At 41.7% G+C, this 122,782-nt stretch overlaps 1 protein-coding gene across 4 annotated transcripts; it reads right to left on the minus strand.

The window, feature by feature from the left end:
* Positions 1–3,786: 3,786 nt before the first annotated feature.
* On the minus strand, positions 3,787–111,093 carry FGD3 (FYVE, RhoGEF and PH domain containing 3). 4 transcript variants are annotated; one of them, XM_075159457.1, is made up of 19 exons: positions 110,848–111,093; positions 51,507–51,677; positions 46,667–46,835; positions 44,939–45,536; positions 39,850–39,939; positions 38,502–38,638; positions 36,623–36,779; positions 32,561–32,699; positions 31,655–31,713; positions 28,622–28,768; positions 27,955–28,047; positions 27,405–27,484; positions 26,943–26,973; positions 26,322–26,423; positions 22,265–22,327; positions 16,136–16,258; positions 14,024–14,176; positions 11,426–11,566; positions 3,787–5,216 (listed from the first exon to the last, which is right to left on the minus strand). In XM_075159457.1, exons 1-19 carry the CDS (start codon positions 110,993–110,995, stop codon positions 4,992–4,994), a joined length of 2,826 nt encoding a protein of 941 aa, XP_075015558.1. In that variant the 5' UTR covers positions 110,996–111,093; the 3' UTR covers positions 3,787–4,991. The 4 variants fall into 4 exon arrangements, 3 of the variants coding, with proteins under 3 accessions (XP_075015558.1, XP_075015559.1, XP_075015560.1); XM_075159458.1 differs by lacking the exon at positions 110,848–111,093 and adding an exon at positions 86,422–86,514; XM_075159459.1 differs by lacking the exon at positions 110,848–111,093 and adding an exon at positions 58,329–58,436.
* Between the last annotated feature and the right edge of the window lie 11,689 nt (positions 111,094–122,782).

Genomic DNA, 122,782 nt, shown 5'->3' on the forward strand with positions numbered 1-122,782 from the left:
CAAGCCCAGTGAAAAACCTTGTCATGCCCATGTGGACTGGAGAACAGAAAAAGAGAAATGGTAGGTATGTAAAAAGGGAAGGTGCTTGTTTACAGGATATGCAGTCATTTATATTTAGCAGCTAAATGTTCCATGCTGCTGGTGAAAGACAATGAGGGAAGTAAAGCGGCTGTCCTCAGGTTAACCACCAACTTTCATCTACAGTTTCAGTATTGCTGGGCAGCTGTTTCTGGGAAACTATGCTAGGATGTAAAACAGGCGAGAAAACCCCTAATCGTTTGTTACCTCATCCCAAAGAACAAGAAACAAGTATTGCTGCCTTTTGTACGAATAAGATCTACTAAAAGGTAATATTTATCTCTTCATGTCTTGGAGCTCACTTTGTGCCTTGATAAATGCCTGTTAAGCTGATGACTTGATTGTCTTTTTTTGAACAAACCAAATAAATTAAGAAAGATACTCTATTAATTTCACAGCTGGATTGAAAACAATATAACATAGTCCTTTCAGAATAAAATACACTTTTAGCTGTATCATTTGACGTAAGTTCTTTTCCATTAACAGCCAAAATGCTGGAAATCCAGTGTCCTGTACAAAGAGCAATGGATCTCCTTCTCCTTTCCTAAACCATTAAAAAAAAATCCTGACATTTGTATCGCCCTCCGCCGAGCTACTCAGTTACGTGTGATTGAATTGATTTGCTGGAAGGACGACTGGAGCAACAAAACTTTGTAGACGTAAGAAACCTTTCTTTATATTTCATGTGGCTCTTGGAGACAAGTATGCCAGATACACCTCTGGGTTCATGAAAAATGCGTTTGTATAGAAGGTTGGTCTGAACGGACATGTTATTTTCAAAAACTATGCAAATCCAACAAAAAACACATGCAACGATCAGAGAAAGTGTTGGGAGGTTTCTGTAATAGAGCCGTCTGTTCTATAGGAACGCAACAGCTAAAACACAATAAAATTTCCCCTCTTTTGCCTATGCAATTATTTCTGGGAGCAAATACACATCTAATAGATCTGTAAGATATTACAGACAGAAATGATGGTACAAAAAGTAAAGGTTAAAACTAAGAAGTAAGCTCTTTATAGCCAAATGCCTGTAAATTTTGTTTGAATTGTTTTTTATCCTAGTCCCAACACCGCATAGGTTTTTACACATGCTCTGCCTTGCTCTACAGACAGCAATGGAGATATGCCACTAAGTTAAGCATATCCATCTTTGCATCTTTTGCTTTCCAACACTAAAGATTGATCACCCCCTCCCTCATCCCACCAAACAATATAATGAGTTTCTCAGTTGAAAGTCTTCATTCAACCGGTCATTTAAATAAAGTATTCTGGTTTCATCCACAGAAAATAAGAATGAGGCTGACTACAGCTTCATATAACCAGCACCCTGACTCTGACAGTAATCAAACCCATGTGCCTAGGGAAGAGCATTGCATGAGCGGAAACATTTACTGATGCTTTCCCCAGAGCACTTTGCCAGCCAGGGACCAAATGAGGCTTAGAATTTGAGTCCACAGCTATAAAACTAAATGGGGAGAATGCAGATTTTGGAAGCTCAGGAACCCCTGCTTGGCTTAGCTGACTGCAATTTTGGCATGCCTGTTTATCACCATGTGAACTAGATTGCCATCATCTCAGGCCTTCTTTTGTGTTCATAAGTTTAAAAGAAAAAAAAAAGAAAAGAAAAAAATAGAAAAAAAAGGGAAAAAAAAAGAGGGAAGAAAGGGGGGAAGAAAGGGGGGAAGAAAGGGGGGAAGAAAGGGGGGAAGAAAGGGGGGAAGAAAGGGGGGAAGAAAGGGGGGAAGAAAGGGGGGAAGAAAGGGGGGAAGAAAGGGGGGAAGAAAGGGGGGAAGAAAGGGGGGAAGAAAGGGGGGAAGAAAGGGGGGAAGAAAGGGGGGAAGAAAGGGGGGAAGAAAGGGGGGAAGAAAGGGGGGAAGAAAGGGGGGAAGAAAGGGGGGAAGAAAGGGGGGAAGAAAGGGGGGAAGAAAGGGGGGAAGAAAGGGGGGAAGAAAGGGGGGAAGAAAGGGGGGAAGAAAGGGGGGAAGAAAGGGGGGAAGAAAGGGGGGAAGAAAGGGGGGAAGAAAGGGGGGAAGAAAGGGGGGAAGAAAGGGGGGAAGAAAGGGGGGAAGAAAGGGGGGAAGAAAGGGGGGAAGAAAGGGAAAGGGGGGAAGAAAGGGAAAGGGGGGAAGAAAGGGAAAGGGGGGAAGAAAGGGAAAGGGGGGAAGAAAGGGAAAAAAGGGGAAAAAAAAAAAGGCAGCTCATTTCCTTGATGTGGCAGATGAATTAACCAGTATTCAAGGAAGTCTGAAGTGATTATTCCCTGTATTCTTAAAAGATGTGCATTCAGATGCTTTGAAAGATTCATCTCCCAGGCTCACGGTCTCAACCTTCATATCACCGAATTCATTTATGTAAACGACACACACGTGTCCCAAGAACAGGAAAGAATAATCCAAAGCCTGCGTAATGCCTGGAAAGGGATGAGAGTTCGCTCACTCCAACACAATGCAACTCCAACCGTCTCTACGGAGACTGCTCCTGCACTTCACCAGGAGCTGTGTCAGGCTTTGAGAGAAGAGAACACTCGCTACTGGAGAAGCACCACCGATCTGGACAACAGGCGTGTTGCTGACCACGCCTGAGGGAATGAGATCCCCGTCTGTAACCCATCAGCCGTTTCATTTTAGGCTCTAGGCTGAGCATCTCATGCTGTACCGAACAAGAGCGGAGCTCTGGGATCTGCAACGGACTTGTATCAGTTTTCCAGACAAGGTTCAAGTTGCTGGCTTTAAACTATAAAAGCTCTTGATTTGGGGCTTAGTCATAAAGCAGAGACACCCCAGGCAGGTTCCTTGCCACGTCCCCTGAAAGCGGAAAGACATGCTGGAAACGAAGTTGCTGCTGTGACGCAAATGCCCCCAGGTGCCATCGTGTGTTATCATTGCAGGTGCACTACAACTATTTTTTAGATTTTTTTTTTTTTTAAAAGAAGGTGAACTGAGGAATATAAAATGATTAGATGTGTATTTTGACATACTTGTTTATATAAAAAGAACAAAGTGGAGAAACATTGCAAAAACCTGTGCTGAAGTTTTTTTCTTGGTTAATAAAAATAGAAAATGAAAGATGTATTAAGATGCATTAATTTTCTATTGGTTTACCATTCTCCCTTCCCATTTCTCTCTTGGTAACAAAGAAAAAGAACCAAGAAAGCGCAGTAATAAAGGAAAAACTTTAAAACAAAAAAAAACAAAAATGAAAAAAAAACCTAAACAACCCCAAACCAGAAATACTACAAAATGAATAGATTTTGAAGGCAAGCACTCTACATCATCACATTTTCAGGGAAGCTTGAGGGAGGAGATAACACACACTGAAAAGAATTCCTTTTCATGAACTATATGCTAAAAATTACTCTGCAAGAAACCTTTTTCATGCTAAGTCATTGGGGGGGGGAGGGGGGTAGGGAGAGGAGGGAATATGCAAGTCTCATGAAATTTTACCAGTAGCTAATTAAATACACTTCTAATTTTTAGCATCATGGAATTCAGGTATATGATTTGTTACACCAATATAAAAAAAACAAAACCAAAACCAAACGCCAAACAAGGAAAAAAACAAATCCTTTTCTGTAGGTAAGAAAAATACTCACTGATGCAGATTTTTCAACAATCCTAACAAACTCTGGCTGTATGGAGTAGCTCTTTCTTTCTACTAATATCAGAAAATGTAGAATGCTGAAGAGGAAACAAAAGTTAAACCAAACCATTTAAAAATACAGTACTGTGACGTTTTATTTCATTTTTACCAGTACTACATGCTTACTACCACTAGGAACAGACATGCCTTTTTTTTTATTTGTTTTGGTTTTTAGTTTTTCGTGGTGTTTTTTTTTTTTTTAAAACCTATATTAAATGTTGACCTAAAGCTTGCTGTGCCTTGGAGATCTGGCTCAGGAATTAACTGCATGAATTTTTATTTAAATAGATAACCACTTAAGTTTGAAAATAAGACAAATACAGGTGAACAGGAAAATTAAATTACAAATTCAGTTCATACAAATATCTCTTATTCTATGCACTAAATCCTGTTAATTAGCTGAGATCTTTTAAAAATTCTTAAAATACTTATGAAACATTATTTACAAATTATATAAATAAATCCTAGGTCACTTTTAAATTAACCAATACAACAAAAAAGTCACCTTTTTGTACTGTGTGTACTAAAAATGTTCTTGTTTATTGATCATAACCCAGTTTGCAGTATAAAACGTTTGCTCACTTACATCAAAATGGGTTCAAATAGAAGGAAGGAAGGTATTGGTTTCAAAAGAAAACAAAACAATATTATAAATGCTTAAAATCAATGAGGCTTCTTAATGTTCTTTTCTGCACAGTTTGCAGTCATTTTTAGAAGTCCCTTCTGCAGTATTTGTCTTGTGAACAGGTCATCTCAAAATAGCAGAGACATAGTTTTAGCAAAGGGAAAATATTCAGTACATCGCTCACACGTCACAGAGACCTTTTACCAGGAGGGAAAGGACAGAGAACGGAATGTCAGTGGCCAGCACAAGCCTTTACAACATTTAACTTAAAAGGCAGCATTTATAGAACTAATCACAGACTATACACATCCTGCACTGAACAGCAATCAAAAGGACTGGAAAATATACATTTAGGAAAACAAGAGAACGATGGTTTTCCATTACCTTTGTTAAAATTAATGCTTTTCTCCTTGTCTTTTGTTTTAAAACCAGCATCGACACCACCACAACTACAACTACCTTTTCCTTTAACATAACATATGCCAGGTAACTACTGTACGTGAGAAATGTACAATAAAAGGAGAGAAACCACTGAATTTCCTATGCAGACACATGAGAATATAAAGCCATACAGATTCCAAAGTGCCATGAATACCAAATTCAAGTGATGGTTTGTAGCATGTAGGAAAGAAACTAAATGGAACTTGCTCTATGGGTTGCCGAGCCCTTCAGCTGTATCTTCAGTTTCCCCTTTGGCTGCTTTGGTGAGAATTTCCATCCATTTCATCTGCAGTTCTTCGTCTTCCGCACTGAAATACAGAGTTTGCTGGGACTGGCAAAGCTTAAAAACATGCTTCACTTCAAACTTCTCACCAGAACCTGGTAAACTGACTTCGTATCCAGGCAGAGGAATAGGACGTGGGCTCCGTCCATCCTAAAGACAAAAAAGAACAAATATAAGAATTCAGTGACAAACGGTATTTGAAATGGGAGGAGCGGGGGTATACTGCGCGGGGAAGAAAGATTTCCTCTCAACGGGATTAAAGAAATACCTGTTTCAAACAGTTTAACACTCGCTTTGAAGCAGTAAGATGTGATTGGAGATGCATTACCCTACAGCCGAGACATGTCACCGGGCACACGCTCGGGCTAGGCAGCTACACCCCAACTCTCACCAAACCAGAGTGTCTCGGTGTGCGCCGCCGGCTGACGACCCCTCCCTGCTAGAGCCGTGGCCTGCCGTCCCTGCCCACAGAGCGAACACGCGCGCACGCAGCACGTGAACGCCGTTCCACAGAACACGCGCATCCGGCGCCTCCTTCAGTACTGCACTTAGGAAACAGAGAAGAGGTGATACCGACTGCTTAACTTAAAACAACACAAGGCAATGACTGTTGGTGCTCTGTTCTTCTTATTTAACAGATTCCCTTTCGCAGTAAGATCCAGCGGTGGCGTGGCTGGGGATCTTCATGTTATTTCACGTAACTTACGCATGTTGTCTTTTACAAAAAAGCCTTTGCATGAGGTACTGGCAATCAGATCCAGCTGAGAATAGTTCTGTGTAGTCCCTTTTGAACCTCATGGGACATTTGTAAGGAGACAAATAAGCAGAGCTGGACACTGAGACACAAAGACAACTACCAGGGAAGAGACTTTGAAATAAAAGAGAATTTCAGATTCAGAAGGTCTTGGGTTATTTATGATGCCTTTCGGAGCTGTCAAGGAGTCGAAGCTCAGATTCGTGAACATCCTTTAAAGGCCAGATTAACTCACAGATCTAAGGAGCGACACAGCTCTCTAACAGTCACATCTTGAGCATCCACCAACTCCTCTACTAAGCTCTTTGGCAAGGCAGGGTGTGCCATGACCAAGCAACTCGTTTCAACTGATGCCATCACCGCACTTTCAAAGGTGGGTCCCCAAACTGAAGCCTAAACCGCACAGGCATCAAGCATCTGTAAGAAGTTGTCGCCTCTTGTAGCAGCTACTTGTGTAGCAGCCTACTCAAGTTCAATGCCTCATACCAAAGTTAACAAGGCATCCCACAAAGAGGTGGCAAAGTCATTCTTTTGTCACCCCATACTGAATGCAGATGACTTAGTAAATCTGGAAGGGGACCACAGCTCTGAGAACAATGGCAAAAAGATCTACTTTTCTAACACTTAGACTAAAGAAATGCAAGGTTCAGAACAGCTCACAGCAATGCAAACACATACATTAACTAAAGGGGCAAAAAATACACAGTCAAAAATATGCCTACACATTTTATTAAATACAAGCTTCCCGATTTATTAATCTGCTACTTGTTATTGTTATGCAAAAATGACAGAGTCCATCTGCTTGAAGACTAAGCACTATTCAAGGAGATTTACAGCAACTTTGGGTCAAACACTAAAGAATTCAGTTCCTATTTGAGTGCAAGGCACTGTGTAAAAAGCAGCATACAGTTTCTAGATCCTGACACCACAGCCGCATCGTATAAACAGGGAGGTCTTGCACATGCAGAAGTTTGAACTGGCATGTAACAGGGTAGCTCTGAACCTGCGTACGTGGCAGTGCTAAAGCAAGCAAATATGGGACTGATGAACACAAAATGCACAAGAGCACATGCAAGCTCAACTATGCCTGCTTCACTGATCTTGTCTTAGAAAAAGACACTAAGACTTGTCACATGTAAAATTGGAGGTTGCCCATGACAATGAAAAATGATATCGTTTGTAGCCAAGAAGTGCAGTGTAAGAGCAAACTGATGTTTGAATTGTACATGTTACACCTACCCAACACGTGCAGACACAGGCAAATTAAGCAGACTGCCTTTGGTCTTGCTTCCTCCCTTTTCTTAATATGATGCCTTTGCCACTTTCTCTGTACCTGCCTGATCCAAAAGGAAGGGATTTAAATTACCTCTGAAAAGCTGCACTGCTGACAGACAGAGGTGAAGCACTCAGCCTCCAGTCATACCACACACCCAGACCAGATCTCTCTGCGGGACCATGAGCATCTCTAGATTTCTTCTGGCACTGAGCCCTTCCCCTCCTACCTGCAGTCCAACAAATCTGGGGCTGTTCTGCACCCACGAGGAATTCAGGCCCTACATCGAGCACGTAAGTAGGATTTACAGGCCTTACAGAGAGATTAATGTCACATTCCATTTTTAAGAGCCTACTGGATTTGGCTGGTTGAATTGTGTTTTTTAAAATATTTCTGTATGCAACACACGAGGGTTGCATGATATCAGCATTTCATCAAACCAAACTACCCAGTGCTGAGAAGACCTTTGCTTTAGGATTGATTTCAATCATTTTCCTGAGATAGAGAGTGATACACAAAAATCTACTGGATGTCTAATACTGTCAGTAACCACAAGCATTGTGCACTCATCCTGACTCTAAGCAGCATAATACTAACGTGGTGATTACAGCAGCATTTATTTATTGCTCTATTACAGCCATTACAAGGGTTTCAGATTTGGGAATGGATAGCTCAATTCCACCATACAGGCAGTTCTGTTTCACAGACCCCTCCATACAGACATCCCTCTCGCACTGCACGTCTCTCTGCAGCGTATAAGCTCTCTTACACAAATATACAGAACAAGTGTTACCCACTGATGGACCAGTTATCATTTTCCCTACTACTATTGAGTAGGCTTAGAAAATCCCTGTTTTTCCACCCAAACTCCACTCTCTACCCACTTACGATCTAATCCCAGCCTTGCACAAATCGTTGAGAGACTCCTGTGATGCGATGGTGTGCCAAGATGCAAAACTCTGCAGGACGATGAAAAAGGACAGGCAGAGTTTTGTGTGGGGCCAATTAAGGCTTCACCTAAAGAGGATCAACAGACAAGCCACAAAAATACTTCTCTAAAACTGTGAGCTCAACTTCAAACTCAGCTACTCCCTTGTTTTGTAGGAGTAAATCACATTTACACGATGAATAAAAGATTTTTCTTCAGAATTTATAAAGCAAAATTTTCTGTTGGATCAAACCTGATAATTATCATATGCACTAGCTCCCCCTATACTAGATTTACCCTCCGTATTTCTCCAAAATTCATTACTTCTCTAGCTAGCTGGGAGTCCTTAATTCTGCATTTCTCAATCAGGTGTAAGTTACTGTCAGAGCTCTGGAGGTAGTTGTGCATTTTACAAGGCCAACGGGGGCAGAAGCTCCAGGTGGAGCCCTCGGAAAGACAGACTAATTTCTATAAAACTGCTGATCCTTAAGCTTGAGGTGGTCTTTGCTTATAAGCAAACTCTTATAATTCCACTCAGATAAACATGACAAACAGCTGCACAAATTCTGTCTCAGTTCGAGGACAGAAAAAATTTGTACGATTTCCATACCTAAATAAGCTGTGAATTTTATCCTCATGCATAAAGCCTTATGCAAGACTTAAACCGTGAACACTCAGGGGATTAATTCATTCTCCTGGAACAAGGATCTAAAGCAAAAGAGCAGTTTTCTTGCTATTTTAAAGCCTGCGAGTCATATTTCCAGTTGCATTGGCATCCCTTCTGTGGTGTGAGGGCTGGGGGTGCAGAGGATGAAAGCTGTCAGGGCTTTTACTGTATTAGAAGCTCCAGATTCAGCTTGGTTTACTCCTCCTTCCCAAGAGGCAGCTATTCTTTCTGTTCTTTTTAAAAATAATCCCCCAACTTTCAAACTCCTACGGTCACGGTTCACTTGGTCTGTGTTTCAAGACCTTTAATACCATTGTTGGCAATATTATTCCCAAAAGGCACCTCTTTTTTTTAGGCACTGAAACGCTTTTTTGCAGGCATAAAGAGGTTTCTGAGATGCATCAAGGTGGTTGTACAAAACAAAACGATGCCTGGGAAAATAACATTCAAGCACGTGAGTGGTTCCTGCTGATTCCAGACACTCAGCCACGAGGAAAGAAGCTCTGGAAGAGATTTTTCTCAGAAGTCTCATCTATACTATGTAAACCAGAACTAACAAGAACGTTGGGTTAATATCAAGGAATGGGATTTGCTTTGTAATTTCTTCCTTCAGTTGGATGCAAACTGGATTGCAAAAAGTCAGTTGGATAAGCGTGGGAATGGTAGGCCCTTGAAGAAGGGACTCATTTTTGTTGTTTATAGTCTCAGCCTGCAACTGGTGATTCCTGATAGTAAATCCTAGCTCGGTTATTGAATGTAAGATAGATCAACCTTGTCCTGTATGCTTTCTTGCTGCTTTATTGGGAGATTTGTATCACACCTGAAATAGTTGAGGACACTAACCACTAAATTTAACTGTCATAAAATCGACAATCAATGTCAAAGGCACTATTTTCCCCTAAAAAAATAGGATCTTACTAATAATATCAACAGAGGCTCAAGATCAAATTTGGCAGGACGTGGAGCAAAGAACGTAGCATCTGAAGCACAGAAGCTCCTCCAGCTTCCAACCCTGGCTTTGCATGACTCTCAGGAGCGGGCCTGGAGAATCGAGCATCATTCTGCTGTGCACTAAATACAGCTGGTTTATGTCCCATGGGTTACTACTTGTGCTGTCCCGAGACAATCGGTTGGGCACTAGGAGAAACCTTTCTAGGTCATACCATGTAAGAGGCGTTGCTTCCTCTCAACTCCTCGTTCCAATCATCTCTTAGATGACATACGTTGTTCCTGGGTGAGGAAGGCCAAAGAATTTAGACCTCCCTCCCTCTATTCCCACTCTCCTTCCCTGAGCTTGCCTGTGAGAGACACTCTGGCTTGGTTTGTACGGGATACAGGGCTAGGACTGGTCCTTGGCTGAGGCACAGCTTTCACATCAGTTGAAATGTTTCGCAGCGAAGCCATTCTCTCTGCTTTGCTCTTTAAAGCTCTTTTCCTTTCCCCAGACTCTGACTCCAGAGAGATCTAAAGATTGGTTTTGTTGCATTCGTTTGAGGCAGTGTGCTTTTTCAACTTGTAATTTCAGTCATGCATCTCCTGTTGACTAAGGGGGAAGGCAGGCAGCTCGCTGCCTGTGGCATGAACTGGAAGCTTACCCAGTATGGGGCTTGAATCCCAGACGAAGCCAAGTGGGCTGTGTCTGGAGCTCCACATTCAAGCTTTCAGCCTCTCGAGCACTATGCTTAAAACATTACCCGTGCTTGTTTAAAACCAGGTGTTCTTGCTGACAAGCAGCAAAACGAACACACTTCTAAGGACAACGTGTACTTCTTGTTGAACATTTGCTACGGGGTAAGCTTTACTTTGAATAGCTTTATAAAATCGTGGGTAATATTTAGTTCCTAGCTACAGCCATACAAACTGATGCTAATAAAAAGCAAATCCTTCTTATCACTAGAATTACAGCAGGGCAGCTGTAGGCTGAATTCAGACCCATTTCTTCTTCCATCCCACCCAGGAGATAAAACAAAGCTGTATACAAACGTGTCAAACGCCAAATACAAAATTGGATATGGGGGATCTCATTTCAGCATTGTCATTCTTTACCTTTAGCACTAAGGAAGTATGACTGATATTTCTATTTTGGATATTCTATCTTGGATATAGATATTTCTATCACTTGACTTTCATCACACACAAATCCTAGTTAGCTTCAACAACACACTTTAAAAAAAAATGCTTACCACAGTAATTATTTCAAGTAAAGATAAAATCACATGATGCTACGACAAGGAGCTTTACCAAACACAGTCCATTTTTCAGGCTAAAGAACATCTACATTTCCACAAATTCCTCCACCCTCTCAACCCAGAACTAGGGTTAAAAAAAAAAAAGAAAAGCTTGAACCAGCAATTGCAATATTCAGACTGCTCTGCAGCTCTATACATTTTACAGGAAAGTGCTTTCCCTAATGACAGGGTAATAAAACCTTTGAATATACCTGCCTGAAACCTCTAAAAAACCCAAAACATAATCAAATTATCCTTGTTTTGTCCTTTTTTGTTAAAAAATGGAAAAGAAAAGCTATGAGCTTAAACATTTGCTCACAACTATATCAGCAGTAACTACAGATAACAAATCTGAAATCTCTGAGGCTTTGTGCTATATTCAGAACACCAAGTTCATTTTTGTTGTTGAAACCAAGCCAAATCCTTTGACCTATTTCTCAGCTCGGCATATTTAAACTTCTGCTTTTTTTTTTTTTGCTGTGTGTTAACCCTCGTGAATGTCGTTTTACCTGGCTACTTCCTTGCAGATACAGAACAAGAGGTTCAGTCTTGGGGATGGTCACCCACATTTTGTACCAAGTCTTCCCTTTGTCAAGGAACTGGAGGTAGCTGCTGAAGAGGCTGTTTTCAGCTGCTAAGATGCTTTGCTTCTGGATGAATTAAAAAAAAAAAAGAAAAAAAGAAAAAAAGAGCTGTTTCCTTTCATGCTTATGCAGGCAAAATACTTAGAATTAAGTATACTTAATTTAAGTTGTCCGGAGTCAAATAATACTGTAGGGCAAATGCTGGATAGCCCACAACTGAACAAAAGTTTAATCGTTATTATATATTATCAAGAAATAGCACAATTCCATGTAATAGAGGCAGATGCTGAACTACTGTTCCCAGCGGACATGAAGTTAAATTCCACCTCCACCAAGTAAATTGAGAATGGTAATTAAGATGATGCAGCTAGTTTCTTGCTTAGCAAACTGGGCTGGGAGACCATTTCAAATGAGTGCAAAAGGTGTATTAACAGACACTCTTGTGCGCGGATGCAGAGAGATGTGAGTCAAATCAGAGAGCACTAAGGCAAAAAAAGATTGAAAGAAATTTTTGTCTTCTGATAGAAAGCAAAGAAAAACAAAATTCCTGTTCACATTAGACTTTGCACAGAAGTTTCCTGGGGATTTCTGGCATCTGCTAATAACACTTGTAAAGCGGCAATCTCCTCAGCTGCTATTAAGTTTGTGAAGAAAGTTTAATGTAAATAGGAGGGAAAGAAAAAGACGGGCTCTGATCTTTCTTTTTTATACACCTACTTTCTTGCATTTTACCTGATCCTTTGAAGATTTAACAGAAGGCTAGAAGCCCGAGCGTATGAGAGGAAAATGACTCTTTTCCTTGGGTTTTTACAGCTTTCTGCTGTAATCTGCTTTCTAAAGTGAAGCCATAGGTTTGCTTTTTGGCTTTTCAGATTAACAGAGCTCTCGGCTGGTAGGTGCAGGTTTTCACTTTACTGGCAAACAGCTCTGCTGAAACAATGCTAGAAAGTTTATCATGAGATACCACGGACTATACTGATGCGTATTAAGTGCTCATCATCTGTAGGCACAGCTGTAGTGTATATCTGAAGTTTTTGATGGTATCAAGCTCCGGACCCAGAATCTTCTCTGCGCTCTGCAGGCGTGGTAGTTCAGGGAAGGGCAATGTGCATTTGTAGCTTTACCCCAGTTGGCATTTCTGAGATTCTGGACGTGTTTGGGTGCAAAGCTGACAAAGCACCTGAGCAGCAGAGTTCACTCTGGGACACTGTGCTGGTGTAATTTTATCTGTGTAGCTACATTTAGTAGCCTGGAAAGAAATACAACATGCTGGGAAGCAGAGCGGGCAGGGTCTAAGACGACTGTTTGAGGAAGCATTTATTACAGGAGCTCTGGATATGCACTGGCAGGTTTACGTTTCCTGCTTATTGTCTGGCTCTTTTCCACGTAGTTTAGTTCTGATGAGGAGTATAACAGGGCTGGAAGGCAGTCTGATGGCTCTGAGGGGTGGCTTCCAGAAAGATGTTTTTCAAGGTAAGATGTTTTTCAGTATAGGCTGCAACTGTTCCCCAATTTTCCACGCACTGCTCAAAGCAAGATGGTGTAGGTCAGTGTATCGGGGGAAGGATGATTTGCAATGAAGTTAAGTTCTCAGTGTGTCAGTGGCTCTTTCAAGAATCTGATGTCTCTGCAGGTCCACTTTCAATTGAGACGAATGTCCTCTTTTACACACGCAGTGACTTCTGGCTGTATTTCACAGGTAAAATAAATAAAAACCTTTTCTTCAAGGTGGCCCATGAAAAGCGTGGCACGTAATGGTACTCACAGCTCTGCCCGTAGTCTAAAAAAAGCATTGGTAAGAGAAGGTTCAGTTGTTGTGGGTGACGATAAAACAAATCAGTTTGCCAATACGTTTCTTGTTCTTGTAAAAAAATAAGGGTAGGATGTGCCGCTATCACGGTATAAAGCCTGGTGACATCTGTGGCAATTGTGAAGCAGTAGTTTACAGAGTGTAATTTGTGGAAGTCACGTCTTGGAGAAAAGAGTCTGCATTATAGCAGGTTTGAGAAAGTTTCAGTGAATCCTGATAGTCTTTCAGAAGGATGCCATGCTTTTGCACAATCAACTAAGAAAAAATTCATTTCAACGATATTTTGACAGGACGTGAAATAAGAAGTGCAAAAGTATCTTCTATATGGAGTTAAAAGTGAAAAAACAAATCTTATTTTGCCAAGTTTTGCCAATAGTTATTGTGCAAAATTCAGGATTGGAAATGCACCATAATAAAAAGAAGCCAGAAGTTTTTCCTTTTTTTTCGTTACTTTGAAAGCTGAAACTTAGCTGCAAAACCTGTGTGCATCCCTGTATGATCAGCATCCTATGATGAACGCTCGCCATTTACTAACAGCATTCAGGCTGCATGCACATTCAATACAAGTTATAGACCAGAGGGTCAAATATCATGGTGGGGGAAAAAAGATAACCAATTTTATTTGTTTTAAATAAATACATTTAAAAAAAAAAAAAAAAAGAGACTCACAAGGGCAGCTAGCACACCAACAGTTTCTTAGCCAAATACTGTACCTCTGCAGCTTGTCTTTTCTTTTGTTCTCCGACTGCTTCCACTCCAGGGCTGCATGGGCTTGCTGGTAACTGCAGAAAACACTCTTTACACACTCGATTATGACGGCTATTATCTGCAAGTGGTTTAAACTCGGAGCATTTTGCACAGATCGCCTGTATCAGAAAGATGGTGCTTTATCATCATCATCAAAACATAATCCTTCTCCAAAGAAAGTGACTCGCAGAATGGTTGGTATTAAAGTAAAATCCAGAAAACTAATGTAACCTTAAGATAGATACGTTTTTTTATATTTACTTTATTTACCTCCATTAGTAATTAATGTTTTTGTGATCCCATGCTGTGTACCAATATACCTAATTAAAGAGAACATATGCCTTTTGGGAAATACTTTATGACTAACATCATGCAATTTTGCTTTTCTTTTCTTATAAGCCTTTATGAGTCAAAAAGGGCTTAGCTGACAAAGCAATTAGTGCTTTTTAATGCCAATCATAAAATGGTCTAGGAAGGACTGATTTTCAGACTAAAGGTGGCTGACATCAATTAGGCAGTTCAGCCTGATAGAACTGAGGAATCAAAAAATCACTGACCATTTTAAGAACACAGTCCAATATATTATCCATTAAAAACTGTTTGTCTGATGCCAAATTAACAACTTCTGATTCCTTTCCTCAGCTGCCAAGAGCACACAATGACACATCGGTCCCATGAAACCAGCGCTTGTGAAGAGTGATGGATCTGCAGCTCTGGAACCTGTTTTCACGCTTAAAATCTGACTCTGCCACTTGCTGTTGCACAGCTGCTCCGGGGAGAGAAACTGTCCCCCGGGGTGCAAGGCAGGGGCAGTCAGCTGGATTCCACATCCATTCTGAATTTACTGTACAATAATAACCAAAAACGCCCTTCAGGTACAAGTATATTTATTATATGCTTCACTGCAAGTTGTTAATTACTATATGAAGGTAACTGCCTTAATTCAGCAAGTGTTAAGTGAAGCACCATTCTGCCAAGTTATATAAACAAAAGCAAGTTAGCATTTTTAGAAACGTCATAGTCTTTCCTTCAGACGAATTAACTTGAATTCGAATGCTATTGCCATGTCACAAAACATCGCAAAACCAACAACTGTTTAACAATAAATTATTAATAATGTAATTCTTGTTATCTCTCTGTCCGTGGGGGAAAGCTATTATTTCATTCCTTTAATAATACTGAGTTTTGCAATGGAACATTTTAAACCCCCAGAAATGCATTTCATTATTTTAGTAATTATTAATAAAAACAAACCCAGAAGGTTGAAAATCCCAATTCCGGTGCAAAGTGTCTCCTCCACAGTAATTTTCTTTCAATTGCTGAGACTGAGGTTTCTTCAAACATCTTAACTATACATTTAGGTCTCTTTTCACTTGAAAATTTATCTCTACTTCAAATGAATAATGGTATTTAAATAACATTATTCTGTACTAGTTACATTAGGAACATTGAACCGTGAAACTCAAGTCACAGAAGGCAGGTTTCAAGTCATATTACAGAAATCAATCTCATCTCGGCCGTGGTTGTGATTTTCAGAAGAAACCCTGAGAATTAAGCTGTCAGTGAACGGCACTAAGGAAGGGTGGCTAAGTGCCTTCAGTAACCTGGCCTTGAATCTCCAGGACTGATTTTTTTTGACTTTTCAAGCAGAAGGAAACCACTTTGGTGCAAGCAATTCTTGACAACTCTGCTTTAGGGAAAGAAGAACCCATCCATCTTTAATATTGTATGCTCAGCTGTTCATCCTCGAAAGAGCTGCTGTGTGAAGTAAGGCTGTCAGAAGACCATTCTGTTTCTGCAAACAAAATATAGGGGACAACCCCCTCCCCAGATACATGCACATCCCCAGAGAAGGCACCACCTTTTTTTTTATCCACTGTATTTGCCTTTAAAACAGCACCAGAGTTTTGCTCTTTTTCCCCCTGATTCCCAGGGGGTAAAGGACACGGAAAGATCTGCTCTGTCAATGACCTGCCATGAACCAGAACATCTTTTAGTTCCTGCACTGAAAAAATAAAAAATTCTCTTCAACAGTCTCTGCAGAAGAAACTAAAAGCTCAGTGCATTCTGATACTTACTGCCCCACACTGCTTACAGTGGTGCCGCCTTTTAGTGATGGAGTTAAAGCTTTCGCTGCAGCTCTTGCAAGCCTGTTTCTCCTTGTCTCGCTTGGATTTGGAAGATTTCCTGCAAGAATCACTCTGAAATGAAAAGCACAATTATGTGATTTTTTTTTTAAAAAAAAAAAAAAAAAAGATCCCAAAACAATTCATAGAGTTCTCCTACTGACAAAGATCCTCTTTGGGTTTCACACCATTTTAGGAAAGAATTCATGTAAGCCCTGCTAATGGCCTGCGGCTGGATGGCTGGCTCGGCCGTTGGGTGTTTCTGGTGTGGCATTATGTGATCTCAGATTGCTCGAGCCAATTCTTCAAGTCCCTCTCTGCCCGCTTGTGCCCTTAGAGCCGCCGAGCGACCTCATCTCACCGTCTGTGGGTAAGGAGGAAGAGGAACTGGCAATGTGGGCCTGTCAAAATACCCTTCCTTCTGTCACTCACCTCTTCCTCCCTGCTGCAACGTGACTTGGTTAAGGTACATGTTGTTGACTTCTGAGTGCATTATAAACTCTTCTGTTCATGGGGAGGAGATGAGAAGGTTTTGGGAAAAATGACTTGACTGAAGAAGTGAACAGTGCTGGCAGTGGATTTTTGCACCACCCAACTTCAAATGCTTAATTTAGGAGTTTCCTTAGGCTCCCTCCCAGCCCATGATGAAACATAACGCTGCTCAGGAAGACAGGGACACCTACACCAGGGACCTGCTATCAACTGCTCTTGGCAGAAGACACTTTCTATCAGCTGTCTAGATAGCCAAACAAGTTTAGCCTCTTAAGCTAAGTACCTAAGCTGGTACATAAAGTCACTTGATATAATTAAACCCAATTGTACAAATTTCTGACAAACTGAAGAGCATTAACATGAAAATGTGCAGTTCATAAAAATACAGCTTCACACAGAACTCCAAGTAGACCCCCTGTTCTGTTTTCTTTTTTAAGGAAATAAATACTATTCCTCCTTCCCAGTCAGGGTGGCTACATGCAAGGGATCAGCAGCTCCCTGGGGGTAAGCCTGGGGCTCCCGCAGCCAGGCAGCATCTGCATGGAGATCCCAGCCCGAAGGCGGTGGCTGCACCACGTTCCTCCGGCACAGCTCTCTCATGAGAAGAGGTTTGATAACTCTCTTCATTTTCGTTTGCTTGACACAATCATTTAACAAAGTCCTGGGAGAAGAAACGTTTCCTCTAAATCAAAAGAGCAGAGGTATTCTACATTTTTTCTGAAGATTAACCAGGTGAAGATCAGGCCCCTTGTAGGTTACACAGATTCTGGACTCCCTGACACCCCCCGCTTCCCTTTAAGCCGCATGCATACTAAGTCACAACTTAAGTCCACTTGAGAGACAACAATTGGCTCAACGAATCTCCCCATCTTCAAAGCCGTTATTGAACACAAGGATGTGGGCGCGTGGGGGTGGGAGGAAAGGCAGCAGCAATTACGATTAGCAGAGGCTGCCCATGGATCACCAGGCAGGTGTCACGGGCGCTAGGGAAATTCTGCCATTTGCCTAAGGTCTCACCTTAGTGGTTACGACTAACCTGCAGAAGTCACTAATACAGGTTTTCAGGCCAATTAAAAAAAAAAATCAAATTTTATAACCTGACACCACTCTCCCATCCTCGAGTCTCTGCCCTGCCATTCCCTGGTTACAGAGGAAAACACATTGTCTTTCGGCAGAGCCACTGAAACCGCCCTGCCTCGTAATGGCATTACACAACAAAACCACAACTAATTACTTCTAATTGGATTGGATCTTTTCATTTTTATTATCTTTTCTATAGCTGCAATAGCAATGTTTCAAACTTGTATACAAGTACATAGGATGTTTTGCAATTCAGCTTGGTGAAGCACAGTCATACGGATTTCTTCATTCAGGAAAATCACTATACCCCCATAGACGTACATATTAATTGCTCAGCAAAACAGAATGCCTGAAAATCCAAGTCCTCCCCCACACATAAGCAGAGTGCAGTATTTCACTTTTCTTGTGAAGAACCAGATGTAACCAGTATGACATTGAATTACAACAACTGAACAATGCCTCGGATGAATCATTGGCAAAGAAGTTCCTTTCAGACTCCGTTAGACCCCTCCAAGTACGGCATATAATTAAGGCGATTCAAAAAGCTTTTACTCTGTAGATTGCTGATGATCAGTAACTTTTTTATTTGTATCACATATATTGGCTAAAGTCAGCCGTTTCTCACTCTGATTTTGATGCTAATACTATTTAATTTTTTAGAAGACTGATTTTCCTTCCACTGGCTAGGGATGGACTCCCCTTAAGTTGTTAGATCAGAGCATGTCCTCACTGGTCAACTTTATTTTTCCTCTTCTTAGTAGTTAAAATTTGCATATAGCTTAACAAACCTTTTGATTCTTATTTTTAACTTTAATTGTTAACAACAATTTCACTAGTGTTACTGGAACGGCAAGAGCATAAATGAAGGCACCATTTAGCCTTGTGAGCTGTGACTGCAAGATAATCTTGATGAATGCTAAACAAAATCAGTTTTTGGCTTTCAATCGATACCTACACGTGCCTGCATAGGAAAAATGCTGAAGTTCCTCTAATATGAATTGAATGGACTGCTTCATGTGGAAACTGGTTAATCTGATTTGTACTTCAATGGGAATATCCCATCACCACCCACATGCATGTTTCTATAACACAGATAAGACTCAAGTTGAATACTTCCTCTAATGGATCTCGTACGTGACTTCCTCCTCATGTGAAACAGTCTGGGCAGCGTTCGCTTTCAGAAATGCATGACCCATATATTTGACAAAGGAAAGAAAGCAGAAAGGGTATTATATTGGGCAAGATTTGTTATGACAGTTACGCATGAGCTTTTATTTTAGACCATTATATTTTAACTTGCGCTGTAGCATACAACAAATATTTAATACTAACTTCACTAATCAAAAAAGGCCCTGGATAAAGAGGTCTTTAAGTGTTTGACGAGTACCAGCAATGTTTCATAATATTTCTCAACATTATAAGAATACAGTGAGAACACAAGAGTTTGAAACATTGCTATTGCAGCTGTAGAAAAGATAATAAAAATGAAAATGTATTTTCTTTACAACTTGGCAAATTCCAATGAGCAATTATAGAAGAAAGACTTATTCAATATTATGTTATTTAACTGCTGACACTGTGAAAGAATTAAGAGGCCCTTTGCTTTCTGTCCCTGTGAAAACCATGAGACTTTGCTGCACGGGCAGTCCCCCCATCCCACCCAGAGATGGCTCAGGAAGTTGACCTTGCCACGTACTCTTAACTATACACCGTCTGAACAGAGAGGTTTTTGTAGAAAACAAGGACGTGCATTGTAATTCACAAACCTTGTTCATCAAAGATAAATTTAACAGTCACTTTGCAACTGTGTCCTCTGTTACACAAGCTGTGTTATTTGCTGTTGGTGTATGTTAAGAGGGAAGGTAATACAAAGCTGCCCTAGCTTCACCTGGAATATCTTGATACTAACGCACTTGAATAATTGTCATGTTTCTCATCTTTCTTGGTGTACCCAGCTCTGTTTTGAAGCTGGTGAGTCTGACAGGAAAAAACACTTGCATAAAATCTATTCAGAGCCAGGATCTGCAATAACTTCTTTCAGACTGGGCTGTTTTGACCACTGATTTGCTTTTACTCTACCGCTGCATTTAACTCTCTAAACCTTGATACTTTCCTCCAACTTTAAAATTTTGGTGGAAAAAGAGCGTATACTCCAGTGAGAGGTACAACTCTGCCTAGAGCTAAGTGACTGCAAGGTGAAGGCCTGTGGCTGGACTGCTTAGGAAAGCATCATTAGTGAATCACTGGGGCCTCCATTTGCTTCTGAAAAGCAGGGAAGAAACACCGAAGAGCTGGTAGGAACAGCAAGGAAACCAATGGGCTCAGGAGACTGTTGTTCTGTTATTTATTACTTGCTATATATTTCATTTGGTCTGGGCCAACAGGTGGAAATTAAGCCTCAATGCTGTACACGCAATATATACACAGTCTGATGAGACTCTTACATGGGCAGACACAACAAAGGGGTTTCAAATCTTTTTCTTCTCATTATGCTTATACAGCAAATTACATATTTGGAGACACCCACAATGGGGCAGAACATCAGCAGGTGCTTCTGGAAATGCTGAATATATGTGAGAAATTAATTTAAATTATATAGTATATTTTGTACTTTGTAATGCAGCAAAATTGTTTAGTTTGTTTCTCTATATGCCAATGTCATACATGCAAGATTACATGCCAGACAATCTTCCACTGGCTTGTACTTTCCTCGTGCACGCAGAAGGTTGAGCATAAACTGTGCTAGCAGTGCAGTGCAGCAAACAGTTGCCACAATGCTGTACAGCAAGCAGGTTATGCTTCCTGCATTAGGTTTTCACTGTCTGGTTATGCTAACGTGCAACACTGAACAAAAACCCAGCAGACTCTTCAGGAGACTCAGCAGAACCGCAGGAAGGAGATACTAGTTTGCTGACCACCACTACCACCAAGTGGTTTGTGTGTGGAAGCTGTTAAGCACAGAATGTACTTGCTCATGTACTCACTGAGATGTTTCTAAAGGGATGTCATCATTAAAAAATTAATATTTTCTAAAGCTGCAACTAACATCTGAATTCATTGCTCATGCTGATGTTATCCATTTGCTACAATACAGCAGAATGAGATCCCAGAATCAATAATACATAATTTTGGATATTTTTAGCTTTGTGGTTTTGATCAACTCCATTTTTATTTCTATCTCAGGAATTAAATTTTTCTTTAAATACACAACTTAAGGAAAATTACTTAATGTGTCAAGATATACTAGGCAAATCACTGACACAACTATTCATAATCAACTAAAAAGATCTAAATTTTTTTTTATTTAATTACAACTAAAATTTACATTTCCCTAAGAAACTTAAGACCAACAGAAATTTTTGTGTGTTTGTTTTAAAATACTATATAAAACATCTTTTTCATTAAGTAGCTAGCTCACTATAGCATCTGTAACTCAAGGAACAGGGGCACCAATCGCAACACTGACTACAAATAAATAAAAAATTGCTTAGGGAAAATATGAAGTGTGAACAAACAATAAACAGCAAGGAGTACACTAATTACAAAACTTATTTTTAATAAGCTCTTGTTTGCATAGGTCAGGTTGCTGGCTTGTTTAATAGCTTTTCATTGATACTCTGTAAATTCTACAAGTCGGTTACGAGCTTGGCCAGAGGTCTGGAAGAGCCTGCTAAGTGGCTCCTTTGTTATTAAAAAGGTGATGCTAATACATAATAGCAGATAGAGGTTTTTTTGGTTGTTGTTGTTTCTTCTTGTTGGGGCTTTTTTCAGTAAACTCAGCTGACCCTACGGCATTTCCTGAAAATTTGTTATTCTCAGAAGACATTTTAGAAGGGAGAGATAAGAATGCTAAAAAATAGAACTTATTAAGGACTCAAAACCTCTGGTTTGACTCAGCAGCAGTCACAGACATTATACAGAATGAAAAATATTTTTAAAAGTATATTTTGCTTTTGCGGCAGCCAATCACTTACAGGCCAGAGATGTATGAAAGTACTATCATCTCCCCCTCTGTTATTAGCAGAAACATGAAAAGCACACTATGAAAGAAGTGTTGATCAAAATTTGGTTCTGGAGATGAAATCCTGAATTACACAATAAGACAGTATTAACCAGCCAGGTTTCCTTGTCTCTCTTTGCCCTCCTCCCCCCAAGCATTCAGCGTAGCTCCCTATCAGAATTCAAAACCAAACAAAAAAACCCACAACCTCCCCCCAACGCTACAAATGCAACAATCAACTTCCCTCCAGCTAGGTTCCCCTTAACTAGGTTCACACACATGGGCAGCATGTATCTGGAACAGGAGGATTTAAATTCACTGATGGTGCAAACTCTGCAAGTAGCTGTGGGTGTAACTTAGCCAAGAGGTTAAGGACAGCACAGCTGCAGGAACAGACAGCAGAGTATAAACCCATATACTGAAGCATCTCTGATTTTTTTTCCTGCTACAAGAGAAACATAACCCTCTCCCCCTTGCTCTACCAAAAGTATTAGCTTCAAATTACTTACCCCTCCAAGTGCACCACCGCCATCTGCTCCTGGCATCGATTCCACTGAGCTGGTGCTTGCTATCTGAGAGAAACAGAATGACACAGAACAATTTCAACATGGACATTCTTCCTAAAATATACTAAACATCGAAAAAGAAAACATGGCATCATTCGGTTTTAGCCCCTCAACTATTTGCTTGTGAATGCAGTTTAATTGCATATGTACTCAGCCACCCTCCAACACTGGGCTGACTATGAAGCGGGTGAATTCACGGACGGCACTGCGTTGCCAAGTCTGCTTTTCGCTGCAGTGTGTGCCTATCCCCCATAAGCACCGCAGAAAGCAAATGGGCAGGTTTTGAATTACACCACTCCATGCGAGCCCTGCAAGCCAAACGAGTGAGTGCTTTGTGTAGTCAGTGGATTCTGAGGAGGAAAAATATTTACTCCATTCAAACCGTACTCAGTTAAGTTTTTCTTAATTGTAATACATCTCTTAATAAATGCAAACCGGCATCTATATGTATTCAATACATATAGAGGGCAAATAACAAGCTTATGTACACCAAAATCATAGGCTACAACTTAAAAGGAAAACCATCTCATCTGTCATTAATTTACAGGGAGTTTGGTAGTTTACAGGGGATTCTCAAAATACTAGACTCTTTATGATAAATTCTCCTGTTATTCCCATAGATCATTCTTCCTTTGCCAATTAGACATCTCATCTTTCGAGGTTATCCAAATCTCCAGTGCATTTTTGCATTCTAGCTTCATTCCATTTGAAAGCAAAAAGGTTTAATCTCTGTTATTAGAAACAACCTGAACTGTAGCTTTGAGTAAGCAGCCAAATTGAAGAGCTATTCATCCTGATACCTAGTTGTATCTATTTATGTACTAATACAATCAATCGATTCCTGAGAACAAGCAAAGGAGCAAATGCATTCCCTGGGACTAGGGCTGTGCCACCCCCAGAGCACTTCCTCAGGGAATGCAACTTAATTAAAGGGAAGTATCGTGTACTTAACTCTAGCCAACTATTTCTGCCTCTGCAAAAACCCAGCAACCCTAGGGTCTTCACATCATCTATTCCCCAGTCCTGTGGAAAGGGGATTAGGATTTCCACTGGAATCCTAATCAACCCAGGTGTTTAGCTCCCTCTGCCTAGTAAAAGGACATCTGTGTGCTGCGACATGGGACTTGGGAAAGGAAATGAAAAATATGGACAGAAAACGGGGTCTGAAGGAGAGATCGAGAAAACCCCCAGCAACTTTAGGGAAAAGAGTAAATTTCCCTAGTTGCCTGTTCAGATCCCCATGTCCTTTAAATATTTAGTTGGAATAATGTGCTAAAAATCAAATACCCTCTACTCTTAACCTAGAAAAGATTTCAGAAGGGCTTCTCCCCCTCATGTTACCATTACCACTCAAGGTGTGTGAGATTTGGTATGGAGGAAGACAGTTATTTACGTTTGTCACAACTACCCCAGAGCTAGGGGGAGGAACAGGAATGGATGGGAAATAATGGTGATCTAACAGGATCTAGCTAAGAGAAGCACTCCCAACTCTCAAATCTTAGGGATGCCACTTCCGCAGAGCTCAGCTCTCTGCGGCACTTTTCCTTGCCAGCCTTCTAATAATGCACAAACTGGGTCCTTCCCCCACACCTTGAGCCTCCAACTCTTCTGAGATCAAGCAGTGGTAAAAGAGGCCCTTTTCTTGGGAACATTTTTAGACGGCTTTAAAAAAACCCATTCACATAGCCTTGAAATGCTGCAGATGAAAATGGAAAACAGGGACACGAGTGTCCTCTTTCTGAAGGAACTAAGCCACAAAGGGACCCTGAAGCTTTCCGAAAAGACTTCTTTAAAAGACCACTGCTACAGTCACCCTGCAGGGGAGCGACTGGCAATGACTCTGAATATTCTCCTCTTGACAGGTGGGAGTTTATTAATTGCTGTAGATTATTGCACAGGCATAATCTTAAGAATCAGGTCAAATGTCAGATCTCTGCACCTCCAAGAAACCGCAAGTCTTCTGTAGGCAAATTACAGACTGAAAATCAACCCTTAATGCTTGTATCAACCCTTGTATGAGTTTATGTAAGTCAGTGGGGAACACAAAAGCATGGTAAGAATTCCGTGCAGAGGCATGCACTGGTCATGCAACTGAAATCAATCATAAGCACTGTAACGTATCAAATGTATGGCCAAGAATGGGAAAAAAGCTATTTGGCTATTTTTCTTCAGGCTTATTAGAACCAGAGTCCAATTTCTAGTAGCTGTTACAGATCTAGCCTGGAATCCATGAGTGCATATCTATTTCTTGACTCATGAGAGCAAAAAAGGAAGATTATTGTCATTTTTTCCTCTAAAGCACGCTGCCCAATATTCCATAAAGATGATGAGATATGTATGGTGGATGCTGCAGCGTATTGCTACTAAGAACGCCCTCAGTATTTGTCCAGTTTTCCTTACAGAACTAACTTCAGCTCTTTTTAACTGACAGCAATTTCTGCCACATTTAGCCATGACATCAGTTTTCAAAGCTGATTATCTAGCTAAGCTAATCTCCTAAAAATGCAGGTTAGCATTCTGGCATAAAAGAAATTAAGGTGCATACTGCATTAATATTACAGCCAGGAGATAAACCAGACTTCTGCTCTGCTTGACTTTTATGAACCAGTAGAGTATAAACATGTGGCTACACCATTAACACAGAAGCAAAATAAAATGGAATTTACAAAGCAAGATAATAATAATGAAGTTGAACAGATACTGTGTCTTAATTGGATAGAAAGAAGTGTGCTTATTAGCAAAAGATTTTTTTCCATCAGAGCATCCTGGTTCTGAAGGCAGCCATGAGTTAACTTAAAAATATAGGCATGAATTGATTATTTTCCATTTTTTTCTGAGTATTTTTAGCTGATTAATAGTTCATGATCAGTAAGCTATGCCATATTCTGAAAATGGCTCATGGCTGGCTGCTGTCAGCAACAGGATCCTACGGAGGTTTGTGACGATCTCCGCTGTCAGTCTGATTAATGCTGGGATGAAAGGAGTAACATCTAACATCTCTCCTGAGCCCCCATGGGAAATCAGTCAGATAAAAATCCAGCATTATTGAGTCACTGAATCAGATCTGGGAAAGGAGAGGTTTCAAAAATGGTTAGGTACCACCACCACCACAAAAAAAAAAAAGGTTTAGGAAGGCAGGGGAGGGGGAAGATAAAAAGATCCCCAAGTTTCATCTCTGCAGATGGACCTTCTCTCCCTGTGCTCCAAGATCTACCATGTCTGACCACCAACATCATCAACACACAGGCAGCTCTGCACAAAATTCCTAATTCCTAAAAATTTCCCTCTTCCAGGCTCTCTCCTCTTTAGCTTGTAGCAAATGACTGTGGCTAAGGTTCTCACCATCATTTTCAAGTCGAATGAAGAGATATTGCTATCATCCTTACGTGAATACTTCCAAAACAAAATTCCTAGCAAACACAGCATAGAGTAATACATTACAGTTGTAGAGAAACAGAATAAACTTTCAAGACTATTTTGCATGTTTAGTTCAAGAGTATTCTTTCTGAACTATATTTATTATCTACATGACAGTATTTTTAAGATCCTTTTAAGATGCATCAATATCTTTTCAGCTCTTTAAAACTTTTAAAATAATAATAAAATAAGAAAAAAGAAATAATCCCAAAACACATCTCTGAGAAGATGGGGAGAGGTAATGAACAAAATCTCCCAGGCACACAAACATCATTCCAGACAGCCAACCACTCGTAACATTGAAGAATTACACCTGTTATGCTAAATGAGCCACTAGTTTGGAAAACATGACTGATAGGTCTCTTGCACTGAATTACCCTGGGTAATTTATTCCATACCTGCATGGTTGAGTAACTATGACTGATATGCATTTGAAAGCCAGAGAAATGGAGCTGACTATACCATAATGTAATATAAAAATCAAGAACAAGACTACACTATTTTAAAGTTAGCTGTGTAAGTCCAGTTTAACTGTTGGAAAAACTGTTATAGCAAAGAAGGAGAACTAAGCACTCATACTTACTGAGGAATCAGGAAGATGCTCCTCCTCTTGAGAAAAAGAGCTATTGAAAGCTCTAAATGTCTCACTGTTCTGTTTGTGCTTTTCAATTGTTGCTTGAATGACCTAAGACAAAAATTCCAGCAAAGATGAGAAGCGTCACAAAAGGAGCCTTGGAAAAATTCTCTCATAGGAAGATGGTTAGGATTATCATGTTAGTGAAAAACCCTTACACTTGCATAAATGAAATGGAAACTTAAAACCCTTAATAACTAGGAGTGGTGTTGTCAACTCACTACTGTTTAAGTTAAAAACTAAGACTGCTATCAGACAGTGTCTCTACAAGTCAGACTGCAAGAATATACAAGGCTAATCTGACGCCTCAGTCTCTTCTCTCGCTGGGCTCCAGGACTGCAGGAAACGGGAACCCACTGGAAGCTCCCGTGCACTGCCCTGGAGACAGTGGGTCAGCGGTGGGACCCTGACTGCAGCTCCACATTTCTCCTTAAGCAGCTTCGCCAGACTGGACTACCCAGCTTCCTCGCACAGCCGCATTAATTCAGAACCCCAAAAAGATAATTTAAAAAACAGAAGGTGCTGACTGCATGGTGATTTCCACCCGTATCGTAATGGTTTTGTATTAACCTGAATCCATTCCCTCTTCTCCTCTTCCGTCCTGTTAAAGCAAAAGAAAAATACAGAAAACATCATGATTCTACTTCCAACATTTTCAGTAAATTCAATTCACATCTTCACAGCTTTATATCCATCAAGATTTTAGTTTTGCTATCCACTATTTTATAAACATTATTAATAATTACTGACCTCAATTATTACCAAACAAATGCCAAAAATGTTTGAAATATTAATACAGTGGAACCTACAAGCACTACTATAAACACCGTAAGCATTCAATAAAGCAAATCAACATAGCACTTTAACCACTCTGACTTAGGACCAACATATTCTCTTGCACGTGTGAGTTACGCATCCCTGATGCTCATCTCCTGCTTTAAAGCTATGTTATACTAGCACAGCCATATCCCCTAGATCATAAATTTCTACGTAAATATTCACAAACCTCAAAAGACAGAACAAGCACCATACCTGGCTTGTAGTTCCAGCGATCTCTTTTTTCCTGTTATTGAAAATGTATGAGCCACGTTTTGCTTGGCAATTTCTTGGACCTGTAAAAAGAACATGTCAGCTTCTTACTAGTCTCCATTGTCTTTCAGTCATTTTTAATGACTTACAAATATATTCATTCTTGGAAATACTTAGTTGAAAGGACCACTCAGAATACAGTACAGAGGTAGAAAAAACAAAGGATTGTTTCCATAATTACTCGTCTTGCTACGAAACTTCTGAATCTGTATCACCAACCAGTCCCCTACAGCAGGGGGGGGGGAAAGATGGCTCCTGCATCAGCTGGGTGACAAGGAAAGGCTTTCAATCAAAGCATGTACAAAGTCACCATTTTCTTACTCATCTTTGGATGATTACCTCATGATAATTCCAAAAAAAAAGAGATTCAAAGCTGGATTTTAGAGTTTCATTGTATTTCTACATACATATATTGTTATATTTTTGGATTCGGAGGGGATCTGACACTATTGAGTGGGGAAGCATTAAAAAGGGGAAAAGAAGAGATGCAAACCTGCAGTCCCGCAATGTCCATCTTCTCTCGAACACTGAACTTCTGGCCTATCAGCCTCAGTTTTGGCACACAGTATAGCACCATGCTGTTAAACTGTAACAAGGAAAGATTTAAGCTAAGGCATTACATGCTGGACAGAGCCTGCATTTTGCCAGTTTAGGACTCTGGCGTGTTTTACTCTAAGATGCAGTTCTCTCTCTCCCAGATTTAAGGAGCAAGCTAGGCTTACATATCATTACTTGAAAGAAGTGGACCGAGAGATGCATGTCAGCCCGTCACTTCCTCTTTCTCCCCCTCTCTCTGCTACCAGTTCGACCGCCTTGAAAGAAAACGAGAGCTATTCTCTCAGCATCAGCAAGAGCTGGCCATCTTATGCAGCAAGGTGGTACAGCGGGAAACGCACCTCCTCGGGCGCTGCGCAAAAACGCAGCCTCTGAGGAGGGAGATGGGAAAGACCCCTTTGGCCTGACAAGCCTTCGGCAAAGACACAAGCGTGGAAGAAGGAAGGAAACTCTCAAGGAAAAAGCATCCAGAGAAAACTGCTGCTCAGAGGGAGGAGTAGCTGGGCTCAGTTGGTGAATGCTTTTTGTATTTGAGATTAGGAAGATGGAAATGTACCATTTCACAGCACAACTCTGAAAATAAGAGAGCAACAAAAAAAACTCACCAGGAATAAATACCTATCCTGCGCTGTGCCATTCTTTGCTGAAAGTTTCTGAATGTGTCCTTCTTTAATGAGCTCATTGGCTGGGTTAACAATATCCTCTTCACCACCGAGTCGCTCATAGACTTCCAAAAGCTTGTGCATCTTTTCCTGCAAGTACAAAACCCCCAGCAATTTAAATTAAAAAAATTATTCCACTTGGTCTATTACCCACCGTATCATTTCTGTGGTAAGTGTAAAGAAGTAGGAAAGAAAATAGTCTTTCACTTCTGCTATAGCTTTGCATTTTCAAAAATTAATGAATATCTGATCCATGCTCTTCAGTACTCCTCCCCACTCTGAATTAGTCACTAATGAGTCATACTTGGATTGCACCATTTTAATGACTTTTTGAGATGAATCTATTTGATATTTTTAGATATTCCTATTCAACAATAAATACACATCTTTGGAAGCAATGGCATCAGGTCCAGTAAAATCAATGGCCAAGTCGGAGACTAGTATGTTACCAAATTGTTTCCAAGTTTGAATTTATTAACTCAGTTTCCACCCCACATCTCAGACTAAGATTTCTGCTACAGTATGATTGTTTCTCAGCTTCTGAGAAGTTTCACCTCTTGTATTGTTGCTGATACAATGGCAGGTAGGTCTCCATCAGGAAGCATGGTTGTATTCTGCATTTCTAAGCTAAGTCTAAAACCTCAGCTGTATGTGGAATGCTGCAGTCCTACACAGAGGCCTCCATGGCAAGAAGTACCTCTGAAATAGGCCAGGACAAAATGCTTAAAATATAGTTTTAATGTCATTCAGGCATCCTTATCTCTTGGTCAAAATTCTCTATGAAGGGATTACTTTTTCCTTTTCAGTAAAGCACTGTTTCTACTTTATATTAAGTCATCCAAATATTAAAGTCCCTCTACACAGAACTCAAATGGATAAAGGTAACTAGTTCACCCACTTGAAGCTGCTATATTAAGCACTGCAGCAGCTTTAACAAGTCAGAATAAGAAAGGTGTGTAAATCTTTCTATTGAGTTACAGCATTTGGAAAGGTTTGGCTTTCAACCACAAGCTGGACTGATGTGCTCCAAATAGCACGGTCAGAAAGTGAGGACAGAGATCTATGCAATTACACCCAAATACATGCCCAAACACATCTCTAAATCATACCTCTACCTATCTATAGAATAAGCTGGAATTTCAGGTCTTTACACACTTTGTTTATCCCCACTTAACGTGAGATTTTTCAGACAAAGATACATCACACCAGTTCCTGTCCTAATCAATTTTTCTGACCAATTAAACAAATGAACAGCCAAAAAACCCCACCAAAAAACCCAAACAAAACCAAACCCTTAAAATAAACACACTGCAAAACAAAATGGAAGGTGGGGGGCTGTGGACTAAAAACAAGTAAGCAAATTACCTAAGCCCCAAAAGGCAGTATTTTTTTTCCACCAAATGGGAAGATGAGCAAGAGATCCCACTAATTTTAACAAACAAACAAACAAACAAAAACCAGTGAACTTATCAAGCTATTTTTTCTAAAGGAGAAACTAGAACACTGAGAGCAGAGCCAAAACCTGAGGGACATCTGCACTTCTAGGAAAAGTCAGCTTTCGAAGCGTGATTTATTTCTTCTACACCACAACAGGAGGAAGCAGCCAACAATTAATTCAAACCTCCACTAACTTTCGGAGATTTTGCTACAGCCCTCGCTTTTCTTTTGGTTTGGCTCTGACCTCGCGCAGCCATTCGCGCCATCCCGCGGGGCTCCGCAGAGGCGTGCGTGCAGGACGGCGCTGCTCCCGCACTGCACTGCTCCCCACCAGCCCTCACCTCTGCTGGGACGTGCGGGTTGGGAAACCACAAGGTCAAACCTGAAATTCTTACTCGGATATTTTTCCTTCGAGTCTCCGCTCAGGCAAAACCTATTAATTACAGAAGAATTCAATGCAATAAGAAGCCCTGATTACAGGCTTCAGGTTCATATCAGCAATAAACAGGGGGTGCAAAATTACTATAACAGCCTTTTCTAATAGGTTTTTGTGTACTAACAGAAAAAGCATCCAACACAGAAAGTGACTAGCTGGTGGCTTCATATTCCTGCTGTCTTTGGAGATACTGTACACAGTCCCCAGCAAAATAGTTGTTCAAGGCCCCAAACCAGAAAAATTTCCACTGAAATATATCCTTAGGAAGAGAGCACGCTAGACTCAAATAGAAATAGATGGTTTCAGAAGTCAGACACACTGAAAATACACAGACATCAGCTGGTTACTTCCCCATAGCAGCCACAGGAAACGTGGTCTCATGGTGTCCCCGCCGGCTGGGAGAAGGAAGTAAGAGTCTGATATGGAAGGGGACGTAAATCTTGTACCCACAAATGGTCAGTGTTAAGCCAGATACGCAGCATTTCAGATCTATTAGATACAAAAGTTCCTGAGGCACTTGGGCGCATATAAGGGATAACATCTCTAACTATAAAGTCCATTTACTTTAATGGTAATGCACTAGCTGTTCTGTACGTAAAGCACGTGCTAACGTTCAAAATCTCCATGGTCTCACACTGCCCAGCTTTAGAAGTATAGCTTACCAAAGCTACTGACACACACTAAATGCACACTCTGTGCATTTAAGATGAGCCAAAATCAAACCAAAACAACCCGCAGTCTGGTGAAGAGTTGTAGGACTAAAAAAAAGTGCGAACAGGACACCTTATGAATGGACGTAACTGGAATACTTTCAACATTTTTCAACGAAAAGCAAATAATGAGTTTTATGAAGACCTCCTTTTTCAACACATTGGGTCCCTAAGAACAAGGAAAGTGAAATTTAGGCCCAACAACGCATGGTAACCGCAATAGGATCATTTATGATAAAGAGAACTCAGATATCCAACTGATGTTTAAAGCCTGACTCACTGTACTTGGAAATTCTCCCCAGCCTACTTTACTGAGCCTATTGCAATGGGGGACTGTTGGTTCAACCAAGTGTTTCAGCCAGATTGCGACTCCGTTATGCAATTTCTACTCACCATCTTTCGGATGGCTGCGTTCGAATGGTTCGCTGCTGTAGATATCAGCTCCAGTGACTCTGCAATAAAGGTAGCAACAGTTATGCATTCTCCAGATTGTATCTGTTAATAGCACCTTGGGGTTTTTTTTCACCTCCCTGATTAGTGTTTTTCCTGCAAAATTGCTGTTGCAAAAGCACGGACTGTATTTTTTCCTTCCATAAAGTAAAAGGAACACTTATAAGCAGTTATATACACAATCAATTCTGCATGTTCAGCTGGTCCACGTGCATCTAAATGTTTAATCTTTCTCTCCTATAGTCTAGGTGAGCCAAAGCACACAGTGACAAAAAAAATCACCTAGGAATCAACCTACTAAAAGTTAACTTAAGTCTCACTTAAGTCTTTACAAGCGTGTTTTTAAGAGTGTTTTCCTAACACAGGGCTTTTGTGCTTACATGGTAACGTGAATCCTGTTTTGTTCAAGATCACAAACTCCTAGAAACCAACAGAAGTCCATTTCTCCTGTTTCTTTGTGTTAACAGAATCTAACCTGCTTTCCCAGGCAAGCATATACATTTAAGACCATTCTTATTTTCTTCCTCCAGCTATTGCAAGGATGTCCTCCTGTATTTGTCCTCGGCCATACAATGGATTAAATAAAAATGCCCCATGTTCTACCATTAAACACTTCAATATTTTGTCATTGTTTATTTGCCAAAGCTCCCTTCATTCCTAGAGCTGACGTATCAACCCTTTTCCTCTCTACTCTAAGAGCATTCAAAATCCCCTTGTGCTATGTTTGGCAATAATTTGATTAATTCAAAACTCCATTTCTACCATAGCTCTAGCTGAAAGTATCTGTGTGAAGAAAAAACTCTCCAAGATTTTACTGTGCTCATTAGACAGAGAGGAGTTTACATGTACTTTCAGCATCTTTCCTGTCTGGAGACTCTTCTGGAAGTTTCTTTAAATAGTCCTTTAAGAGAAGCTCATAACGAGGAATCCTTTGCACTGGTTCAAGCATATGATGCTGTAATGTCAGGTTTCCACACACCTCCTGTTTCTGTAGAGAGAAAACAAGCACAGAAGGGTTTGGTTTTGTTCCTGCCTTTGGTGTTAAACAGCAATGAAAAATGACCATTCACATACAGTTAGAGGAGTGTAAAACAACTTACCAAGCTATCATAGACTCATTTAGGTTGGAAAAGACCTTTCAGATCATCAAGTCCAACTGTTAACCTAACACTGCCAAGTCCACCACTCAACCATGTCCCTAAGCACCACATCTACAGGTCTTGTAAATGCCTCCAGGGATGGTGACTCAAGCACTTCCCTGGACAGCCTGTTCCAAGGCTTGACAACCCCTGAAAGTCTCCCCTCAGCCTCCTCTTCTCCAGGCTGAACACCCCCAGTTCCCTCAGCCGCTCCCCATCAGACTTGTGCTCCAGGCCCTTCACCAGCTTCGTTGCCCTTCTCTGGACACGCTCCAGCACCTCCATGTCCTTCTTGTAGTGAGGGGCCCAGAACTGAACACAGGATTCGAGGTGCAGCCTCACCAGTGCCGAGTACAGGGGCACGATCACCTCCCTGCTCCTGCTGGCCACACCAGTTCTGATACAGGCCAGGATGCCGTTGGCCTTCTTGGCCACCTGGGCACACTGCCGGCTCATGTTCAGCCGGCTGTCAGCCAGCACCCCCGGGTCCTTTTCCTCCGGGCACTTTCCAGCCACTCTTCCCCAAGCCTGCAGCGTTGCCTGGGGTTGTTGTGGCCGAAGTGCAGGACCCGGCACTTGGCCTTGTTGAACCTCATACAGTTGGCCTCGGCCCATCGATCCAGCCTGTCCAGGTCCCTCTGCAGAGCCTTCCCACCCTCCAGCAGATACCAGAGCTGACAGGTTTCACGTGAACCTTTGTCCCATGTCTAGCATTTTCTGCAGATATGCAACAATCTTCTTTTAGATTTTGCGTGTTTCTTCACAGGCTCAGAAAAGCTCTTCCCATCCATGGCCCTCTGCAGCATTTTTCCCCCCAAAGAATATATAAAATCAGGAACTCCACGGGGATATATTGCTTGCTAGAGCTTACTGTACAAGCAGCAGATACACTGCTGACACACCACCTCTGAAGAAGGAGCTGCCTCAAATCCTCCTCTTTTTTTTACTTGACCAAGAAGGGGGATGGGTTTGAGACCAATTACACGAAACATTACCCGAGCATTACCCATGCTCTGCTGGCAATGGTACTGAGTGTCGCAGTGTACTTATTTTCATAGGATCCCTATGAAGTGAAGGGATATTTCTATTTAAAAGAGGGGAGGAGAAATAAGAAACACAGTAAGAATAAGTAACTTGTTTTAAAGCACACAGGAAGTTTCTGTTAGCGATGTAATCCGACTCCTGAATCCCACATCAGCACGTTCACCACATATATACACAGACACGCTCTTCTCCATAGCATTATTTTTACGTCAGCTCACTAATGCCACGTCTTGGTCTGTTCTAGTGTAAGCAACCGCTCAACAACCACATTAATTACAGTACACTTTTCTCAGAGAAAGGTGCTTTGTTTCAGGTATTTGCAATTTTCCTCATAAATATTACAACCCACAACACACTGCTGACTCACCGGATTTTCAAAGCAAAGCCTGGAGATAATGAGATGAATGTCTGATAGAAAAATATTAGCTATCTTTCCAGATATTCAAAGATGTAAATTTGCTTTTAAAAATATCTTGTCGCTGTGTAGCAAGGTGAATAATATTTCTGTTTATAGGAGATGAAGTGAATTTATTATGTCTCAGAGTTTTACAGTACCACGTTTCCCAGAAAATACAACTGGGATGGAAAGAATCAGGGATTCCGGGAAGAACTAAAAGGGGCACAGAACTGCATTACTGCATATTAGCGCTTGGTTTATATTCCCAAATCCACTTACTATAACCTTCTCCATTGTCTTTTTATTCCTGCAATAGGATGAACCTTAACACTGAACAGCAATAGGGAAGCAGAGGAGGAAGTCACTTCAAGGCTCACGTCAGTTGTATTCACATGCCAAGTGTATCCTCTCTAAAAAGTCAGCAGTGACAAAATAAACTGTTCCAAATAGGAAAAGTTTAATGCTATGCAATTTTTAAAAGTTTACAGAGTTTACCCTGCAATTCAAATGACTTTACTAGAGGAAGGATGTTTATTCTGTGTTTAATTCATGTGACAATCCAAAACACAGAAATATATATTAAAAAGTACTGATGTGATGGCATAAGGAGAAAGTTGACGAAAGAAAAGTCCTAATAACCTCACCAGCTATCACATTTTGGCCCCAGTAGGTGGATGTGAACCGAATAGAAAGTATGTTTATCTTCAAGGTCAGCTAAAGTAAACTTGGTAAGTCACAGTCATTCACTTTTAAGTACTATTTGATTTTTGTTCTCTGTTTTCCCTAGTTTAGCATAATTAACAATTGTTAATGCCTTAAGCTGTATAACTATTCTATTGACAGCTTAGGTGGACAGTGTGTTACTGCAGGATCACAACAGACTTCAAGTGGTGTTTTGAAAAGTAACTGTGGCTTGTGATAGCACAGAGATAGGTCAGATGAGTGGACTAAGTATTCTGGGTCAAATCTTTGCCTCCTGCAGCTACGGTCATTGACAGAAGCAAAAGGTGCTGTGATGTTGCCGCTAAAATAACCTACAGTTGAAATACTGTCATCAGTAGGCTTCAGAATTGCATCTCCTATACGCATTGCTTGCATTCATATTGTCTGTCAAAGTTTTGCTCAAGCAACAGCAGAAATACTCATGGTCTTGGACTGCTGCAGATCAATTTTGCAGACTGACAGCTAACACAAATCATTTGTGTTGGTGGCTCGGTGGTGAGAAGAGACAGATGAATTTTAGGGTGGGCAGATGCCTGTGCTGTAGGGAAAACAGTCACAAACTGATTTACACTTCAGAAAGCCATGCCAGCGGCTTGGCACAAACTGAAGACAGCAAAACGCCTGTCCGCTTTTTTTTTTTACAGTGCTTGCTGTAAGAACCTCGGTGAGAGCAGGCTGGGTTCCGACAGAAAAAGGTTAAGAGAAGGCCATGTGGAGTGACAGCCTGGTAGGAGAAGACCTTCCCCAGTTCCTGCTTCTCCAAGCCTCTGTCTGAGTCACCGGCCGGCAGCTCTGACCCTCCGCACAGGGCCTCTCCTCTCCCAGCTTGCTGGGGGATTACTTGATTCCCGACAGCTGGCCCAGCCACAATCCTCCCATTTAGGGCAGGCAGCTGTGCTCCCTCCTCAGCTTAACCCGCTCCCTGCCAGCCCTCCCCTCCCAAAGGACGGTATCCGCTTTCCCCGCACCGGCGGAGGGATGCTTGCAAGCGTGCTGGACCCTGCTGCATCCCTTAGCTGGCCCAGGGCCTGAGGGGGAGAGGGAGGTTTTACGGATACGCCAGCATAAGCAGAGCTCTTCCTGCCCTCCCCCCCCAGCTTTTTGTATAATTAGAGAAAACACATGAAAATCCATGCTAAGTGTCCTCCTGCACAGCTGTGATCCCCAAGAGCCGCATGCCACTTTGTGACCCTCACAAAAATCAGACCAACAGCAGATGCTGCCAGTGACATGCCCAAATTCAAACACACCCACCTCAGAATGAAAACGTATTTATTAAAAAGCAATTAAAATTAGTAATGAGGAAGATAAATCAAAAAGAGTTTATAAATGGACATGTTTGCAGTCAAATTACTGGGCCAATGGTGAAGTTTCATTTTGTGGCTTCCGATAATGCCTCTTAAATACGTGAGTGGAGAAAAAGCTACCTATGTGAAAAATCTGTGTCACACAGCAAAAAAGAAAGGATTGCCACTAAAATTGCCTATTTTTAGTATTAGAGCAGTATTACCTTGTAGCTAAACACAGTGTGTCATGCACTGGAAAAAAAATAAACTCACACAAATAAATGAGGATCTCCAAGCCATGTTATACCAATTAACAACATACCTGTATGTTCTGAACAACATCTTTGAATGGAGAGGACCTCTGCATACATGTGTTCACCATGTCCATTGCCCTGTCGAAGTTCTTTACATATTCTCCGTACATCTTCAGAAAAGGAGCAAGTTTCTGTAGGATATCTCCTAGCCGTGGGTTGACGTTCCTATGGGAGAGAGACAGGTAAGTACCCAAATCTCTGGAAATCAATACTATCTTCAGAGAGAAAACACAACTGTAAGACTTTCACAGTTGTCTCCCACATGCAAAAGCACTTGCACACATATGCCTTCAAGATATTTCAGGCTAAGTTTAGTTTAAAGTAATCTACACGGTACCCTAAGTGAAATCTTCAACATTAATCTAGATGTACAAAGGATGATATTTCTGCCCCCGCCATCACTCTCTTAAGTGAAGATCAGATTCAAACTGACTACGCATTGTAAAGAAACATCTATATATCTCTGCTGTCCAGCACAAAATCTTGTGGAAACTTTTACTTTTTAAAAATCATCTTCTCCACCATAGCCAAACATCTGAAGAGGTTTTAATGCAAAGAGATTGCTCAGTTCAGCTGGGTAGTCCCAGCTGGGGGCCAGACACACGTTCGCCTAGAGACCCCCCCAGCCTGGGAGCAGCGGTAGCCACACATCTTTGTCTCCTCCGAATTTACGGCCAGGCAGAGCGCCAGCCATTTTTCCCCCAGCTTTTATCTCCCGCTGAACTCGCGACTTGCAGTCTGACCGCACTAGACCCCCTTTAGCCGTTTAACAAGCTTCTGTCCTCTTCTGACTTCCAGACTCTCCAGTTTTCCTCCCCTTTTATTACAGCTGTCCCTGTAAGTGCACGTCAGGTGCAAAGGTGCTGAGACTCATTTATTCCTTCTGGTCATTGACGAACTATGTGAAGACTGGACTCGGCCAAGACAGATGTGAACTCCAGTCTCGTCTTCATCATTTAGGGTACTTGGAAAGGCGCAGTGTCAGCGTTATCTGCACCTTCCGCTGCAAGACACTCTGCAATCAAGTTTCCTAGATCTACCTTACAATTAACCTTTCTTCCTGGCCCTGCATTTCTGCATCATCTACAACTTACTGCAGTTGCCAAATTTTAATTGGTGTTTGACCATTAATACTCATTGGAAAAAAAAAAACAACCCACATCTATTTCCTTAAAGAAAGTACATATACACTGTAACCAACAATATTTATTATCTCCTAGAACAGAAGGCCAACAAATTCTGGGGCAAAAACTTGTGCAATGCTGTGGTGCTCAACAACAGAAGTGGTTGCATAACAGACATAAGTAGATTTATAGATATGAAGTCATTTATCTTATCTGTCCAGATTTCCCATTGGTTTGCTGCTATAATGCTAATTTTAACATTAAATTAAATTTTGTATAACCATTACAAAATTCATTAAAGAAAATATAAAATAGGTGTTTCTCATGAAGTCTCCAACATGGCATGCAAAGTCTAGACTGTGACATGATGATGCATTTTCCTTCTTCAAGAAGTAACTGTTTTTTTAATACGTCACAGTGGGGCCAAAATACTTCATCAATGGGGCCAAAATAAGCAATTTCCTTCCTTCCTAGTATTGCAATTTCATAGTACTGCAGTAATAGGAAAGTGGAAATACACTAAGGAAAACAGCTCTGGCAATACTTTGAACTGAAAAAATTCTCACAATGTAGTCTAGAAATTTTGAGTGCTCAGGTCTATTCCTGTATTGAGAAATGCTTAAGAGACGCCATACTAATGTATTAAATAACAAGAGAAATACCGCATTAAACAATTAAAAAATTTGGAATTAGACTAGGCCTTATGGTTGCTATAGTTTCTTGAAAACATATTTGTAAAATAATTGTAATGACAGTCACCCACCATTCTTGTGTAATTCTTGTTTTGAGCTCAGGAAGAAGAAATTGTCCATGGAAACAATAGATGGAAGAAATATTTGAAAAGATGCCCGTTATCACCTCAGATGAAATACCTGCTTCTGACAACTTAGTGCAAAAAACCTGCATGAGACAACAAGACAGTACCAATACACATTTACAAAAAACAATCCTAGACACACTGGCTTTAGATTGCAGTATTACAAAGCTGACCGCCTTAGAACAGAGCTACAATTTTTGACTTCTGGTAGTCAGTCCTTGGGGTCTTTCGGGAGGTTCACAAAACGTAAGCTCACTGTCAATTAGGGATAGATTTATGACTGTGGGCCATAGACCTAAATTAGAAAAATCTGAGGGGTAAGTCAAAAAAGATTGAAACTACTGAGAAGAACAGACATCTCGTATTTGGGAGTGCAAGTTGCAAAGAACAACCAGTCCCTGAAGAACACTTACTCCTGTTTACAGGAAGCAAAATAAATGTGATTATTTTGTTTCTCTGTGGGAAAAATTACACTGTACTGAACAAAAGGGAAAGACACTCCCTAGGTTTCTAAGGTCTTGAAACAGTCTCTACTCATCCAAAGCAAACACTGGAAAGTCTTCCACAGAGGTCCTCCTAGAGTCAGAGGGTAGAGGGCTCTGCAAGTTACGGCTTCTAACAAGATTTCTAGCAAGGTGACAATTTTCTTTTCTCTTTTTTTTTTTTCCTTCTCTTTTTTTTCCCCTCATTTTTAAAAAGCACTTTGTTAGCAACATGACTCACCCTCATTTTCACTTCTTTTCTGCAGATCCATGTTTTTTTCTGCTTGAGATAATTATAGAAATGCCTGAACGTGTAGACTCACCTCAATGTTTATGTGGAGGAAAGTTCAGACTCATCACATCAGTTTTACTTTATCCCCGTGCGTATGATGGGGACAACAATTACGAAACACAGTGGGTAAAAAAAAATAATTCGCTGTGAGCATGGGGCTGGCCCACGTGGCCTGATTTTAGTAAAACTCAAACCTCTTCCACATTACAGAGCAATCACGGATTTCATCATTTCTCAGCGTCCCTGTGATTTCCTCTCCACGTACACTCAGGGAGGAACCGAATGCTGATGGTGTCTGTATCTTGGGCTGCTGCTGACATCCTAACCCTTGGGTTCCAGCCCAGGGAACCCACTTGCCAAAAGCTCACCTCTGGGACCCACGGCACGCAGCCTGGCAAGCAAACTCCATTTCCCACCTATAAACAGCGTTTTCACACTATTGGGCTATAGGTTACGGGATGAACAGGAGACCATTGCTACTCATAGAAAAGAAAGCAGAGTTTATTCAAAATTGAATTACCTGGTCCAACAGATGGAGTCTTTTAACATATGCTTCTTCCGTATGGAGCAGTTCATTTGCGATGTTGAATAGCTTTTGGGGCTCTGTACACTGCAAAAAAGGTTATAAATAACACAATCCATCTGCACCTACAAACCTAAGTTTCATCAACTGTTCTCTTTTCCATTTTCTCAGCAGGCCAAATTCCCTGCCAGCAGAGAAGCTTGAAGTGAAGGAGGTTAACACATTTCCGCATCCCTCATCAAAGGACCGGTTTGCTCCAGAGACATTTTTAAAGCTATTTGCTGAAAGAGCAATTAGTAATGCAGTCAATGGCTGGTCAGGAGATCGCTTCAGTTCATTACGGTTTTCTGTAAAGAAAGAGAAACATCCTCCAAATCTGTAAATGTGTCTAGTCTATGTGCTAACTAAGGCACTAGACTCTAAATCAACTGTTCTCCTTTTTGGATTCAGGTTCTGTGACTAAAAAGAAAACTAGAAGCCAGACGTGTTTGGCCACAGATTTCTCTCCCTGGCCAGCACATGGTATATTTCTAAGGTTTTTGTGCAGCTTTAAACACCGGCCAATTCCCTGGAAAGAATTTTCGGCAATGTAACCCAAGTCACTCAGTGAAGTCTTTCATTATGCTCATTTAAAAAAATAAAATGAGAAAGGACTAATTAAAAAACTTGAATACAGTTATGAAGCACCAACTTTATTCACAGTTTAGCCAAAAGCTACATAGACTCTTCGCTCTCTAAGTGCTTAAAAATACTTGAATTACTACGATACAGGCTTTAGCCTTCTGACAAACTCTAGATACCTTTTTAAGAGTCTAGACTTTAAATGCCATGCTTACATACTACCAAACCAAAACTAGGGTCCAGAACCGAGGGCTGGCTGGTTAGAGTTCAGGAATACGAACATCCAAAAGGGGCAGCAAGAATGATCAAATTTTACTGGGAAATTTTACTGGGCTGGATCTGGAAAAAAGACACAATTGCGAGGAAGGTAAGAGAGATGTATAAATGATTAACGGAACAGAGAGCATCAACTGGGTGCAATTATTCACTATTTCTTCCATGGGAAAACTAAAGAACATCAAAATTACCGAGGTGCTGCTTCAAGACCAAGAGCCGCTTCCTCGAACAACATGTCACTGCAGATGCTAAACCTTCATACAGGTTCACAAAAGGTCAGGACAAATCCATGGAGTAAAAGTCCAGCTGAATTCTATTAAACACGCAGGGCTGTTTCCAGTTCAGGAAGCATCTGGGCCCCTCACCAGCAACAGCACTTTCTATCCCAAATGCCTATCTCTCTGCACTCGTTAGCATTTGTGGCAGGCATTTCTAGACATAACCCTGCTGGCTACCATCAGATTGTTAGAAAATGTCAATTAAATGCTCTCTTTAAGCTTTTTCAACATCATCTTGTTTTGTTTCTAAACAAAGTTGATGAGAAACATTTAAAGACCTCCCCCCACATTCAGGCAAACTGCAATACAACTGAAAGACCTCAAAGACTTTTCAAAGCTAGCCATGAATTCAAACAAACCAGACCCACAGTTACCCTACATGAAACGAGGCACCACTTAACATGAAGTACCCACGGTTCCGTGATTAAGTATTAAATGAAGGAAGGTGAATAGCTTTTCTGGATTTGAAACAGCATCAGTCTTCCTTTAACGCAATCCCTCTCTTTCTAGGCACAAACCTGAAGACAGGCAACCACACCATGAATATAGCTTTGACACATACTCTGCCTGCCCCGCTACTCAAATTATTTCAAGCAAACTCAAATACTCTTTTAAGCTATTCTAACATGCTACACAACATCCTGCTCCATTCATTCATGTGATATACATTAATATTTAGGGGGAAAGAAAAAAAAAAAAATCACAGCACAACAAAGCTTTGAACTTGTTACAAGCAAATACAACATATTACAGCTTATAATGAAATGCATTGCTGGCCATTCAAATTCCAGCAACTACGAGGAGCTCTCACTGAGAAAGAATTTATTTGCCAGTTTTGCTGGGCGCAGAAAGGCGCCTGAATGAAAGGCACTGACGTAATCAGGCCGGCACGCCAGCCACCAAGAGCATCCTTTGATTTGTTTGAATTCAGAATTTGAAAAATAATTATTTCCAACCAAATACATTTGTTCTCAGAAGTAAATCTTTACATAGCGCAGGCACTTTTTAACCTCCTGACCTTCACCATCTGCAACTCAGTTTATATTTCCAAAAAACTTGCTGACATCTGCTTAAATACCAAACAATGGCTGAACAGACTCTCAGCTTGAGCTCAGTTTTAAAGAGCGACTCTTTAAAGGAGGATGATGTGGAGACCTAACACACAAATTGGCTTCACAAGCCGCGTCCCCAGAAGAGGGCATAATCCTTACGCTACAGAAGAGGCAGCAAATCTCTAAGCCTTCCCCCTCCACATCGCTGCAAAACCAAGCTAACTTAGTGTACCTCGGTCAGTGTCAAAAATGCCTTTTTGAAGGTGAAATCAACTCAAAATCCAAGGGAGAACCTGAAGTGCATCACATAAATGCACTTCAGGAAGAAGAGCAGCACAAGAACACAAAAAAAATCTTCCTCTAGAGATCGATCTCTTTTATAAATTCACCAAGCAGGCTACAGAGAAGTATGACCTCGTAACTCTGTGTTTTATCACCACTATTTCATATTATACGGATACTTAACCTAAGAAACAAGACTTAAAAAACAGCCATCAAAACTCTTGACATCTTACAAAACATTGGTATTTGTCAGCAAAGTACTTCCTAATCATACGGTAAAGTCTTCTGCTTGGGTTTGCCACAGTTGGTTTGATATTACATTGCTAGTCCAAACAGTAATTACCAGATTAAAGATTTTTTAATTTCATGCATTATTGCTGGCATGTTGCAACTAATAAACAATCTTTTAAATAATATTTCAGTTGCACACACGCACATACATATATATGATGAATATAAAATAATTAAAGTATTTCACAGTGTGTGTATGTATGCATAAACACACACATGAAGGAAAACCAACAGCAGCAGGTGAGAAGCCTTGCACCGTGGTGGTGATGCTGCCCATTTCCGATGTAAACAAGCTTTCACCCGTGGACTACTGAAGAGATACCAGATGTCAATGGATGCATTAGGTGTTGTGTTAATAGATGCTAATAGATAGATGTTAAGTGGAGTCTCCATCACCAAGATGTTTCCTGCCGACCGCCCCATTGAATTCTTGCATACAAGACAAAAGACAGAGGTCTCCTTTGGCAGTACAGACCCTGCAGTCCTGCTGGATCCCCCCACTCATAATGCCATGGATTTACTCCTGCGCAAGCCCAAGGCAATCTGCACCGCAGCCTTCCATGCCCAGGCAGTTATGTCCAATGTACGCAGTGCCAAGGCAAGGGTGTCCTCCCTGGCTCTCAAGGAGGTGGGACAGGCCGACAGGTTCCTCCTCCTGAATCCACACCAACTGCCAGGTGGGACTGCAGAGAGGCGAACGAGATCCCATCCTCCCCATCTACAGAAAGCAGTTGGGTTTGGCCAAACAGACCTGGTTCATGCAGCCCTCACTGCTTCTGAGTCTTCTGGGTCCTTTCCACTTCCCCCTGACTAACCTTGCTCTAGCACCTGGCGGGTTTGACATTCGCCGCATTTGCAGAAGCAGCAGCACGGCAATGAGGTACTGGAGAGTCCCAGGCTACAAAGGCAGCATCTGAGCGGCATGAATGGAGGGCGAGTCCAGTCACACCAGGCTGAGCTTGAGATAAAGCAGCAGGAAGAACGGCAGCATAAAGCAATGCACTCGCGAAAGAAGGTCTGGGGCTTTTTCATACCTTCCGGTTGGTATGTTTGCCTCATCAGGCTGTCTTCTATTCTTGGAAAAAAAGGGGACACCACAGAGCATTAGTTGTACTCTGAAACGGTACTTGTCAGCTCTGAAAGACAGAACTTCTTGCACACCACATACCTGCACGCAATTTTCATCACTTTTCAATAGCCATTGGCTGATTTGACCCAGAAGCTACTGAATGAGTTTTAACTGCCACATTTCCCAAGGGACAAGCTCTTGACATACACAAATCAGGACATACTTGGTGATTTCCACAGAACCATCTGATTTGCACACATTGAGGTGTGAACGCTACAGTTCACTAGCTACAGTTCATTAGTTGCTAGTGGTCATCATATTCTTTAAAAAACAAAAATCCAGTATATTAACTGGCTGAGGGGGAAAAAAGAAAAAAGGAAAAAAAACCCCAAAACACCCCCAAATACAAACAAAAACCCCCACCAAACAAAAAGTGGAATATTTTGCACCATTTGGCTCAAAGCATCTTCTGTTTTCTTTTTCTGGAAGAATCTAACCCATTCTATCATCACTATTTCTAAAAATAACTGCCTTGATAAACAGATAATCAAAGGAATCTGTCATTAATCTTATACAGCTGCAGCAAATACACAACAGCCTGGACTGGCTGTTCAAGGATTCAAGGAAAATCTCTTCTAGCTACAGTTTCCTGAAGAGTAATTTCATATAACTACCCTCAAAACAACTTCTTTGCACTCAAAAGCTGTCACATCAATAGAAGCACAGGCTTTGTCTAAAAAACCAAAAAGATTACTGTTAGAAGAGATTTCCACCAAGCATGTCCTTCTAGGATGCAAGGCCCTGACCCTGCAAGATGCACTATCCAATTACCCCCCTGCATAGCATGGAGCCCCACTGAAAACAACATGATCTAACAACTAGAAGTTCAACCTAGACAAATCCAAACAAGAAACACAAGGTGCGAGTCTTTACCTACAAAAACACTTAAATTTTAACAACTCACCTCTGGCTATGGTGGATTCTCTTATATGAAATGTTTTAAATCAAGACTGGGAACTTTCTAAAAGATACTATCTAGGTCAGGAACAAGTTAAGACCTGCATCAAGCAGAAAATTATAATGACTGTCATGATCCTTTGACGTAAAACTACCCAAACAAAAAACCCAAACAATGTATGAAAGTGATGCAAGGGATTGCTGGCCAGAGGCAGGAACTGGTTTCAGACCACTTAATAGTAACAAACAAACTACCTTACCTTGTTTACATCCAAATACTCTAACTTTGGCACATCTGCTGTCTCTTGTTCCTCGCTGCTTCCTTCATCAATGTCACTGTCTTCATCCTGCGTGGAGTCTCTCTTCTGCTCCACAGAGGAAGGTTTGGTGCCCTTTTTGTCAGGTTCCATCTCCCCTGGGTTCCCAGCCGCGCTGGGCTTCTTTTGCTCCGCACCTTCTTCGCTAGGGAAAGTCTCCCCTGCCACGCTACAAGAAGGACTGTCGATGCCACTGTCTCTGTTGGGAATTTTACCATTACCGTTCAGTTCTGCAGTTGAGTCTTTATTGCCAAGCTCTCCAGAGGGCTCTTTGCTCACATTCACAGCAGTACAGTCTTCGTGGCTTTTGTTATCGCCTATGCTTAGCTCTTTAATTTTCATTATGTCTGTGTTAGATAGATCCGTGCTGCATGGTACGTCTGGCTCGTTTTCATCCGGTTCACTTTTTTCATTTGTGGAAGAGCCGCTGGAAGCTACCATGTCACAGTCACATGAGCTCGGTTGTTTGGATGAGTCCAGGCCAGGTTCCATCTTAAGAGCTAAATTTAGCTGGTTTCTTTGAAGAATATGTACAGGTTGCCTGTGGGTGAAGAGAAAGCTCCACAGTCATTCATATTAACACTCAGAGGTTTCAAAAGTGCCCCAAAAGAGAGAGGGCCTGATTATCATTTCATTTGTATTTCTTGCACCCCTCTGACAATCCTAGGAGGCAAGTGTGTGCACGTTGCTGTGATAATATAGACCCAACAATTTCCGATAAAAACCCACCACCCCTAGCCATAAGTTTTATTGAAATGGCACCACTAGAATCCCGGACCTTTAATAGTCCTCACACTGCCTTGAAGAACAGCCTGGTTTGAAGGTTTGGGGAGGGAGGAATCATCTTTTAAAAGAAGCATTTGGTTGTGGGTTTGTTTAAACAGGAACTCACATTCTTCAACAGAACAAAGCCTTTGGCACAAGGTATCTTCCGCCAGAGAGAGGATGTTTTTGAAAAACAAGAAGGCACTACTTTTTCTTTTCGAAAGACACCTTACCGGATTCACCCAGGTGATAACAGACTCCAAGGCACAGTACAGTGTCTCTGTCTCCATCTCCCTCGCTATGAAAAAAATCACTTAGCTCCATCAGGCAGATTTGGTCTTCAGAGAGAATTTTCATGTGTTTGTAAAAGGTGGTTTTATAGCAAAATACATATATTTTATCCTGTTTAATGTCTCTTATACATAAAAGTTTCAGAGGAGACGCTATTCTACATGACGTTGTTTCACAGACCATAGCGATTTAACTCTCTCTGCCTCCAAGAAGCAAGCTAACAGTATGTCTGACATTTATTTAATCTTAGACAGAACATTCAATTCTTTTACATCACAATAATCAAGTTCCTATAATATAAAAACCAATCCCAACATCAAGTCAACTTACTGAAAGCAGACTCTGGGCTACTTGTTTCTGGTAGAACACTTACCAAATTCAGCAGGTCTTAAGCTCCTTAAGAACAACTGTATGTTACAAACTAAAAGTCATTGAAATACATGCTTTTATAAAAAAAAATTAATAAATCATTGTGTCAAATTTTGCACTTCCAGTAGAAATCATCCCAAGAAGAGTTTCTATGTGGCAATTACAATTAATGTTTTCTACTGTTATATTCTAAGTTAAAAATGCAGAACAGAGAGATTAGAGCAGATCTCACAAAGCCATATTTACCTAATACTTTCAAATTTCTCAATGAGCGTGTTGACTCCTGCCGATATTGGTATTTCTTCCTCTCCAGGTGCTAAGCTCCTCGACGACTTGGGATCAGCTGGCAAAGGCCGAGAAGGTGCAGGAGGAATTCTTTCCTGCCCAGGCTTGAGATGGACAGGCTTAGGAGGTACTAATAAAAGAGAGGGGAAAAAATGGGAGGATAAATCTCCATCTTCTTTATCCTAAACTGGGAACAAAATCCAAGTGCTCAATGCAGAATGAGGAGTATGCATTCTTTCACCAGCCTTTATAAATTGCACAGGTGCAGTCCCGAAGTATTTCTTACACCAAAGCAGACTGCTGTATGCTACAGAAAAATGATGGGCTTCTATTTTGTATTTCTACAGCCGTATCAGACGTGTTAACGAACTGAGCAGCTCGCAGAACTTTACCGCTTCCTTGTTACCAAACAGGATGCACAGCTCACACTTCGTTTTTGCAAATGTGCTCACCATCTCAATCACACCAACGAGTTTCCCCTCCCATGACTTTTCAAAACTCAGGCACTCTGTTGAATCTCTTACACTGGGAAAAAAAGAAAAAACAAAAAAACCAACCCAACCCAAAACAAACCACTAAAAAAGTATCCCACCATGGATTTCAGTGCCTTGTGTTTGCTTGGTCAAAACCGCCACAGGCAGCACATAATAGCTTTTCTTCCTTTCATTCTCCCTCCCCCATCTCTTCTGTGGTGTAGTCTTCATAAATTTCCTTCCTCTTTTGCCTCTACATTGAGTTATATACGATATAAATAAAACACACGTTGTAAGAACGTATACATTCTGCTTAAGGATTCACTAGGAGGCAAAGGCACAAAGTTTAATACAGCATTTAAAAAAAATGTAATGTAATTTAAATGTAATGTAATTTTAAAAAATTTATTCAGACCTTATATCGATTGCAGAGTAAAGGGTTTTGGAAATACGCAAGCAGTAACCCATGGCAACAGGTTCACGTGCTGTTATAGTTTCATACAGTGAAAGCAACCTCACATAGGCAGCCCCGACACTAAGGCAGGAAAACCAACTGCGCAATTACTCCCAAAGCGCACGCTACTTGGAGCGGCGCTGCCAAGCATCCCCTCTGGTCTAGACTATCCAAAGACCTAACATATTAAATGAGGAAACTCTAAATACGTGTTTTATTAAAAACATTTTCAAGAACAATTTATTTCAAGCATTTCCAATTTTTAAATGGTCCATATGGCACATCAGCATAATGTGATCAACACTGTAACAGAGCTTTAATTAGCAACTGTTCTGAATATAATTTCAGGGTTACTTTCTTTAGGAGGCTAAACGGAGGCATATGCACCCAAAACGCCAATTCCTGTTGTCCCTACCCTGCAGAAGGCTCTGCATCTGTTGTAAGGTCTGCATCAGCCCTTAAATGTCCTCCCTGCTCCAGCTATGGATGGTCATTGTCTGAGGTCAGTAACAAAGAGTTTTTGAGCTCTGAGTATATATCACATTTTAAACTACCTATGTTACTAAGTGTATTTCAGCACCAAAGAATAAATTCAAATCTTCTAAGGATTTGAGCTTTAATGGGACACTTCATACAAAAGGACCGATTTGCCCAGTCTCCAAAAACATCTGGAATTCCTGTCTTAAAATAAAGGTATTATAGTTCAATTTTGGAAACACCACCACAAAAATCTATCTTACACAGGAATAACAGGTAAGCAGGAAAAGAAAATCATCTGGCATATAAATGGGATGGTGGAGCTCTAAGTTTTGTTCACCAGGTTTTCACTCGCACGCCGCATGACCAGTGAGTGCCCAGACACATTTCTCCAACAAAACAAAACAACCTAATAAAAAGTATCCATGCAACCACCTGGCTGATCTAGCCAGAAAAGGCAAGCTCTAGGCTCTTTACAGAAGGTGCATAATGCAGCAGGCAGACAGGCAAGAACCTACCCCATATCCCCTATCAGGCCCTTCATGGTTTCAGACTGGTCCACAACACTCAAAAGCTGAAGTTCACTGCCAAAGCGTTTACACTAATAGGAATGGGTGTCACTGCTGTCCATGTAAACATTTTATGTCTTTGCTGTTAGTGGACTCCGCCTGAATGACCTGAGACAACACACTCTGCACTGGAGAGGAAGGAGGAAAACACTTCTGTTAGTTCTGAATTTTCATTTACAGAAATAATTTTGAGAAACAGAGACATCTGCACAGAGGCAAAGCCGTTGACCTTATCAAGCACTACTTATGAAGCAAAATTTAAAACACACAAGATCATAGAATCATAGAATAGTTTGGGTTGGAAGGGATCCTCAAAGGCCATCTAGTCCAAACCCCCTGCCGTGGGCAGGGACATCTTCAACCAGATCAGGTTGCTCAGAGCCCCGTCCAACTCCAGAACAGACACAAAACCCCTACATTCAGAATTTACAAGGAAGCAGTGTTACATATCACAACACAGAGTTTTAAACTCAAAACCATTTTAGACTTCTACAAAGAGTGGATGAAAGATCTGCACACTAAGAACAAACAACGCTAGATGAGCTCGTCGGTATGGGCGCCATCATCATAAGTAGTAAATGAACAGTCAGACCTGGAAAAAAAAAGTAGGTGCTGCTTTTAGGTAGGGATCCAGGACCCACAGTGGGAGCCCAAGCAGAACTCCTGCTCACGCTCTGAAGCCACCTTCCACGAGCCCCGGGCCACGCAGGAAACAGTGCTGCTATTTTCTCAGTCTGGGTCCCAGCCACAAAGCAGCACGACCTTGGATGCAGCTTCCAGTCCTGCACACAGTCAGGTAAACTGATGGAGAAAAGAAAGCAAGCCAGCTGCACGGAAGAGGTATCAGTATTACGGAGCACGATTCAGGCAGCGCCTGAAGCCGTGCGCTGGAATGGTGCTTCCCCAGTCCTCCTCCTCCTGAAGGTTTTACATAGCAGCCCACAGTGATTTGGAGGAGGCAGAAACCACGACACAAAATCTTTGTTGCAGAAGGAACAAGTGAAATAACGAGAAGCAGCGGGACAGAATTAGAAAAGGGAAAGGCAAGGGCAAATACGTGGGAGAAGATACAGCCCAGGCTTGGCCCTGGGTCTGTAAAACAGCAGGGAATAGGGACCCTTCCCTCACTGCAAAATGAGCATCTCAGCCTTTGCATTACTTCAGCCCCCCAGCCCATGAATTTCTCTCTCACAAGTGCCTCCTCTACAGTAATAGGCAGCACACATTCATTAGCGACTTGATGGAGGCATTCCCATCAATCGTCCCAGCGGTGGTGGGTCTGTCGTGACTCACTGGGAAGCTGGGAGGATCTAATAAAGAGAAATTCAAGCGGTGTGAGTAGCACTAGCAGATTTACTTACTTCAGTTAAGGTCCCTTGACAAGAAGAGACCTAAAAAAATACAGATGATGAAGCAGATTACGAAGGGTTATCCCCTGGGAAGTGAATACACTCAAAAAAAAGAATAAATGACCCAACAGCACAGCCTTGGGTGGGGGTAGAGAGTTGCTCCTAGAGTCTAAGGTAGTGATGCCAGCACGATTTCTTACTGAACAGACACTTCTGCTATTCCTTTTTACTGTTAGTATTAACAACATTCATGGAACACCCACTAATTAAAACTGGACAACCAAGACCTCAAGGTAAGAGCTCCATAAATACACAGACCTCGTGAGATGTTTCAAGCATGAACTAGTATACTAATTTAAGATTTTAGATCTACTAAATTTAGATCAGAAAATACAATGCTTTCTTTGTAGTTGTTTAAGGCTAAATGCGTATCAGAAAATTGCTTTCATATAGGCATTTGAATTGGTGGTGGTGCAGAGGCTCAGTTTGTGCAAAACACCCTAATGGTGACCAAAATATCTTTTCTCTTTTTCTCACATGACAATGACCGTCTATCATATGGACATGCTTCTTAAAAAAATTTTGGTTTATGAACCCAGTATCTTCTTCAGGCTCACCCTCCTTTGTTCCAAACGCCTCTCAAACTATCTGCTTTCTGCATCTGCAATTACCTTAAGGCAAGCACACATTAGATACAATATTTTAACCAATTCTACAAAGCAGGGGGTGGTGGCAGTGGAGGCGCTTGACAAATTGACATTACAAAGAGAGACCACATGTCATTTCACTGATGGCGAAACATGAAAACAATTTATCCTCTTTCAAGCAATTTACTGCAGTCTTTTTTTAGCACTCAGAAGTTTTAGGGAAGAAAAGCCTGGGGAGACCAGGCGACCTGCCTGGACACCAGCTGGAACATGCTTCTTCCTGGCTTCTCTTCTACCACACTTTGGGATTGCCACCTATTTGACTATGAATCTGGCAGGTCTGTGGAATTACCACAGCCCACATGCTACCCTTGCATGTGACTGGTTTAGCTCCTATTTCTCATTTTTAAAATACATTCGTTCCATTTAGGCATTTCCTGTTGCTATGCATAGTTCTTAAAATAAATGGAAAACAGACCAGGTTTAAACAATAAGCTATTCTTACCTAAATAATTAAAAAAAAAAATTAATAAAGACTGAAAACAGTATTACTAAATTAAACTTACACTTCACAGCTGCATGAGGTATAACAACAGTACAGGAAATATAATTGACAAGTTAAGTATCTGTTATTCCTGAATCAATTTCTTCTTGAAGGTTATCTAACGTTGGATAAAATTAAGGTAATAAAACCCTACCAGCTGTACCTGAACCTTAGAACATAAAAATAACTATTTTGCTGTGACCTAAAATTAAAGCAATTAATTTAAAAATATTACACTTCAGATGCGATAGAAGCTTGTACAATTGCTACAAGGACAAAGCCACTTGCCTTGGGGTTTCTGCAGAGGATGCATTTTGGCCAGCGGAGTTTTGGTTTTGGGCTTCCTTCCAGTTTGATGGATACATTGCGCCGGGCTGACGTGCTGCAGTTCCCCACATGCTTCCAACGCTGGATTTGAGTCAATGTGACATTTGATTTGAAAAGGAGAACAAGGGCAACCTGAGGGGGGGGGGAAGAAAAAGTCAGTATTTATTTCATTCTATTAATCCTGAAGAAAATTTGTGCTACTTTTAGAAGCGTATCACTCATCCGAGTTCCTGAGGCAAGGGAAGGGAGTAGAAGATGGGTGAGCCATTCACTCACAAGTTACTACAACCAATATATCCAGCCTTAATAATCATGTCAAACTAGCTGACTGATAAGACAGCCAGAATTTCAGTGATCCTGTCTTTAATTAATTACTTATTTCTTTACTACAGACACCCAAAATAAGAGAGTAAATATAAAAGATAAAAACCATTTCAAAAGGATTTCTCCGAACAGAAATACAAGTGTCCCAGCATACAACATGGTGTAATTTGGTAAAATACACTTAAGTTACGGTGAATTAGAAATGTCTCCTGCATGGAGGGAATGGTACAAGCGCCACTCCTTCAGGAGATTTAAGCATTCAAGCTGCATTTTACCACTATTTATTATTCCTCCTTACATAAAATATTAACATTCCTTCAAAAGGCTCCAGAAGATGCCATTAAGATATGATCCAGTGGGAAAACAGAAAGAAGTAATTAGTATGTTTGTTTGTCTTTTAATTTAACATTCTTGATTCATTTCTGTGGGCACTGTGGAAATAAACCCATATATCCACTTTCACATAGGGGATACTGCATTTTTTGACTTGTTTTTTTTTTTTGACTTGTGGCAAGCCTACAGCTACATGAAATCCTCACGCCAACTTTACTAGTATGTCATAAGAAGGCAAAAAAAGAGTTTAAAAGGGACTGTGGTTTAAAATTGCTGCATATGAGCACATGAATATATATGCTTCCGGCAGTTCTGAGAAGCGGAAAACGTATCAAATGTAGAAATTTGAACGCTAATTCATAAAAAAAGAGGCAAAGAAAACATGACAAACATTCTTTCCATATTCCTGTTTTAAAGTGGACTAGTTGAAATTACCAGCATCTTGCTGGAGCGAGAGGTGACCTGCATCCTGTAGAAAGGATTCATCTAAATGTGAAAAATCAATCTTTGTCTTCCTGTGATGTGTTCAAGAACATGGCACTAGCTTCACAAATGCAACCTACTCTTGGCTAGATTTATATTAAGATCAAAAAACTGAAATGACAAGCACCTCCATCCACATCAACTAAATTATCCTGGATTTATACTAACGGTATTAAATCAGGATGCGACCTTTTGAATAAAGACTTTGAAATCTGAGCTGTGCAGACTGCTTGGGAAGATTAGCTGAAAGCTGGCCTCAAAATGCAGAAACTTTCACAGCGACAGATTTTTTTTTTTAAAAAATAAGCATAAAATATTAAAGTCAATTTTGCTGACAAAAATAGATTCAGATTGCACAAATCTATTTACTGACCTCTGACACCCAAATATACAACCCCTGAATTCCTCAGTATGGCTGCCAGTTGTTGCTGTTGAAGCTTCATTAGCATTTCTACCATAAAATCTGCTTTTCAGCAGATTTGAGACCAGCTATTAAAACATCCTTCCAGCTGAAACCAGGAATTTATAAGTACTAGGTTTTATTCAAATATAATTTCACTTATCAGGAAAATGCAGTGAAAGTAAAGTAGATTATTAGACCAGATTAATAGATTATTGCAAACACATCATCACAGAAAGAGCTTATGCAGATGCCCCAGCTCTGGGTACTGAGAGCTCCCTGTGACAGCATCAGCGGTGCTGTGATGGGCCAGCGTTTTAGGGAAAGGACTGAGACTTCTTCCTTATTAACAGTAGCTCAGCACAGCAAGAAATTAAAATAGTGCACAAGGGAAAAGCTCTAATTCAAGAAAATAAAAAGGGCAGCATACAGAAAACAGTGTTTCAGCAGGTATTCACCAACGCCCGCGACTGGAAGGCAATCCAGCAATGTTGTATTTTGCTAAAAATTACTTTAATAATCCAGTTCTCAGTGGACAAATATCTATACCTACAACAGCTTTCCAGAAAACCCCTCTAACCATGCTATGTCGTTTCATCATAGAGGCATGGCACCGGTCTCGTCTCTGGTGAGCGCTGAAGCCCCCGGGAGATGCTGGACGTGACCACAGTCCCCGCTGCGGCTGAGGGAGGAGAGCCACAGCTCCTCCTGTCCTCAGGTACCGCACCCCTGGGGCATCCTCAGCTGGGCATCCTGAGCCGAGCCCAGCGACCCCTGTGCTGACTTGGGTAAGGTACCGGTTGCCCTAAGCATCCCCTGCTCCTCTTCAACGACTGCCACAAGAAGGGACTGTCTTGTTGGTATCATTTTGTAAAGTTTCAAAAGAAACTAAAACCCAATTCCTTTTTCTTTCCTACTGCAACTCATCGCTGTGAAAGCAGGTCCAACAACCTTTCTTTCTTACTGATAAAAATAAGAGCTAGTGGTTACTTGCTTGCTTTCAAGTGCATGGCACCACCAGACACCTCTTTCATGTCTAGGTTAAAAGCTCTTTTGACCTGCTTACATTACTGAAAAGTAAAGCGCTTTGATCCGTATTTTATAAATCCATATACAAGTTTTTCTCTTCTACTGCATAATCCTGTCAAACAATCAAGGCACAAGATCCTCCACTGGTAATTACTCCACAAATGCGTCCATCTTGCCTGAAACAAGCTCTGAACTTGGCTTCGAACGCTCCAAGACTTGTGCTTGGAGGTATTTGCAGCGTAAATACTTAGCGAAGCCTTATGCTACTTCCCATTAAAAAAGAGCTGATATTAAAAGAAAAAAAAAATCCACTGTCCTCTAAACATACAGTATTTTCTATCATCTTGTATATTGCATATATAGGTAACTGCTGAAAATATATCGCTGTTCACCTACTGCCCGCACTTAACCCATGCGTTTATTGATGGTACATCCAAAGAGCAAGTGGGCACAAAGCAGAAAATAAAATTGATAAGTAGTTGGAAAGAAGAGGAACTTGGAAAGCCACAAGGGCCTTAAAGACCGAATGTAGTGCTGGTCCTAAATCAAGAAAAATATGCATGGGTGAAACCACAGAAGTGGCTTTCGTTCTTTTTTATTTAATTTAAGCCAAGATGGTTCTCTCTATTCATCTCTGATGTGGCCCCTAAGGGCTGCTTTTTGCACACAAGACAAAAATCCACTTTCCTTATATATTTTTTCAAGTGCTATAAAATGATCTGTGAAAACAAGATTTACTGGATTATTTCACATGGAACTCTCCCAAAGTAAAACCCACTGTCTGCCGAGCGCGCTCCAGGGTGCTCCTGGGAATAGAAAATGAGAGGGACAACATAAATAAGATCCAGGCGTAGCCCAGGTAGCCCCCCGCCCCAAAATGTCCATGGTTCTGCCAGACGTTTCCAGATGGGGGAGCGGGTGACGGGGCCCCCCATTGCCTGCCCTCCTGCATCCACCAAACCTGCAGGACCCAACGCAGAAACCGCCTCCCCTTTGCTCTCTGGTCCAGCGTTGGGTTGTGCAAACCCTCCCTAGACCGGATTAGCCATAACTTGGGAAGCGTAACGGTATGTGCCACTGACAAAAAATGGTTGTGTCCAAACCTTATAAAAGGCTACTAATAATAAACTGTTATTCCCAGAGAGCCGGGCTGACGCTAACTTCACATCGGTTCCCTGGTTACCTGCGACAGCTCCGGGAAGAAAGTTACAGCCCGTCTGGACGTGGAGTGTGCCAGCGCCTCCCAAGCACGCACAACAGGCAGAGCTCTAAAAACCTGAGTGTGCACTTCCAAATGTATAAAACTCTGCTGTAAAACTCAGCTTTGCTATGCCCAGTCCTCGTGCCTCTAATGTATTTAAGCTCAAGTATTTCATGGCTTATTCGTAATTCTACCCACATGAACAATGCTGCTTACAATTTCTCTGTTCAAAACCAATCCAAGCAGAAAGGGACAAATAGGATGGTTTCCAGAGATAATTTTTTGCATTATATTAATAAAATAATATGTATTTAAATGTCCTCCTAAGGTAAAACTTAAATAAAACTTCTGAAAATGCCTAAGATCATGTACAGTTTATGTTTTCACTAAAATGGAAAAACATCTTCAGTCTTTCTGACAGAATTCAATGAAATTTCTCAACTATCTCCCCGCATCCTCACTAAGCTGTTTGCACTCAGAAGAAAGCCCGTATTTTTGAAAAATTTCTCTTAGACGCTGGCGCAAACTGGAAGACTATGATGTATTTTTCTATTAGACTAAGATAAAATACAAGGATTTTGGGTGCTCCACTGAGTGTAGTAGTAAAGAGACCAGTTGAACCCAAGCAGCCAAACTTTAAGGTCGCAGGCTTTTCTCCCAGCGCACAAGCCAGATTCAGATCTTGTGCTTGGCCTAGTCCCCAGGTAGCAGCGTTCAAAAATAATCCCAGTTCAAAACAAAAAATATCTTGGAGGCCTGTGATAGACAGCAGCAAGAACCAGAAATGTTATGACAAGCTACTGGTTTGGCGTATTCTACATCTGCTGATCCGACAGAAGGACCTCTCACCCAGCCCTCTTTCAGAGGAAGAGATTTTTGCAGTATTCAGTTGAAATGAAGAAAGCCTAAACCTCATCAGGTTAGGTGAATCTATTTTTGTCAGCAAAATTGACTTAATATTTTATGCTTATTTAAAACCCCACGAGGCATGGGGAGTGCGCAAGGAGGGATGATAACGCTGGAGTAACAGAAAAAGGCTCTACAGACTAGAGACGCTGGAAAGGCATTATGAGCAACACCTACTTTAGAAGTTTGCTTTCACCGAGAATTAATACCCCTGGGGGATTTCCCCATCCATCCAGAATGACGAACATGACTTCAGTAGCATAACTCGAACGCCTGCTCAAGGGGGGCTGCCCAGGGGCAATTCTCAAGCCCCCGCCATGCCCAAGCGCGGGACCCCAGGAGGGGGAGGCTCTCCCCAGGGCTTCTGGCGGCCCCGCTCCCACCGCTCCTCCTCGGAGGGACCTTCCCTCTTCGAGGGAAGAGAAAACAGTCTCAGTGACCAGTGGAAGGTCTTTCCTACTCCTGCCATCACTGCTATTGCCCACAAGTTAAACAAGCTCTGGGAGCCAGTTTCCTAATTCTTTCCCGATTTAGGCTCTCTGCAACATCAGTGAAGTCAAGAGCTCCAAACGGCAACTCAGTGTAATGTGACCCATCAGGTCCAATGCTAAGCATGGGAAGACACTATAATTCTCTAGTCTTTCTTCAAGCATCTAAAAGTGAAACTATTCCGGAAACTATTGGAAACTGCCTGTTGCATCCAAAAATGCATCTAGTAGTGGTGTCTCCATTTCTAATGTTTTGTAATACGCATCATGCAGTTCAAATGGATAAGCAACTATCACCGGTATGATTAAAAACCCGTCTGCAGGAAAATACACAAAGACAAATGAACTAGAACCTATATAATGGTAAAAGACATTTTTGCAGCTAACAGGAGTCTGGACAACTAAGCATGTGCCCAGAACTGACCAGATTTAAAAACACCACGCCACCCTCAGCTGTTAACATGTAGAGCTATTTTGAAAGCTATTTCTTGCCTAGCCATCTTAATAGCCATCTTAACAGAAGCTTAGCTCTTCCCAAAGTTTGGCTACAAACTGACCACGTGCCATGTACCTCTAACCTCCGCTAACAGGTTTTCATTATGCCCAGTTCAAGCATTCCTGTATTTCCAACTGAAACATCCACTTGGGCATTCCCTAACGCTGTCACTGACAGTGAAGTTCTCTCCCTCTTCATCCCTTCCTCCTTAGTAAAAGCCTTTCAAGAAGAGGCTGCCCTTAAGGCAGAAACTTACTGCTAGAAAGCAAAGGCTTCAAGGGCAGAGCTAATGTATGTATCTGAATAAAATAAAACCCTGCTAAGAGGAACTCTGACACAAATTAAAAGGTGCTGATTATGTCTTCCTTGTGTCAGCAGGAATCTGGGGAGTGGTATAACACTCTGCCCTTCATGCTCAGGCTGTGTTACAGACACAGCTGGGTTAGGACTTCTTTAAAGAAGCTACAGCACTCACTACCCTGTTGGAGAACTGTGGTACCTGCAGTCTTACCTGCAATGCACCGCAATGAAACTTATCTCACGGTGTCAGCTCTAGTAATGGCACAACGTTATCCTGCTTGTTACAGTCAATTACGAAGCACACACCACCATCCGCAGAGGGGTCCACGACCGACAGCTCCGGGGCCTGTGTTTTTCCTCATCCCTCCAATTTCACACGTTGCCCCGCGCCAGACTAGCTCCAGCCCTCTTCTGCGGAGCAGGAGGGAGCAAAGCCTTTCCCACCCTGCCACCAGGCATCCCCTTCTTTTCCCTCTTACGCTGCTTCACTAACGCCAGCATTTTCCTCAAACCCACTTAAAAACTCACCTCTTCCTCCTGCCCATGGCCCATAAGACCCCCCAGCAGCGGTGTAAAGCAGCGTGCACTGGGGCTGTACGCGTGCCCTTCTATCAAACCCAGCTCAGTGACACTGACACAGTTATCTCACACGACATCTATTTTCTGGCATTCCAAAATGTCAACTTCAGTAAAAAGAGCGACAGCAAAGTTATCACCATAAGCTTTCAGAAACAGATACAATCAAGAAAACATTATGTTTGAAAGCAAGCGAGAATCTGGCATGGATTGCAATTCTATATCACAAGAAATGTATAGCACTTACTTGTGTTTGAGCAGAAACCCCCACATTTTTTCTTATTTGCTCAAACTATAAGACGACCAAAAATAAGGGAGACCAGCTCCTGCTGCCGCTCTCATTTCATGGCTTAAAATGCCATGCTCACAGGAACTGACCTCCCCCATCCCACTTCCTACCATCAGTGTGGTTAGGTGACTCAAAGAATATGAACGTGGCAAAGGCGAGCGGAGGAGCTTTACTAAGCAGAAGTTACAGAAGATTGCTGCGAGTCTGCAGAAAAATGCTCTTTGGTTTTAAGTTTCAGATGCGTCTGAAACACAATACATAGTATGCGGGTGGTTTAGAAGCCTGAATCTTACTAAAGCAGAAGAGAAGGCTAGATCTCTTTAAAAAGCTTTCTGCTTAAATACAGTTCAGTATTAAGGCAAGAGTGGTCAGTAACAGCAGTGACGTGCCACGGAAACCAAAAAAATCCCAGTTCTCAGCACTCGAACTCTCAGACTGCTTCACAGCTCCTCTGGGAAACAAAGGGCCCAAGAGCAACCACACATAGCCTTCCCAAAAGGGTTGGACTGGGGTGTCTAAAGAGCTTTCTGAAGGAAAAGGCGCTAAATCTGCTATGAAACAGCCCACAGAAGTGACAATAAATGTAATTCAGCAGGCGTGGGATGAAGCTGGTTAAAAGATTTCCATCAAAAGTCCTAAAGATTTCCATCAAAAGTCCTGAAAATTTCCAACGCTCCTTCTTCCCCTCGTCCTGCTCTCCCAGCAGAATCCTACCTCGGGAAACGATAAAGGAAGAAACAAAATGTAAAATTTATCTTTTTCGAATGAAACGCCCCATTTTAGGGCAAGCGCCGTCCCCAGGCAGCGGCAGAAGGGTTGCTAGTTTGTGTCCTTACGAGAAAAACACAAGGCCTGCAAAGCACACCAAACCCTTTAGTCTGAGGAGGGCTGCGAGAAATTTGATAAATTCAGTTTAATACGCTTACAACAACACAGAAATAAATCCAGAAAAAAAAGAGGATTTTTCACAGAAAGAACCAAATAGCTAAAATAAATAAATTTGTGCATATGAAGCACAAGAAAGACCAGTCGCTTCCCCAGATCTGTACTGCTAGGATTTGGGGATTTAGATGCACTTTTATCCTGTTCTGACTACTTTTAAATGCCTTAGGTGAGGACGCTTCCTTTAACAGACATTTCTCTAGCGTCCCGAGGGTCACTATTGAACATCACTGTCATAGTATTTTCCATAAACTTGCATCACGATTTCCCACCTTGAACCCCATCAGATTCTTTTAAAGCAAATTCCTGCACACTAACCCAAATAATTCAAGGCTATGCTTTACCGGCACCGGTACACACGTTACGCCTCTCATCATCTGAAGCACAACTGACATATCCTTGAGAAATCAGTTTTCAGCTCTGACTTTTTCTGTTCTTCTCGAAACTGGCCCCAAAGGCTGAGTGTCGCTCCTAAGTGAGCTCCCCAAGTACAGCCATACCGCACGCTCATGCCGGAGAGCCGCAAACGGAGGTAGCTATACAGCTTTCATTGAAATTAAGGATATTTGTCTGACCGCTGACTATTTCCCTACTGTCTTTAGAGGGGGCTGGGATTTCACTGTTGATTTATAACTCTTTCTAGAGCTTCTCTGTTTTTACAAGCTCATTTCAGTGCAATTTCCGTAGCGCTCATTACAATCTTGTTTTTATTGCCCCATCCAGAACAGCGTCTAACCCAGGTGCCTGTGCAATGCCACTCAAACCCTCCTCTGCCTCTGGGACATTTCACAGGCAGCCAGGGATTACTCCACACCTGCTTTAAAGAAATCATCACAGAATTTTAACTATTCTTTTAATCTGATTTAATTTCATTTAAAGGATTAGCTTTTCAACAGACCTACATCAGCCCTTTCCTCACAACACTAAAGCACACTTCTTGTCCCACTCAGCGCTGCCGGGACAGGGTACTACAGCACTGTCCTCATTTTCTGTCCTGCACGTCCTGCACCCTACGGCGGGACCGCGGGTGTCAGCACGGGCTCTCTCACCTCCCAGGATCGCTGGGTGCAGCTTGGTCACTAGGGCTTCTCCCTTAGACATGGTGAGCTGGCAAACCACTATGAAAAATTGGCTATAAAAGTGATTCTTAAGTGTTTGCGCTACATTTATATGTATGTATATAATTTATATATATTTATATAATGCACAACAATCAGGAAACGATCTCTGAGCAACAGAAGTGAGGAGCCTCACATCTAATTCTGTATTACAGCACTGCTCAACATAGGTGCGTAAACCAAATTCCTGCTGCGATCTTTACACTTATTATGTAACAAGGTAAAGAAAAGGCAGAAACACAGGCACGTCTTAGAAAACCTGCTGCTAGAAAGTCATTATACACAATCCCACACTGGGGCAAGGAAAACAAACAGACAAAAAACTAAGCAGGCACTCACTTCTAGTTTTAGGCTTTTCATTTTGCTCTGAATACAACTGGCCACCGCACCATCCACAGCAAGACAAAGCAAGGACGCTTTAAAAGACCGTTCAGCTATTCCACATTCCAACCAAAGTGGGAATGACAGTATCTGCCAAGATGTAATATAGGATCAGCTCAACTCACTGATGACAGAGAAAATTTAAACCACTTTCCAGGACAAAAAAGCAGAATCTAGCATTAACTGTACGGAAGGTAATTTTTCCCTAGCAAAAAAGTTATATTTATTACTTAATTATTATTTTATAGCAGGCTGCCAAGCCAATTCTCGCCAAAAATGAGGCAAAGGGAAAAAAATGGCAGCTGAAAGGGAGCAAGGACCAGGTCCCGACCCTGGCGATTCCAAGGGGCCTGTCAGAGTGGAAGTAGCGACCAGAAAAACCATACTGAGAACAGTCTTAAACAGAGTAAAAATATGCTCACTTAAAAGGAAAACGTGAAAGAAACCAAAGTAAAGCACCACAGAATACGTTCCCCATCAGGACTTCCAGGCACATTAAAGCCCCAAAACAAAAATATTTTCTTTTCCTGTACGAAACAGGATGCGGTATCGCAGTCAGCAATCGCTTACCCGCGTCTCCTCAAGTTATTAGTGACATGAAAAAAAAAAAAGCTGTTGTCTTTTTAAACCAAACTGAGCCCTCTGTTAACACCGCACAGACACTGAGGACACGGCTGGCCGCGCTGCACAGCCCCAACCTCCCTTCAGCCACACGAGTCAGCCCCAAACGTCAGGGTCGTACCGAGACGCTCCGCAGGAAGGCACCCAACTCTTCCACGCTCAGGCCCCGGGGACACCTCCCAGGCTCACCCCGACTCAGTCGGGGGACGAGGGGTCGCGGGGAAGCAGCTCCTAACCGTGCACCACCGTTATCCACGCACTGGATGGATGCAAGTCCTGAGAGTGGAAAACTCCACATGTAATTATCTCTTGGCTAATAAACTTATCAGTGAATTTAATTTAAACTCTGCAGGAGTTTAGGTGGGGGCGGATGGATTGTTTTGTCTTTTGGGGCTTTTTTTAAGTAGTCATGTGTGTTCTCTCTTGCGGCTTAATTCAAATATTTTAATTTCCAGCTCTGATTTCTGTTGCTGCATCCATAATGCTGCTATCGGAGCTACGATAACGAACCAGGGAGTCAATGACCTGACCAATGCCAACATTTCTATCACATCTCAGAATTTGGATGCATCTTACCAGATCTGGTCCCAAACTTTGGCAATATAATTTCAAGTCTCAAGTGACATTCATGCAAGGGATGCAGGAAACAGATTTTCAATTTAAAAAAACATGTTTAATCTCCCACTCTAGTGTTGGAGACTATTCACAGGTAAGTCAATTCTTACATTTAGCTATAGTTTCCCCAAAATTTACACTCAGCCTGCTTTTCATATAGGCATAGAGACAGTAAACATTGGGGGATACTGAACATCAAATCTCCACAACTGAAAGGCGGAGTTATGAACTTTTATGATTTAATAAAGTAAAACGGACAGGCTATGAAAACCTCATTCTTCTGAAGGAAGCCTTTAGCTGACTTTTCCTCCCAAATGTCATCACTGAATTACTCTAGGCTAAAATAATAAGCACGGTAACTTTCTGTGACATCAAGATCAAAGGCAGAATTAAAAAAACCCTGTGACTCTTCCACCTAGTAAGGAAAGTGGGTTAAATGGCGTATAAAGATTGAGGTATAAAGAGCGACAAAGTAAAGGGGCAGATGCCAGCCAGCCTGACATTGCAGGTGACAAAAGCCCTGCCAGTAGAGCTGCTCACAGCGCACATCAGGAGATGCGGCTGTCAAGTGGGGATGTCAAATGCTCTTCCTCTACAACAGAAAGGCAGGCAAGAAGAGAAGAGCAGCCAGACTCATCTCTTCGGCGCCTACAAGTCTTGTCTTATTTTTGTGTGCTGAAGGGCAAAGCAACTTGTTTAACTTCAGCGCTAGATTTCAGACTTATTTCCTGCAGCAGGCAACATCCAGATATCAAAAGTCCAGCTTAAGTTGTTGCAGGTGCCTAATCTAGAAGAGGGAGGGAGAACTGGATTTTCATTCACATATTTCATTACAATTATAATGAAACCCAGAATTCATTAATTCAGAAAACCTTGTTTTGCTTTGTTTTTCACTTTTGCAAAAAGATTCATTGAAGATGGAAGATAATGCTCCCCTCTCCTTAATTTATTCCTGATTTCTTATTACAAAAAAATGTAGTGGTACTATATAGTATTGGGCAGATAATATGCCCGGAGAAAAAAATTAAGGTAAGCGCTTGACACAGACTAGAACGCTCTATAAAGAGGTCTTATTGATAGACAATTTTACCATCGTATTTCTCATTCTAGCAAGGTGGTAAGAAGAAGGGGCATTTCTCCGACTCACAGGTGAGTCCCACAGACCACCGCTGCGGTGTCCTGCAGCAGAGCAGCAGCGTTTCAACTTACCTTTCCCTCCCTCTTCCTCTTCACAGTTCAAACTGGCTTCTCATTCCATCTTTTTCTGGTTATTAACTCAGTTTAGCTGTGGTCTCCAGATTTAGCCTGGATGTTTCTTGCACAACACGAGGATGCTTACCCAGGGACCACCCCTGGTCCCCCAGAAGGGAACACCCCATACAACACTGTCTGTGATTCCTATACACAGTGTCCTCAGATATCAGCTGAAAGGCCACCGAGGGCGAAGTGCAGTATGTAGCTGCAACTATAAATGCATTTTCACCGCGGATTTCCTAAGCTAAAGCTATCATTTTGTCTATCTGACAACCTCAGAGCCCTCACTGACACCAGACGCCTGCAACACGGCCTCTCCTCTGGGAAGATGCACACGCTGGATCCCCGATGAAGGGATGCAGGCAGAACCGTTGTTCAGCATTCCTGAGACTTTCCTCTTAGATGAGCACAGAGCTTTCTTTTTCTTTTTTTTTCCTTTTTCCCTTGACAGGTAACAGGTTATTCATTATGATGAAAGAGTCCTGATTTATAATTACACTGATTATGCAAATCAAAGAACATATTTCAAGCTAATAACACTCCTGGGACTTCACATCTGTACTGCTTTAACACAGGAATCGCAACACCACAGCAATCCATTACTGTAAAAACCTAAAGAGATTTTATACCGGTTAGACACAAACAAATCATCCCAGCCAAAGCAATTTCAATTTGTTCCTTTCAGATTACCTGCATCTGGGTGATTTACTGTCTTGGGAATTCTCTCCCAAGAACAAAGAGGAAGACGGCAGATCTGCAATTCCCAGAATTGTTTATATGGTGGGGGGGGGGGAGAAAAAGAAGAGGGAAAAGCATTACACTGCTCACCTTCCAGTGATTTAAAAGACTACTCTACACAAAGGCTAGCAACAGCCAGATGCTAGTCCCTATAAGCAAGATTCCAGCCTTCATTTAAAACTGTGTCATAAAAAAAGGCTTCATATGCTTCATTTCTCCTTTTACTAGAAGCTTATTAAATTTTTTTGCTAATGACAAAAGCACCATGCAAGACTCTCTCATACTGCTCAGTTGATGTGCTTGTGAATCTTCTTAACGGCACACATTACAATGAGTAAACTCTCAATTAACCAATAAGGAGAGAAAAAATTATCCTTCGCTTAAGATTTAATGACAATATAATGCATCTCCAACAGTGTCCCAACCGGCTTTCTTTTTTAATCTTGAGTTGTTTTATTAGTTTCAGTAAACCAATAATTAGCCCCTGCTCATTTAAAAGTCTATTTAGGTACTAAATAAAAGTAGGTAAAACTGAGCTCAGATTTTTTGCTACAGAGCTGAGCTTTGCAGGGGAGGACTAGCGTTTCTGTGTTACCACAATGTGCTGCCACTCCATACTGTAGAATTTAAGAAAATTCAACTTCATTATTGAAAAGCATAATGAGTATTTTTACCCTGATACACTATTTTGGTAGCAGAGATGCACAATTTCACAATAGTGTATTTCCAGTAGTTCACAATAATCATTAAAGGAGAACATAAGTCAGCTCTTAGTGCTGCCTGGTAACTCCCTACTTAAGTTTACTGCCTTTACAGAAAATGACCAAGCCATAGAGCCTTAGAGGTTGGAAGGGGCTTCTGGAGATTGTCTAGTCCAACCCCTCTGCTCAAAGCAGGGTCACGTAGAGCAGGTTGCTCAGGACCTGGTCTGACTATCTCCAAGGACGGACACACATATAATGGTATGACATCTATAATAATAAAAGAATTTTTTTTTTTCCTATTTAATACAAATGTAATTCAAGAACAATGTAAATCGTTCTTTCTCAATAAACCAGCACTTTATTGAGAAAAGGAGTCAGAAGAAAACAATTTATTTCTCTCTGATGAGGTTGAACATGGGCAGGAACTGGAGAGGAGTGAACATGTCCCTGTGGTACCCTCTGCTGCATATGGGAAGATCAGGCATCATACAGGACCACAACAGTAATTGCAGCTGAGAGAAGCCTTTAAAAGCCTGTACAGCACTGAGACGCTAAAAGCAAAAGCACCCTTAGTTCTGTGCCGCTTCCTCATGCCTGTACTTCAAACAAAGCAATCCCACATGGCTACTGCAAAGCCATCAATGCAGAAGCCTCGGAGAGGTCCAGCCACCGAGAGCCTAGGTACCACTTTTTGGAGACTTTTGGAGACGACGAAAGGTCCATGCTACACTGCACTGGTTTCTCAGCTAACTAGCAAACACAATCCTTACCACCACCTATGCAGCCTCAGGCTCTGCACGCCGCTTCCACCTGAGAGACTCGTGCAGCAGACGCAAGTCTGCCAGGTTATTCCACAGGTGCTTTACAGCGGGTGCTCCCGATGTCAAACTCCACGTCGCTTCCAACTCCACGGGGATACGCAAGCATATTCTGCACTTTCCAGATGGAGGAACCGAGAGCAAAGCATTATTTCCCTTGCACTAACATCGTCTTAGCCTACATCAATGCTGCTTTACTCTGTGATCCACAGTCTCTAAGGACTAAAGCGAGAGCAGGAAAAAGAACCTGGAAAGGTTAAAGGTGTTCCACAAAAACAACGCATGGATAAGTAAGTTGGAAGAGACTGAAAACCACTGAACTGGCTCCAGTATTCTGGACCCCAGAGCGGACACAGGATGGTACAAAGCATCCTTTATATTTATTTCAGCCTGGCAAGCTCCAAAGAAAGTAACACCAGCTCAAAGGCCTGTAACACAAACTACATAAAAAAGCTGCAGTAAAAGGAACTATTATTAGTTTTCCCAACAAAACAGTTAATTTATTATATCTGTAGCAACCATTTCATCTCTCCTGTTATTTATAATTGTACTTTCATCAAATCAATAACTACAAGACGTGAAAACAAGGACATTTTGTAAGCATCTAGGTGATTATTTGGGACAACAGTTTTAATCACAAACAATAAAATCCTTGTGACTGGCTCCTAAATGTTCATTCTAAAGAAAAAACATATCATACTTAATCTCAAAATTGGATTATAACTCTACCAGTAATGATTTTAAAGAAATTTTAAAGAAATCTGAAGCTCAAGATGAACATAAACACGTAACAATTTCAGAATCAGATCATTAACCCAAAATACGTATTCAAATTAATACCCTGAAAATAGTATACATTTTCTCTTGCTTAGGTGATAGTTTTCAACCCTGAAATAAACTAAGAAAGAGCTTGGTCTATCATTACATGAAACGTGACTGACAACTTGTGTATAGCTAATAAGGATAATTATAAACCATGTTACTTGCAGGACATATCTGAATATTTGTGTTTAAAATTCTATTGCACCAAATAGCATTTACTGTATGGCAGACACTGTTTTAATAATTACTGGTTTTCATGAAATTTCTGCATCATTATTCCATATTGTCCTTTTATTGATGGAGAATACTCAATGCATACAATGTATGCTTGCTGGCAAAGCTGCATTACTAAGGAGAAAGGATGACTGGAAATAATGGAGGGATTTAAGGATAAAAGTGATTACAGAAATTTAGACGCTATTAAGAAAAACGCAAAGAATTTTCATAGTAGAAGAAAAACCGTAAAAAAAGATCATTACAAGATTATTTCAGATAATGAACGACTCTTGTAATGAATTTATAATTCTGAGCTCTTACAATCATTGACAGTGAAAGTATAATTTATTTATATCATCACAATTTTATCAGTTCCTTAGAATGCGTTATGGATAAATGATTTTTGGTTTGGTTTGGGTTTTTTCAGATATGTTATCTTATATTGGCTTCAGCAAGCCTTAACTGCCGCAAATCTCACATCACAAGGAGATGAATGGGACACCTTTTAGAGCAGTATCTTTACACCTAAAGTGAGCACCTGAGTTAGCATCAATCAATAAACAATAAAATAATAATACTAGTACATCTCCAAATTCCCTAGTACACTTTCTGCTTCCTTGGCAGCACACTGCTCAGTGTCAGCAAACACTGCGAGCCCTCCAAAGCCCTTCCAAAAAACAACAAAAAAAAGACAAAGCACATGCATACATGAATTGCAATGAAGTCTGATTACGCCCTCGTGCTTGCTCCAGCCCACCTTCCTCCACTTCGCAAGTGACTGACATCACCCACCGCTGACCTGTGGCACTGGAGGTCTGCTTTGCATATGATGAGCAACCCCCCCAAAGTACATGATTATTGTCACCAAACAAAGTTAGTGCTCAGAAGGTGTGCGCTTCACCCGTGTTTTCCGGCTCATAAATAAACTGGGGCTAATTAGGAGATGCTCAGAGCTTAGGCTTCACTCCCCCATATCCAAGTCTGGCATTCATAAACATAGGCAAAGTCTGCGTTAGCCGTGTCTTGCCACCGCCCTCGTTAGGGAGTGACAGTTCTCTTTGGAGAAACCCAAACAGGAAGACTGCAGCCGCAGGCGATTTCTAGGGTTAAGCCAAGGAACTGCTAGCGCACACAGCCCAGCTTTGCAACTCGGACAGGGCCATCGTGACGCTGTGCCACTCGGCGGTCCCCCCTCCACGCTCCCCTCAGCCTCGCGGCCGTCCTGCAGACACGCCGCAGGAACACACTCAAGAGTGACCATCCGTCATCTGTAGGTTCCCTTAGCTGAAGCTGCGCTCCCAAAATGGAAAAACTCCGGTCAGATTTTATTATGGACTGTGGCAGAGGAAAAACCATCACCGTCAAGCAAAATAAGTGCTTAGAGGTGGTTTTTAATTTAAAAGCTCATTTGCACCAATGATCAGGAAGAATCCTATATTCTGTTCACTGCAGGATGCATGGTAGCTGACAAAACAACCAGAATAAAACTAGAGAGAAATGGAAAAAATTCTAGTTAATCTCTCTGATTTTTCTGGTCACAGATCAGAGTGGATTTCTTCTTTCTCACCGTGGCGCAACTTCTCCGCCTGGCTAGATCCAGGAATGCAACTTCTACAGCCTTATTTTCCTAACCAGGATCTAGAAAAACCATTCTTTGACTGCACAGATCCTTCTTCCTCCCCACAAAGCAGCCAGTTTTGGATTCTCAGGTGCACAAAAAGGCAATGTGCCTTGCAACAGGTTTATGGTAGGAGAAAGGCACAGAGCGCAGGATGTACAGCAGAGAAATACTACGTTAGTCTTCCATCTCCTGAACCAAGAAGATGGATTTGATAAAAGAAAAGCATGAATGGCTTAAGTGTAACAAACATTAAGTGTGTTAATGATCAGTTGTTTTTACGTTGACAAGTCTAATTACTAAAACAATATATGTTTTAGTAATCTTAGAATTCTGTACATGTCATCTAAAAACATTAAATAGTATTTGAATGTCAGAGTGCACAGCATACACAAAGCACGTGCAGTTTTCAAAATAAGTGACCTAACCAGAGATGTTCCCAAAATATTTCAGTTCACTGATCTCATTTGATGATGGAATTGCAATGGTTAGATTACAGTTAAATTAAATAATTCATTCTAGTCATGAAAACTAAATAAACTTTTTCATATCAACTAAAATTCAATTTATTCACATATTCTAAACTGTATTATACTCTGGAGTTCCTCATCCTTCTATACAGTAAGATATATTTTATTTCAAAACATTTTCAGAATTAAAGATATAAAAGCAGGGGTCATAACAATACATTAGTTTCTTTCAACACAGAACTTAAACCGTAATTACATTTAACAGTATAAAATTCCAATCCACTCAGCAATCTCTGTTGGAAATACAGATGATAATGTTAAATTAAAATTACTGGGCTTTGGCACTTGAAAAAAAAATCATTTTTTAAACATAAAAAAAAAAATCACCTGAAAGGCAGATTGCAGGATTCATAATGAGTGCATACGAAGTGGCAAAGGCTGCCAAATCAAGCAGTTTTGGTGTTCAAAGAGGATGCAAACAAGTCTATTAAGAGTCACCACCATCTGGACACCAGGGACCGGGAGCGGTGAGGCAGGAGTCTCTGCTCTCCCCAGGGAAATAAACCACATTGCAAGACCATCATTACCATTATTATTTACACCACACCATAGATGTTCAATGACATTTTACAGACAGATGAAAGACTAGAAAGCCCTGCCCTTGGGAATCAAAATCTACTAGGACAGAGCAAAGCCATATGAGCAGAACTTGCGTAAGCCTTTTTGAGCAAGCCCAAGTACCCTACGTATGCAACCATCCCTTCGGCACAGTTGCAGCAGCAAGCATAGACGACAGAGTGAGGACTCTTATTCTTACCTTGTTTGACTCATTGTGCAACACTTGAAGAGCTTGGGCTGTGCTGGGGAGGGAAGAAAGGATTCACAGAGAAAGCACTCAGGCACGTGGTCCTCCCTGTGATCTGGGGTCAGTAGTAATAGCAGCGAGAATTTGGAGTGAAGAGGTCTGGAAACTTATTCTAGCTTGAATTGAAGGTCAATTTTCCCCCCATGTCTAATTTTTCCTTGTTTGAGGAAAACAAGGTTCTTGTTAGACCACAAAGTTGGGAACTCTCTGGAATAAGCAGATGACGCATTGCAAACACACAGACACTACAATGACAGGCACGGTGTCAAACAGTAATAATTGCAAGTTATAACAGGGTATCAAATTGAGAAGGAAGGTCACCCTGTGACTAACAGAAGGGCACAAGTAGGTAAGAACCAGCAACACACGAAATACCTTGCTCCTGTTTAACCTTCCTTGATGGCCTTTATTTTCCCTTGCAAGATGACTGTAGAAATTAGTATTTTAATTTGCCTATGGGTGGCACTTTGCAGCATTTTATAGAGATGCAGTCACCCCAGTGTGGTACCAGCTATCGAGCAGCATAGGTAATTTTTTCATACATTACATCGTAAGATGGATATCAGCAATAAGCAGTCCAAAAGTCGGCAAGCAATGGGAGGAAATGCCTGTAAACATTTAACACCAAGAAAACAACTGTCTGCCTTCCCCCTCTGACACCGACTCCAGGCAGGAGGGACGCAGCACCCGTGTAACTCGGATTAACTCAGCACCCCCAGTTACTGCAGCTTAGGAAATTACTGCCTCCTCAGAAGACCTGCCATCATGGCCTGTGAGATCACAGAGAACGAGAAACCTCAAGCTGACACCTTTTATCTCAAAATTGGGGCAGGCTAAGAGCTTGCGCATTAACCACTGACAATCTGAGCTGATAGATGACTGACTGTTCTGCCATAATTTGATTGCAAACAGTTGCATTCCTGGATTCTTAAAAGGCTAAAATTCTTATTTTGGTTTAGCGCATTCCTTAATTTAGGACAAATGAAAAAGAACACACAAGAAAAAAAAAAACAAAACAAAACCCAAAACCAAAAAACCCCAAACTTCAATAGGAGCGTCTCAAAGGCCAGTACTGGTCCCTTAACTACTTCAATTCAATTAACATTCTCGGGCTACCTGAGAACAGATCCAAGGTCTAGCAGCACAAAAGGATTCTGTATCTCGCACTGCAGAGGCCACATCTAATCCTCTTTTCTCACTTGACTCGGAGGTTAGAAATGGGAGCGGGGGTTGGAAATCATTCCTGGAGATTTTTCAAGTGTTCTGTTTTCCAATAAAAATGAGAATTTCTGTTAAACATTTAATGGAGGGAAGTCTCATTAAGCAAAAATAAAACTCACATTAGCAGCACACAACCAAAAGAGAATCAACGCTTCGCTATTTCTAAATCCACTTTACTTTGTAGGTACTTGGCTAAGGGAGCAGATCAGATTAAGCAAGACAACGTGGGTAGCAAGGTGGTTTGGTAGAAAGGTATTCCTAAATAATTCAGGCCCTAATCTTTGGCTGTTAAACATAAAGGATAACAGTAAAACTGGTTTAAAGATCTTGCATGTGTCACACAACCATTCACATGCATTTCTTAGATGAACAAACTTTTGAAGTTGTTATGATGTTAGAAAAATGTGTCCCAAGGAAGAATGCATTCATTAGCTATGAAGCAGCACAACATGGCATTTATAAGGCCCAAAATCTATTTCATATGTGCCTTCACCTCCTTTCTCACAATCAGAATAAATCTGTGCGCTGGATTCACTGCTGTTGTTACCATGGCTTACTGTATGTGCATACATATATATATATAGAACCGTTCCCCCAATCTGACATAAATCAACTCCCAAACTTGTTCCAACACGCAGTTTACTTCAGCACGGTTCTGAGCACCCACTCCCCACCTTGCCAACACTTCCCATATAGCACAAAACCATGACCACAAATACTGAAATCAATGACACTTTTGAGAAGGACTGCAAGATTCAGGCCAAGTTTTAATTAGCTTGTTTTTGTTTGTTTATTTTTACAGCAGCACATGATGAATTTTTCTTCTGTCTTTTAATAGCAAGGAAGAAATAGGCTAGTATTCATATTCACTACGGGTAATTATCTCAAAAAGCTAAGCTCATCTTTCTGCACAGTGCTTTCAAAGGTAGACAGACAAATTATAGCAGATAAGTATCAGTACCATTCACAATGCCATATTTTGCAGAAGCTATTTATTCTTTGCTTTGTCCTTAACAATGCTTTAAACCAGTTGCTGATTTGTCTGGATAATTAACATCCAAAATCCAATTCTTCACAGATGAATTGGAGCGAATTTGAGTACCAGAGAATGCAGCTATTCATCAGCAGACAGTCCTCACCGGGTGGACAATGGCTTGAATTTTACCACACACTGAAGACAATGTAATTACCAAGCTTGAAAGGAATGTAATCTATAGCACCGAAGAAAATATTAATAATGGTATGATCAGTGAATGATAAACAAGAAAGCAATATTTTATCATTGCATGAAACAACAGTACTGATTTGCAAAACCCAATTGTCTACCTTGCGCATAGCTGTGTTGAGAAATAGTAAGTACTTAGGTGGAAAACTCATTATGAAGGGAGCTGGATCATCCAGGGCTTAAGGAAAACATATGAAATCTGCTATCCTTAGGTGGCTATCATCAGTCCATTCACTCATATCAGTCTAATTCTCATTATTATTATTATTATTATTATTATTATTACTACTACTACAAGTAAACCTGTGGCAAAGGTATTTTTAACTCATCTCTCCAAAAGATACATCTGAATTCTTCCTCTGTTTTGACTTCCCTCGTCAAAATTTTAACCCATAAACTCGGTAGGTCTGGCAGCACAGAACCCGTTCTGGGCTAATGCTATCGTGCAATTTGTAGCCAGTAGCCCTGCAAAAACTACTAGATAGCCCTGTCGGTGGAAAAACATTTCAACTATTGCAGGTTCTGTCTAAGATACTCCTTTAGCTGGAAGCAAACTTCCTCTACATAAAGAGAATCGATGGTCACACCAGCTGCATTTCACATATTGAATATGCTTCTATTTTCTTCCCCTAATCATGATTTACAGAATTATTGGGAGCTACTTTACATGTAGCAATGGATCTGTCCATATCCACCAGAGGAATTATTCTCCCACCAGTAGATGTAATGTTGTCTTTTTGCCTCACCGCTGAAGCCATTGACACCATGTTGGTAAGTCGGTAACATGTTAAACTTGCGTTCTTGGTCCTTTTCTCTGCTTTCCTCAGCCACGGCTACACGTCTTAGATCATGCGATCAGGGGAAGGAGGGCAGTTGCCACTGCTTTCAGCAGGACAACTCTTAATTTGCACAAGCACAACTATGTTTTTATCCATTGAACTGTGGGTTTTGATCCATAAACACAATACAAATTACGCAAGATGGAAACATTACCCACTTTAAATGTAGGCTCTCAATCAGTTATTCTGAAGAATTCCTTAAAACATCATAAAGACAACACGATATAGTAACAAATTTTTTTTTTAAATGAAGCTGAAGTCAACAAAGAGAGCACATCATACTGTTTTTCCTCTATTTGTTCCATTCAGTAACTGAGCCAACAGGTAAACCAACGTTGGACGCCACTGTTTTAAGCAGAAAATGTCTGTAGAAAGTTCCCAATATGCATAGCTTCATTTTCTTAAATGCTTTTCTACTGACCTTTTTCAATTTTTTTTTTTTCTTTAAGGTCAAGACAACTTTCTCCCCACCACTTACCTGCTAGCACTCTGACCCAAACCACCCGCATACCACACAGCTGCCTGATCCCTTCTCTCTGGGCATGCTTCAAACTGGCAGCAAACGCGTAGCCTGAAAGACTTGCATGTCCCCCTGGATTTAATTAAGTGGCTTAGAAATAAACCTATTTCATGTTAATTTAATAAACAGATTCACACAGTATTTGAGAGAGCTCTTTAGTCGGTTTCCAAGTACATAGGGATGAAGAAAAAATCCCAGGATTTTCCCTACTTTGAAATATTCTCTTAATTTTCTCTCATCCTACCTCAACATAAAAATGAACATTCGTCCAAACTGCTGTACTTTGGGCACACAACGTGGGACAAGTGCAGGAATAAATGAGGATGTATCGGTTAGATAATTTAGCTGTCAACTGAGTACTTCAGGGCGCCGGACTGTCAGATTCTATTTCTACTTTTTTAAAATAATAATAGAAAAAAGTTAATGAAACATTGCCATCAGAATACCCTGCTCAGAACAGGCATAGGAAACTGCTGCTCAGAAAATGCATATGTAGAAATGACTTATTTTCATGTAAAAGACAGAACAATCTTTCAAATCAGGGTTACAGATATTCTCTCAAAGCTCTTTGTTTCAAGAGCACTAGATACAGCTACATTTGAATTTTGTGAACGTTTTGTCTCTCTCAATTGCAAAGACGCCACCATTTAATCTAATCAGCAATGCCTCTGCCTTGACCTACCCATGCTAAAAATCATTGCCAAACAAAATTATTATGAAAGTAGGAAGACATGAAAGTTACAGTGTAGCCATCAAAGTATATGCCATCTATTTTTACCTTAAAGTTTAAAAAAGCATGTAATTCCACTTCCCTGGTAATATAAGAAACCAGGAGAAAATACCATATTAATGGGAACGTTTGCCTATCTTTCCTTGCCATTTTAGTTACCTTTCCAATCATAAGTGCAGAGGATGTGGGGGCTACTCAGGGTTTATACCTATACTAAAGTTGTTTTTCATTTCCTATGAACATTGATGATAATAGTGTAGTTTGAGCAATTCTCAACAATGCCAAGCAAAAAACCCAATCCACTCCAAAATACAGACAATCCTCTCCTGAAGCAGACAGGAAACTAATCAGAAACACCAAGTCCAGTAACAATAAAAAAAAATTAATTACTTAGAGTTATTTTCAGTGAATGACAATTTACAAATTCTACATGACCAAAGGCATCAAATAAACCTATTTCCAAAAACGAATCTTACCCTTTTGGAAATAAGGCCACTTTTTTGCTACAGCAGCAAGTGTTTTGGTGACCCTCACTCATTCCCACCCTACTTTTCCCATGTAAATACAGACACTAACCATAGAAGAAAAGAAGTCCTATTAATGTAGCATTTTCAGTAAGCTTTATTCAGTGGATTCTTCTCCAAACTGCTGACACCCAGCTCTTCTCACAAGGCTATTAAATTCTCTAATAGTCCGACTTCTTTTCTTTTCCAGCCATATTAGCATGGCTGTGCTTGGATGGAAGTCTCCCGGAGGAGAACTGTTTCGTACAGGTACAGTTGCAGGCAAGCACGGTCAGACCGAGCTTCCAGGGTGCGTCTGGCGCAGAGCAGAGAGAGGACACAACAGACCAGACCTGACTCTTGCAGACCTTACCCAGGATGCTAAATTAACGGTTTTCAAGCCTGAATGTGGACATGGCCAGATGCATGAGTAATCCCATGGATTTCAGTGGGACTGCTCACAGGACTACAATTACAACATGTACCATGCAAACACTCACCTACAATTTTCAAAGCCGGGACTACCCCTATGGCTGTCCCGGTTTATGGGTCAGACCCCTGCAGAAAGTCAGTAAGACACTGAATTTTGTAAGCATTGCCTCAAAAAAGAAGATAAATTACCCGTATTTGATCTTCAAAACAGCTACTGTTATTAGGAAGTCAATTCCAACTAGGGCTGTAGGACATGAAGAAAGACACAAGTAATGGTTCCAGAAGGCCCATTTGGAGACCCACTGCACACCTCACCTCTTGCAAAGACACAGAAACGCAATTAAGAACACAAACACAATAGAAAGTACAATTAGAAACTCAAAATCTAGTGTTAATGCTAGATAGAAGATATTCTCCAGTCCTCTATACCAACATAAAACCCACCAGCTGTCAGTAATGTTCAGTCTTTCTCCAGTCTCAGTCCTCTATGACCTAAATATTCACTGATTAGTACTTCTGCGCATTTAACTCTTTAAGGGCCCAGACCTGAAGCACCTTCATATTTCTCCATCCAGGTTGCTCAGAGGGAACACAAGAGCACTGGGCAGCTCCTTTGGGAGGGAAACTCAAGACCTCGCAGGATCAGCCCCTGAGCTCCATTAGCCCTCTGTGCATCATATCTATTTCCATGCTAGTATATCAAGTTAATGCAATTGCCATTCATTCTGTTTCTCACGGCAATGTTTCCAAAAAAGGACATTTTAACAAGCCAGGCCAAACATTCAACAGCAGAAAGAAATGGTAAATCCTGTGCTAAAGGACAGAATTTAACACAGGTGCAAGATACAGATGGTGGGACTAACGGTGCAGTTTTATACTACACTTAACCTCCTCCAACTGAAGCAGTCCTCCTGCCCTGCTCCCTCAACCACAGACACTGTATTATTCTTGGTTAGAAGGTTTTTGTCAGTAAATTGACCCAGCTCTGAATTGATTCAGCTCATCCCATGCACAGGGAAGTGGTGTGAAAGCAGGCTGTGCGTTGGGTGGAAGCCAGCAAGACCCCGGGCAGCAGAAAGTGGAACTGGGCTCCGAGACGTCTCCTACTGTGGTACAACAGATAGGGCAGCTGTTTTGACAGGTCCCGCTCTCTGCGGAACCCCGGGAATGATATGGTTTACTGCAACTCAACTGGCCAGTAAGCAGAAGCACTGCATCTCAATTATTTTTGCCTAATGGCATGGAAAAAAATATATGCAACAAACTACTTTCACTGGGAATCAGCAGTATTGAAAAAAGTATCCAAAAATTGATATTTTTCTTTCTTCTTAAAAACAAAGTCACCTTTACAAGCAAAATAACCAGTTTCATATTCTCACCTTCTCAGACGATAGCATTTTGGCCAGTCATTCAATAAATTTAATCCAAGTTAAAACCAGCTTGTGTTTGATAATCTAAGAGGTTGAGACCTTTAGTTTTTTCAGTGAAGTATCTTTTCCAGACCTCTATCATTTTTGTGGCAAGGGTTTTTTAATGCCACATCTGCATTTATAAGGGAAATGAAACTTCAATTGAATCCCATGCTTAAGTGAAAGTGCTCAATTTTGGTTTCCTGTTGGAATTTGCAAATGTAGAAACTTTTTTTTTTTTGGGGGGGGGGGGGGGAGGCAAAGAACAATAGCTCTATAAAAACAGGATTCAATTTTAACAATGAATTGTGAATTTATCCACTATGGTGAATTCTTCATTTTTTTGGAAAGGTCGGGGGGAGGGACCCTATAAGTCGGAAAGAATTTTTGGACCATGGATGCAGTTCTTCACATCAGCACTCCCCATGTACTGGGAAAGTCCAAGAAGAAGGATTACGCTGCAAGCTAGCGCCAGTCTCTGACACAGAGCAAACCTAGGTTGTTCCTAATAAGATACTGCAATTGATACTATTCTGTACTTGAGATGACTGAAACCAAGTCTTTCCCCACTTAGAAACGGACGAAATTAATAGGGAAAAAAAAATACAAATGCTTTGATTTCAGGTGAGTGTCAGTGGGCTCTTAAAGCACTACTGCTAACATCAGATGGAGTAAAAAATTTCAATCTCCAGGACCCTTAAATACTAAGAATGCTGGAATGCCATCTTCACTGCCAATCTGTCCTATCCCCATTGGACCTTCGTACACCTTTTGGTTTGGGATTTCTTTTGGTTTGGATTTCTTTACAGCAGCAAGCTTGGCTCAAACCTTGGGAATAAGAGGGGTTTTGTTTTGGTTTAGTTTTTTTGGTGGGCTTTTTTTTCCTGGGGGTGGGGGGGAGGAGCGGTGGGTTTGGGTTTGTTTTGTTTTGTTTTTTAACTACTCCTAAATTCATGACTTTCAAGTTTTTGCCTCTAGCATTTATGGTATGTTTCCTAACTTTAAGGATCTTGAAAGCATGGTATGTAACCACAAAAATCTGTACAACTTAACTCCATCAGACTCTTGCTCTTACTTGTTCTCATCACTGATTTATCTCATTGTTTTGAGCCTCTGGCTCAAATGAAATCTTTTCTCAGATACTCGAGATGAATTTCCAAAGGACTGGGTTTCCTGCACAGTTGCTATATTTGAAATAATATAATCAGGTAACATTACGAAGAAGGGGAAATAGGCTGTATCATGTAGACATGCGGTTCTTCAAAGGACACAATCCTACCCAGCTTTAGATAATTCCTGTTAAACGTTACTTGGAACTCCAGCCCCCAGCATTAGACAGAAATCAAGACTTTTCCAAATTAAAAAAAATCTTCATATTATTCATGCGGCAGCAAGTAAAACATTGAGTTGATGGGAATGGAGAAGAAAACCTCCAGTTCTTCACTATCTCAAGACAAAGACAAAAGTCACTGTCATGTTGTATTTGCTTTTCAACTGCCTCAATACTGAAACAAGCTCACAACTCTGCCACAAGAGCAAGTAAACCCTTATGTTCTCAGAAGATGTCACAGATACTACATGGTTTACATAGGATAAGGCACAAGTGACAACTGCAATGATTTTACTTCCATTTATCCAAATTATAGTGGTTTTTTTCCATCAAGAAGTATGACGATAACTTAAAAGTATATAATTACCCTCCTCTGCTGACATCGAAATGTCACCTCCACAGAACAGTTGCTACTACTCGTTATTCCACTAAATTCACTATAAATTACACAGGTTGCTGTTACAAGTATGAAACAAACACCTTCCCTCCCATCCTACAAACCCTGCTGAGAGGAGGCAGAAGATGGCACTAGGGAGAGATGTCCAGGTAAGATGTCTACTCCCCAAAGTAAATACTCACCTCAAAGATTCCCGAGTTGGGTCACCCCAAAACGCTAACCACAAAGTAAGCACCCGTCTAACTGCATACACGTGCCTGCAGCTGTGGGAGTGGAGACCAGAAGCCAGATGCTCTCCCACCACCACTCCCCAACAAAGCCTCTTAACCACTGTGCTGCAGCCACTGCCTTTCTTGCACATCCTTGTCTAACCCGCCAAGTCTTTCATTCCCTTCTGAACAGTGCCAGCACTTCAGAAGAGCTTGAAGTGCCCTGTACGGTCCAACCCTTGGCAGGCTGGAAAAATTGCGAGTGGTGAAATTTGAGCACCTCAGACCGAGAGTGGAGCGGAACACAAATCTCGCTTCACCCTGGGCAGCGCCTGTAGTAAGTCCCAACGACCGGGAAGGAACGGCTAGCACCACATCTTGCAAAAACCTCCACCCTCTTCCCACCTGGGAGGTGCATTCGGCACCCCTTAGCAAAAAAGGATGGAAGAATTGTTTGTTTCATGACCACGATGAGACTTCTTTCTTCCCGTCCCCAAGCTCATACCAGACTCCAACCATACCTGAACGAAGGTGCTCTTACACCTCAGCTTGTACACAACTTTCAGAAGTCCCCAGGCTCCACATCGCACACGGCAATGCCACGACAACACAGGAAGCCCCAGGACCATGCAAAAGCTCAGCAGAAGTTTTCAGGGCTGCAACGCCGGAATCGCAGGAAAGGTAGACCCTTAACTCCAGCTGGAGGTGCTCACATCCTTGTTTAGATCCCTCCTTAGTTGCACAGCAAATACATTGGACTGTGCTTAATCAAAGAAAACAAGCCTGCAACCTCCTGCAACCTCTTACAGCCTCCAACCGGAGCTGTAAGATATTCCCTCAAACATCTCAGAGAATGCATAAATAACAAATATTTAGAAAACAACAAAACAGAAAACGCATGGAGGGAAAATCTGATCCAGGTCCCATGTTGTCATGGTGACTTCACAGCCATTATCCACTTCAGACACATTTAGAAGAAAGCTACATTTTTACCCCTCCCCAACCAAATAATGCAAGGAAGGAAAAACAAAAATCCTGCCAGCTTGTCACAAGCCATCAAATGGCAATCCAATCCTTTGATCAGGCAGCACCCTTGAAATATTTTAATCAATACTAATACTGCACTGTGATTCATGTACTCAGACAACATGGAAACAGACATAAGCAGAAAATTAAAAATAATAATCCATCCGATCCATTTATCATACAAGATGAGGATACTGTTTGAAACGTTTCTGACCACACTTGTATCAGAGAGGTTTCTGCTTTCAGAACATTTCAAAAATAATTACTTACAACATCATTTCATTCTTCCCCATTTGCAGATACTGTTTGCAAGCAATTCTTTTTCTTTTACCAAGTACTACCAGTTCCACATGCTACTCTTATCACACACAGCAATCAAATAGCCTTAGCCTGCTCAAATATAATAAAATCCTCTCAACATCTACAAGCAAATGCTGCATAAATACGGATTTTAGAAAGCGTGCACCACAGAGATCATAAAATCAATCCAGCTCATTACGGCAGGAAACACAGCAAATGCTTTACTACTAGCTCCTAAATTGCTCACAGAGCACGCATTGCCAAATGCCGCCAAATATTCCCACTTCTACACCAATAAAAGGCAAATGCATAATATAGTCAAAGAGCAGGCATCTGTTAAGACACCATTTTCTAAACGATACCTGAAAAGACATTAAAGACTCCATGAGAAAGCAAGATTTGCAACAGATCACAGCATGCAAGCTTACCAGCGGCTCGCCAGCGCAGCCTGGCCAGCCATCTGCCCCTTTCCCCCCCACCTCGAAGCTGTTTCAGGAAATCGCCGCATTCGCTTCACAGAAGGATAATTCTGATAACCCCCACCCTCCAAGTTAATCAGTTAATGAAGCAAGACTGTTTTTTCCTTACTAAGCAACGTACGGACACTAGGTCACTTGAAGGTTGCCCGTTCTTTCCTGCTGTAGGGCCTCCCAAATAACAACTGACCATCCAAATTCAGCCTTTTTTTTTTTTTATATTCATTCAAAGCTGTAGGAATACACTCAGCCCTTGACAATGCCAGCTTGCATGATGAAAGAGCAAAAGTAGTTTTGAGGCTGCAGAATGCCTTCCCCAGGTTACCATGGAAATAAATGTGGGAAGGGGAGGGGGCTTCGCCGATGGTAACACTGCTACTCAGTGGAGATGCTTTAAAGCCAGGCTGCGCGGGACTGTACACCAGGAGAAGAAAATGTTTTACTACTACTATTATAATTTTACCTGCACTTACTTTCATTTTCAACAAATTTTATATAGTTGAAAAGCATGAAACTTCTCTGAGACGCTGGGGGGATGCTGTTTGAAACAAGTGCAGTGTAAGAGCCCTCCAAAGAGGAGCTGGAGAACTGGAACTTTATTTACATATTGGAATTCGCACAGATGGGAATTAATGCTCAATTGCAATTAAAAATTGGTTGACAAGGATGAACCTGTTGCAGAGCTGAGGCTGTAGTAAGGATGACTGGTTTCAGGAAGGCTTAATAAGGAGCATCAACCTATCGTTAAAATGCAGGGTAGCATTTCTGTTACGGACAATTATCACGCACAGGGTGAAACAGATCACCTCAATGATTTTGCTGCTGTTTGCAGAACCGAAAAGAGCCCATCAGCAAAAGCAGGGCGGGCACTGCGACACCCCGCTCCACGGCTGCTCCTCTGGCGAGAGCCCGACTTCACGCCAACGCCGCGCTCCCCCTCCTTGGGTCTTGTCAGAGCTCCCATTAAATGTCAACCAAAATAATCCATGGTAGGCTGAAGCCTGGCACCAAAATCCTGGCAAGGATGGCCAGTACAATTTCATCAAATTGATTGAATTTGATACAAATGTAATTTGTATCAATTCAAGAGCTGGCAGGTACAGTGACATTAACGCAATGCTTCTGACCGAAGCGCAATACTTGCTGTCCAATATTTGCCACAAAGGAACAGCAACTTCCACAGACATCACTTTACAATTAACTATTACTAATGTATTTAAATTCTCCATGTGAAAAAAGTCCCCATGCACTGTCTCTGAACACACAGGAATTGCTAAAGGATTTTTAATAATAGTTATTAAATAGAGAGCTCCACCTTGGCACACTAGCCAGACCTCCTGTTTCCTCCGCCTCTCCTTAGAGGACACCAAGAAGCCTGCGTGACACAACAGACCATTTTGGGTTTGCAAGCACAGCAGCTAAAGGCGATCCACTCCAAATTCCACCATATGTTTACTTATCGTTTCCAGCGGACTTGTTTAAATAGTTAAGCCAAGAAGAGAGAAGGGAACCGAGCTGTGGGCCATACAAAAGGACAGACATGGAGTAAAGCTGAGTTGAAGACACTGTGAGAACAGTTACAAGCCAGCTGGGCACGAGGCTGGAAAGACCCATCAGGCTCCGGAGTCTGTCTGCAGAAAGCTCCCGCAGCTGCTCCAGCCAGCCCCAGCAGCAGCTGCCTTCTCCCTGGAGCTCCCTCCTCATCCCCCCAGTCCCACACGGCAGAAAAGACGACAGCACCAGGGTCCCAGTGCCCCTAAAGAGGTGGCTGCTACCTCCCACCCATGTGGGGCTGGGGGAAAACTGGTGGGAGAAATATCCTAAGCTGGGTCCCGTTCTGACTCCTCTCTCACTGCCGCGACTTCTGCCTTAGTTTGAGTTGACAATATACAGCTTGTGCAAGAGCATCTTTTCTTTGGGGGAAGAGGGGGACGGAAAAAGTATGAAAAAATGTTTTCCCTAACACTGTCTCACAGCAGGAAGATGAAGCAATATTACATTTATACATATACCGTCCCTAGAAGACATACTGCTGGTACAGGAGTGAAGAAACCCCAGAGGGAAGGTAGTCCATTCTCCTGCGAAGCAAATGGCATAATCCACATATTTCTACCTGTTTTCCTCCCCAGCCAAACAGGATTTCAACATTTCTTTACTAGGCCACAAATCAAAAAACCTAATACAAATAAAATGCAAATATTACTTAGTTTATGACATCACAATAAAAATAAGTTTTGCTGATTACATGGTACCCAGATCACGCAGAGCGTGATTCTCTGTGCTCTCCTGTGCTCCTACAGCTGCCCCCACCATTACGTCTTTATAATCACTAATAGCAAAGTTTCACTCAAAGCAAAATCCCAATTCCTATGCAAACTCAAGGAAGAACAGAACTAAATCTGCCAACACAAACACAGCAAAACACCATAAAACACCAACTGCTACACACAAACAATGGGGAAGGGCTAAAAAGGCTTAAAAGCCCAAACAAGCAGAAACCAGAGTAGCCCAGCTACTGCGGCAGCCAAAAGCCAAGGAGCAGCTCTGCACGGCTCACCTAGCCCAGTCTCACACGTTTCTGGCCTCATCCCCTTACACCGAAGCCAGCTTTCCACTGTGCCCCTCTCACATCCCCAGCAGGCACAGACCAGCACAGGATGGGGCTAGTCTGGAGCAACTCATGTGTCCATTGCCCAGCTGGCAGCTGCCAACCTGATAGTTTTGCCCACTTGTCTCCCCCTCTCTAGGGACCTGTCTATTTGGCTAATGAATTTTGGAAAAACTGAAAGGGAAAAGAAAAAAAAAATTATTCTGGACCTCTTTACTCCTTTATCAACCTGGTCTGAAATGAGCCTGCCGTCTCAAGAGCAACGAGGGACAGACAGCACAATTGCATAAACCTCACTTCCTCAGGAAACCAGATTAAAAAGCCACACTGTCGACTACCAAGGAAGGTCAGCAAGCTCAGGGGAATTCACATGGGAGCAGCTCAGATGTATTATTCTTTTCTTTAAAAGGTAGCCTGGCAGGGAAGAGACAAAGGTAACAACTGAGGCACAGTAGAAGGCCAAGAAATTGCAGGAATAGCATATATTGATTATCAAAAGTCAATGAATATATACATTTTATATGTATATAAAAATCATATGTATCCAGGTATGTCTGGGAAGGATAGCCAGGAGGTTTCTTCAAAGACTCCCTGAACAAATAAAAAAGCATTACTGTTTTAGACTAACAGCCAAATAGCAATAGACTCTTACCAGCCTACATTCCTGTGATTAAGTGGCTAATACCACTGTGCTCGAGGAAAGTAACATACATATCATACCACGTCTCCTAGTAACAAGGCAAGATATCAGATGTGCAAAGCTGAGGGCAAGAAACAGACTTCAGTCTTTTACTGAGAAAGAATAAATGGAACAAAAACGACAAGTGTATGGCTGTTTATTACTATGTTATCCTCCTGTAATCTTCTTGAAGCTTTTTATTAGAATTGTTCACACTCAAAGAAATGAAGAATTAGTCTCTTGTTGCTGGTAGCTTTTAGACTACTGATAACCTCTTGCTGGAAGAAGAAAATAGAGACATTATTAAAAAAACAAAAAAAAGAGGCCATTGTTAAGGATAAACTAACACTTCAAATCATGTACACAGCAAAACAGGGAATAAGGAGATACCTGGTATTTGTCTACCCTTTATTTAATACTCTGACAGCTACATTCACCTGCAAATGAAACAAAGGAAAACATGTCAGCTTGCCTTACTCCAACACTATGTATCTGATGCGGACACTTGAATTGCTTTGTATTAATAGTGTCAGTAGTTGCATGCAGCAAAAAATCACCAACAATCCCAGAAGATGCAACAAATCACTCAAGCCATACAGTAACACTATGCAAAAGAACCCTTTTTTGAAGGGAGTAATAACTTTTAAATAACCAACAAAAAAATTGCAATTATAAATTTGTCCGAGACGTACACAAGCACACCCTCTGAATACATTACAGCTTCCCAAGTAAAACAACTAAAAGTGAAATGGTACACCAGCTCATGAAAATGGAGATTTATAGAAGTATCCGTTATATCCGGGGACAGTCTGTGGTTTGCAATATGTATTTTTACAATTTTCTCCTGTGCAGAACTGACTCTGTGGGCAGACAGACAACTCAGGATGGTTTTTATGAGCCGTACAGTTTTTCCACATATTCTAACCTAGTCCAAGTCATTAGAAAGGAAGGTGAAGTGATTTTTCAAAAGATGACTTTTTACAACCTTCCTTAAGTTTTCAACATTTGAAAACCCATCTCTGCTAATGGCCAGCATTTCCTTCTCATACAACAGCAGAAAAATTCCTCATATCCACTAACAAGGCTTCCAGATGCTATCCTAAATATTAAGACTGGTTTAAAATGTCAATAATTTTTTTTTTTTTAATGAAACAGTGTTTATCAATTATCCCCCTCCCCCCCCCGAATCTGCAATTATTACAGGGGCATTGCAACTTTAAAGCATGATTGTTCCAATCCACTTGGGAGTTTCCTTGGTGGCATTAAGCCAGCAATGGGGTTTTATCACTGTTCAGCTGCAAGATAAATTTTGAAAACCGAATAAATTTTGAGAAAATGGAACTAGCTTTGTTGTCAGTCACCTCTGCTGTCAAAATACTTTCTTTTAAGAACTAAGCATTTTTTATTTTTTAGGCTTAAACAAAAAGAAAATTTTGCCCTAGTCATATGGCTTTCTGCAACTTAGTTTAGACACTTCCCCTTAAGAGCCTGCAGGAAAAAGAAAGAGAGAAGTTTAAATCACTTGTAGGGTGTAACTGGTGTCAAAAGAAGGTTAAACACCCAAATTAGCTACTTAAATTTACTGATTTTTCTTCTAAAACGAAAAAGATTTATTCAGCAATAAAACGAGATGAATGGGTCTTTATATAAGAGCTGTTTCATACATCCATTTCATACCACATGTTCAATAAGCATATTAAATTTCATTGGACTAGTAACTTACTATTATTGTTGTTGTTGTTGTTATTAACAACTTACAGGCAGTGTTGATAATTACCTTAAGCAGCAAACACCTACGATAGACTAGGGCTGCATGTCACCAGAGTGCTCTACACTAGAAACTGTGTCAGGGAGTCTCAGGAGAAAACCAAGAATGGAGCCAGTGAGAGTGGGGAAAGGCAGGGGCATGGTTAGTCCTGGAAGTACAATTAAACGAAATCTATCAGAAACAAATATGAAAGGTATGAAGCGCCTTTTTCTGTTCTCATTTTATTTCCATGGTCAGCATATGCTTTGAAAGTAAGCGGAACTTACTTGTATGAAGTCACTGATGTGAACTTTAGAATTTCTTCTAAAACATTTAGAAAGGAGGAACAAAACTGGAAAGAAGAAACAATAAAATATGGCATGGGTATTTATTCACAGTTGACTTTGCAATTTCCAATTTGGTTTTTATCAGGACAAAAACCCATGGACTCATTTCCTCCAGTTTCCAGCGAAACTCATTATTAAAACACAAGAGTTTTAAATAGACCATGAAAAACAAAGATAGCCTTTGTACAAGGGGGAACCACAGTTGTGTACTTTGAATGGTGCATAACACTGAACAGCTTTAGCAAGAGCATGAGCCAGGCAAATTCTTTTTAAATTTTTATACATGTAATCCTTAATTTTATATATATACACACATGTGCGCATATATAACACATGTATCTTGACAATCATTCCCTTTAATAACTACAAACTTACAAAGAGGGAATTTGCTGCTGTTACAGTAATTTTTCATGATTGATTTTATGCATCACCTCTTTAAGACCAATCGGAATAATAACTTATTCACGAATAACAAACACATCAATGAACAATTTTCTTCCAAAAACTCCAACGTCTGCTGCCATAGCAGACAGTGCAAGAGAGCAGCACACTGTTAGTGCTCAGATCCGTGAAGTTCTGAAACCATCCTGGTACTGGAAAAAAGTCCAGCAGCAAAGACAGGCTGAAAAATGCTCACATTTACTTATTTTGCCAAATAAGAAGTGGGGCACTTGATCCATGGATCCTTCCCAAAACAGCTCATGGGGCAAACTGCAAGCAGACACCTTCATTAGAGGCAGCATTTTCTAAAGCTACTTTTACTCATCCTCCTGCCAAATCCCAGATACAGTCAGTCCTGCAGGATCTCACCTGCATATCATCCTCCCCACAACAAACAAACAAAAAAAAAAAAAAAAAAAGATAAACCCACCAACCACAAAACAGAGGTGGTCTCCCCTGAGCCTCCCCTCCGGGGCACTGGCGGTCTCCTGCATGCAGCACTGAAGCTGGACGCAGTGTTTGGATGTGCTTCAAGGGGTGCAGGAGGGTGTAGGGAGGGGAAGGAAGGGAAGGGGCAACGAAGAGAATGACTCTCTGCAATTAGCTGTATATGTGTATATGTATCATGTAGGTAACCCGTCATCTGCATTTCTGTGGATTTCACACGTTTTTTGGAGGTTCTGGGATGTGGAACGCCAGCCCTTGCTCTTAGTGAGAGCACTTTGATAGCAGCTTGTTTGACCAGTGTCTAGTTTTAATTTTATTATCGCTACAAAAGCACTTAACAATCCCAAAGGAAAGCAGAGCCCAGCGAGGTAGGCACTGTACAAATACTTACTAAAAACAGTCTTTGTTCACAATCCAAACAAAGAATGCTTGAAAATGAAAGAAAAGGAAAAAAAGAAAGGAAAGTGTTGCCAAGGTTTCACAGCGGGAACAGAACTGGAGCACGGACTCCTGGCCAGTGGTCGTCGTCCTACCCCGTTCCCGTGACAGGGCTGCCTCCCCCTCCAGCACCAGCTATTGAGCTGGTAGTATCATCTCAGGGAAAAAAAAAAAGTATACGGGAGCCTTTGTTTTCCCACTCCCCAAAGTAAATAAATGAAGTACATGTATTCTCAATGCACTCCTCACTGGCACACAGGAGAGGCAGGGAAATTCTTGTGGGAATCCCCTGCTAAAACACTGGCAGAATATCACTGGCGCTACAAAAAGCAAATCCGTACATTAGTCACGGTACAATGCAAACAGAATATGCAATTCTGCAGGGGGGGAAAAAATGTAAAGGAGCATGCAAAGAATAGACACCGTGCAAGGAAGTTAGTACCATAACAGCATTTCATGCAACAAGTAGTAAAAAGAACACAGTATTCTACCATACAGATTCATTTGCACTGAGCAGTAAGTAAATCGTTCCCTTAAAAGATTTAAATTAGTGCTTCCAAGCAAAACTTCAAGTCTTTCAATGAATGTGCTTCCTCTTCATGCTACGCTGAAGGAGGGTCATTCCACAGCTGCCGTTACAAGGTTTAATGTTTGAAAGGTCTTGTCCTCTACAAGTAGAAGAGCATTGGATTTACTTTCACAACTCTATTAAAAATTGCTTTTAAAGGTATCCATTGGCACATGGAAAGAGGCAGGTGGGCTCATATATAGATTTATATCTATAAGTAATATTATACAGAACAGCAACCGTATTCTTATAAGGATCTTTATGTAAATATGGGATGCTCTAACAGCGACCCATGTCCTGTTAGACACGTGGAATGCCAAAATACAGCAGTCTTAGCCAAAGAAACTGAAAGGTTTAATTGAATTAATTTAATTGAATTAACAGCTATTTTTCATGAGTAAAGGTGACAGAACCCCGCAATAGGAGAGTCTTCTCCTCTGCGCTGGTTTCAGGCTCGGCGCAAGCGTCTCCCGCTGGGGCAGGGAGAACATTACACTGCTTTCCTCTAATGAAATACCCAACTGGACCCCGAGGTCTTCTGCTTTCTCTTACTCTGTTTTCAAATTGATTCAGAAACAACCAAAATGGTGTTAGACAAATTACTCTGCGGAAATTTGCACAGTAACAAAGAGACCGTGATTATATCAGCAATTTTAGCATGGACTATTACTCTACTTCTGATTTATGAAAAAAGCTTTTGCATTCAAAGCTTTCTTCTGCAGCTTTTGCAATGATCTGTACATGTGTACGCTTTCATGTAAAACAAAGCAAAGGTCTTTTTTTAATTCCCCCCTTCATTTTGTCCTTTGCTGTAAGGAGAAAGATTACTATTCACTCAATTGCTCATTTCTCTACCAGGCTTAGGAGGTACAAAACACCTAGTTTTCTTGCCAGGAACCAGCAGCAGCACACTTGCCTGGCATGGCAAATCACTGCATCTTGCTACACCAAGGGAAAAGTTAAAACTGTATTGATACAAATTAAAAAAAAACAACAAAAACTGGACACTCCTATTAATTTCTGTATTGGATCGATCAAAAATCAGTGCTTGTACAAAGATCTGTAAAATTACAATCCGCTCAAGCCTATAGTTTTCTAGAGCCTTCATCTTGGATTCTGGAATGTGTTCAATCATAATAAATCAGGCTTAATGATAATCTTATTATACAAAAGACTTTTAAAAAAAAATAAATCCCAAAGCACTTTATGAAGTAACATTTCTATTGACATGGAATAATATATCAATTACAGAAATTCAATCACCTCCCAGCTGAGATTTAGCAGGTTTTTGCTTAAGCGAACCAGACAAAGGAAATACAAATCAACGGACTGAATTCTTTGATTTTTGCCAGCTGCTGCTTTGCAGCGTCCTTACGGGGCGCCAAGCACGGCCATTCAGAGGAGCACTGCTCCATGACCAGAGCCCGGCCTGAGTGCTTTGGACCCAGAACAAGCTCAGTATTTGCAGGAGAAGGATTTACTTTTGTTCTCTTATTTTTCAAATAGCCATGAAACTACATCCTGGCTTGAGGATTAAAGTTACCAGGCCCTCTTGTCTTGCACTAACTTGCCTATTTTATGGCACCCAAGGCTTCTATTTTGAATGTTGTTCTTTCAAACACAATCTCTTGCATGGGTTTAAATGCCTGGCACAAGACAGTCAAAAGAGTTCTTTGTTCTAGCTTGCTGCCAAGAGGTTTGGATTTGGGCTGGTTATCGTTTGTTTCGTCCATACTAATGACATGCTTTAGACAAACATTTGGCAATGCATTCTTGGCTTGAGAAATCCATTTTCTCGAGGAAATATCTTTCCATATTACTAAATGAATATGAAAAAAAGAGGATCCCTGTATGGAAAAGGTGGAAAACTACTGTACCGGTCACAAAACAAAACGGAACTTGGACCTGTTGGACCACAGAAAAAAAAAAAAAGTAGGACACAAGTGAAGCAAGGAAAGGCAAAACACCATATTCAAGAAATACCCAGATTTCCCACAGTGAGAAAACGTATGCGCTGTGGAGTCAAACAAATTACCCGTGCCCCCGGGTTATTTCCAACAGTACTAAACCAGAACTTCACTGAAACACCTTGTGACTGCTGTCCCGCTGTACTCTTCTCCAACCTGTAAAACACGATTTTCCACACAAGTAAGCTCAAGTTCGTATTAAGCTAAATATTTTATTGCCCTTGGAACTTTACAGCCTTCTGCCTGCCTTCAGGATCTGTTCAGATCCTCCTTAATCAAAAAGAAAATTAAGTTTTATGCGTTGCCTTTTGTCCCCTTCAGCAGAACACCTTGGGAAGATTCTGGATTTTTTTTTTTTTAAATTAAACAAGTTGCTTTGATTTTAAGAAGGACAAGGGACTCTCTTAAGTCTTGCAGCAAGCCTCGCACAGCGGACAGAGCCCCAGGATTGCTGTTACTGGTCCCACAAACACATCGCGATGCGGCTCCTCCAGAGCCCCACAGACACCCAGTAACTGCATCTCAGGCAGCAATAATCTGCTGTAATTTATTAAGTTGGGCTTCAACAGAAGTTTAATCAGGGCTGAGGTTTATCATCAATACATTTGTCATGCTTGCTTAGCTTTGCTTCTAATTAGGGATGCATAAACTCCCATCGCCTAATTTCAAACCTCCTTTGAACACATAGTTTAAAAGTTTGGCTTGTCTGAGAATTACTGCTTTATGTTTTTGGTGGAATTCTTTTATGCGGTTTTGAGACAAAAGTGAAGAAAAGAGTAACAAAAGAGTTGACCATAAGCAATACAAAAAAAAGAAAACAAAAACAAAAGAGTGAAAGAGAAAACAAAGGATTTGGATAACAGATGGAAAGGGAAGAGGGAGGGGAGCAGGGAACATGACAAATGCATACCATGGCCTGTAAACGATTTCATCCCAGCTTAGCTTTTGCGCGATCAGATATGGAATTCCTCTATATACTGCCCAGGTATGAGGGTGGAGGAAGCAAAAGGAGAAGAGAGGTGAGAATGTATTTTAATCTGTGCATAGGATAAAAGACAAAGGGAAACTCAGATTTAAATTGCAAAGGGTACCAATTATTTAATTCAATTTTGCCAACCTTCCAAACACAAAATTTAATGTTCCTCTTGACATTTAAGAGCTTTCCAAGCTGTGTTTAGGGCTGTCCACCTCTCATCTAAATGGAGGTACCCTGACAGTCGGGTCTTGTAGCATCTCACCCAGACAGACCACAGAGCTTTACAAGTGACAAGTTCTTAACGATATTTCCAAATTGATCCCAGACTGACCCTTTGACTGAATGAGACAACATTTGAACTCCTGCCTGGGCTAAAGACAATGTATATCACCTGAAAAACACAGAATTGTAGACTTGCAAAAGTCAGCTTAAATCCTGCAACCATAAATGAAATATTGTTCATTTACGTTGAACACTACAAACCTGGACCTTAGCTAAAGGAATTGCTAGGCTGACAGACAACGCTGCTACCCATGCATGCCTGCCTTCAGCTCCAGCGGCTCTTAATCCAGCTCTGAGAAGCCACCGTCCAGAAGACGCCCATCCTGCTGCTCCGGTCTGGTCGCAGGAGGTGCCTGCAGCTCCACATGTCCATCTTTCCCCTCTCCTTTTTTTTTCTACAATCATTTAGAAAGAAACCTATCACCAGGCCAGGTCAATATCCATGAGCAATTCTCCAAGCCTTCTCTGTATTCTCTTCAACTTAAGGAAGGAAAAAAAAAAAGACAGCGGAAACCTACAAGGGTGGGCCACGTAGCATAAATCTGCAGCTCCTTAAAATCAGCAGTCATGAACAAAAAAGCAACCCAATCTTTCCAACTGTGCAGACTGAACTAAATTCCTGAGTAAGGGTCCACTAATAAAAATGACCCATCCTCAATTTTCCCAAGATTAGCGTTGGGACAGATTTCAAACACAGGCAGACTTGCCAACATATATACTGCAATGTCACTAACTGATCATGGATTTTATCAGGGGAACTCAGTCCTTATATCAATAATGTGCATAAATCCATGAGACACACACACACACATCTATAAGCAGAACAGTTGCAAGACTTATTTTAAACATCTGCTAAGCAGATGATTCCCAGGTCTTCAGCAAGAAGTATCACTCCCCTTCACTTCTCCTGTTCTGCAGATTTTTTGCCCTTTAGTAGTTGTCCAGAGAGAGAGTAATAGGTTATATTGCATTAAAATAGACAAGGTAGACTAGTTTTATCAGGTGGGGGTGGTTTTTTTGATTCATTTTTACTAAAAAATAAAACAAACAAAAATGTTGGCACTGAATTTGAGATTTCAAAATTTCCCTGTAAAACCCTCAGTTCTTCAGACTTTATACTGCTCATCAGAAAAGGTAATTTCAAAGAGCAAAATACAGCACCAAGTGCTCAGGATTGCGAGGACACCCACAGTTTGCAATCTCACAGCTCCAGCAGTGAAGCCAGCAGCTGGGGCATGCCTCGGGTCCCCCTGCCTGATGGATCTGCAGAGACCTCCAAGGGTTCTGCCGCCACCCCCCTGCCTGCACCTTGGATGCCGAGTAAGTTTAAGTGCAAAGCATTTCAGAGGAATTACATCAGGTGGCATGATCTGGTATTTTCCAACCAGGCACAAAAAAACCAAAAAACAACCCCATCAGGAAATGGCCAATTATCACTTCAGTCAATCCAGTACAATTCCCAAATCCTGGGACCATACCCCAACGTGTCAGAGTGAAAATGCCTCTGTTAAACATCTGTGCGCACTGTGGCTCCTTTAATCATCACGAATTGCATTAAGAGAACAAGTCCTACGAGGAGCGGCTGAGGGAACTGGGGTTGTTTAGCCTGGAGAAAAGGAGGCTCAGGGGAGACCTTCTCGCTCTCAACAACTACCTGAAAGGAGGTTGTAGCGAGGCGGGGGTCGGTCTCTTCTCCCAAGTAACAAGCGACAGGACAAGAGGAAACGGCCTCAAGTTGCGCCAGGGGAAGTTTAGATTGGGTATTAGGAAAAATTTCTTCACCGAAAGGGTTGTCAAGCCTTGGAACAGGCTGCCCGGGGAAGTGCTTGAGTCACCACCCCTGGAGGCATTTACAAGACCTGTAGGTGTGGTGCTTAGGGACATGGTTTAGTGGTGGACTTGGCAGCGTTAGGTTAATGTTTGGACTTGATGATCTGAGAGGTCTTTTCCAACCTAAATGATTCTGTGATTCTATGATTCTAAGAGAAGAGAAACAAGAGTGTCAAGTGTCTTGGAGAAAGTCACTCGAACCACTAATGCCAGGTCACAGCCACATAAAGCAAAAGTGCTTCCCGGGACTGAGGGTCTCAAAGCAGACACTTTGCTGAGCAATGCAAACCAGCTGCTTAATAAATACAAAAGGAAATACAAGTAAGTTACCTTGGAAAACAAGTAAGGCACAGCCACGGATTTATGTTTTCCACTGGGAGAAGAAACACAGTTCATGTGCTAGCTACTTAAGTTGTATTATTTCAAAGACAGTATCAATAAAATGTTAGATTAATCTTAAAGCTTTTGATTAAAAACACCAGTGAGACACATTACCTCCAAAATCGCAGTGTAATTGCTCACACTGCTTAGGCACAGTACCTTAGTAATACGTTCAGCAGAGGGTAAAGAAAAAGACATGACGAGAGCAAAGCTGCAACAAAATAAGTTATTTGGTGGGAGGGGTATTACTTCATATAAAACTATGCATTTTACTCACAAACCAGCCACCAACCCTTTTTACACATCTATAAGCCTCCTAAATACTACACAGATTGAACTGGAACAGCTAAATGCAATCCATCGCGTACTTCCCTCGCTCTAATTATGAATTGCTTCTTAGGATGAACAGCAGTGAGAAACTGTTACACGAGTACAAAAGTATTGCTGAGATAAATACAGTATGACCGCGAAGCTGTGGATGTACATGCCTCCAGGATCTGTTGCAAAGGGACTGAGCCCCACTTCTCTCATGACTTGCGAGCTTTCTGGTGCTCTGATGGTGTGAGTCCAGGTTGATAAAAACCATCACCCAGAATCCTTTACAACATATTACTTTATTGACTCAAGAAAAGAAATATTACTAGAGCAAAATTTTCTGGCTCATTTGTCTACTCTGTTTTCTGCACGCACAAAAATACATACAGGAGATGTATGCTAACACCAGATTTTAATCCTCTGGTTTATCACACCATTGCTGTATAGCGAGTTCATCTCTGCATTGGTACAAAACAGAACAACCTTCCCTTGGTTTCACATCACAGCTTGGCTTGCATGGACGGGTATGTGTTCAAGAACATTTTGCATTGCCAAAGCTGTGTCTGAACCATTTACATATTTGTAATTACTGTCAGTATTGTGGTAAAGCCTGCAAAAGCACCAGGACTCCACTGCACAAATGGATCAAAAAACCACTCCCCTTCCAATGAGCTTAACAGTGTCAGAATACATGCTTCCGAGTGTCTTTGCTCCCACCATTAACCTCTCATTCAACAAGAGTATAATTTCTAATAACATCAGAAGGTGATGATGATTGTGGTTTTATCTTCTGCACAGTTTTGCTCAAAGCCTTTATAAAGAAGTCTCCCCTCCATTTTTTTTTTCTTATGGGCACATAGGAAAAGCCTAGTAGAGCATGTAAGTATTTCTGATACACACACCTAAAATTTTACAAGTACCATATGAAAACATTTTGGAAATAAAATGTCCTGAATTTTACTCTTTTTCTAAATCAGCGAAGGAATACAGAATTTTTAATGCAAGACCACTCATCTTTTCATCTTTAAGCATCAAGTGTCATCTGGTGGATTGACACAGAACTGCATTGAAAGTAACCTTTCCTTAGAGCAAATTTTACTAGGGAAGTAAAAATAAACAAACTAAGCAGAGATAATATTTACCTATGACCTCAGAGATGCAAATAATAGAAGTACAAACCTCTATCAGGTGCAGGTGTTTAGAAGAGGATCAGCCATTATTCTCTCATAACACATCTGGGGATTTGATGGACTAACCTCGCTGAAGTTTGTGAAACTCCAGTTATTTATGAGTTACTGTCCAAAAACTATTAAAAAGCATTCAGAAAGCTACTAAAAAGCTGCATGTCTCCAGCAAAGATATTAAAAAAACCTTAGCCAAATTACTTACCTTTTTTTTAAATGTAATCTGAGATCCATAAGTAACTACCTGAATCTGGAACTGGAGCTTTAAAGGAAAACAGTCACCTTTGGTGATATGTCAAACTGTTTTCCCTCATGGGGAAAAAAAAAAAGAATATAAAATCAGATGCCTTAATCAAGGCCAACAAGTACGCTGCAATGCTTTAAATAAAAGAGCAAATACTTAACTAGAAACCAAACTTCCTATTTATTCTGTGCCTTTTCAACACACATTCTGGTCTCCTCTCTCTAAACCAAGATAACTACCTCTGATATCATGATTTTAAAAAATATACATCTCCTTTCTTATCACTGAAAAGAAGTAAGAGACTGAGCCAAGAAGAGAAAGAGAGACTACAACAAACTCCTAATGAAGCTACAGGGCAAGGGTGGGGGGAAATCTTAAAAAAAAAAAAAAAAGCCTTTACCAGGATCACCACCAAAAGATTAACTTCTATCAGTTTTAATGCTTCAACTCTAAAAGTAACTCCTCCTCCCCCCCCCCCCCGAACGAATGTATTACTTTAAAGACATTGATTTTGAAATACATTATTTAGCAAACTTGATAAGCAAACCATGGGGCAGATACCTTTGGGAAACACTCAAGTTTTCAGGAAGAAGAGTGTTAATCAAGTTACAAGGTAGAAAAATCAGCAGCATCTTCCCGGACTTCCAAACAATTTCATCACTGGCTGTGGAAGATCACGGCTATCGACGGCAGTAAAGCGACTTTTAACTGCTTGAAACCACTGCAAAATCTGACTACCGGAGAAGGCAACCCAGCCTCCAAAACATGGTCCTGTTTGTCAAGGCCTACAGAAGTTAGACTCCATCACGCTCAAGTATTAATCTAAGGTTAACTTCATGAGCAAAGTACACCTTTTGGATACAGAATCAATCCATGCTCTGACGCTCCTTTCCTGTGCGGGATCAAAGGTTTGGACAGAGAATACTGGCCAAGACTCAATCTGAGCCCTGCCAGCATGGCCCCGCCAAGCCGGCTGTCCAACCCCGCCGTGCAGGGTTTCTGCAGGGCTGACGATGGATGTGTCACCATCCCCATTTTAGTTCTGACCAGAGAGCTCCTTTGAAGCAAGTCTCCCAACTTGCCTCACCATACTGTGTTTTGGTTTGTAGCTCAGCTCAGTCTCGGAGCATATGACCTGGACTCCCTTCAGAGGAAATGAAATTAGAAGAGGCATTCAAGCAGTGCATCTAGCACACAACAGCAGCTAACAGGCGTTCGGTCCGCAGGGCCTAACTAGAGCTGATCTAACGTAAAAGCTCTTCAAACACACACAAGCCTCAGGAGGAGGCGAGAGCAAGCTTCTCAGCAGGCATTTCTAACAGGCAGCACCCACTGGAAAAACGTTTGTTAGGACTGCTCACCTCCGTATCCCAAGTCACAGCTGCCGTTTATAGATGCTGATGGCACGGATAGAAAGCTGATCCATCTGGCTGCAAGGGAGACTATGTGTTTACATACTCTAAATCAAGTTGAAACCTTAAAGGTTATCCAGATCCAGAACACCAACAGACACAGTTCTTCATGCAAAGAGCTGCCTTTCCGGTAACAACCTAGCCTAGATTCGACCCAACCTTTTGGGCAGCCTTAAAGCTGAACCTCCAAGTCCAGCAGGGTTTTCCAGTCAGTTCAAATAACCTAATCCTCTTTTTTTCAGACTCCAAATAAAGTCCTCAACTGCCCCAGATGAGGTAAGGAAGAGACAAAAAGCTTCAATAGATCAGAGGAACAAAGCCAATCCTCTTCTCGACTTTCTCAATAGCTGTCAGAAGTCCAACTGAGCTGACAAAGACCAAAAAGCATTACCTCAAGGCTCAATTCAAAGGTAGTTGATTCACAGTCAGATTAAAGTGCAAGTATTGTATACTAACATCTAAAGGTTCAGTTGTTTAAATTATACAGTGTAAGTCAGTACTGGAAACAGGACAAGTTTCTGGTTCCTGATTAAAAACTGTCAAGCGACCAAGTGCAAAATGTGGTCTGCCTAACTGCAGAAAAAGCTGAAACGATAGTCACGCGAGCAGCACCTTACCTCCCAGTAACCTCCTAATTCCATGCCCAGTTGTTTTGGGTGAAATCTAAAAATACTTAGTTACTTAAGGTAACTAAGGAGGTTAAAATATTTATTTAAAAAAAATAAAAGTAATAATAATCAGTATACTGCCCCATGCATTTACCCCTGGTGCTCTGAGGTGAAGATATGGTCTTGCTATTAGTCCTAAGAGGATAGAAAGCCCCTAACTCTTATGTATATATGATATATGATAAGAGGAGCCCTCCTCCACGAACTGCAGTGCAGTAATAGTGCCAGGATCAAGTTGTGTTACAGCTCAAGGCCCCAGAAGGTCTTAACGCAGTGCCAAGGAAAGCCACTTCAATGCGGTGTCTTCATACCCCATTAGGGATTGCAAACCCTGTGTTTAGGGGCATGGAAAGAAGCTGAGAGATTTACGAGAATTAGCACGGCTATATCTAGAGTTTCCTACAACACCCACTTTTTCCAGTAGAGATCTGTGGTCTTCTGAGGACTCAATTAAATGCCAGTTTATCCAATACAAACAGACCAAACTCCACCAAGGCACCAGCTTCCACCTAAAGAAATCTTCTCCTGACATACATCTTACAGATTCCTTAAAACACATCTTTCTAGGGTTGTCTTTATTGCTGGTGCCAAGCATGCTGTCTGCCAGCACAGTAGTAACTCAGGCTTGCGATGGGGGGTGGGGGAGCATTCCTAACAATATCAACAATTAGGAGTTTCCTGCAACACCAGCAGAACACCGGTGAACAGCTGCAGAAATGCAGAAAACGCTTTTCTTCTCTTAGACTTGATTAGCCACTATAAGATGCCAAGACAATCTCTGCTACCACTGAGATTCCCTGCAAGACACCCAGAATTGCTGCAGAGGAGCCAACGCTTCAGAGTATTCCCCATTGAATAAGATCATTGCAAAGCTCCTTTTTTTGACAGAACCCAAATCCCCCCACTTTTCAGCATCTTACTTTTCCCACTGCCCTCATAAGTATACATGTAACCCCCCGAGCCTGATCATAAAACATCTTATATTCACCACAAGAATGACAGATACCTTTGACTGCTGTAATTTTACCTCGTCTCCAAAGTTCAAAGAAATCTAGACTTTCTAGATGTACCCGTGTTCTTCATAAGCAGAACCGCAAATGGAGCCTCTTCAACTAATTTCCATTGTAATGAACTCGCACCCATCTGACAAAGAGGAAAATGAAGGGAAAAAATAAAAAAGTTTTGTTCCTACTTCTATTTTCCCATTGGAACAGAGGGGTGTAGCAGACAGTAAGCATTTGTCCCTGTCATTTCCTGCTCTTATTGACCAAAGTCCGTCATGCCATCTAAACGATAAAACCTGGAGCAAGCCTGTAATTAGAGGGGAAAAGACAGTAGAAAAACAACCTATAAAGGCCTGGTTTTTTCCTAATTATATTGACATGTTGAAAAAAATCATTAACTGTTAAGCACCCTACATCTTAAACACTGACATTACTTTACAATCTGTATCCTCAAACACTTTTAAAAATATTCTCAGGATTACCCAACATTTGAACATGAAGGAGAGAAAACCCATGCCATCACTTGCAGAAACTCTAAATTTAGTTCAGATCCCTGAGCATACTTACAACCTAAACCTGAACAAAATAAATACCAATATTCTTACAAAGCTGGATATAATTGCAAGGGAATACACTGAATCCCCGTGAACTCAGACGAATCTTTTTTTTCCCTGACGAGACATTGGTAAGTATTTTATCTTCTGCTGTACTGGGTCTGCTTAGTATTCTAGGCTGCCTACAGCACTAAAAATCAAGTATCAGTGCTTGTTTTTGAAGTGTCATTCCAAAAACCATTAAACTAGGCATGACTGTGCAGAGAGTAGAAAGCATTTCACTATTTATAATAATCCTGACTACACGATACAAGACTGTGGCGTGCCCTAGCTTACAAACATTGCAAGCCCACTTTTAATAGTGGGTTAGCCAACCTGAATTCACAAGAATTCAGAAGATAACATTCCTTTTCTAGTGACAAATCCATCCAAGGATCTGGCAACATATAATACAAACTAAAGCTGAGCTCATATTGCCAAGGATCTGCCGTTTGCCTCAACTGGAACGGGGGTATTTCATCATGTGTACAACAGATGATGTTATTTTTGAAGGCTTTCTTAAAAAACAAACACACACCAAAAAATACCCCAGCCTCGAAACACTACTTGTAACAAAGATTTTGCTGTCTTCCCAGCCAGCAGACCCTCAGCTATCCTGACCATACCTCAGCCTAGTCTACACGTTCAGCCCCAAAGAGCCAGGTCCTGACTACCTACAAGCTGGTGTAGCAGAAGAGAGCTTAAAGAGCACTTCTAAATTTGGAGACTAGCGAAAGGAAATAATTCAAATTTAAACACAAATAGTTATTTTTACATGGTCAGTATGTCCGAAGTTGAGGGAAGGAAGAAACTGTAAGTGTTTGCATTAACCTGCTGGAAAAGTTACTGCGCTGGGAACGGATTCGGAAGCAGCTCTGCCTGATGGAGCGTGAATCTGCCAGTTTGGACCAAATATTTAGAAGACAATTGCGGCACTGAAAAACAGCCTGGAAGGAAGTCATATTCCTGATTGCTCTCAAGAAGGGATCATGCTGCAATTAATATGGGGGAAAAAAAAAAAAACAAACTACAAAAGAAAACCCAAACCAAAAGCCATGTGAGATTTAATTTCAATAGTCAGCAAAAACTGAAAATGCATTTAACTTGATTTTAGCCCTTATATTCAGACTACATGGAGAACAGATTTAATGGGTGGGCCTGAAGAGAGAGCAGCAACACTGACCCGTTTAGGCCAGCTCCAAATGAGAGACCAGATATGTCGATATCTTTAGTTAATATGCTACATATTTCAGCCAGGGCACAGCACCAAACACTGTCATTATCTAACTTCTACAAACACTTCTAAGCTCTCTAAAATTCTGCTTGTAGAAATCCACAGCTGAGTCTATGCTACAAACCCTACATAAATCAGACTTTATCATGACTGCCATTAAATAAACGTAAAAATAACAATGCAGAAAAAAAATGCAGACTTCCAGTTTTTGTTGTTTTTTTGTTTAAACAAACTAGCTCAAATCCTGCAATTGTCAGATCCAGCATGGAGCTCTTAAAAATATATTTAACGTATTTTAAAAGGACAAAAAAAAAAAATCAGACACTACAGTTTAATCAATACCAGCAAGTTTAAATGAAGACTCAAGATCTACACACCATTTTGAATAGGCCAGCTGGGTGCAGGGAGCGGCGACAAATTCAGAGTCAGTTGATGCGTCAGCTAAAGACACAGCCACTCTTTTTCATCACTAAAAACCAAAACCAATAAAAGTCAGAACACTCTGCATACTCTGCTTCTAAGTGAAATAAATGACAGCCTTCTCTTTTGCATCATTACGCCAAACTGAAAAATATCAATTTTGATTTTAAAGTCTGCCATATGCCTTTTCAGCAAGGGGACACCACTACAGTCACGATCATCAACTTAAGAAAACCTTGAACCACCACCACCACTGGATTTTCCAGTCTTAAAAAAAATAAACAAAGCCAAAATGGAAGTTACAGAATCAAGTTACATTTGAACTACTCCCCTTTTATAACTGTGCTGCCTTTGAAAATTCTAACCAACATTTTAAAAAGAAAAACTCCAATTATATTCCACAAAAAAGTATTTTAAGGCCTTCAGTGCAAATGATGATTTTGCAGTATTTTTAGAAACTAAGGCACATAATGTTTAGACATCTTTAATGCATTTCAAAAGATAGATCAATATGAGATACTGATTTACTAATCAACTGGATATTAGATGAAGCCTCGGGGTTTTTTCCCCACTACGTGGGGAAGCGCCATCTCGGTAGGGCTCCCGAGGGATTCCCCGTAGGATGCACAGTTCTAGGGAATGACAATGACGATCGATTTTGTTATTTATCATGTCACCACACCCAGAATTCTGCAAGCTACACCCAGAGACTACATGCTCAAAAGTCTGATTTAATACATAAGATCGTTTTTTCCATCACAAGGTAGAGGAACATAAATTCTGGGGAAAAAAAAACAAACGGGGAAACAGCAGCACAATTATGCAGTTACCAAAACTGTATGCATATGATCTAAACCTTCAGGTTTTGGATTTAAAACCAAAAGTTTCAGAGGGCTGAAAGTGCAAGTGTGCATTTTTGCAATCTGGCCACCAGAAGGATCTGAAGATCAATGCTAAGTTAGCCTGTAACTGTAGCAACTTGGGTTTTATTAATTTTTATTACAGACTGTCAGCCAAGCAGATGCCACAAGAGAAACACATCTTGGAAAGAGATGTCGTCAGGAATATCCTGAAGGTACCACAGAACTGCAAATGTCAGGAGAAGTGAGAGACCAAGAACAGTGAGAAATGGAAAAAGCAAGTGGGAGGCTGATGCTGAGCTGCATCAGTAGCACACAAGGGTTCCTCAGTCGTCTTGGAGTGGGACAAACAGGTGACCAGGACTCAACAGGAGCTTGAGGTTCATCTGATGAAGCTCATGGAATAAATCAGGAAACAGGAGACAGGATAATCTAATGTGTTTGGCTGGTTTGGAGTATACTCTTAGCAGCTGATACCTGTGTGGTTGGGAGACCCAAGCAATGTAGGTGCAAAAGCAGCTGTAGTGGAAATCAAATAGCCAAGTTTAAAACCTGTGCTCTCAAGGTTTAAGATCTTTAAGCACATTTCACCAAGCCATTCCCAAATTACAGGCTCTTGGGTTTCCGACCCTCCATCAAACAGAAAACAAAACATCACCCTACAGAGGCTCTGCTGCCATAGATAATCATTAAGCAAGATCCTGATCAATTTTCAACAGTGGTTTTGTTTGAAACCTAATTCAACAAGGAGGGAGGAGAGAAAAGGGAGCATCAAAACGGGGCACGCTGTGCTCCAGTTGGAGGCAACTTATCTGCAGGTTTCTTACTGCTTTGGGAGAGTCAGCTTAAATTCAAAAAGCAACATTTTGCCTGTGCACACAGCAGCGGGGCTGAACATCCCCCACCTCCCCAAGTTTATTGTCAAAATACAATGTTTTAACACTTTGAACATACAAGTAAAACAGTGGCACCACTCTGCATATATTTTCTCAACAACTAGAATGAACTTTTTTTTTAATAATATGTACTAACGACCCTAAAACTGTTACCATCCATAAGAAAATTTCTATTTCAGTGGAGGCCATGAGTTCTGCGAGTTTATGAACCCTCCTGCTTTAAGACACAATCCAATTTTTTTAAACAATTGGGCGTGGGGGGAAGAAGGGGAAGAAAAAAAAAAATAAAAACACCTCTTGGTGCCAACTATTCCATAACCATTTGCTACAAAGTTTTTCACAGCTGAAGCAGTGGCTGTGGCCAGCGGCAGAGCTTGAACCCTTGACTAGATGGACAATTAATGCAACAGTTTCTTTACCCTCAAAATTCGCTTCCACGGTTTCTTTGTCCTAACAAGAGGATTAGCAATTTTTAAAATAACTTTGGGGACTTGCATGGTCTGGGAAATAAAAAAAAAAATATTAGACTATCCTTTCAAGTGAATAAGAAAAGCATCTGTTCCGCATTCCAAGTGAAGCAACTTTTTCGACTGCACAACCATCAAAATCAAGCAGCCATAACTCAGACCAATGACCCAATTCCAACAACTGTAGATCCAACAACTGCAGACAGTATGGATGAGACAGGCTTTTTTTATTGTTTTTTTTTAAATTTTATTATTTTGAGGAAATCTTACTCACCCCTAGCTGTAAACACTTGCACCTCCATTAGTAAACTAGGAATGGCAATGTATTTGCTTAAGTTGAAAAAATTTTTAAGAAATTAATTTCTCAACTGCATAATAATTAGGGGGGGATTGCTCCCCCCAACTTTGATATTTGGGTCTGCATTTTTACAGCCGAGAAACAGGCTGTAAGAATTTCAATAGCAATTAGTAAAACAGATCCAGGAGGGCTCAACAGGCAGCTCTGTTTGCTTCTCCATGGGAAACTTCACTCGAAATGAACGACTCCCGCAGCCGGTGGGAGCGATGCACGGAGGTGGCACACCTGGCTCCAACAGGAAATTGGAACGGCTGAGATTTTCCTCCAGGCAAAATTCATCCACCCCCAATCCAGGGCTTTGCAGATATTCAACAAACAGGGGAAAAAAGGGAAAAAAATTTAAATAGAAAAACCATATATGCTACTTCAATGCAAACGTAACAGTTCCAACATGTAGCTATACGCTGTTACAGCCCGGGGGCTAGATCTTTAATCAGTGTAAGTTATTGTAGATTCAGCCACGGCTCCAGTAGATCTGGGCAGAACCGTGTCAACAACAGTACAAATTTAGCTGCAGGGGCACAATCCCTTTTTCTGTCAAATTTAAGAGGAAATACAATACACAGTTTGCGCTGGCTTCATGCATTCAGTTCTCCTATGCGAGCGTGCGCCCTGCCGCGCTCCCAGCAGCTTGCCGTCGGCAACGCTGCAGCTGCAGTATTTAGCCCAAGGGCCAGACCACTACCGCAGGGCTCCAAACACAGCCCCAAGAGGTGCGTCAGAGATGGCCTGGGGAGAAGCAGCTACATCGGTGTTCAGCCTCTGCTGAGAACCGTCATGAGAAACCTGCCTATTTCTCCCATAAAGGGTGTGAGAACTGAGTTCATTGTCATCCTCTTTCTTTCCCAGCACAGGGCGTGCTGTTGAACGACAATGGTAAAATCTAGAAAACAAAAACACAGGAGGCTGAGATCTGGTGGTATTTTCGTCCATTGGTTTTGGGGGAGATCACTCCCTCCTCCTTTGCCTTATTTATTCAGTTCTCTGTTGTTCTGTACCCTGGAGAACCTTTCTTTTATTTCTGCAGTGTCCACACGTTAATTTCAAACAGTGTTTTGTACAGGTTTCCTCTTTTACAAATTTCAGATTTCTTAACTGATTTTGACTTTAAAACCCTCTTTCTTCAAAATCTCTTCCTACACCCCTTTCAATGTTTTTTGCATTGTACTCACCACTTTTTCCTTCTTTTCCATCTCAGTCTTCCCTTCTACTACTCCATTCACTTCAGTTTTTACACAAACATTTTTATTCAGTGGGTGAAATTGAAATCACGAGCACCCATCAGCTGCATAGGGCCAGTGGCATGCAACACGGTATTTCTGCAAATCTCATTCTGGAACACGGCAATGTTTGTGGAATGACAACCAAAACACACTGAACAGGTGATTCCTACCAAACATGGTAAAACTGTATTTGGAGGCTTCTTCAGGCTTCCTTTCCCCGCCCCTTCCCAGCCCCAACGTTTGGTACAGTAACTTTCACCCTGTTCCAACCTCAAGGCCCAAAATGATTGCTGAAGTAGCAAGAATCTCATGAATGTAAATATTTGCTCAGGGTTAAGTTACCAAGAGAGAATTTCTGCTCAGGGCCTGCAAGCTCAAAAAGAAAGAATAAAACGAGGCCAAGAGTTTAAGAAAACTAGAGCCCAGTGTTAAATTCCTTCATTATAGTCAGACACCTGCCTACTTTTCAGAAGTCTAAAATAAACAAGAGAAACCTCTGACATCCAAGCGATATTTAGATGTCTCCCTGCCTTCGCAAAAAATACTAGGACTACTGGGCTCTTTGGGCTTTTAGAAATCAGATTCTTTAGTATGAAGGCTGGTAGCCTCCAAAAATCTCCATCTAGATTGCCATGATGACGTGTACAGATGTGTATGCTGCATGCATACACTGTACCCGAACGCTCCGTCCAAAGGATAGAGGTTGGGCTTCCAGTAACAGGCTGACTCTGACAACCAGAGTCCAAAGTGTCAGTGTTTTAGCCTTTTATGTTAATTAATCAGCTCAATAAGTAGCAGAAATTAACAGTAGAGGTAGCTACACTTAAAGCAATGGCTCTGTATACTCAGCAACAAAATATTCAAAATGTTTGAAGAGAGAAAAATGGCAAATATAATGCAAAATTGTCTCATTCAGCAGTCCAGCATAAAAATATTCTCTCCTTGAATCTTCATTAAGCCAAAGAATTTCTAAGAAGGAGCATCAAATCAATCTCTGAAGAAATTAAAGAACTAGAATTATCTTTCAAAAGGAGATGCTTCAGCATTTTAAAATATAATTTCAGTAATATAATTATTCATGGCCATACTGAAATTCACGAGGACCTACAATGTTTAGCGGTTCCTCGCCTCTCACAGCAGTTGCCAGTGGTGTGCTCCGTCCCTCTCTGTTAAAGCCTTGAGGATTCTGCCATCCCAAGAGTTGCCTTTTCCTACTACTAACACAGATTTGAAGACCGTGAATTGTACATTACTCCATTCACTGCCTGATGGCAGCTTCTTACCCAACATCAGGAGCTTGCTTCAGAACAGCAATCAATACTTCCAACACATTTAAACGTACCACAGAAGGCTGTGCAATTAAAAAACTTAGAAATGGTTATTCTTGCTTTTAACAACATCGAGCTCTCTAAGTAGTCACCAGCATTTAAGAAAGACGCAAAAGTTGGTAACGCTTGACACGCTTCCTCAAGACGAAAAAGCTCCTTCTCCAGGCTATTACTGCCCAACACGAGTAGGGTGGGACCCACGAAGGTCCGTCTGACCAGCCTCTCGGGGATGCCACACGACAGTAAGCCCAGACTTCCCAGTCCCACCACCAACGCACATTACATCATTCAGGCAGTACCAAGTGCCTTAACGCAGGAAAAAAATCCCATTTTAGCAATTCTGCAACTTTTTTATGCTGACAGTTGACTGAGCCATGGGTTTTTAGAGTTCATAACCAAAACACCAATCATACTAGGAGGGAGGGAAGAAAGATAGAGGGACAAAAGTATCCTGACGATATCTCAAGGGTTATTGAGACGGCCTGGCTCGGAGGTAGGAACCTGGACCCTCTGTTAATGGAGCTTCTGGAGGTGATGAGTTGATGACACCACTTCCCTGAGCCCCCCAAGGACCCTGCAGGGAATCCTGCATGAGACGACTGAGGTTATGCTATGCAAACAACCTCCTCTCCCCAGCCTTCCTGCCCAATTCCCCACCCAGCCCTCCCACAGCAGTTAAATCACTGGCTTTCTGTCCCACACCAGGGTCTTAAGCCTGGCCAAATAATAAGAAGAGTGCAACCCAGAAAACAAGGAAGCGGGTAATACCAATAAACTCTGAAATACAATTGCATTTCACAGAAAGACGAAAATAGCAACAAAAGTCAGTGACACCAGAAGAAAAAGCAGGGAGAACAGCGTTTTGAGAGGTAGCAGTCAGGGACCACAGAGGCAACATGCTTTAAATAATGCCATTTAAACTCAGTAACCTAACCCTGAGAAGCCAGGTCACAACTGCACACCCTGGGTATTTCTCACAGAAGTACCTGGTGACTACTGCCAGAAAAAGCAATGGCCATACCAATGAGGGAATGGAGATGAACATGAGGCTGTCGCTCCATTTAGCACTGCAGGAGAGGACACCATGCATTAGCATTTCTTCTCTGCGCTGGCTGGTATAGCATTCGCCCCGTATCAAGGTAAAGCAAACACGCAGTACTTCAGTACCAGAAACTCCTAATGATGGCCAGTACAGATAAAGTGAAAAGCCACAAACTGTGAAATAAAATTCAAAGACCCATAAAATTTTAAGACATTGCAAAGCGTAAAATGCAAATATACTCATACTAAACTTTGCTTTTAGGAGATGGCTGGGGAATGGGAGGGGGGAGAGTAGAGGGAGGGGCAAAAAGTTTCACTGGAAGCACTTTCCAGTGTACCTCCACTATTGTTCCACCAACAAAGGCCTTCTCAAATTTCACTACTCATAACCTCCAAACCAGCCAGAGTTTCGTGCCGTGACTGACTGCCTTCCAATTACTGTATGCTCCAGAGAATGCAACACTGATCTGCAAACATCTATTCCCAATTTCATGGTGGATTTTCACGGTGGAGGTCCGAGGTCCTCTGCTCGGGGGAACCGGGCTCAGTGCTCAGTGGGGAGTTCAAACGGGTTGGCAGAGGACAAGAAAATAAGAGACCTGAGAGCTGGTAGAGGGTACGCAGCGTGGCTTGAGAGCTGCAACGTCATGGAAAGAATTAGCTGAGGAGTTCAATGATAATCCCTCATAATTTCCCTCTCCTCTCTCTCACTTGTACCTTAGTCCACCTTATCTCAGGCTATCTCAAATTCTCTCTCTGTTTCCACATCTGAAAAATAGATGAAGGGGTTTTTTTACTTAAAAGAAACTTTCAACTAGTTCAGAGAATTTGGAACAAGAGACATATTTTGCAAATGGTAGCAATATTCATCATTATGCAAGAATCGTAAACCAAGGTCTCTCAAATGAAACATTCATTTTCACATTAAAACTTGATAACGCTGACAAAAATGCCTATCACAGTAGTTATTACTACTTTTAATCTGCCACACTATTTACTCCACTCAGACAAGTTAACATCTACGTAATCAATAGCTCAAATCTCTAACACAGTACCTGTATCCAGTCCTGGAAGCTGGAAGTATTTATTACTTAGATTTTACCAGTCACCTCTTTTAAATAGTTTCAAATTCTTTGAGTTTTCAGTATTTAGTAAATGAAAACTATTTAAAATGTTTACAAAACAGGTTGAAGAAGAAAATGAATCTTACTTAAAAGCATTTTATAAGTTTATAGCTTTAGTAGAAACCGGTGTACAGTCAGAGAGGAAACAAAGCAATTTCAATTCTCATACAGATCACTCAGTCACACTCACTAACCAAAGCAGGACCATTTGCACCAATATTACTGATGTCCGATAATCTTAACAAGATCCCTAAAACAAAAAAAGGTACAAACAATTTGGAAAAAAACATACATTCATTACTATTGAGCTGGGTTGGTAGTAACAGACAAGCTTCAGTCAGGAACATCCAGTGTCCGTTCAGCTGGACACTTTACAGACACACGGGAAAACAAAGCTGTTCCCAAAGACCTCCTACAGAAGTTAGTTGTTCATTTTTCATTGAAAACCAGTGGGAAACACATGGATTTTAGATGGCATTTCAGAGAGCAGCCGTCCCCAAATCACCCCATCTCACACAGCTTGTTTGAGAAGAAGGCTTCCCCAAAACCAAACACATAGCAACCTGATCAGGGAGCTCGGAGTATAAAACCCTTGGGATGCTTTGAAAAACCCAGCCACAAAGCCTGTCCTGAAAACCCTGCAATGCAAACAATGCACAAGTAAAAAATCATCACCTTGGATTCTGACTTCCCAAGTCTTTCACTCCTGGTGTCCCACGGTTTCAACAACCCACTTCCACTGCTACTGACCCAAGACGGTCTTCCTCTGGATCACACTGCGGAAGCTCATCCCACATAAGAAGCCGCAAGGACCATCATCGCTCTATCTTGATTCCACCATCTTTATTGGTTTGAACATAACACCCTGTCTTGCATCTCTGAGACACTTCAAGACCAAATAAGCTCTGGAATCCCACCTTCCTTGCACATTATCACCTCAGTCGATGTTTGGAGTTTGGGGGACATCCACAAGAACTCTGTGGGTCCGTATTTCCCGTGGCATTACTACACCACACTGGATTTCCTTAAGGAGAGGGCAACCTAGTATCAACCTCCCGTCTTGCTTCCCCATCTCTGTGGAAGATAGCTGACAGGGCTTGCATCCGCACATTTGGAAAGAGGCAGAGCTCCTCTGGGAAGAAGAGAGTCCTGACTTCATTTTCAGCAAGAGTTTTAGACATACATTTAAATGCAAGCAGCTGCACCAAAGGGGACTGGACAATGGCAATTCCAGCTCCATTCAAGAATTTTCGGAGCTGGGACTACACAAGCAGGGCACATTTGATCAAAGTCACAAGAGCAAGCAAGCTTAGCCTCTACAGACTTCCGTTAGATCACCACACTCTAGGTCCCCTAACTTTGAAAACAGAAATAACTCGCTCACTGAAGACAACCACAGTCAACAAAACTACATATTCGCGTATACGGTGGGATATGTATAGCATCTATCTATCTATAAGCATCTAACGTGAGAGCCCTGGCTCCTTCTATAACTAATGGAGGGAGAGGCTGCTAACACCGGTACTCCAGCTCCTGCAGGCTCCAATCCATGCGGGAGGACCCGGCTCGAAACTTAACATACTGAAGATTGGTACCTGAATAGTTCAGGAAGTGCCAGAAGTCAGATTGTCTGAATATCCCTGAATCCAGGGCAGATGGGGAACCTCAGCAGGTCTGCAACTCACCATAATCTTTCTTGGGTTGATCCAGCCTTTACCTACCCGAGAAGCAGGGCAGACAACTTCCATTTTTTAAAAATTAGGATTTAGTTCTTCAAAAGAAGGAATTTCTTTAAACCCAATTTCATTACCATTTTTCTCTAGCTTTTTTAAGGTAAGGAGACAATATAAAGAACTGGGCCATAAATCAGGAACAAAACCAGCTTGCTTATTTCAGGGTATGGTTTTATAAACACAGCTCAGCTAGTTTGAGTATGAACTGTATAACTAAAACATCCTAATAGCATTGTGAAAACTAGCTTTCTATTAAAAATAAACTCCTTATAAAGAATACAAGAATACTTTTAACAATGTATTTGTCACCATACATATCCCATTTACATTCTGCATACTTCTCTGCTTGGACAACAAAACCAATTCTGGTCATTAACAATTGCCAATAGTCTCTTCTACTCTTTGGTGCTGCTGTGTATCAGGCACTGCAAGAAGTGGTTAGTCCCAGATTCTTTTAACTTGTAGAGCCATTTTCCTTTGTGTTACAATTCCCTAAAGCTTGCAAGGGAACTAAGGTAGCGTATATCCCTTTAACATAGTTTAACCACTCTTACTATTTGGAATGGAAAATGTGACTTAGGTACTGAGGTTTAAAAAACAGCTATGATGTATGCAGCCAATTTCCTAAACATGAATCTCATAAGGTTTTTAGGGCTTTTTTTTCTTTCTTTCTTTTTTTGTATGAGAATGTAGAGCTTACCAGAGACAGCCAGCTAAATGCAACAGACCATTATGGCTCAGAGGTTTCCAATTTGCAACTAGAAATGGTTTACATTATAAGTACTAACAGCTCCAAAAGGTATTTAAAAAGGAGAGAGTGGAGAAAAACTTGGCATTTCATAAGTGCCTAAATATGGATTGGCAGGAAATAAATTTGATCTATGCAGTTAATAATAGTCTTACTAAAATAAGTGTTTAACAGAACTGGTTTTATGTGGTTTTAGGAGAACTAAAAATATATTTACACAGCTTAGTACTATATTTACTCAAAGGTGCAATCTCTGAGCACTGTCAGCCGTGCAGGGACGAGGCTCTCCGAGGTGCCTGCAGACAACCTCCAAGTTTGCAAGGGAGGCACCGCTGTGTAACTCCCCGCAGCGAACGCTTCACCTCCAAGAAGGTGGACGACCAGGGCAGCAGCGTTCGCCAGCCCCAGCTGAAGAGCTCAGCCCTGAAGACGGCTGGTTTGGACCCCGCTGACAATGGGTCTGCGTTAGAAACACACCAGCCCGCTCATGGGGGAAGGGAAAAAAAAAAAAAAAGAAAAAAAATTTTCAAAAAAAGCAAAGTCCAGCGTCGCCCCGGATCTGTTCAGGCTGCTCCGCTCCCGGCCGGGCCCCCGCCCCCGCCCCGCGGGGCCGCCCGACCCCCGCGGCCCCGGGGCGCTGCCGCCCGCCGCTCCGGGCCGTGCCCGGCTGCCCGCTGAGGGGCGAGGGAGGGCGGGGAGGAGCGGGTAGAGGAGGGCCCCGGCGCCGCGGCAGCGCCCGCCGAGCGGCGAGGGGGCAGCGCGGGCGGGGGGGGCAGCGCCCGGGCGGGCTGCGTTGCCCCTCCGGCCCTCGCACACCTGGAGCGGGGCCGGCCCAGGGGCCGACCTCCCTCCGCACCCGCCGGAGGGACCCCGCGGACCCCACCCCGCCCGGACTCCCGCCCGCCCCGCGCCGCTCCCCCGCCCGGGCTCCCCGCGGCCCCTGGCCGCCCCAGCCTCCGCCGAGGAGAAAACTTGGCGGGCGAGCGCGGAGCTCGCACGGCAATCCCTCCCCGGGGGCGCGGGGGGCGGCAGACATGCCCCCGCCGGGGCAGCTCCCCGGGCGGGCAGCGGGGCCCGGCCCGGCCGCCGGCGCGGCGCGGGGGGCGCAGCCTTACCCTCCGGCTCCATCTGCTCCCGCCGCCGCGCTCCGGCGCTCCCCGAGCTGCTGCGAGTTGGGCCGGGCGGCGCGCCGGGCTGAGCGGTTACAAAGGCGGCCGCCGAGCGAGGGGGGTGGGTTTCCTCTCCCTCCCACTGCAGCTGCATCGCGCCATGAGGCGCCGCGAGCGGGACAAGGCGCCCCCAAAGGCGGCGGAGGCGGGAGGTGCTCCCGCCGCCGCTCGGCCCCGCGCCGCCCGCCCCGGCTCGGCTCGGCTCGGCCCGGCCCAGGCGGCCAGCGGGACCCGCCGGCTGCCGGGGGACCAGGTGCTGCTCCCGGCCCGGGGGCGGCGGCGGGGGAGGAGAGCACCCGCCCGGCCTAGCACTTCGTTACGGCCGGGAGGCGGGGGCCCCGCTGCAGGCCGCGTTGGCGGGGAGGGGGGTCTCCTTCCCGCCCGGCCCGCTGAGCGGCTCCCGCACTGGCTGAGGGGAAAGCAACGTCCACCGCTTGCGTGGCTCCGGGACCAGCGCTGCGAGGGGCTCCCGCTGAGCCAAAACGGTCCCGTGCGGACAGAGGGCCGCGTCCCGCTCCCCTCAGGCAAACCGGGTGGGCTCCCGGAGGCCCGGCCCGCCGGGAGGAGGGGGCGCGCAGGCCCCTCGGGACGCCCGCGCACGCCACAGAGGGCTCTCCCCGTTTCGTTGGTCAATAGGAAGCATCCCCAGGGCGAAGGCCAAGATCCCATAAAAACCAGCAGAAGGGGAGCCTTCAAAGGGCTACGGGCTCCCGCACCGGCTCTTGCCTTCGGAGCCAAAAGCTCTTTGGTGCAGCTACTGGGGGCGGCTGTAGGGCATGTGGCGAGGCCCAGCTGAGACCGCGCGTCCCAGGGCCGTGGATGGCTCCCCAAGCCGGCGTCCTGTCCTTTATGTACGCGTCAGAGAGCGATTCGGACACGAGCCCTGTTGTTTGGTCCCCTCAGACCACCAACCTCTTCCCACCTCCCAGAACCGCCCCCCCAAGCCACGAGATCTTTCAGGGCTTCTTGAAAAGTGAGGCCAGGAGATGCCCCCGACTCACTGCTCTGTGCCTTGGTCAGGGAGCAGGGCACGCCGGGAGCGATCACAGCTGAGCCGGAGGCGATGCTCTCCTTCGCGGGCAACAGGTCGTTAACGCGATGCAGGTGAAGTGCTCCTTCCACAGCGGGTGTGCTGCAGCCAAGGTAAAACCCTGCCTTTTCAGGTGAGGTACGTGTTTAAAGGAGAGCTTTCTGAGAGTTGAGATCTTCAGCTCCTCATCGCAAGGGGCGAATGATACTGAGCAAAACAAATGTATTAATCTTAAAAGCGTATATCAAGCAATCTACCTCTGAAAGAATGAAACCATGTAAAACTGTCTTCACAAAGGCATTTACCTTCAGGAAAAAATGCAAAACAGTAAATTCAAAAGTTAACTACAGTGGGCTGTAGTCTATTTTTATTACCCAGTAATTGGTCATTGCGCCTTATCTTTCCCCTTAAAGGCTCGGCTTTGATGTAGGCCCCATTATGGAAATACATTTTTGGGTAACTTCAACAGTGTGGTGGAATGAAGAATATTTTTGTAATGAAATTCATAAAATGGATTTCTTTGGGCTAATTATTCCTGAATAAAAGGAGTAGCTGTTCTAGAGTACCTCTATGAATGGGCTGTAGTTAAACCAGAATAAGAAAGCAGATTTATCAGTAATGAACCAGCCTGGATTTCTTGACGTTACTTTCAAAATCCTACCTGTTACTTTCAAAATCCTACCTCAAAGCATTAATATACATATACAAATTTAACATACAACTAACGATTTCAGAGATTAGACTCCCTGCATTTATTGCTGTACGAAATGGTTATAGCTCCCTGAAATTAGTCCTGTCCTTTAGGACAACGAGGCACATCATCTCTAAGGTACTTTCACCTTAAGTGGAAGGGGCAGATCTGAGCTTACCATATTGCTACATGGTTATCAGATATAACCGGTGTTCTTCAGCAGAAACAAACTTAAAAATTTTTGCAAATTACCCAGGTTCTTTGCTCTCAAGAAAGCAAGGTCCATGCTATAAAGGATAAAGCTGAGACACACAACTGTTTGTTGTAAGCATTTAAGCGTATTTGATACAGCACCAGAACACCAAATAACCAGCGTTCTTTAAAAGGATCATTTTATTTCCTATCTAATTCTTTCCCCACCCTAGCCAGCATTTTGGTTTGATTTGGGTTTTATCTAGAGAATTAGAGCATTTTTCATTGTAGGTGCTCTCAACTCTTACAATCTGGGCATTTGCAGTATTTGATTTGTATCTCTGACCAGAATCAGTTGAGTAATTCTGGAGGGAGTTTACAATTTAAGCAAACATTAAATTGCAGCCATTACTTTTGGCCAGCTCAGATTGTAACAAAGGGCCAGTATAAGTTTCTTCACATCTAAGAATAAGCTATTTCTTCAACCAAGGCAAGTAATTTGGAGTCAGAGAGCAGTTTCAGTAGATAAGCAACAAAGAAATGAAGGGCTCTTTCTTGCAACTCTGCTAGGGAGCTGAAGGAATAAAAGCTACTGAGAAGGTAGGCTGACACTACCAGCAAAAAACCAAAATAGTACAGAATTGGTTTTAGAACAGGAAGGTGTTTGCTGGGACACTTCCTCTAAATATTGTCATTTTTTCCCCCTGAATTGAGAGGCATCCAGTCCTTTAAAAGCATGAGGAACAAAACCTGGGTAGTGCTTTGCGGCACAGTTTATGACTCTTCAGTAAAAGTGTAGGACTCAACCTTTTATTGCGTTGCAGGCTGTAGATCCATATCCAGCTATGTTAAGCCCTTTCCTCCTAACCTGACTATCTCAGCCACCCAAGCTGTTTCCCTTCAGTGTCTCATGAAGGAAGTCGTAATAGGAACAAGTCCGTCTTGTCAACATTTCTGTCACTTCTGCTGTTCTCAGGCTTAATCTTAAAGAAGTCAAAGCTTCTGTTAAATAGAATAGAAACTGATTGGCGATCTTTTGCATTGAACTGGATCTTGCTGAGCACCTTAAGGTCTTAGTTTTATTAAATCTTATTTGCAAATGCAAATTGCACTTTGTACCCAGTACAATATACTACTTCCGTTTAAGCTTTGAAGCATTGGGCAATGTCCATTGAATGTGGTCTTTATCGTGGGATATTTTTTATTGTTTTAAAACCCTTGATGTCTGATGCACACATATGCAAGGGTAAGAGAAAAGGGTCAATAAATGCAGTGTAAGCAGTTAGTAAAGTTCACACACATACTCATTCTTTCTCCCCCTAAAAAGAAACAAGTTGCCTGTCATACTGCATTAAAATTCTTTTACAGGAAGAGCTCTCTCAACACAAATTAATTCTCCCTCATGGTAGGCTTTGCAGTTAAATAAGGATTACCATTGCATGCCCAGGAAAGATAAATCTGAAGAGGGTAAAAATAACCTCTTAGACATTGGAGACCAAGAAGCTAAGGCTTTGCAAATACATGGGTTTTGTCTGACAAGCTTTTCATGTAAGAGATGCATGTTGCGTTCTCTTCCGGATGATGTAATCCTCAGGGTGACCCTCATGTGCTTTTGCCATCATATGACAATCTACTGAATATACAAAGTTCCTTTGTGTACAGAGTCCTTATTTATAACTCCCAGAATTTTGATCAGAGCTTTTTTTTTTCCTTTCTGAAGAGACTACTTTTCATTTGAAAATGAAGATTTGAAGATTACTGTAACATGTCTTTTGAGTATTTATGCAATCTCATATTAGTGAATTTGAAACTGAGCCTTTTCAATTGTAGAGAAAGAAATACTGCTTTATTTCTCATTCACAATGAGATTAAACCATCAATTGCAACAAAAAAATCAAAATTTATGGCAGCACTGAAACTGATTCTGTTGCTTTCACTGTAAATTTGCAAGAAAGTAGAAAAAAAAAAGATTCATCAAAGGTAGCTTTCAAGGGGAAATATTTTTAAGCTGAAACTCTACTGAGGTAGGGTTTGGGGTTTTTTTAATGATACCTTAGGCAAAAGCAAGTTTATTCCATATTCACCAACACCAGTTACCAGAGCAGCCAGGAATCCAGAGGAAAAAAAAACACAGAACAACGGGGAGACAAAAATAAGGAACTGAAGATAAAAGTAAAGCAGTCCTCCATTCAGGACACAATTCTTGTATTCTGAATCAATGTTAATTCTCCTTAACACTGAAGCATTTCAAATCCTGGACTTTCTAATCTCACTGGTATTCTTAATACACCATCTTACCAGTTTTCTCATATAAATTGATTCAGATCTTCTTAAAGTAATATACATCAAAGTTGTTATCTGGACTCTCTGAAACTACAGGTAGGTTCGTATCACAGATAATGAATGATCCAAGTGTGTCACCTCTTTCCAGAGCCTGATCTTCATAACAAAAAATGTTCTTCTTGGAGTTCCCAAGGAGGGCAACAGAGACGTTCTTCATCTTTTAGCTGGGCTGGAGAAAACAATAATCCCGTTGCCCTTACTTGACAAATAACAATGAGCTACGAGGGTGGTGGATCCCCTTGCTTGCTTCTGTGTCTCTGATGTAAAATGAGGGTAGTACCCTAGTTCATTAGGGGACTCCTAATATCCTGGCCAGAAAAGCTACACTTTGACTATCCACACTCACAGGAGAGGATGATGAGAATGAGGAGGTGTTACTGACCTCTTTAGCTGAAAGTCAACATGTGTGGCGGCCAGCAGACTCTTGATCTCTTAGTGTCTCTCTGTTTGCAAGCCACAACCAGAATACCAACGCTAAACTTACGACAGAACACAGTAGTGTTACAGAAACCTCTGTGCATATATTAGATTCTGTTTACTGTGGGTTTGAACTTATATTTTTAGATCACTGACAGCTGTAGACTTGTCAGATCTGTATATTCATCTGCAGAATTGGGGATGAACTCAGTGACCTAGAAGGTCCTTTCAACTCCCATGTTCGTAATTTATTTTGTATCACATTATAAAGTAAATGAGGAGTTATAGCTTGTCACCATTCGATTGAACATTTCCAAACAACACTGACTTTCATAGTACCCTCAAAAACAAGATATGCCTTATCAATTGAATCATCTGACATGGCACAGATGCATCGAGGGTGATATTTTTCAAAAGCAATGTCTTTCGGGAACATAAACTCCATTATTCAAAAGGAAAAGGACAGAGGTACTTAAATGCTCTTACCATTGAACAGGATTTTAAGCCTTTTCAGAAATTATTTGTTACATATTTAAATAACCTAAAGGGCATTGTAGATTTTACCCCAAAGTTTTCAGTAACCTAAAATCAGCCAAACTGAGATTCTGTCAGTTTGTTGCCTTGATTAGAGAGGTATAAAAATGGAATCTCTGTCAAACAAGAAAGGTAAATACTGTTTTTCTGGGCACCATTAGATTAGAAATTTACTCCAGCTTTGGCCTGAAAGAGGCTAGAAATGTTAACTTTTAAGACATGCCACAATGGTCTGGCAGGCAATAAGGTTTAGCTTTTAAACAGGAAGAGAGAATTACGGCACTTGATTTTTGACATCCTAGTCACTGTTAACCTGGGTTCAGAAACAAACACTGACTTATTTTGAATTTTGATAAAGGCATTCTCATCTCTTTTTTTTATGTTACTCTAAATACATCACATGTTACATCAATTCGTAATTATTCTGTGACTTATGGGTGACCCCGCAAATCAGTTGAAGCCAAAACATTTAGTTGAACTTCTTTACTCTGAAAAAAATCACCAAAATGGTTAGTACAACATTTATGTAATCTATTACTAAATCATCCAGAATACAAACATAAATCCTTCAAAAATAGATTCTCTTTGACCCTTCATGAAACTACTAAAAGGTTCTCATACAATAACATTCTTGAATGACCATTTATAAAAGTTTCAAATGAGCCATCATCAATTGCTTCTCTCACAGATCTAATCTATGTGTTATCAGGATCTTGATGAATGCAATAGTATCAAGAATTATCCACAACTTACTCGTGCAGCCCTCAAAGCTGTCCTTACAACCACATCTTAATACGGTGATAATTACAATTCTGCCCAGCCCATGTTTGGGCTTAGCTAAGTCATAAAGCTGAGGGGGAAAGAAAGATCTACACGTAGCTCCTGCCCTGCAATGATGTGCCTTTTTTCTGTCACATGGAAGATCTTGTGCCGCATCTGTCCCCAGGAAAGCAGGTAAGTAAACCCGATTTATTAAAGCACAGTCAATTTGCATCTCCTCTCTTCAACCCTCTCATAGAATTTATTGGGTAGGCTCAATCAGCATAAACATCTTATGTGATCTCTTCAAAAACAGTTTTTTAAATCTGATCTAATTTATACACTTGTATAAAGCCTGAACTTCCTTGAAAGTCAGAATCTGCGAGTGGCTTTTTAGCCAAAGGACTTTTATTTCTAGATCTTCATCTACTGAATTATATAGTAGATGTAATTTTTACCTCGTGCATACATCTTGGATATACTTAATAGACGAGATGTTAGACTATCTGCTTTTCCTATATTTTCTTAGATGTCACTGTATTGAGAAAAGGCAGGCTTTAAATAGCATGGTCTTAACTAGGGATCCATTTGTGAGGCTTAAATATACCAACTATTCTACCACATGACTTTACTCGTGAGGGAAAAAATACAAGATGAACTACAGACCCAAGAGTGGAGTTTCTGGTGGAGTTTCTTTAAATCTCTGAGAGAAATCCAGTCTTTCATGGAGCACTATTAGCCTTTAATTGTTGATTAAATAATAGAATTATTTACTACTTTTGATGTAGTAGGTCCCTCTCCTGTTGAGAAATGACACCAATTTTAGCAGGTACGTCACTGGAATTAATTACTGTAGTTTCTCCATTAGTATTAGGCAGCAAAACTTCATAAACCAATGAAACTAGGCTTTTCATTTCAGTACTTAGCATTCGGTCACCTAGACCTCAATTTGCTCAACTTTGTTTTTCTTCCCATTATTATTAATAACTGAGTAACACGTCTCAGACTTTTCTCCACCAGTGTCCAGAAATGAACAGAACATGTCTGTTGGAGGAAGACTCCACCTTTGTGAAGACTGAACCATTAAAAAAGGAAAAGGTGGCAGAATTAGTGCAAGCCATTAAATTTAGATCCTTTCTGTGCACTTATCAAATTCCCTTGAAACATTCTTGGGCCAATTTTTGCCCACATCTCTATGGACATCCACATCTTACCATGATTCCGTAGCAAAGTTCCATCCTCTTTTTCTTGCATTCATACCACTGAAGTCTAGGTTTTCGTTCAGTCTTACCACAAAGACAGGCTGTTTCGCACTGGCGGTTGTTTTTTACCAGATGGTAAAAGCATCTATCACATTATTTCTCTTATGTGAAGAGTGATAGTAACCAAAAAGGTACACCATGAGTTCAGGTCAAGTGCAGAAAAGAGCAATCAGCTAGACACATCTTTCTTCATAACTTTTCAGACTAGTTGATCATGTTGTGATCAGACACTGGATTTTCCTGCAGTCATTGAAAGAAGGAGAAAAAAAGATCCGTAAGTAAGGAAATTGCCATTGACGGCATAATGAGTAGGACACACAACCAAAACCAAAGCACATAACATTACATAGGCAAAGCTATCCTATCTCTGAATGATTCAGTGTATGGCAGAGCCCTGAGCTGACAGGTACACCTTTCCCAAAATGTACGTTGAAGCAAGCTAGAACAGAAACAGCAAGAAACAACCAATAAGGAGACCAGAGATGCAGGAATTCACCATTGCTCCTTAATGGAAAGTAGCTCGGGGGTGGCAGGAAGCCCAATGTACGTCTCCCATCAGCTCTAAATCTTTTCCTGATCAGTTGCAAAGCAAGAGCAGATTCCTGGTTCTCTGACTCCTAAAAATAGCATGAGATCCCAACCAGTGATGGCATGACAGGGAAGAGAGCCAAAGCACGACAGCTTCTATAAAATTTCATATTTAATTTTCTTCTATCTGCCATGCATGTGTGGCCATGTTATCCATTAGGTAATGAGATTTATGATTTATTTCAATAGTTTTAGCTTTGTTCCTCTCATGTAAGACCATGCTATGGTCTCTGCAATATCTGCTGCAAGATCCTCTGCAGTGCTTGCCTAGCTTCTTACCTTTCACAAAGACCCTGTGCAAACTGGTAATGCCGGTAAGTGGTGAGCTGAAAATATGTACAAGTGCTCACGTATTTGCAACCACCTCCCCCAGAACTGGCCACAGTCTGCTGTACTCACCCTGGCCATGCTGTTTTGAAACAGTGCTCTCAAACTCTGGATTAAGGGTGGGCAAAGTGGAAGATGCAGGCTGGCCTCTTGCTGGTTGACAACCACTCTATCAAGCCTGTTGACCTAATGTGCAGCTGGAAACGTAGCTTTTGCTGGCCCACAACCGATTCCTACTGGGCATTAAAATTAGCAGGCAGGGCAGGTTCCTGATCACGGCAGGTCCAGCGGAAGCCCAAAATAGTTGATTATGTGGCATACTGACAAATGGCATACACTCAAGAACCAAGCTGAGTTACCAGAGGGATCCAAAAAAAAAAAAAGTAGAAAAATTTCTTCGCACTTGTGGTTCCATTTATTGTCTGTCACGTGATTCTTAGGGTAATCAGTTGCAGCAACGGTAACCATTCATAAAGCTTTATGTTCTAAAACTGCCAAGCTAGCAACTTGTCAGAAGAGCAAAAAATACATTCAAGATGAGCTGTGAAAAGCCATGGGGAACACTGGCAAAGCTAAACAGAGGAAGAAGCTGTGGAGGGGGTGGGGCAGAGAAGAATTCTTGAGACAAAAGCCAAATCTTTTAGCATGGAAGAAACGGAAGAAACAATTCTTGCTTTGCTATCAGCTCACATTTTCTCTGCGGCCAGCCAAAGACACTGTGTGGAGCCTGCGCTGATGAGCCGCTCTGTGTTGCGCTGCCATCTCGTGTTTGCCTGGCAGAACTGCGCCAAAACAAAACAGTCAATGAGTTGCAAGCAATGATATTGCATGCTCAAGCATAACGAGAATACCCCTTTCACATTTTTTACCATTTAGTTATGAATGGAAGTACATCACATAGAGCTGCGAACTGGATACAAAGCTTTTAAAGTGCTCATTGCAGGAACATACCCTTAACTCGGAATTAAAGCGTTAACAAGGATGAAACAGCCCTTTACAAGACTGCAGGAAGCCAGAGAGAAGAAAAGAATTACCAGGGCATCCAGTCTTTTCCCAGTGAACTTCAGTGAACTTATTCATGGTTTGCCTTTTAAAATATTTTAATGTTCTACAGGCAAGACCTCAAAACCAGCCACTGGCACTAAATTTAAGCATTGGCATTTGGGCTTCTATAGTGTTTTCTGTTTTATTTTTTTGTTTTGTTTTGTTTTTTTTTTTTTCTGTTTGGGTTTTTTTGTTTTGTTTTGTTTCCCTGTATCCTGATATCTGGAAAAGAGTTCTTGAAAAGATGGGAACAAGATTTATCTCCCATTCTGGATTCTCCTCCCTTCCCTTAGATGACAGTCAATCTTATTCCACAGAGCTGAGATTACAGAGAGCTGTTCCAGACATTTAGCAGTTCTGTAATTAACAGAGTATGAGGGGGCTGAACTGAAAATTTGGCGCTTTCAGCACAAATGCCACGTAGAAGAAAAAACAGTTCAGATCTTCAGTGGTGGCCAGACTCGTAAAGAATACGATTTAATAGGCACCTTCATATTGGCCAGATCCTCCAGCCACGCTGCGCAAACTGATCTGCTAGTACAAATTTTAACTCATCTCTCCAAATTTATGCCTTGATTTGCTGGGCACGAAGAATAAAAAACACAGCCAGCAAAGGTCAAAGAACAAGCATTCCTGGCAAGTCTTCAACGGGCAGGTGTCCTGCCTAGCAAGGACTTGCACTCTTGCCTCCCCTCTAGTCTCTCGAGCAAAGCTCACTTGGAAAAATTTTCTTCACACTACTTAAACCAGTTTTAGACTGCCCAGTGTAAACAACTACACATAGCAATAGTTGTATTTTGTGTCAGGAGCCCTAGTAGTCTGTCATCACACAAGCCCTGCAACCCTTTTTTGTAAACATCCCTCTACAGCAGACTTACAACAGAATCTGCACTTAAACATTTTAGCTGCGTGCACCGAATGCAAACTAAAGGAGGGACTTCAAGTGAGGACGTTGCAGAGATGCAGGCTCTAAATGAATAAGGTAGAGCTGGGCACTATGTGGTTATCACAGTGGTATCCCTGTGGATATGAAGTTCTAAAACACTCAGGGACCGACCGCCACATTACCCGTACCAATCTTGTGGCTCCTCTCTGTGGACCTGTCCTGCACTGCCTGGCTTTCTTGCCTCTGCCTAATTGCCCTTCTGTTTCTCTCTATCCATGACTTTCTGCACAATTTCCAGAGGGTACCGAAGGTCACAGATCCCCCAGCCCTCCCAGAAGCGTGTCTATCGCTAGGATAAGGTATCACAGTGTTTGGGCTATTTTAACTTTGGAAGCTGGTACTGACACAGACGCTGACTTGGCTGGTAGCTTTCCATAGGCAGCTGGGGCAGCAAACTTAGTTCTCTTAATAAAACAACATAGAAACTAATTGAGTTAAAACAACATTTAAAAGCAACCTAACCTGAGGCTAGTCAAATGTATCTGCTTACACTTGATGTTGATATTCAGATAAATATAGCTGTGTTTAGATTGAGTCAGATATTAATTAGAAGAAATATGTACTTTGATAGGAAATCATTCAATGAACTGAAGCTTAAAGAAAGAGGATTGCGGCAATCCAGGAGACATTCTGAAACCACACACAAAAGCATTCAAATATGCCAGGGAACATACTCCTCTCCCACACGTTCTCCTCATTTTCTTGCACTGTTCCTTCCTTCTGTAGTCTCATGTGCCTCTTCCTAGCCCCCCGACGGCTAATAAATGTGCTAGCTGATCCCTTTAAGATGGAGAAATGCACACTATGCAGCCTGAACTACCAGACTACACTAAATTGCCAGCTGTTTTTTTGGAATTGAGTTGTTCCTAGGCTTTGTGCCAAACAATCCCTGCCCATGGCAGATCCAGCTGCTCCCAGTTGCTCAACAGTCCATCCTAATCCATTGCTGCCATTTTTTTCTTGCTGCCTCTTTCATATTCTTGCATACCTCCCTCTCTTTCTGCATTTTTTTTTTTAAATCTGCCTCATGCTTACATCCTTTCCCCTCACTTTCTCATTTCTCCTCCTGCCACTTCCCCTTCTCTTCACCCCCACAGAAACACATCAGTTTTGCTATGAATAGCTATTTGGGATTGGACCAGCTTTTCCTAGCTTTTTTCTGCCTCCATGGAAGTAACATCCCTTCTGAAACAGGACACTGGTGAAAACTGGCCTTCAGAGGAATGCGAGAGGCAGCGATGACAATTTTGCCTCCTGCAAAAGACACGTAGATGGAAGAAGATATATTTGTTGCCCCTTTGCTAGCAGATGTTCTGTCAGGTTTCTGAAGAGAGCCCTGAGCTCCGTAGATACGATGGAGCAGCAAAAGCCACAGTCTCACTTTACACCTCCAGGAAGAGCCTTCCAGATGGGAATGAAGAGTCTAACCCAAGTCAGAAAATGGATCAGGAAAGCTCATGATAACAGTGACTCGAAGGGTAGTAAGAAACAAAGGGGAGAAGAAAAAGGCATGTATTGTTACCATACTTCTGCAACTAGATTAGAAAGGCAGAATACAAACATCATCTTTGGCTCTCAGCCCTTCTCTGGGCTGCAATTCCAGTTCTGCTGTGGACTGTTGGTAACTTGGGGGGTTGTGAACATCACCGGGAGCCTAACTGCGTATTTACTGAGTCAATGAAAGATGCTTTAGCCTCTGCATAACAGCTCTTAGAAGAAGTGTTCTCAGCTATTCCATGCCCTCACTG

This window comes from Calonectris borealis, chromosome 10 (genome assembly GCF_964195595.1).
Source record: "Calonectris borealis chromosome 10, bCalBor7.hap1.2, whole genome shotgun sequence".
Lineage (NCBI taxonomy): Eukaryota > Metazoa > Chordata > Aves > Procellariiformes > Procellariidae > Calonectris > Calonectris borealis.

Excerpts from the sequence above, each read along its gene's own strand:
- FGD3 (XM_075159457.1), bottom strand. The coding sequence starts at position 110,995 with ATGCAGCTGCAGTGGGAGGGAGAGGAAACCCACCCCCCTCGCTCGGCG. Across the intron at positions 32,700-36,622 it reads ATGTTGTTCAGAACATACAG|AAACAGGAGGTGTGTGGAAA; the intron begins GTATGTTGTTAA and ends TTCTCTCTACAG. Across the intron at positions 28,769-31,654 it reads ACGCAGCCATCCGAAAGATG|GAAAAGATGCACAAGCTTTT; the intron begins GTGAGTAGAAAT and ends TTGTACTTGCAG.